This window comes from Homalodisca vitripennis, chromosome 4 (genome assembly GCF_021130785.1).
Source record: "Homalodisca vitripennis isolate AUS2020 chromosome 4, UT_GWSS_2.1, whole genome shotgun sequence".
Lineage (NCBI taxonomy): Eukaryota > Metazoa > Arthropoda > Insecta > Hemiptera > Cicadellidae > Homalodisca > Homalodisca vitripennis.
Genome location: NC_060210.1, coordinates 150,328,743 through 150,472,921, shown reverse-complemented (window position 1 = coordinate 150,472,921; position 144,179 = coordinate 150,328,743). Strand labels below are relative to the sequence as shown.

The 144,179-nt window shown below is 33.4% G+C and overlaps 3 protein-coding genes across 8 annotated transcripts; 1 reads left to right on the top strand and 2 right to left on the bottom strand.

The window, feature by feature from the left end:
* The first annotated feature begins 31 nt into the window (after positions 1–31).
* LOC124360335 (forkhead box protein D3-like) lies at positions 32–52,878 on the top strand. 5 transcript variants are annotated; one of them, XM_046813875.1, is made up of 11 exons: positions 32–70; positions 1,427–1,561; positions 22,175–22,262; positions 41,446–41,629; positions 42,087–42,415; positions 43,000–43,153; positions 44,760–44,859; positions 45,030–45,108; positions 46,470–46,577; positions 48,451–48,573; positions 50,556–52,878. In XM_046813875.1, the coding sequence occupies exons 2-10, from the start codon at positions 1,535–1,537 to the stop codon at positions 48,546–48,548; spliced, it is 1,167 nt and encodes a 388-aa protein (XP_046669831.1). In that variant the 5' UTR covers positions 32–70; positions 1,427–1,534; the 3' UTR covers positions 48,549–48,573; positions 50,556–52,878. The 5 variants fall into 5 exon arrangements, with proteins under 5 accessions (XP_046669831.1, XP_046669832.1, XP_046669833.1 ...); XM_046813876.1 differs by lacking the exons at positions 32–70; positions 50,556–52,878 and adding an exon at positions 50,244–50,522 and having other exon boundaries at positions 1,254–1,561; XM_046813877.1 differs by lacking the exons at positions 32–70; positions 50,556–52,878 and adding an exon at positions 49,933–50,054 and having other exon boundaries at positions 1,254–1,561.
* Positions 52,879–68,968: 16,090 nt separating this feature from the next.
* LOC124360334 (L-galactose dehydrogenase-like) lies at positions 68,969–111,295 on the bottom strand. The gene is made up of 8 exons (XM_046813873.1): positions 110,909–111,295; positions 93,204–93,348; positions 83,503–83,620; positions 80,367–80,528; positions 78,685–78,915; positions 75,345–75,476; positions 73,083–73,255; positions 68,969–69,780 (listed from the first exon to the last, which is right to left on the bottom strand). The coding sequence occupies exons 2-8, from the start codon at positions 93,344–93,346 to the stop codon at positions 69,693–69,695; spliced, it is 1,047 nt and encodes a 348-aa protein (XP_046669829.1). The 5' UTR covers positions 93,347–93,348; positions 110,909–111,295; the 3' UTR covers positions 68,969–69,692.
* A 4,303-nt stretch (positions 111,296–115,598) lies between these two features.
* LOC124360333 (L-galactose dehydrogenase-like) lies at positions 115,599–142,849 on the bottom strand. 2 transcript variants are annotated; one of them, XM_046813871.1, is made up of 8 exons: positions 142,555–142,849; positions 139,911–140,055; positions 132,509–132,626; positions 132,026–132,187; positions 130,996–131,226; positions 126,438–126,569; positions 124,365–124,537; positions 115,599–119,441 (listed from the first exon to the last, which is right to left on the bottom strand). In XM_046813871.1, the coding sequence occupies exons 2-8, from the start codon at positions 140,051–140,053 to the stop codon at positions 119,354–119,356; spliced, it is 1,047 nt and encodes a 348-aa protein (XP_046669827.1). In that variant the 5' UTR covers positions 140,054–140,055; positions 142,555–142,849; the 3' UTR covers positions 115,599–119,353. The 2 variants fall into 2 exon arrangements, with proteins under 2 accessions (XP_046669827.1, XP_046669828.1); XM_046813872.1 differs by having other exon boundaries at positions 142,665–142,849.
* Between the last annotated feature and the right edge of the window lie 1,330 nt (positions 142,850–144,179).

The following is a 144,179-nucleotide window of genomic DNA, read 5'->3' as shown; positions in this document are numbered from 1 at the left end:
AGCCTCTGCCCACAGCCCTCACTGTGTTTACAGAAGCCGCACCGATTATGTGCTGTATATTTTGACATCTGTGAGTGTGTTAACAGTGTGTTTTTCAAAGTACACTTAATTTGTGGCCTAGTGTTTGTATACAAAGTTATCTGTGTATAGTAGCCCGTGACGTTATTTACTCAACACTCTGCCGCGCAGCGCTCGTCAACAATCATCACGATAAATCTGTCTTTTTATCGGTTTCTCTAACTTTAAATATTATTTTCGTAACCATTCCGACGGTTTAAACGATGATATCGTGTAAGGTAAATAGCGACTGAATGACCAATAGACTCATTCTTAACATTGTCTGACGTTTAAAAATGCGATAAGCATTACGCACGATTATTAAAACATATTAGCATTTTTTTATTTAAAGCATAAGTTAATAATTTACCGCAATTGTACCAAACTATTGTTAATTACTGTATACAATATCAAGTTTAGTGGTAAAGAGGGCTTGATAGCCCTAACTCCGCCTCTTTAATAAAGACATTGTTCACTTAATTACTCTACATTCAACACTTGATCACAGACAATGTAAATCGAAGTAACTTATGTGGTCTTAATACAATTCACAGCAATCGTAGCAGATACACTTAAAGCGATTTTTAACTTAATATTATAACCATAACGCTAAGCATTTTTAAGGACACTGCGCCTAAATATTCTACACTTTCACAGTAGACTAATCGCCTAATCTGTCTTTATACTTATAATAACCAAGTTCAATAGTACCGGTAATATTTTATTAATACGTCAGACATCTAATAATTTATTACGATATTTTTATAGCGTTGCTTCAAAATGTTGAAAATATCCAGAGTGTATTAAAAGTAATAATTGTTACACAATTTTAACTTAAATCTAGTTTTTATCATTCCTGATAGCTTGTTGACATCCCTTTAAAAAAGGCTATCATACCACAAATAAAAATATATTACTAGATTCGTTGTGTTGGTAAACCAGATCAATAAATTTTTGTTACATTCGCTGTAACAAAATTAAGTTGTTAACAATGGTTATCTCTCCACAACGACAATCGTGTATGATAGTGATACGCATGGTGCACGTGACACCGTAGCCGTAGCCTACTTAGGTACTGTCAACTGCTGGCCTAATCTACACTGTTACATAACACAAGAGTGCTGAGTCGCCGCTTCAGCAGTATTGTAGCCGCTATCAGTCTACAGCAAGCCTGCTAGTTGTCCACTGTCACAACACAATATTTACTCTTACTACTTCCATCAGCAAATGTTCCTCTATCACGGATATAAGAACAGGATCGACATTTTTGTAAAAATAATTTTATTATATTGTTTATAGCTTTATAGCATAAGTTACGCGTGACGAGGATATCTGCGCGGTAGAAAATGTGTTGGACTATATTTTACAGCTTCTGCAGATATGTCGAGGACTTGTGCTGAAGTGTGAGTGTCAATAGTCAGACTGCAGAGTTAGTGACATTTTTGCCGAGGTTCAGCAGTTTCAGATCGGAAGGGTGATGGTCTCTCATCTCATGCAGAATTCGGTAAGTTGGTGGAGTCTGACTCAATGTTTTATTGTTTATTAGAGCTTTAAACTACCTAAATAGTATTATGTCAACACTATTTTTTTTTTATTGTTGCTTTTATTTGTAGATTTTCTAATTTTGTTTATTCAGCAAAAAGTTAATATTTTTAAATTTGCACTTTCATATTTTGATTGATCGCGGTTAAACTATTTAAATGTGCTGTCATAATTTTGTAAGAAAATGTATTGTAAGGAAAACTTACATTTTGTTGATTTTCGTTGTCTTTGTGGTTATTGGAATGGTTGTTTGGACAACTACTGTTGAACAACATTGTATCTAGAAAAGAAACGCAACATATATAACTTTAATTACACATTGTGTTCATAAAAAAAATAGTAATATACTAAAGAACGTCAACAAAACAAACATGTTGTGCACATAGGATGCTGCAGGTTAAAATTTAAACTTAAAAAGTATGTATATGAGATTCGGATTTGTAATTATTGCATCTTTAAAACACACGTCAAGATTTACACGACTAAATTACCAGTGTAGACTAAGAGTCTACTTTTAACTACAGCTAATGAGTTGTGAATTTAATGTAAAATTACTATAGGATTAGGATCTCCATTAAATTAAACCTTTCCTTCGTTAATATAGCTAATATTAGCTGAAATTCCGTCAAACTCATTGCTGTAGACTAACTACTTTCCGAATAAACTGTTAGTGCAACTATCGGTTTTATACAATATTTTTATTATGATTGGGCTCGGAATGGCATTGCTTACTTTAACACTTACCTCAACACCATGTGGTAAGTAACATTAATGTGCTTGTTGCGAGCCACCATAAACATGTAAACACCTCAGATGTGGAGACAACCAAATCGCTCGAGCATTTTACTTAAACAATTTCACTAAACGAACAACTGGCTGGTAGGAGTGGGTTTTATTATTATACATAGCTTATAACATTAAAAGCAGCATTCGCCGCCCGCAAACGTCGAATGCTAAATTGTTACTCTCGGATTGCAGTTATCAGGCGCACTATATATCATTTATATACTACTCGGAAATTTACACCAAATAATCAGAGTGCAATGTCTCGAAAGTTGTATTTTTACAAAAAAAAATTTTTTCAATAATTTTTCCTTGCCTATTTTCTGGTAATTATTGGTTAAAAAAGAAATTTCAAAATAAAAATAATAAAAACTGTTATGTTTTTTAAAGCCTAAGATTTCTTCGAAATATTATTATTAGTCTATCTCTTATTATTATTACAGAATTATTATTGTTGTTGTCGTTGTTGTTATTAATTATTATTAAAAACTTAAAGGTACATTAATTCTATTTATTTACAAATAGGTACTCACTTATCTGTATTTTTATACATGCACAGTTTTTTTGATTAATTGAGAGGTCAAGAGATACTAATAGTCGTCTGTTAAAAGTACAAACTGATACCCTTAAATTTTCGCCCTATGTAGCTAAACATGAAAGTTTTCAATGGAATTGTAAAATTGTTTCCAAAATCCAACGTCTTACAATCAAATCAAAAACTATATTTATTTCAGATTGTGGATCTAGAATAGGATCGTATGAATGGTCACGATATTTTATGGCTGTTCTACAATCGCAGAACCAATCTAAGCACAAAGCCTGTTATTTCGTAAAATCGATAAAAGAATTTACCTCAGAACAAGAACAATCGCCAGCCGCGCTAGGTTTGATGGAAGTCGAATTGAAGGAATCGGAAAGGTTGAGAATATCAATCAATATTATTTTCTAAGATCATTCTTTCTCAGTTTCATTAGTCTAACTAACGTAAATAAGAATTAAATAAGCGGCAGCTAACCACAAGAAGATCAACCTTTTGTCGGAAAGTTACGACTTTCAGTTTCTTTATCTATATAGTTGTCGGACAGGTATGAAAGTAGCCTATTAATTGTGTGTTTAATGGTCTGCCTTAAGAGTATTCAGATAAGAAAAACTAGTTCTGAGAAACATATTATTACTTGATATTTTCAACCCCTTTTGTTGCATTCGACGTTCACAAAAACTAGGACGACTGACGATCTAACATTTCTTTCATAAGAGAAAACTCTCAATCAATTTCGAGGAAACCCGGATGTGTGTGGAAATTGGCTTTCGGCTCTTCGACTTATTACTCGAAGATGCTTATTGTGTTTCAGCCGATTATTACCGAATCAGAAGTTATAGTTTACTGTTGGCCTACAGACTGTCCATTTTAACTGCACCACAGTTGGCATCTCAAACACGACTAATTTACATGAAGTTTTTAATGGAACACATCACTTATCTTTTATTGGAATCAAATATGTTCCATTTTGTATGGATTGAACCGCTTCGGGTCCGGTTTGCGCCATCTATTAGGCCTCTATCTAACATTTTCTTGAGTTCCATCCCGTGATAAGAAGAAAATATATATTTACATAATAGTGCATATTAATATTTAAAGTTGTATTGCTATATCTGCAATGATTTTTTAATATAGTCTAATGCCGTCCCCATACAACATCACTTGGTTGGCTATGCTAGTTATTATTGTTGTTGTATTAAGTTTTATATGCATGTTGGCAATTTGTTAATTACACTACAAGAGTTTGTTATTGAACCTGAACACGATACTAAATATTCTACTTAACAACTTCATTCGTTTTACTATATATACTTACGGGGTTCCATGAGAAATATTGAAGTTGGTCGCCACATTGGAAAGTTCATATTTTAAAATGTCACTGAAAATTAGGTGAAGCACTCCGTTTAAACGTTCCTGTAAATTTTGTCGTTTTTAGTTACTACATAGTTACATTGGCAATTTGTGTGGTCATTCTATTATAGTGATTTAATTTCAATGATTTCTCTCCTCACTTTTAACTTGAAGAAATTTACATTTACATTATTGTTATTATACATTAGGAAGATGTGTCCAAAGACGATAAGAATTACAGTAAAAATATGGAGATCGGTCGTTGTGTGGAAGTTTTGTCTACTGCCGGGAGCTGAGTATCGTACACTACGGCACAGCGCGCGCTAGCCTCCCATCTACTCTTATATAGCCAACCGGAATGACACATCTATAATTCAAAAAGTTTCTTTATTAAATACAATTGTTTACCAAATATAACTCTCTCTTTCAAATATTTTCACTTCATTACCTATAGGGCATGCTATAACACGGGATCTTAGTCTATGTTCGATCAAAGTAAAATTTAAACTCAAATATAAGACGTAGCCTACTGTGCATCATTTACAGGCCCTTCTCCTGAAAAATGTGTACAGAAAAAGTGTACTCAGTTTAATTTTTGGAAAATGTTGTTGCGTACCTATTGAATAAACGCAAATGTTTTATTTTACTAAATACGCTATAGAAGTATACACCAACTACAATCTGGTGTTTTTAGCATTACAGGATACGAAGCTGTATAAAATATTAATAGGTGTATGTGATTTCCGAGGAAATGAACATTTGTACACTCAACATGTTTAGATGGAATGTATGGGTTATGCTGCCCGTCATAGAAAATATCTTAATATAATTATTTCCTGGCTTGACAACTTTATTGTACTACTTCTTGATTACTTAAAACTTTAATTTTTAAATTCTATATCATATTATGTAATCAGAAAAATAAATGTAGTAGTATTTCATTGCTTTTGTTCAGCTATAAAACAATATTTATCTTTCATTCAGTATTTATAAATTCAAAATATTATGATATACCATTATTTTCCTGTAATATATATAATAATATGTTTCTAATGATAAATTAAGAAGTGTACTTGTTTTAAGAAAGGAATTTAGACATTCCATAGTTCAATAATAAATTGTACTTACTTAAATCTTATAGAGTACGGCTAGAGCAAAAATATGATTCAGTAAATCAGTACTTAAATATATTGTTAAATATTTACTGTACCTAAACAAAATACTGGATTGAAAAAAGTGTAAATGTCTCACAAAATGTTAAAATTATTTTTTTACGACCGTTTGATAAGAAAACATTTTATTTGTATTTAACAAACAATATTTAATCTTTGATTTCATTTTCAAAAAATACGCTATTCATAGTTTAAAATTAATATTCCACTATGTACGCTTAACAAAATAGTTATTTTAAATTTATTAGTCTCTTAATATTATATGGTATAGCCTACATATTGCACACGGTTTGAAATAATAGCTAATAATTAGATTAGACCGTCGATTTGTAACGGTAGAATATGAAACTTTAAAGACAACATTATAGTTTGGTTTTTACAGCAACTCCACCTGTTATGGAGGATTTGAGGAATAAGCTTTTTTTCTCCCAAAACTGGAGATTGTACTAGCTAATGAATAAGCCTAGTTTTTTTCGATTTCCTTACGTAAAGTATCGTTTTAAATACAATTTCCTACGAAATGTTTCTATTAATCATTTCAGATTTATTGAAAACAAATTTGTTTAACCTCCAAAAACTTCTGTACACTAGTCAGATTTGGCCACAATTCAGAAACGGACAAATTAACTTTTGTTGTAACCAACATTTGTCGTAAAAATATTGGAAGTGGTGTAAACATGTTCTATGTTAACAGGCTATGTTTTTGATAATCGGACGTAGCCTATAACCATGTGCAGACTTCTTAACTAATATTGTTTGTTCAAGTACAAGCAAGTTAATATTAACTATTATCTAACTATCCAGTAGCCTATTTCCTGTTAAAAATACCAAATGTGGAAGTTATTGGCAATGAGTAATACGATTTCGTCTTATTCGGTACTACGTTTTTGTCTCATTTTTTCCAATGACTGTTTTCTGAATTTCTCTAAAAAGTATGAAATACTTTATTTATTTAAAAGTTCTTAACTACAAATATTCTATAAATGCACTCGTAAGTACACGCCACGTAGTTTACATTAACAGTATGATTTATTCATCCGACGGGAAGCATTTCACAAATAAATGAACTAGGCAAACATTCAATATTCAAGAAATAACAAATATAAAATACATAACAACTTAGATAGGTTCTGTATAATATATATATATATATATATATATATATATATATATATATATACAATAATTTACAAGAGAATGTTTATAATATATATGTTTATCATAATTCGTTTCACAAAAATGTAATTATAATTGAATGATGAAATTAATTATTCAAAATACTACTGTTAAAAGTAAACTACAACAAATTTTATGGTATTGTAATTGATTCTGAGTTTGGGGAATAGTATTTTATGTTAAATTCATAGCTGTTTAGAACAACTTCTATTAATAATGTGGTTACTTCACGTGAAATTAGTATTGAAAATACATAAAGTATTTTTAAATCAGGCCCAAATAAAAACTGCTGAAGTTAACATTTTCAGCATTTACTATCACCATAATTTTCAGTTATATCATCAGGGGGTGACACGTTTTTATTTTATTTTATTTTACTTTATTTTTTTTAATTAGTTTCCTTAAACAATTTGTTATGACATGTAAGTTTGTAAATTATATTTAATTACAAAATATAGTTTCCTTAAGTCATGAATAATAATAAAAGTCACGCCTTATGTCCTTACTTTAAATGTCTGTAATTTCACGTCGAGTAATCAAAGAATGTTATATACTTTCTTTTTAGATTCAGGGAAGTTATCTTAAAGAGCTATTAGTTTTAACATAAAATGCACATTTTAAACCCAAAATTGATTGCCACGCCTTAAAAACATTACAGTAGGCAGGAGTATTGGTTCTAATACTGAAGGCAATTCTTATGAGTTTCTCGTTTCTGCTAATTGATAAAACCTGCATTTACTGGTATTTTAAGACACTGAATTACCAAATTCAATGAGGTGTTTTAAAAACTATATATTAAAAAAAATATAAACCTTTTAGATATTGAGAATGAATATGAATATAACTATTTTTTCAACAAAGCTAGGTAGGACTAAGTCACACCATTTATGGCACAACAGACTTCGGTGACGTTCAATTCAAAATTTCAAGTGTTTAGCTTATTACATATTTTTATAGATAGAACGACAAACAATCCTACGGAAACCATTTTTTATATCTCTCGGTTTGGTCAACCACGCACAATCGGACATGCACTATTGTAGCACTCATTATTATCTGCATAAAAATGAATTTTTGTGCAAAAATTAAGTTTACAGAAGAAACATTTCTCGAGATATCTTTCCACATGATATTTTCATATGTGTTTCATTAATTGGGTATTATATTAGTAATCAAGTCTACACACCAAGTCACCATGAAATAATGTGTGTTTGGATTGTTACATACATCACTTAAACTCGGCTATACGTGTTAATATATCACGTGTTAAAATGTCTTATGAGTGAATTTGTTAACAAATTCCTTTATACTGTACTGATATTTTCCCGTCGTCATTATGGATATTGCCTAACGCTCAGCCAAATTCCATGGAATGACATGCACCATCATCGAGCTTAGTGATATAGAAATTAAGATTCGTGAACAATTTCCAGTATATAGGTCAGTTCGTTTTCGAGATATCGTGCGGACAGACAGACAGAAAAGAATCTTTTGCAACTCCTCGACTGATAGGCTTCGCTAACGCTCAGCCAATAACATTTTGATCACCTGCTCCAAACCCGCAGTCAAACCAAACAGCACGAATCACCTAGGAGCCAAAAGACAATTTACATTCTACAATCACACAACTTAGGTTTCCTTAAAATCGATAGAGGAACGTCTGTCTGTAGAAGAAATTGACTGTCAGCCACGCTAGTAGCCTATTGGAAGAGATCGAAACGGTAGGGTATAAAAAGGGTTAAAATTAACGATATTTTTTTCTAGATTATATTTTTTTAATATTTATTAACACTTAAAACCACCGCCATACGCATAAATAATGGTTACATGACCATCGGGCAACTGGATAAAGTGCCTTTTTCAGTGGCACTTACAGAAACGAAAGGCGCCGGTTTAACATTTATTTTCATATTTGAACATTGCATTAAGTACTGCAAGTTAAAACATATTTACTTTCAAACTTATAACCGCTTTGAAAGTCTCCATTTAGGCCTGAACCAAAATTATAGCGGTTGTTGATTAAGTTCTTTGTTATGGTAAATTGGCTGTAGATTGCAAACGACGAAACGGTACTTACACAATGCACATGGCACTCTGCCCCTGGACTATAACTCAGTAGTATGTTGTGGGTGGAGTGATTACACTCCGGTTATATCACCGCTTCTGGACTCGAGGCGAAGTACCAGTAATTCAAACTACTGGGGGCGTAATAAACTGACAGGAAATGGCAAGTTTGATTGGCTTGTTATGACATTACGTGTTGCATAAATGCTACTCTAACTAACCAACTTGTAAAACAATCGTACTAAATTTATTGTGACTCAAGTCGGGATAGGTGAGGCTACTTGGTTTGAGCTTTCTAAACTGTTAATTATATTCAAACTACTGGAACTTGGAGGCTACAATGCCATGTTCATAATATCCCCTGGAAAATGTAGTGGATGATGAGTTAACTAAAATATATAAAACCTATTCGGGAAGATTGTTTTATTCTATTGAGTAGCCTGCAACAACGAATAGGGCTTACTTTATTAGGGCATGCTTGTTCTAAAATAGATGCATGTTGCTAGTCCTGCCGCTGGGTAATTTCGATTTGCCATGTATAGAATAATTAGTAGCTAATTATGGCAAAGTTTTTGAATTTGTAGGCTACCCTTCCGGAACAAATTATGGCATATTTAGTTCTAAGAAGTCAGCAAAGCGCTATCGACTTTCTAGCCTATACAAAACAGAGTTGAAACTTATACTAAATTTTTTAATTTATTAGTACGGTACTAATTATTACTGAATACATAGTATCAATTAAGATCAAAGTTGTGGAATTTGTAACCTTCAGGAACGAAAGTTACAGCGTATTTAATTCTAATAAGTTCAACAATATGACATTGACTTGCTAACCTGCATAAGTATAAATATGATCTGAAACTTTTACAATAATAACTGGCAGTTACCTGCGGCTTCGGGTAAAATTTTCAATGGCGAAAATAGAAGGGCGAAGTCTTTTTAGTCAAGGCATTTGTGGTGTAATATGTATACTATAATGTGGTGTAATATGATGAAGCAATATGAGTTTTTTCAAACAGAATTAGCCACAGAAATGATACTTTCAATTCAGTGTCAATGGAAATGAGATTTAACAGTTAATATTATGTTTATTAGCTCTTATTTCAGGATTTTCGCGTGTAGGATCATGCATTATATATATATATATATATATATATATATATATATATATATATATATATATATATATACATGTAGGCTAATGTCTGTGAAACCTACTTAGGTCAAAAACGTGAATTTCTCATAATTTCAGAATCAGAATCAGAGACTTTATTTGTCAATCAATCACACATTACAAAATTAATAAAGAGCCACATGGGACGAATCCTGTGCGGGGCTCTGAGTTCCATTAAAAAAAACTGTGCGCTTACTACATAATATATAAAAAAGACAGAAAGAAAGATAAAAAAGAAACACATTACACTAAACAACTAAATAAATTTAGAAATATATGTACAGTATACGTTAATAAAAATAAGTGCAAACTAAGACTGCTACAGAATAGTTGTAACTACACATACATCGTATTTGACTAGCACTACAGAAATACGTTTCTTCCCTCATGTAGGTTCAAAGATGTTTTTATCCATTTACTTTATGAAAAATATTTACGAAAAAAGTAATTATTAAAAAACAATTAATGAATTAAAACATCATGAATTTGAAATCACTTTTAGTCTAAGGTATTTCCAGTGCCATAAGTTGAGTTTGCCCTGTAAAGAAAATATATTTACAGTTACCCGCAGCTTCGCATGCAATTCCACAAGCTTTGCAAGTTTATGAAAACCTCTTCTGGTTCGAGTGCATTATATTTATGACGCCAATGTCAAAAGTGGCGGACTCCTCATTAGGCATACTGCATTAGGCACGAGCCTGACGACGCAGCCAACTGTATTTTTTCCGATAAATTAAACAGTCGGTGCCTACCCCGTTGTATCAGTTTTTGTTAAACGATCGGTTGAATAGTTTGCGTGTGAAAGCGTAATAAACAACACACTCACTTTCGTATTTATATCATAATGCGAAAATTAGTAAGGGCCTTGTGCTGTAGTAGTAACATGCTCTCCCGGCAAGTGAGAGACCCGGCTTCGAGTCCCAGCGGAGCGAGTATATTTTGCGGTTCAATATTTATTGAAAATAAAATCAGGCTATTGCCATTTATACAAATTATATATAATTATATAAATGTTGTGCGTGTGCGTGCGTGCGTGCGTGCGTGCGTGCGTGTGTGTGTGTGTGTGTGTGTGTGTGTGCGCGTGTGTGCGCGCGCGCGCTAACCTACATAAGTAAGATATTAATAATATTCTTTATTGCAGGAAATAATTAGCAATAATGGTATTGCAAGCGTAATATAGAAATAAAAGTTCTAATCTAATAACTAACACAATTTTAATTCTAAGTAAAAATAATAGATAAGTAAGTATAAAATTAAAATTAATTTTTGGGTATGTCCCACACCTGTCGCCGTTTCCTCGATAGTAGCCAAATTTTCTTGGATATCAGAAAGGGAGTTAGAATTTTTTTTAATGTTAGTGAAGACTATCCCAGCGACCCATCGCAAACTCGTCAACTGAGTAAAATGCCTTAGACACTAAGAAGTGTTTTAATCGAGATTTAAATTGTTTTTGTTATTGACGCGTTTGATCTCTTCAGGGAGCCTATTGATTAGCCTTACACCAACCTGAGATGGCAAGCGTTCAAAAACAGTAGTTCTGTGCTGTGCCATACGAAAATTGTCCCGGCCTCTAGTTCCGTATTGGTGTACGTCGCTACCCCGAAGTGAGACGCACTTGAATCGGCAGTATAGCACGACGTGGATAATGTAGAGGCTAGGTAAAAGATGCCGAGTTAAAACTTATACATTAGTTACATATCGTTGCTATCACATTATTGTTTATTGCCGGAGGCTACTATTTTGGAAGAGTTTTTCTTATTGGGAACCTTTAAGAAAACTGCAGTATTAGAAAGAACAGACTTTGTTTGACTTCTGTGAAAATTACATGAAATTATGATGATCGATTCTTGTTTTCTGCCTTTCAAAGGAAGTGATGTCGGTGAGAAGGAGGCCACTCTATCCCTAACAGACCTCAAATCACGTCTCACATGGTCCAACTTTTCCGACGTAAGGTCACGTTGGACGATATGGTACATTATCTGATGTCGGGAAAGTACCGATCGGAAATGCCCCGGTGGCCCACACTTCTGACAAAAAAAGTAAAACAGCCCTCGAGATAGTACCTAAATCCAAGCTCATGTTACGTGGTCGCTTGTTAACTTTTTATATTTATAAAACGTACATATATATATATATATATATATATATATATATATATATATATATATTTACCTACTTCCTTGCCTACATTGCTTCCTTTTGGCAGAAAACAAAAAATTGATCATCATAATGACAAGTAATTTCCACAGTAAGCTAAACAAAGTCTGTTCTTTCTAATAATCTATATTATCTATTTGTACCCATATATTAGAATTTGTACCATTTTAATTCATATTTTAATTTCTATTAATTGTACGAATAAAATTCTGCAAGCCCAGCACCAGTGGAACTTCAAGTTGAAACTTAACCAATAATTAGTACATAATTTGCATAAATTTTTAAAATTTGTACCCTACAGAAACCTGAGAACCGTTAGGAAATGTTCAGCCTCTAGAGGTATGCATTCTCTAAAATGATGCGGCTTCTGGTGGCGAGCTCCTAGTTGTGGAGTTTTTGAAATGCAAACGCCCACCAAAAACTTTTAGTTTTATAAGCCTTTTTACTCCTGAAATTAGATATTTAAGAGGTTACAGCTTACAGAACTGCCTAATGGGGACCACCGACCTATGAAAGCTTTTCTTCCTCTGTCTTCTGGAAATACACACCTCTATGATCTTCTATAACCTAAGAGTATCTCACATCTGGAAACTCCTGTTATCTGAAAGATGCACATCTAGATATTGTGGAAGCAATATCCCGGCCTGTGGGATATTTATGTATCTGGAATCTATTTTGTATCAAATCCATTCGTGAATAAGAAATACAGGTATTGCAAATGCCTATGGTCTTTAACACCACCTTATTGGCTCTAAGTATGTTTAATATTATACTAGGTTAAAACTGGTTACGAAGAATGTCCAACCCAACTAATTTTGAAGTTTTAAAGTTCCCAAACGCTCTCTAGATCCCTTTTGTTGGCCCTAGATGTACTCTAGGTTAAAGGCAGCCGAAGAACTATTATGTGTATTTATTCCATTACAAAGTCCTCACCAATTTTGATTAAAATCATTATTACTAGAACGCCCTGGTATATTGTGTTGGGAAAGACTGATTCTGGGACTTCGCCCTCCTGGCTTAAACCCCGCTCATGAATTACCCTTGCTTAACCTTTGTCCATGGTTTGATGAAGGATCCTCTAACCTTAAGGCGTTTAGAGTACTTCTGTAGAACTGTAGGCTTTCAGGCTTCATTCTGATTAACCCCACCAATAAACTGGACAGTAATATTTACTTAAAGAACTGTTAATTCCATTGATTAATTGCGTTAATTCATTAGAATTAAGATTCATTAAGAATTGTGGCTGTATTCTTGATTACATAAATAATGATTCGTTTACACAAAAATACATTATAATATGTACTTTAAAATCCACCTAAATATACGACTCTAAAGTATATAAATAAAAACATCCTACCAACACAATTCTGAAAAAACACATATTTATAATATACAACATTATTTATAAACACATATAATACTTATATATTATAAATCATTAAGCTCTCAGCCATAAGGTTCTATAACGTCAAAAATCTGTCCCCATCAAACCCCTACTGAAGAGACAAGAACTTATGTAAACATTTGCTTAGCAAGATTGAATAGCGGTAAAACTTTAACATTGATGTCAATAAATAAAGTTTATATTTTTTAATCTCTCATTTTCAACCCTAAAATGGTTCAAAATTTGGTATTGTACTTTATTTCCAAGATCAAGTAACATGAATATAAAGTCTCTGAAATCACTGCAATTACTGCTTTACATTACATTATAGAGCAACCCCACAATAAGACAGGTACAGGAGTCTCGCACTCCCTACGTACGTATGCGATAAGCCGTATGACGCACGGCAAGCGAGCGATCCTGCCGTCAGTGTGCAGTTCTCCGTCTCCAGGACACGTTACCTCGTACAATACTCGCCATGGACGAAGGAACTTTAACAGTGCTCAGGAACTTTGTCATGGAGGTAGGTATCCCCGCGCCAAAAATCAGCTCTACTATTTTGAAATTTAAATAATTATTGATTTGTTTCATTTTTACGTCTTTAATTGCGTTTTGCATTTTACAAATACGTTTCAATTTACCAAAACGTATATGTCACTGTACTAATTTTGTTCTCGCGTATTCTTCAATCGAACTTGGAATGTTATACATACAAATTGATGTTTAGTAGCTTCAGCTATATAAATTGTTAATTTTTCGAGAACTTAAGTTTTTAGTAGAAAATTTGGGCGAATTTAATTAAACCAGAAGTAACTAAGGGGATTTTCTTGCTTTGAAGAAGTTTTTAGTGTTTTTGTACCGATACTTGTATAAGCAGTATAAGCCGTAAACGTTACACTGGTAAATTTACCTTTTGATACGATGTTAAACTTACGACCAACATAATTGCGAGAAATTTTAATTCTTAATGCAGAGTGTGAAGCTGTCTGATATGTTGGACCTCTCGGATCGGACAGTATAATAAGCTACTTAGTAGCCCAATTTGCAATTTCCTCGTGATAGAGACGTGAACGTATTCTTCCTCAAGCAAACGCATATATCCTACCGGGTATATACGAGATAGAGGTGCAGGAACATTACAAGTTTTATTCTTTACAGTGGATTAATTCTCAGTAAATACTAAAATAATACAATGCCCATGCTAATTTTAAACATGTCTAAGATGCAACAATATATATAATCATCATAACTACTGTATAGCGCCCGCCTCAGCACTATCGTGTGTGATAAGGAGTGGTCAGTCGTGCTGAGCAACGCAGGTGTCGCGGTCCTGACGGTGTCCTCTGACGCAGGACCCTTGGTTAGTTTTAGTGACACCTCAAGGATCAAATCCGTGCAATTGATTATTTTTTCAAAATGAATAAAATTAGCCAGTTGTATGTAGTAGTTTCATAACTAAGACGATCAAATAATATTTCTTTCAATGTAGTCAGAAAATTTTAATTTATGCACGGTCGCCACTTTAAAGCTTTGCAATATGATGATTAATAAATTACCAAAGATTAGTACATACAACTAGCGAAACTAACACATTTTAACTTTTGTGTGGGATTCTTCAAACGATCATATTATTTTATGTGTAACATTTTGTCTGAACAAGATTATATTCTGTTCAGTGGAGGATGGTCCCCTACGCACGAATATTCGGACACCAGCTGAGCCAACGTGCACCTAATGTTCCTCTGAATCATCGATTTTGTTCCCAGAATACAGTTAAATGAATGCATTTAGTTCATTTATATTTAATTTAGTTAATTATACACTTAATGTTTATGCAAAAATAAAGAAAATGAGACTAAAAACAACTTACTTATCAATTTAAAAACCTAACAATTAAACAAGACTCTACTAAACATTTATAGAACAACGTAAAAAACATTGCTAAAAATCTCGCAGGAACGCATTTCTTTATACTACACACACACACACACACACACACACATATACATTTGATGTAGTACTTTTAATTGTTTGAGTGTCATTGAAGCCTATTTCTTACTCAAGGAGCTGTTTGGGAAAAGTTTCATTTCTGTTGTCTGTCTGTCTTTCTGTGTATCCGCACGATATCTCGAGCGCAAATTTATCTATAGACTTTTTAAATTTTGTATGAAGTTTCATTTTAAACAGGCAACATCAAGTTAGATAATTGTGAATGTCACTCCATGCAATTTAGTTGAGTTTTGGCGAAAATTGTTACGTGGTTTTATGGTTAACCATAATAATAGTTGTTAAACACACTGAGGATAATCTTATGGTATTTTAAACGTGATATAGAAACACATTTAGCCTAAATGTCTGTGTATACGCTACATTTGGCATGAAGCTTCATTTCAAAATCGATAATTGTGAATGTCACTCCATGCAATTTAGTTGAGTTTTGGCGAAAATTGTTACGTGGAATGCCATAGTAATTGTTAAACACACTGAGGATAATCTTATGGTATTTTAAACGTGATATAGAAACACATTTAGCCTAAATGTTTGTGTATACGCTACATTTGACATGAAGCTTCATTTCAAAAATAGGTAACAGTTCGATAATTGTGAATGTGAATCCATGCAATTTTGGCTGAGTATTAGCGAACTGTTGTTTTATGAATAACCATAATAATAGATTGTAAACAAACTGAGGACAATCATATGGAATTTAATACGTAATACAGAAGCACATGTAGCGTAACTGTCCGTGTATACGTTACATTTTGCATGAAGCTTCATTTCTAAATTAGGCAAAATCGAGTTCGATAATTGTGAATGCCACTCCATGCAATTTAGTTGAGTATTGGCGAACATTTTTACGTTGTTTTATGGTTAACTATAATAATAGATTGTAAACAAACTGAGGACAATCATATGGTATTTTAATACGTAATACAGAAGCACATGTAGCCTGAATGTCTGTGTATACGTTACATTTTGCATGAAGCTTCATTTCTAAATAGGTAACAAGTTCGATAATTGTGAATGTGATCCCATGCAATTTGGTTGAGTATTGGCGAACATTTTTACGTTGTTTTATGGTTAACTATAATAATAGATTGTAAACAAACTGAGGACAATCATATGGTATTTTAATACGTAATACAGAAGCACATGTAGCGTAACTGTCCGCGTATACGTTACATTTTGCATGAAGCTTCATTTCTAAATTAGGTAACATACGAGTTCGATAATTGTGAATGTGAATCCATGCAATTTGGTATTGGCGATCATTATTACGTTGTTGTATGGATAACTATAATAATAGATTGTAAACAAACTGAGGACAATCATATGGTATTTTAATACGTAATACAGAAGCACATTTAGCGTAACTGTCCGTGTATACGTTACATTTTGCATGAAGCTTTCATTTCTAAATTAGGGTAACATCGAGTTCGATAATTGTGAATGTCAATCCATGTAATTTGGTTGAGTATTTGGCGAAAATGTTAACGTTGTTTTATGAATAACTGTAATAATAGATTGTAAACAAACTGAGGACAAACATATGGTATTGTAATACGTATTACAGAAACACACGTACCCTTGCTTTTCATGTATACTTTACATGTTTTAACAAGTTTCATTTCCAAATGGGTAACATCGAGTTCGATAATTGTGAATGTCACTCCATGCAATTTGGTATTGGCGATCATTATTACGTTGTTGTATGGATAACTAAAATAATAATAGATTGTAAACAAACTGAGAACAATCTTTTTGTATTTTAATACGTAAAATAGAAACAAATGTAGCCTAACTGTCCGTTAATACTTTACATTTTGTGTGAACCCTACTTTTTGGATAAATACGATAAGTTCTATGGTGGTGCATATCCATTAAGGACATTTTGCTGAGCACTCCACAAGCCTATCCGCCAGTAAGCTGGCACAATTGTTATTCTTTCTGCCGGTGGGTTGTAAAACACGTTCTGTCTGTCTGTCTGTCCTCAGAACGAAATGAGCTATAAACTTGTAATTACCGAGCGAGGCTCGTGACACCGGGCGCCTGCTACCCCGTGACACCGGGTGACCCTACTGGGCGCGACACGGCGCGGCGGGACATTGTCGTAGGTCAAGTCGGCCGTCGCGCGCCTAGCCGCTGCTCTCAGCTGATAAACCGCAGAGCCAGCGTTCGTGTTTCGCAGTGTACGCACTACTCTCGGTCTGCTTCGTGAGAATCACATACAACACGACCGATACACTCTACACGTGCTCTGAGCACCCGGCAGACATACACCAGTGGACAAGCTAACCCGACTGGGCCCGAGGGGGCGTAGTTACACGATACGATACTCAGCAACTATCGTGGGTCATTGGTATCAATAAGCAATCTTAACAAAATTTAATATAGTTTTTTTTATAAGTTGACTCCAAGGTCACGGCTTGATTCCAATCTGAAGTGAGGGCGAAGTCCTTGAATAGCAGCAGTGAATCAAGTGATTGGTCTGTATATTTTGTTACGTATTAGACAGGTATTATCCTTATTTGGGATGAATCTCCCATATATGATGTGTGCGTTAAAAAGGATTTATAACAGCACGTTTGGAATTATTGAGAGGCAGAGGCCTGATGAGGAAACATTTTGTTTGATAACTATCGACAACATTGTTCTGGGAGCTTTGTTGGAGAAGAGTAATGTTCAAAACTGTATGCAACACTGGTTGATTCAAAAGTTTCGATATTGAAAATTAACTTGATTTTAACAATCAAATATAACAGTGACGAACAAAGAGTACGTACGTTTTGAACCAATCTTATAATCTGGGATTCAACCTTTCAACAAAGTTAAATAGAGAGCAAAATATTAAGGATTGTATTAAGGGTATTATTTACAATTGTTTTTTTGACCAAACTAGAGGGTTTTTACGTAATTCCTATCTCTAAGCCTTTATAATCTACCGTACATGATATGTTGTTAAAATTTTGGTCATTACATCAACAACGGCTTTTAATTCAGAATTCCCGCCAATATTTAATTTGTATTCAACTTTTATTGTGGAAAAGTCAACACTCCCATTGCCAGCTATGCGTTTACTGTATTTATAATCATCCAGAATATTGAGTACGGTTATATTACTATTGTATATATTACGTTTTAGATTGCTATACAGCATTACATATAGCTTAATTCCCCACTCTTCTTCTTATTTCAGACTACAGTGTGTTTGATAAATCAATACGCATCTTATATTTTAAATAAAACAGTATCGTTTTTACGGTGAAAATCGTGACTGACACAAAAAGAAAGTAAGTTATTAGGGGTTTACCCTATAAATAATATTCAACTACCCTGTATTGTCGATCGAAATGTGTTCTTATTCGGGGTAGTGACATTCACTCTTACGAAACTAGAGGCAGGGAGAGTTACCGTGCAGAACAGCATAGGACGGTGGCTTTCGAACGCTTGCCGTCACAGGCTGGAATCAAAATTCTCAATCGGCTCCCTGAGGGTCTTATACAATCGGATAATTTAAACCAGTTTTAAAGCTCTTCTGAAGCGCCTACTGGTGTCGAATGCGTTTTATTCTGTCGAAGAGTTCATGGCTGGCTGCTGGGAGAATTAGAATAAAAATTTACAGAATCAAAAATTTACATAAAAATTAATTAGTAGAGCCCCGAGTCTCATGTTGAATGAATGTTGGCGTGAAAGGACAAGAGATGTATGTTTGAATGAGTATTGTAAGTATGAATGTGTATAGTAGGGTTTTTTACAAATACTTAAACCTGACTTTTGCAATGCAATGTATTATTGCCAAAATGCAATAAAAGAATTATTATTATTATTATTATTATTATTACACTTTAACATGTGTTCAACTACAGTTGGCAACACATTTCTTCAATCGCCGTCGGACATCTACTAACTACCGAGTACAAGCACCCTGCTGGAATGTGTTGGAAAAGTTAAAACTAAATTTAGTGTCAGCTGTATATAATTAATCAAGAAGAAGTGTACAAGGCCAGGCCAAAAGTTTTTCTGGTATAAAGGTATAAACCAGGCTAAAAGCATGGCAGGAACTTTATGACAGAAAAGTTATGAGTTCAACTGACAGTGGTGGTTGCTATGTTCTGAGTATGCTTTAAGTGTTTATCTCTCGCAAACTGACAGACATTCAAAGACACAAGTTTGATAGGTCTTTAATAGGTAAACCGTGCCATAACGTGCACTCCTCTCGCGGAAAACATAAAGTGCATAAATATGCTAAGGTTATTATTAAGGTTTCTTAATCAATAAATAATTGCGTAAAAAAATTTGGTTTAACCGGTAGCGAAAGATTACTGGATAAAATAGTTATTTATTCCATTATTTCACTTAATTATTATCTTTTCAAAGGAAATATATATGTGAGGTGAATAAAATGTAATGCTTTTATCTCTTTACATTAACAGACGATTTGTAAGCTAGTTATTACCCAATAAAAGTAAACCTCAAAACATTTTCAGTTCTTTAAAAACTAATGGTTATTTATGAACTGTTGGACTTAGAACCGCTGCTATTGGCTTATCTTAGTTATGTAAATACACATACAGAGTAAAGATGTATTGCTTTCAATTACCAAGCATAACTTTGTTGTCAGGGTTTTTTGACATTTTTGCAAAGACCAAATTTTACATTTTCTTTGTGCTGCTTAACCCGTAAATATTTCAAATTTCACTTCGCCGGTGAGTACTAATATCCCACATAATTTCTATCAGACAATCAGTTACATCGTTCAGCTGTGTATTAAATAATAATATGTTCGTCCACTTCGGTACAGATCGGGAATCGATTGATCAGTTGTACTTATACACTCAAATTGAATATTTCTTAGCTATTTCATTCTTCCCATGCTACCTGTAGAAAACCCCGCTAACCTTTATATGGACAGTTACAATATACACATGTTATACAGTGTCACACAGGTCCTCCATGTACTTCTCATCATTTGGATCGGTCAATATTAAGGTGGTAACTCACTGTACTAAAGTAAAATGTAACTCGTATTATATTTTATTATGTTCTATCGATAATACTATTTCAAAATGGTTAAAAGTATATTTATTTGTCATGTTTCATCTCACAATGTTACATCGCGCAATAATCCTATCGTTTAGTAAAATTGTAGGTTTGTCAAATTTCATTAATACGACTCTCTACACTTTCATACATTTCATATTACTGGTTTAATCATAAGACTATTTTAATGTTAATAAAACCTATTTATTGACACCTCTAGTCTCTTCTCATTAAAAATAAATATTCAAATTCTATGATGAAATCAATTAAAACTTGTTAATTATTCACCAATACCACGAGAGTTCCCTTAGGTAATATCTGGGTAGGTATAGTTTTCTATACTATTTTTACTTACTTCGACCAACATTTACTGCTTTCAATCAAAGTCTCCACGCAAGCATATTTATTCACGTTCTGTAGCACGTAATGGTACTACACTCCGCAATTCTGCAACACACTGTCGGACAATTGCGTGCAAATGGACTATGCCAATTGTGAGCCAACCGTTAAATTAGACGGGGTCTGTAACATCGTGTAATGGTAATTTATCGAGGAACGTGTGCGAGAGGCACGGACGGCTCAGCCACCGTGGATTACGAGGTGCCAACCACGCCACAGGCACGCTGCACAATCGGTCGTGGCTTATCGGTGTAGGTGGCGCTACTGCCAGCAGAGAACGTGATACTCAAGTGCAACTATGTAAGTTAACTGTGATGTTTCTGTCAATGTGTTTGAGAGATAACGAGATCATGTACAGTTATAGACTCTGCACTGAGCTTGAAGCCGCTCTGCCAGTGAAAGATAAGACACCGTTGTCAGCACTGAACAGCAGATAACGTGATACGCAAGTGTAACTATGTATGTTAACTGTGATGTTTCTGTCAATGTGTTTGAGAGATAACGAGATCATGTACAGTTATAGACTCTGCACTGAGCTTGAAGCCGCTCTGCCAGTGAAAGATAGACACCGTCGTCAGCACTGACAGCAGATAACGTGATACGCAAATGTAACAATTTATGTTAACTGTGATTTTTTCTGTCAATGTGTTTGAGAGATAACGAGATCATGTACAGTTATAGACTCTGCACTGAGCTTGAAGCCGCTCTGCCAGTGAAAGATAGACACCGTCGTCAGCACTGACAGCAGATAACGTGATACGCAAGTGTAACAATTTATGTTAACTGTGATTTTTTCTGTCAATGTGTTTGAGAGATAACGAGATCATGTACAGTTATAGACTCTGCACTGAGCTTGAAGCCGCTCTGCCAGTGAAAGATAGACACCGTAGTCAGCACTGACAGCAGATAACGTGATACGCAAGTGTAAAAATTCATGTTAACTGTGATTTTTCTGTCATTGAGTTTGAGAGATAACGAGATCATGTACAGTTATAGACTCTGAGCGAGACTGAGGCTGAAGCTGCTCTGCTAGTGAAAGAAAGACACCGTCACCAGCACTGGCATCAGAGAACGTGATACTCAAGTGTAACTATGTATGTTAACTGTTAACTGTGATGTTTCTGTCAATGTGTTTGAGAGATAACGAGATCATGTACAGTTATAGACTCTGAGCGAGACTGAGGCTGAAGCTGCTCTGCTAGTGAAAGAAAGACACCGTCACCAGCACTGGCATCAGAGAACGTGATACTCAAGTGTAACTATGTATGTTAACTGTTAACTGTGATGTTTCTGTCAATGTGTTTGAGAGATAACGAGATCATGTATGGTTACAGACTCTGAGCGAGACTGAGGCTGAAGCTGCTCTGCCAGTGAAAGACACCGTCATCAGGGGCAAGGACTACTCCCCTCGCCTCCCTCCCTGTAAGTCAAAACCTACAACCTTTAAGTGAATGCTTGAAATACTCATCTATAATAATGTATACTGTCTACCCGTATAAATAAATATTGGAGTAATTACTTCAATAAACTTCACACATTCACGCTGAAGCTTGTGACGTCATTTAACCTTGGACCTTGGATTACAGTGTTCCAGTGTTCCCTGAAGTCAACAATAATACTGTATTTTATCAACTTCTCCTGTTAACTTCTTCGCTTCTTAACTAAGTTTTCGTTTCAAACTTACGGAACTTACCGATTAATTGTTCTGTGTTCTGTGGATAATTTTTATTAATTATACGATTAATTGTCTAATTGGTGATACTAACATATTTTTAAAACCACATGCACTATAAGTGTATAATTGTGATTTCACCTAGCTATCCAAACGCCGTTATGTTATGTTGTATTAAAGATTATTGTTTAAATACAATATTGTGTTTAAAAAAATCTTTGTTGTTGTGTTTTGATAGCTTAAATTGTTAACAATGATGTCACACCTTATTATGCAAGGTTGTCAAACATCCAAGGACGGCTTCATCATTTGTAACCGTTCATCCTTAAACGATATATATTTATAATTCACTATACAACATAAAATAGATACTGCTTGTTCATGTTATCAGTGGTTCTTCCCCTGCTAGTGCTCAAGTCTTGTGAAAATTCCACAGAAACGGTTAAAGTAAAGAAAGCTTATGTTACATATCATTTAAAATATATTGATGATGAACGAGCAATCGTTTGAAAAGTTTAAGTAAATTTAATTAATTATATACCTGGGATTTATTAAAGGATGGAGTAAAAAATAAAATTAGACATTGAGAGCTAATTAAAATTGTTTGTGTCATAGTCAGTAAAACATGTTTACTCACAAGGTAAGTAACATTTTTATTTTTAAAAGATCAATTTGTGGTGCAAACCTTTGCTCACAATATCATAAATTACTTTTTTAAGTGTGTACTGTTCAGAAATGTTATATGGCTACCATTTTGTCCTGGGTAATCCTAATTTCAGTTTTTTTCATATTATCTTATCACCTTTGAAATAATAAGCAGTTTTTTTACTTATGCTTGCGTTATAATTCTCCAAGTATTTACTACTCAATTGCAATACAATACTTTTTTCTGCATATTATTCAACTGAATTAGTGTAGAAGTTACACCAAATGAAATGGAATAATTTAATTAGTTTCTTGAGTTACACAAATCAACAATGTCTACATAGAGAGACATGGCTACTAGCGAAGCTTGCGAGTGTGGTTTATTGCTTATTTTACTGAGTGTTGTAAACGCTCATCGAGAACCGTCAATAATTTTATGCACGTTGGTAGAGATGTTCCTGATCAGATCTAAACTGCTCCTCCATATTTCCTGTAATGATTCTGACTTAAACATGCGCACAACGTGTAATAATAATATAATTATATGTTGTACGTATTGATCTAATGTTGGGTTAGTGTTGAACACTCGTAAATAAAGAGTAATATGAGTAACTCGCGAAACAGTGCCTAGTGATTCCATGTGCTGCTTCACGATACTCGCCAGTGGCTGATAAGTGGGGAATGATAAGGCAGGCGTTGTTACGTTACATCGTAACATCTCGCTTTACATTGTTCAGAGTTTCGTCCTGCTTCTGTTTGCTCATTTGTGGTCGATATTTTATATCACGGTTTTGAGAGGTAGTTTGATAATCTTGTTTTGTGCACTGATTTGGAAAACTACAGACATATTTTCAATGTCTCTGCAAATATGTTTCAAATATATTGTTATAATTGATCTTATTGTAAGTTTTGCATATCATTTAATTTTTATTGGTGAAGATGGGTATGGAAGCTCAGACTTATTTTTAAAAAGATCATGATCAAAGATCTTAGTTTTTATTATATCCATACGTATACTTCAAAGTAGACGTTTTTATAATTAGATATTTCAAAAGCCCTAGATATTTGGTACAAAAAATTAACCTTGGTTGTAAAATAGTCAGTGTTTTTTAAGATGCAAATGCAGTGTAAATGATTTTCTTTTAATTTTAATACCCTAGGTTTTCTTATTTTGTTAAATCTAACAGATATGATTGCGTAGGGTAAGCTGACCGCAGTGTGTGTCGTGTTTAGAGTTAGAGTAGTGTAAGTGCCAGATAAAAATGGTTAAAACGTTTAAAATATCCACATTTTTCTTCATAATTGTTTTACTCTTCTAGTGTTTCAACTAATGTCGCTGCGTATTTCTATGCATTACATAGATATATCCAAAAGTGCATCTTTAAAAAATATTCGCCAATTTCTATTTACATAATTTTAGATGAGCCGTCATTAGGTTGCTATATATTAAAAGTACGTTTTTGACGAAGGAAAGTTTTTGAAGTAAACAGAATTTTCCTTGCACTTGCTATTTCATAGTGATACAAGAAATCAGTTTCGAGATCTGCAACCTGATCTTAATAGTGAACCTTGATTGTAGTGTGTTAAGTGAATAACTTGAGGAAGAGATCATATTGCAAATCTCTTGATTGATTTCTTGTGTCAGGGAACAAAGAAAATGTCAGAAAAATCGTGTTGCCTCTTAAAATTAATTTCCGATGTGTGGACACGGTGTAGTTAGAGGGCCGGCTGCAGCTATCTGTGATGATGGGCTGTAAAGATCAAGTCCTGTCAACACCGCAGGGATATTATCCAGCTCTCACTCTCAAGATCATCAGTAGCCAAACAGACGGTGGCGATGGCCAGGAGCTCAAAGGCGCCGCTAACTACGAGTGCGAGTGTTTTACAGAATATCCGGCGATAAGTGGGACAGGTGGGCTCCCACACATGTGACACTGCGATGTGACGACCAGATGATGACGGATCAGAGGTCAACCCCCTCTTCCCCTCTGTACCCCACCACGACAGTAGTGGCCCAACTGATCTTCCGATCCATCTCTTGCTTTGCCGTCTATCATTCCCCAATTTCTCAAAAACGTACTTTGAGCATTGTTATTTACGATCTAAACCTTCTTAAAAACTGTGTCGCTATCTGTCCGACTGTCCGATGTGCGATAATTATTTATAGATATTTCCTAGACACTTTAAACTTGGCGCATACGTTTTTCTTGGTTCAAGGAAGAACTATATTGATTTCGATGTTAAAATTACAAAAAGTGGTCTTCTTTTTGCACGTTTGTCTGCTCGTGTGTGCGATAACTTGATAGACCGATCCTAGTGACTTGAAACTTAGTCCATCGGTTCCTCTTGGTTCAAGGAAGAACTATATTGATTTCGAGGTTAAAATTACAAAAAGTGGTCTTCTTTTTGTACGTTTGTCTGCTCGTGTGTGCGATAACTTGATAGACATATCCTAGTGACTTGAAACTTAGTCCATCGGTTCCTCTTGGTTCAAGGAAGAACTATATTGATTTCGATGTTAAAATTACAAAAAGTGGTCTTCTTTTTGTACGTTTGTCTGCTCGTGTGTGCGATAACTTGATAGACAGATCCTAGTGACTTGAAACTTAGTCCATGGGTTCCTCTTGGTTCAAGGAAGAACTATATTGATTTCGAGTTTAAAATTACAAAAAGTGGTCTACTTTTTGTACGTTTGTCTGCTCGTGTGTGCGATAACTTGATAGACATATCCTAGTGACTTGAAACTTAGTCCATGGGTTCCTTTTGGTTCAAGGAAGAACTATATTGATTTCGAGATTAAAATTACAAAAAGTGGTCTTCTTTTTGTACGTTTGTCTGCTCGTGTGTGCGATAACTTGATAGACAGATCCTAGTGACTTGAAACTTAGACCAATGGGTTCCTCTTGGTTCAAGGAAGAACTATATTGATTTCAAGGTTAAAATTACAAAAAGTGGTCTTCTTTTTGTACGTTTGTCTGCTCGTGTGTGCGATAACTTGATAGACAGATCCTAGTGACTTGAAACTTAGTCCATGGGTTCCTCTTGGTTCAAGGAAGAACTATATTGATTTCAAGGTTAAAATTACAAAAGCCAGTCGATCTTCTTTTTGTACGTTTGTCTGCTCGTGTGTGCGATAACTTGATAGACAGATCCTAGTGACTTGAAAGTTAGTACATGGGTTCCTCTTGGTTCAAGGAAGGGTTATATTGATTTTGGAATCAAAATGTCAAAAGCCAGTCGATCCGTTTTTCTATCTGTTTGTCTGTTGGTATGTGCGATAACTCTTGATAGACAGATCCTAGAGACTTGAAAGTTATTACTTGGGTTCCTCTTGTGACCAAGAAATTATTTAGAAACCACTTCAAAAATCTCAGATATCTTGCCCCTCCTCGCTGACATAATTCACCTAAAAGAGCAAAAGAAAAAATATAATCCTAGAATCCATAAGAATTTTTGACATGCAGCGTGTTTCCCAAACCTCCATTTTTATACATACGTTTATTTATACTTCATTCATCTCATTTAATTGCATTTAAAATAAACCTGTTGTGATAAGGTGAATAAACACTGAATGTATGCCAAAACGTTAATATTAGCTACCTTTTAAAACACTTTTATCCTAAAGTATTTTTGTGTTTCTTACTTTTATTATTAATTACTTTCCATTTTTATCCTTATAGTAAAATTATTTGTACTCGAATAGATACGAAATCTTTGAATTTATAAGATACAATTTTTAATATTTGGTTACTTAGGCAGACCTAAGCTTTTAAAATGTTAAAGTGCCAAAAAAGAATTTTTATTTTAAAGCCAGATAACTGGAGACCGGAAAAGGAGAAAATTCTTTTATTTCTCAACGACAAATTGTAATCGCCAATTTTATAATCAGCCTCAAATAAAACGGCTATAGATAATAATGAAAATGTTTTACAGCATGTACATAAATTTTAGGCACAAGGAGTAAAACTGTTTTTTTTATTTATGTATTAAGGCAATTATTTTTTTTTAATTCACTGTAGCTTAAGGAAATGGCATGAATAAAAATGTGTATAAGTAAAAAAACCTTACATTTCCTCCAGTCATCTTACGTGTACAAACTGTAATAACTTTGAATCCCTATCTTAAACAGTTTCCATTGGGAATAACTATAATATGTCTACAATTCTGTATGTTAAATAGATGTGATCCAAATTTTCTTTGAAAATGTAAACAAATTGCTCCAATCGGAATCCGAGTGAAAGGGACCCTACTGAATGGTAATAGACTACATGCTGCAAACACATAATTATAATTACTATGATATTCAATATCTGTACTGTTCATACAATATTTTTAATTTATCCTCCGTTATCCCTAAACAATCAATCCTTGAAAGTTTCTATATTTGTTTATATTGTTGTCCAACTGAGAAAATGGATGGAATGTAGAGTTGTAATGAACCTGTCGCGTCGGCACATAAAGGTAATGGGACACGTATTGAAACTACCGGTCGTGCAACATTAACTAGGCATAGGAGTACGTTACTTCACGGCCTGTTGGTTAAGTAGCAACAACTTTGAAGTCATTGATCACATTGTGTTGTATTTAATTGAGTACTGCGGAACGTGTAATTGCTGTGACTAAAACTCGCGATTGTACTCTGTTTACAACTCACTTTAGCTCAGGAGTTATGTTCTACATCCGCGCAACCACAACTGTCACAATCCGTAAGTTTGATGTTTCTGTTTCACGAAATGGTGTATCATTCCCTTGATCTCTGGCTCCAATCAAGGGCAAAGTCCACATTCTAAGTTTAGAACTAAAATGGTTAAAACTACAGAAATCTGTATTTTCTTCTATGGAATCTTATGGATCAAGGGTATATCAGTTCTCAACAAAGCCCATCTGATCTACCTAGTTTTAGTGCTGAAAATCCTTAAAACTGTACGAATTTACATTTTGTTGTGCTTAAAAGGAGGAGTGATTTCGTTGTGCATGAAAACCATTACTTATTGAAAACCTTAAAACACGAGGAAATAGAGGAACACTTTACCGTAAGTTCTTGTTTTCGCATTTATTTTTAATAGTAATTCCCTTAATAAGTTAAGGTGTTCCTAAATTTCTCAAACACTTACCTCCGATTTAATTACATTCACTTTTAACTAGACATCTGAAGTAAATTTTAGGCTCAGAGTGGGACGCACCCTTGACATTAGTATTTTATATTTTAAAAACGTTAATTCGAACTTCTTGTGATGGGTGTGGACAGTTAAAACTTTGTATACACACTATATTGGGGCATCAATCTGCACGCTGATCTTTCTATACTTGCGTCATTATACTTTAAAGTATTCGGTAGGTTTTCTTTATAAGAGCTCATTGTATCCGGTTATTACAACAAAACGTTAAACTTATTTAATACAATTCCAAGATTTGACATGTTTTATGAAAGTGTTATGGTTAAAATAACTTCATTAAGGCTATGTTAATTCAAAAATCAATAAAACAAAGGTTTTGTTAGCGAGTTTCCAGAAGTAAAAGTTGTCTCTTAGCAACACCTCAGAGGGAGTCTCTCCAGAAAGTATTTTGTGTACGTGTGCGTGGTACGTATTTTAAACCGATATTCTTCGAATTTACATTTTTATTTTGTGAATGATCTAGACTTGTGAGTTTGTTATCTGGAGAAATCTGATTAAGGGAACTAGTTTTAGAAGGTTGATGTTAACACAAAATTTAGGTTTTAGAAATTATAATTGTTTGAACAGTTTATTTTTCATAAGAGAGTAAAAAATACAGAATGATCCAAATACTTGGGCACACTACATCACTGTAACATCTAAACGGCTTAGTCGTTTGGAACGTCGCTCTCATCATGCAGGCCCATCTGTGATGGTCCCCTGGACGTCTTGTACCCAGTGTTATAACTATATAATACAAACACGCGTATTTCACGAGAACTTGACGGGAGCGCAGGAAAACACGATATCTGTGCCGCAGCGAAGACCGGGAGTAGCGGCGCTAGGCCGAAGCGTCCTCAGAAATAAACGCGTCCCTGTAGCTGTCGGGATATCAGAAAAGGATATATTTCACTGACTAAACGCACACGTCCCCTATAAATAGCGGTGGGTCCTCCCCCACTTAATGCTGCTAATTTACCGCCTCATTAGTTGAGCGTTTAGCCGCTTGGCAGCGCGCCACTCGCCGTTCACCGCGCCACCTGTCCTCTGTCACACAAACTACCGCCACCAATTTAGAATATTCCGCACTAACATCTTAGTTCAACAGTTTGTCCACACTGTCATTCCTAGCTGTTCTCGACTCTGCCGGTTATTAAAACCCAAAGTTTGGCAACATCGTGGAAGTGTTTGCTTGGCACCATTCTTATCTGTAAGGTCCTTATTCCTTATTCAACAAGGTGCGAGTACGGCACACCACGTGTCCCATAAACGGCATTGCTGAGGTTCAGTGCAAAATTTCAAGTGTATATAGCACGTTTCATTAATACAACCCTAAATCCTGATCAAAATTAAAGACATATTTAATTCCATGTCGTTATTCACAGATAGAAAGACAGATGATGATATTGAAAAGAGATGTTTACATCCACCGGCAGTCAAAAGAGAAATTGTGTCAGCGTACTGAGTAACACGCTTCAACGAAATTCAGCCAAATACCATACGCCGTCATTGAACTCAGTGTTCCTCATACAGAGATAAAGCTTCATGGTTTCAAGTTTATAGGTCAGGTTGTTTTAAAGGTAACGTGCGGACAGATAGACCAGACAGAAATTAAATTTTTCCAGGTCCTCGAGCGTAGGGCTCGCTGACACTCCACCAATAATCTCTTCCTGTAACAAAGTGCAACTGGCTGAGATTAATGTATTACTTAAAAGTTCGGCTATAGTGAAACGACATTTAGTTTTACTCCTTAAGAACAGTGTTGAACTCCAAACACGATTACGCCCTTATCTTTTATCGTAGAATTATAGAAGTTTCCTCATCAAGATATGTAAAAAAATAAATGCAACAATTACAGACCATTTACCTGTTATCATGCTTCTCTGAGAAGATAATGAAACGAGCACTGATCAGATTTTAAATAGTTCAGGGATTCTTTAGTAGCTAGTAATGAACAGTAATATTGTTCTATTTAGGTATCGAACATGAAGTTCTTAATCAATTTCATTGCAGACTTGTATAATAACATGCGCTTAAATAAATATGTGAATGGACTATTCTTAGACATTGAAAATTTATTTTACACAGTACAGCATACAGTTTTGCTTGACAGTTATAAAAATGGAGTACAAATAATGCAACAGCTTAATTTCTTTAACAGATGCGAATATAATCATAGAAATACGGAAAAAGATTTAGCAAATCAACGGTTTGTGTGGACATTATGTTTTTTTGCAAAGCCATGTTGAGTACAGGACCATTGTTTATCAATATGAAATCTATTTAGAGCAAAACCACCTTACAAGACAAATAAAGTAACATGGAATTGCCTACTCTCGTTCAGTTTTTAACAAATTAAAAATTGTTCTGCTAATATTATATTTTTCTTCATCTGTTAGTTTGGTAGCTTATATTGGCGGTCGCTTGGAAATTGATATTAAGTAAACAAACGAAAAGTTATTAAAAATAATTATTTTTCGAAAACATAGAATTTTATTTAATCTAAATTGTTTAATAAATTACCAAGTATTCTAAATAATTCAAAGCGTATATTTTTAGTATATTAAAGACATTGTTATTTTATACACAGGGAATAGACGGCTTATTCAAAAATACAACAGAATACGTTTATAGTATTTTAATGGTACACGTCTGCACCTTTAACAGTAGAAATTTGTACCTACGCTAACACTACGCTTTTACTGTATATTCAAACTCAAAATATTGACACAGGACTATACGGTAGGGTATCCATAATTTATTGTGTAAGTAGACTTTTTAGGATAGCGTTAGTATAGTCGTAAAACATATGACATTATGTGTTTCAGAAAAAAATGAAAGCCTGTTATATCTTGGAAGCCCTACAATTGCAGTTTTTGTGTTTGTTTTGATTGGGGCGGTGTAATTTTAGCAACAAGGTACGATAGCGCTACACCACATGTCGCGTAACAGGCTCCGCCTACGTATGTCTACGTATGTCACATTTAATTTTTCAGATGTCCTGCGAACATATATGCAAAGAGCCAATCACATATAATAGAAATGTGCAAAGCCCCCCAGTCAGATAGAGGAGAAAATTTGCCAGCCTTCTGAGTGATAGGATTCAATGAGGCTTAGTCAAATTCCATGGATAGATAATTAATTAAGCTAATTATTGTCTATGCAGATATGAGGATTAAGTAAAATTTAAAGTGTTCAGATGAAATCGTTCAAAAAGTCACTGTCAAAGAATGTCTTATTTTTCCAGACGAAGTTAGGTCCAAGAAGCCCTCTCTAACAATTAACCGGGGACCAACGGTTTAAAGGTAACTTCCGAAACGCCACCAATCGCCGGGCAGGCGAGCTGCTTGCAAAGGTCGCTCGGTGGTTACCCATCCAAGCAGCAGCAGCCACGCTAGACGTTGCTTGATTCGGTTACTCTGTGAAAACCATCGTACTCGCTACACAGTGCCATCCCATCTGTGGTACTAAACATATCCTGGGTATCGTTAGGCTATGTAAAGCCTCCACCTCGTGTCCATTATCGTTACATACAGGGTGTTTGAAAAGTATGGGTACGGCTTAATATTTTAAAAACCATAGGAGATAACATCTATAAACTTTGCACAGTGTCGTATGGCTATGTAAACTATTTTCCCTTGCTATTACCATGACATGCCAACCATGGGGGGACGGCCCACAGAGGAAAACATGGAAATCTTAAATTGAAGCATGGGTCGAGTGATACCTCATTTTAAAGAGCTCACTTAGTAGAGTTGAATGCCGCAAACCGCATCTCAAAAGGTTTATCCAATCAGAAATGGCGGATTGTTTTACGTACACATTGTGAAGTACATTATGCGCTGCCATTTCTGACTGGATCGTCGTATTCTGATGCGGTAGGCGGCGTTTCACTCTACTAACCAATGTGTTTTTTTTTTTTAATTAGCAAATTATGTAATAAATTTATAACACAATAAATAAAACACAATAAATACCGATGTTTTTTAGTTTTATTTATTAGCTTCAATTTAAGATTTCCATGTTTTTCCTCTGTGGGCCGTCCCCCCATGGTTGGCATGTCATGGTAATAGCAAGGGAAAATAGTTTACATAGCCATATGACACTGTGCAAAGTTTATAGATGTTATCTTCTATGGTTTTTAAAATATTAAGCCGTACCCATACTTTTCAAACACCCTGTATGTAGATATGACATACATTCTAAATTTCAAGCCCATAGCTCAGTTCATTCTTAAGTTATCACCTGAGTTACATACATGCTTTGCTAACGCTCATCCAAATGCCGAGGAGGAACAAGCACCGTTATTAAACTCCATCTTGTCTATGTACAAATAAACTGATACAACGGAGTATCGCAGGACCAGATGTAATATAACGAAAGTCTTAAAAACCGCTCCACCAAATATTACATTTTGAAATGCCATATGAATCTATAAACAATTTGTTTATTTTATGGTTTTGTTTCTGGTTTCCATCATGGTTATCCGTAAAAACAGTGTAAAAAATATTTGCTAAAGCTCAGCGAAATCTCATGGAATGACATGCCATCTTATTAAAATCGATATAAGCTCGAGCGATAGGCTCCACTAATGCTCAGCCAATTACAATATAGCCCTGATAGGTTACAGTTTACAATGAACCATGGAATGATTGTTAAAATGTTTTTCCTAAATTTATTAAATGCTTTGAAGAAAGATTGGTCTTTACTTAGTTGCTTCTTACTTTTTTCGATGTAATTAACATTTTTGGCCCCTTAATCAAGTCATCGTCCGACACCTTGTAAACAGGAGATAAAGTATTTTACCTATATTTTACTGAGGCAACTCGTTGAATGATTTTAGTTATAAATCAAGAATCAGCATATACAGTTCAATGTTTTCATGGTGAAAAGATTATTCTAAAGCTACTAAACCTGATTTCATAAAACCTATGCTTCTAGAATTTTTGGTTTAAAAATATCGTATATGATTTCATTTGTTTCAAATAAGCTTCAAATTATAAAAGTAATTAAACATTCCATTTTATCCGTTTCAATAATACAAGATTATTATTAAAGAGAATGTGACATCGTTTAAAAATAAACTTGCAGTTGCTTAATCTAATATTCAGAATTATTAAAAATATAGTATTTTCTTATTTTAAATATTAAATGGCCTTATTTGTGTGAAATATTTATCGAAGTGTTTCGACATTATCAACGTTATATCTAATGATTGGACAAGGACAGTTAGTTGTTCAGTGTACCACATTAATATTTTCTAGATGTGAATCTCAACTACATTACATGATATTCTACATGAAGCCTTGATAACTCAAACGAACACAATCTGGTAATATGTTTAGTAAGTGATACATGACAACAACCAGCCAAGTCAGATTAACAATGACGTATGTATACCAATGACGTACAACTGGAGTCGATAATCGCCCTATCTCCTGTAAACAATTCTACAGTTGCACCTGCCTGCTTTCAACAAAACCAAACTGTTTCCGCAGTTTATAAAACATTAACTATATTTAAGTGACATTTAGTTTCCTTATCATGATATAAATCATAATTCATGCTTCCAGCAGTAGATTATAAGGATAACTGGATGGGTTATATTTGATATAGTTGCCATTACCATATTATCAATTATTTATCAAGAAGTTTATATGTAAGAGTTAGAAGTGTTGTCAAATAAAAATGAACACAATATAGTGTAAGTAATCTCCATGGTAGTAATAATCATTAGCATGTCACCCGGAAAGCAACAAAGCCTGATTTAATTTCTCGCATTTGTACTTTTTGAACCTCAATATTTATATAAAGAATAATTTATATATTGGTATTACAAATTAAACTTGCAATCCATAATTGTTATTCTTTAATCAAGCCAAATTCCACAGATATTTCAAATCAAGTCCTCAAAGTAATCAGTTATGTCAGTCTCCAAGTAGCATTGTTGTGTGAGTAAGGTTTCATGTACACACAATGAACACAAGGAACAATGTACACACTGTGTGGCACTGGCGAACTGGACTGTACTTATCGCATCGCTAAATAACTCGTTAAGCTTAGTTCGACGTTGAGATTTAGTGCTGTGGCAAAACACAGAGCCAGTGGCATGATGAAGTGTCAAATAAACAAACAATGGAGTATTGTTGGTCTGGGTGTCACGTGACCTGCGACTGTCACTGCTGCGGCACTGGAGTGTTGGGCTATACTTACCGCAACCCCAAATACGAGTAGGTGACAAGTTTATTGCTAATAACTTCACTACATATAAAAAATATACAATTGTATTGTAATAATCAACTAGCGCACTCATTCACACACATTCACCACACATTAAGTTAAATATCATTTATACGTTCATTGTCACTCTACGTTAGATCCGGATAAAATTTCCAATTAGTTGTCCCAGCGGCCTTCCATAAACTCATCTACTGAGTAAAGCGCATTATATCAAGAGGCATTTAAGACCAGCTTTGAACTGTTTTAAATTTTCCCGCTGTTTGACCCGATGAGGTAGCCTATTGTTTGAGTTCACATCAACTTGGAACGACATTTGCTCAAAGTCCAAAGTCCTATATTGTTGAACTCGCAAGTTGTTCCTGCATCTTGTTCCGTAGCGGTATCCCTAGCCTGCACCAAAGAAAACTTCGATTGTCACCAAAGAGCTCAGTGAAATCGGTTAAAAGTCGGCTGTACAGGCGGTCATCTCCATTGTAGCCCCACCTCAAGCACTGTTACGACCTTATGCTTAGTCGTAGAATTATCGGAGGTGTCTCATTTTCAACGTAACATTTGTACACATCCAAACGCTATTTAGTTTCTCATGTGTTATAGATTATTTAGAAAAAGATTTCAAACTTTATCGATTTCTTCATTTCCGATAACGCTAAGATAAAAATAAGGACGTGAAAGTGCATAAGGTTTAACATTGTTCATGAGGACAAAAAATTAGATCGTTTCACTATAGCCGTTTCACTTTCTTAACGCAAGCAGTTCAACATCTACCATTGTGGACGGTTGGTTTTATAGGCCTGCTGTCTTAGAAAAAACGTACTATTTGAGTCTGAGTTATTTATGTGAGTTATTAAAATGCATTTGTGAAAAATGCAACAAAAGTTGTAATGTCTAATTTTGCATTGGTTTAATACAGAGCGTCGTGTCGTCGACCTATTGGATGACCTTTCCATGATTGATGAACTCAAATTGTTGACATATTCGAAACACAGTTGGCCCAAGAATCGATCCCTGAAGGAATTCTCTCGTCGATTAGATCTTTTCTCATACGGCATCCGCGATTAACACCGCCGCTTTTAAGTAATATCCCCAAATGACATACCCTTTACTTGTGCAACACGAGATAGTTCTGAAACAATGAACTCTTCCGACTTGTATTCTTCGCTCGAGGGAACCTTATTTGTATCGAGTTGTGCATATAAATATACGAGTGTCAGATTGACATATGGAAATTGACTAGGTTTGTGCACAATTACTTAAATTAAATTTTGAAAGGTTAAATTTGGGTCCAGATATGACGTTCCTAACCTGTTTCAAAAACCCAGTACACTGATTTTTTTGTACTTTAGGACGTAGAGATTTAGTGGGAAGAGAAAACACAGCCAATGGAATGATGAAGTGTAAAATAAACAAAACAGTGTTTTGTTAGTGCGAATGTCACGTGACCAACTGATGTACGCTGGGCAGTCTTATCGCAACGTTGAACAACGCAGTAAGTTTAGTTGGGCGTTAACATTTAGTGGGGTGATGACAAAACACAGACAGTGAAATTATAAAGTATGAAATGAACAGTTGTATTGTTAGTCTGGATGTCACGTGACCAGTTATCGTCACTGTCTCGGCGCTGGTGTGCAAGACTGTGCTTATCTCAACGTTGAACAACGCAGTATTTTGGTTAGGCGATAAAATTTAGTGAGGTGTTGACGAAATACATGGCCAATGGAATGATGAAGTGTAAAATAAACTAACAATGAGGTATTGTTTGTCCATGATCACGTGACCAACGACAATCACTGCTGTGGCTCCGGTGCTTAGTGTCTCAGTCTTTGTGGAAATATAGTAGTAGTTGATAATAATATATCATTTAAACTTTACAAGAAAATTAATATTAAACCCGTATTATTGAGTGTTGACCATATTATCTTCATATGTGTATGTTTCATATTACATTAATATTTATTTGAATATTATCTTTTACCAAAACAAAAAATGTAAGATACTACAATTCGTTTTGCAACATAATTATTTCCCGAGGTAAATTTCAATCGTATTTCTATTAAGGGTATATATATATATAGAAATGATTTTTTATTTGTACTTTATCACTTTGTTACGGGTACGTGATTATGTAGAGAAATACATAATAGATTTATGAGTTTTGTATATTTGGTATAGGCTACGCAAGTACTTTCCATGGGGTTATAATCTAATTTACACTAACTGTTATTCACAATGTCCAGTAAGCATTATTTACTTTTTGGCTCTTCAAAACTGTGGATATACAAATCCATGATATAACGGGGGGAGTGTGTAAAAAAATGACGTCTTTAGGACGTACAGGTATAAACAATTAATATATTAAAAAATACACTGTGCCAATTACGATAGTGATCTAAAATTTAGAAATTTAAAAACTCTAAACAAACTTCTAAACAGTCCTTTTTATGAGTAACACGATAAGTACCACGGATTGTTAGAATATGTTACAAAGATGCTGTTAGGTGATGCTGCTAAATACTGCTAAATGATGGCGTATCACACTGCCAGATCTAAAGCTGATGTCATAGTCTGCGCACAGCTGCTGATTCAGCAGTAGCGGCAGTCTGTCTTGTCACGTATCGGCTCAAATCCAATCAAATAATCCAGTTCCAACACCACAGAACATAGATCGTGTACTTCTGATACTGTACTTTAAAAAAGAGCTAATCAGCATATTAAAATATTCAAAGACAAGTCTACATTTTTTGAATCTTTAGAGGAATTGACAGGAGGTACGTATTAAAATATAATAGAAATTCCATGAAGGTGAAAATTGGTAGAGGTAGTTCGTGCTTGTAGAGCACGTTGATGTCTGTCCTTCTATAGTAAAGGACCCTAATCGCTTACTCGCCTTAATAAATACAAATCTCTAGTGGATACATCTGGACCACAAATATTTACTGATTCAGCACTGTTCTGTTACACAGATAATCAGGTATTCAGGTAAGTCCATTTCAGCTGCCTGAATAATGAACCCAATATATATTGATAGGCAAGACTTACTGCACAATTCAATTGGCTGTGTCACTTCTCTGACCCTCTCTCTCTCTCTTCTACATTATTATGTTTTACTTTCCTTTGTTTGTGTATCGACTCTTCCCATGGTGCTCCTGGTTACGAAACATTTAAGCGACTCGATAAATTAGAGCATGGAAAGGTGGAAACAATCAATTCACTTTGGTATGTTTAGAGAAACAAACAGCTATAAAGAAACACATTACTTTTCAGTAGCAGGCGGAGAGCAGTACTGGAGAGGGGGAGAGGTGAGGTAGGAGAGAGAGAGAGAGAGAGAGAGAGAGAGAGCGAGCATATTTAAGTGATGTAAAGTTAGGTGTAAGGAGGGTGAGGGGGGGACAGCTGCAACAATGGACAGAGAGCGGGTCATGGCGTGCACTGCAAAATAGCCGTGGAGTACAGCTGCATACCACATCGTGGAAAATTCATTTATAAATAACTTTACGGCAAGTCGATATGGTCTGTCGAAGAGGGTATTGCAGGAGACCGGTATGTGTGCCAACTTCTTGTAATTCATCTCTTAAAACAAGGATCGGGCCCAAGCAAACTTACTGAGGCTAAAAATATAAATTAGCAAGCAACAGCTCGACCTGTACAAAATGATTAAAACGTGTACAAGAATTCTTGCTGCTGAATTTCGTAGAAATCGCGGAAAAATGTAAGATCATTTTCAAGTACCAAAATATATTCTGTCAAATATCACTATGATTAAGTAAATAAATTATAATTTACTTCTACTTATATTTATCTTGCAAATTCCAATATGAAATTTGTGTGCGATATTGAACTCTATAGCGTATCGTATAATATTACTTCAGTTGGTAAACTTGGATATTTATTTGTTATGCCACATGACCGACGAATATTTAGGAAATGTCTTTATGATAACCAACTCGCAGATCATGCATACTGGGGAACTTGCGGTAGTTGGCATCGCGTCAGAGGAGAGTGAGATGTCCGGCACGGTGTTCTGGTTACCCCAGACAAACTAAACTCTCTTACTAACATCAACAGTAACAGAGAGATATTTGCGCTGTCGACAAACAAGTAAGAACCTAGACCAAAGCTCAATGTCCAAATTCCAGGTACCAGAAAAGCTGTATTCAAGTTACTCACTCCGCCATACAATATACAGTACAACGGACAAAACAAAACTATAAAGTATACAATGTTTAAGCTCTTCATTCAGACAGAAAAGTCGTTTGTTTGGAAACTGTAAGTAATTTATTTGGGTAATAATTTGGAACAGCAAGCATCAATTTCGTGCTGGAGTTGACACTCTGTATAGGTCTTTATAAATCAAAGAGACTTTATTACAATTGACTTTAATATGGTTTTCAGTACAATATATTTTACCGATAATACTTCTATAATTCTAAGCTTTATTACAATAAATTTCTTTTATGAAAGAATCTTCTTCTCCTTGTACTTGTAAACTACTAAATATGTTTTTAAATGAGTATATTTAGAACAACTTAATTTTATACAACAACTTCTCCCAAATTACGTACAGATGTGTCAACCTAATCAAAATAAAAGTGCAGCCATAAAAACCAGCTTCACGAACCTAAAAGAACCTTTCCGGACCCTCCTCCGAAATCCCATCTCAAGAGAAGACACAGCGGGCACTACACGGCAGTCATGTCACCATAGGCTAGTTCCGTTACAGCCTCTTCCACTCAAAGCGAGTAGAAGTGATACTCTGGCTTTAACACTAAGGGAACCCCACATCACAGAGTAATAAGGTATATATTCCTTATTACTCTGTGCCCACATATTCCAAGAGTCAACCTCCGCAGTAAACTAAACATATCGATCTATCCTTTTACTCCAACATCTCGAAATCTCCTGTTAGTGGACATAAATGTAGATTCCCAGACGTAAGTTACTCATCAGTTTTTGCGCAGTGAAAACTTAAAAGATTTAAATAATTATGAGCACATTTGTGGTGTTTTAAAACGAAGAATTTCTAAACACTTTTAGGTGTAAAAGAGCACACAACCTTGATAAACATTTTGTATGAACGTTATAGATAATTAAAATCAATAGTATATTTTATCTTGTGAACTAACTGAAAACAATTTTTTTTAATTAGTTGTATGGCTATGATAGTTTAATTACATAGGAAGCCTTATAGGCCTCTACAATGGGATGTTATTATATAGAATTATGCCGGATTTTGGATGTATTCGTAAATTATTATAGTAAACGTATTCACTTGTGTTACCCATTTTGCGCATCATATCATACTTCTCAAAGCCTTGTACGGCCGCCTTCTGGAAACATTACGGAATATTAGAAACTTGTGTAAACAACGGTTGTTGTAGCTGACCTGATAATTCTGAAAAACGTTTTCGTTTAACTCAAGGGCATTTCTGATAGCTGGGATAACAACTCCCTTTCGAAACTGAACGGCAGCCAACTTCAACCTCAAAGGAAGAAACCTAGTAAATTGAGTGTGAAATATTATTTGAAATTGCTCTAAGTTTCTAAGAATATGTTTTATTTCTTTGTCTATGCTGTAAATATTTCTGTTACCTATACTTATCATAAATATAAATGGTACCACCTTAAACTTTTAGTGTCCAAGCCATATAGTAAATTAAAAACGTGTACAGATTTCAAAGGTTTTGAAATCCGGGTGCTATGATCGGTCCTTCGGAAATTCCATTATAATGACGACGACAAGGCAGTTTTCTATGAAATCTTAAACAGCTTGATTAAAATCTTAAAATATCTTGAATAAAGAAGTAATTAAATACAGTATCGACGCAAAACGCCTCCAAATTAGAGCCTGCGGGATTTGACTGAACAATTAGCGGAAACTTGCCCCCGCGAGCAGCTCCCGGCACCGGATAGGGCGCTCTCTTCCTTGTATTCCCGGTATCGCTTTCACCCCGTTTAAAAGTGGCCATGCCGCGCGCCTGTATCACTTGCTGCCCCAGGCTTGTGCTTTTAAAAGCTCATCTTTGCTTACGTTCAGGTTCAGCTCGCTAATTATTGCCCTCAGTGCCGGGAACGTAAACAGATACTCGGAGGTATTCTCACTTCGTTCAACTATACTGGTTAATTAATTAATCAGTAGTTAATAAATTAGTATTATCCGGTACCGGTGTACTCGGTTGTTGATGCATTGAAAATTCAATAAATCCTAATGCACTGGTAACTTAGTTATTGTAATTATTTTTAATATTCTTTCAGTCGTGTTCCGGTTATAAAAGCTGCTTTTGTCACTAGAGTTTTATTTTCAAAGAACAGTAACGTTGCAGGAAATTCTTCTACTCTGTTGCAGTGTACGATCAGACCAGGACCAAGTTTCCACTCGATGTTGATGTCATCAGAAAGCCCTGTCGAAACGTGGGTCTGCAGGCCTTGCCTTCCTAGATCTGTAACGTTTCAGGAAATTCTTCTACTCTTTTGCAGTGTTCGATTAGATCAGGATCAAGTTTCCGCTCGATGTTGATGTCATCAGAAAGCCTTTTTGGAAACGTGGATCTGCAGGCCTTGCCTCAGAACACTGTTACTTCATCACTGTAACGTTTCAGAACATTCTTCTACTCTGTTGCAGTGTACGATCAGACCAGGACCAAGTTTCCACTCGATGTTGATGTCATCAGAAAGCCCTGTCGAAACGTGGGTCTGCAGGCCTTGCCTTCCTAGATCTGTAACGTTTCAGGAAATTCTTCTACTCTTTTGCAGTGTTCGATTAGATCAGGATCAAGTTTCCGCTCGATGTTGATGTCATCAGAAAGCCTTTTTGGAAACGTGGATCTGCAGGCCTTGCCTCAGAACACTGTTACTTCATCACTGTAACGTTTCAGAACATTCTTCTACTCTGTTGCAGTGTACGATCAGACCAGGACCAAGTTTCCGCTCGATGTCGATGTCATCAGAAAGCCCTTTGGAAACGTGGATCTGCAGGCCTTGCCTCAGAACACTGTCACTTCATCACTGCCCCACTCTCTGTCACAGACTCTGCCTTACCACGTGCAGCAAGCACTCTCCAGCCGGGACACTGTCATCTCCACGTGAGTTCCTCATCTACAATTCTAGATTACAGTGTTATTCCCGCAAGGTATTCTACGATCACTATCACAGTGTGTATAAGCATATTTAAACACAGCAGAGTTATACATAAAACAAAATGTACCTTTTATTTTAGACAATATTACAAGTGAAATATACTGCTAAATATTGAACTTTAAATAGAACAAAAGGGCTAGTTGCAATAAATGTGGACTATGACATGTGGTTTCAAATCTAGATCAAAGTCTAGATCTTAGTGCAATGCTTATTGTTTACTTCTATTGCTGTGCGAGGCTTTGCTTTAATCAGAACTGTTAGAATCAAGGTGTCAGGCTGAAAGAGTTTAGAAAAGGTCCTTGAAAGGTTGAACTTTATTTATATTGGCATTAGACTACCAAAATATCAGACTCCAACCAGCTCCTTGGTTATTAACAAATATGATATTTTTATTGTTCTCAGTTCGGCGTCCGCAGGGTCAGTGTCCTCCACTGCACTCACCAGCTCGCCAGTGGAGTCCCCCACCCCCTCCTCAACTAAACCCGCTGTTCCTCGACCACCCTACTCCTACGTCGCTCTCATCACCATGGCCATCGAGAACTCCATCATGAAGAGGGCCACTCTCTCCGAGATCTACACATACATCTCCAACAGGTTCGAGTTCTACGCCAACAACCCCAAGAAGGCGGGCTGGCAGAACTCCATACGGCACAACCTCAGCCTAAACGAGTGCTTCGTCAAGATCCAGCGGGACGGTGGAGGCGAGAGGAAAGGGAACTACTGGGGGTTAGGTGAGTTTCAAGAACTAAAAACGTCGACATTAATTGTATTGTACTATTTTTTAAGTGGACAAAACAACCAAAGTAAATATATTAGAGTGTCAGATACAATTTTGTTTTACTTACAAATGGTCGGTCCACTTTCTTTTTTAGAGGGGTAAGTGACTTGGTTCTGATTTCGTACTATTAGATTTTAATTGTTTAGTCTAATTGGACAAAAGTTTCACATTATATAAACATATTTGAGTTAAAACATTGTGCAGCTTTAGTTGCAGCAAACATAAAAACTTGAAAATTACAAGAAATTTCTAGTGAGAGAAAGTTAAAACTTAAAGAAGTAAAGAAAGTTAAAGAAATAATTAAGCCATGGTTAAGTCTGCCTGTTGGACTTAATTAACAACAAATCGGGTTAACCCTAGGATGTGATCTAGCTGTTTAAGTACTAGATTCATACGTTAGATAGTGTCCAAACATATTTCGTGTTTCAAAATATTTTCTTAAAAAAGTAATGATTTTCGATGATCTGTGACGCTATCTCAATATCCACATCTCACCTGGTCCTCGTTTCAACGGCTCAGTACAACGTTGTGTTTCAGACCCTAACTACAAGGACATGTTCGAGAACGGGAACTACCGCCGCAGGAAGCGCATGAAGAGGCCCTACAGGACTGCAGGACCCTACGGCAAGTCGCTGCTGGACAATACGTATCATCCCTACCGCTACCACGCCTACCCGCACCCGTTAGTATCGTATGTATTACGCCATCACTGTAGCGTAGGAGTAAAGTTGCGACCTCTAACCGGGAGGTCAATAAATATTTCAAAATTGGATTGGTCACTTCCCCTTCAAAGCGCTTAGTATAGTTGATCAAACTTCGAGTCTCATAGAAAGAACAGCAGAGAAGAAAAACATATGTAAATTCCTTCGTTGTAGAAAGGGGGCAGATGATCTGCCAAACATTATATTGGAAACAATAAATTTTCTATTTTAATATGTATATCAAACAATACACAATGTTCACCTTTTTATATTTACATTTTTTAATAATAAAGCAACCTAATAAAATTCCGCCAAATATTTCAGTAGAGAACAGTTTCCAATTAACGGGACATCTGAAACATCAATGGCTGATTGAACATTTATTTTATTTTACATATCGGTAGATTAACCTATTGACCTGACTATTGTATACTTTTTAGCTTTTTAAAATAAATTTAATTATTACGCCTTAGATGTTATAACGGTTTGTATTCCTAGATGTTTATACTATGTTGTACCTTACTTAAAGTTAAATATAAAACACAATGAATAGTTTAATTGATACCTACAGGAATAAGTTAAAATTACTTTATAACTATGTTAAAGAAATATTTTAATATTTATATTATTACCGCGTGTTCTATAATATGATGGAGTATAATGTATTCATGAATAATCTTTTATTAAACTGGGTCAAAAAGTTAATACCAACAGCAATATTCTTGTATAGGTACAACACCCACTGGGTGTGAATGTTGAGTTTAGCGCCAGTTCACCTTCCGCTTTGTGCAACGTCAGAAGTCCGACTCTCTCACAGACATGAATCTCGTGCACCTGATGAGACAATGAGAACTTGAAAACCTGCATTACGCTTGATTTTGAAATATAGGTGTATATGATGTCGAAACGATTCAAAGAGATCGATTTGTACTTTTTCATCGCCGATTCTTTTGGATCCCTTCAGACTGGCATAACTCCAGATTCCAGGATTCAAGTCTATGACAGCATCAGACCAGACGATATGTTAAACGGAAGTTGAACTAGTTCTAAACTCAATATTCACGTTGAATCCACCCATCACACTATAGCTACGTTATCCACTGGATGGTTTCTAATACTTCTCAACTTAAATGCATCCCAAGTTTTGTTTCCTTAGAAAAAATCTATATTTTTCCTCTCCTAACTCTGGTGTTATAACTACTAACCAAGCGTTTTAAATACCAAAGGCAGTTTAAGAGCTGTTAATACAGACAATATCAGCTGAAACGGTAACAAGTTGAAGGTTGAGGAAAATTCATTCCCCACGAGCTTTTCATTGTTAGCTCCATAAAAACTGAGGAATGGTGTGTAGTTTCCTCACCTAACAAGTGAATAAAAAATAAAACATTACAAATATCATAGATATTCGGTTTTTCCGTAAATTATTCGGAGACCAAAATACTGTAAATCTTTTATCTATGATTTCATCCACTTAACGTAGTAAATAAGTTGAAACAAACATTAGCTGGTTACCTGTTGTAAAAATGGTCTAGTTTTGTATAGTGTAAATAAATTCTACCATTGTTCTGTGGCTCTACTGTGCAGGAATGTTTGCAGGAACGCTTGGATGCAAGGTCCACAGCTGGCCTACTCTAGTTGCCAGGCTGGCGTGGTACCCCCGGCCTCCTCACTCGCCTCCTATCCACTTCAGTCTCAGGTAGTCTTCTTAGGAATAGAAAACTCCTTTTTTAAATTGTTGTATTCCTATTTTCATACAGTGGAGGTTTGCATAATGTACACTATGAGTCATATGTATCATATATGTATCATCAGAGAAATAAGTTTGCCTAACACTAAGCTCCTATCATCACCTGTCTGAATGTGCAGTTGCAGGGATCACTACAACCCATGCAGACCATGCAGATATCTCCCTTGAACTCTTACAATCAGCTGCAGAATGGATTTTGTAAGTTACTATATTTTGTTTTACTTCTTCACGATACTGTTTTAACTTTAAAATTTCTTTTAAAAGTAATTCTTTATTAACTCACTACTTGCCAAATATTCACGTTTAACCAAATTTTAGAGGGATTAAGGTATGTCGGTTAAACAAAAGTTCTGTTAACATGGAATAATATACAAAATTGTTCTTATCATAGGAAAGCTTTTATGAGCCCGGAGTGCACTGCAGATACATACTATTAATAATACTACATTTGAAATACATTAATATTTATATACTGTTTTTGTTTTTACTTTTAAATTTCCTTTAAAAGTAATTTTTATAAATTCACTATTTGCCAAACACTCATGTTTAACCAAATTTCAGAGGGATTAAAGTATGTCGGTTAAACAAAAGTTCTGTTAACATAGAATAATATACAAAATTGTTCTTATCATTGTATTGAGCCCGGAGTGCGCTGCAGATACATACTATTAAATACTACATTTGAAATACATTAATATTTATACAATACTGTTTTAACTTTTAAATTTCCTTTAAAAGTAATTTTTATAAATTCACTATTTGCCAAACACTCATGTTTAACCAAATTTCAGAGGGATTAAAGTATGTCGGTTAAACAAAAGTTCTGTTAACATGGAATAATATACAAAATTGTTCTTATCATTGTATTGAGCCCGGAGTGCGCTGCAGATACATACTATTAAATACTACATTTGAAATGCATTGATATTTGTTTTATGTTACATTTAATCAAGCAATCATTATTTATTTACGTATGTGAAAGAAAAACTTGTTTAAAATCGATTCCTTGGTAAGTCAGATTTCGGTGAATTGAGATTTTATTGTACTACTTTACAGTGATAGTAAGGCATTCTTTAATATATTTTTATTTATTATATACGTTATTTATTATATAAAGTCGTATTTATTGAAAAAGTATTGTCAGTTTACTTTTTTTTCTTACGTATATACTAACACAAGATTATTTAATATTTGATAGTATTGTACGATTTTTACATTCTTTTATCCACCATCTATGGATTATTTAGGGCCGTAAACTTAAAAAGTTATAGGATGTATACATAAGAATATGGCTGTCGATGGGTAGAGTTGGCGAGAACTTGTGAGTTGGGATGTTTATCATTTTAACGAAGTACTTATTTCAGTTTAAAATTGCTGTGTTGAATAAAATACAAATTTAGTTCAGAATTTCGAACTGAGAATAACATTAAATTAGCTTTCATAATTAGGGTGTTTTAATAAAATATGAATTATTTACACTCTTGAAAATTACAGTATTGATTTAAATAAATATAATAAGTATACGAGAATGTGTAAGTAAGCAGATTGTGTTTCCTCAGCCAGCGGAGGAGGCAGTGGGTTTTCAGCCAACTTTCCGGCATGTAATGTCCCGAGGCCAGAGGACATTGTAGATCCCACTATGAGATACTCTTACTGGCCTACAGATGGTAAGTACAGTATTTCTTAGATCTTAGTAGCAATCAAATCAATTCAGACAATTACTAACATTCTATACATTCAAACATAACCATATAATCTATCTTTCACATACTCGTATACACTCACCAATGACTTCAAAAATTACTTAATTTCTTTGTAACTGGAAATAAGACCATTGTTCAGCGACTGTTGTACCGTAAATTACAAATGTACAATTCTATACATAACTTATAGTATATTTATTTTTACCTGTCCTTAAATTAGAAAATTAAACAGGCTTTGACATATTCCACTTTTTAACAAATCTAACGCGTGAGAGTTCTGTTATTCTCGACCTCTTTCAGGTGCGATAGTAAGTAAATTCACATTTGGCAACAATTTGAATTGATTTTATATTTTTAACTTCTCATAATCGAGGATTTAGCTTAAGAGGTTTTTGAGCCCCAAATAAAAAATATAAAAACTGGATAAAATTGGAATGGGACACCCCTGGACTCAAGTGCAATCCATGTTACAATTCAATGGGAACTTATTCATATTTCGAATTATGTAATGTGTAATTTCACACGCTAGTTTACCAAAAATGTAATTTATTGAAAAGGTTAATAATTTTACTGTAATGTTTTAAATATTTACGTACCATTTAGTTTTAAATTATTTATGCACCACTAATTTAATTTAATGTATTATGTTCTTAAAAAGTGTATCAAAATGTGCACTCTGACTACTTTACTTATTTTCAATTATCACACACACGCGCGCACCACACACACACACACACACACACACACACACACACACACACACACACACACACACACACACACACACACACACACACTTGTATTTAGATGCTTAACTTAATAAATATATTAAGGATAGAATTGTATCAAATTATCCAAATAGTAAAATAAGAAATAAAAATAAAATACTGTATGTAGTTATATCGTCTACAAACAATAAAATTTGATGTCAAGTCAGTGGACAAGTTTTAATATTATTTATTAACTAAAAAGTTGTTTGGTTCAAATTTTTTTTAATTAAAGCTGTTTCAGTTTTGAAGTTTTCAGTTTATTGGAAGTGTACTATGTTTGCACAACACAGCTGGGTCAGTTTGAATCATTGATCGTCTATTCAGATCGAAAGAAGTTTCCCAGAACCAGAAATGTAATAAAAATATGTTTATGAGGGCAGAGAGAGTTTAACATAAGAGTTCGAAGGCAATTTTGACAATTGGCAATATTAAATATGCACAATATTTTATATTAGAAATCGTCGTTTCACCCCTGTACAATTTGAATGTTTGAGGAAGTTTTGTACTTGAATGGATTTGGTTGGTATAAGAAGAATTATAGGAATGTTTACTTTACTACGTATTTATGAAAGTTCAAAAGTAACATTGAATAATCTCGATCTGTTGAAATATTTTGATTATATCTTTTGAACTTATAGCTCACAATAGGTAACGATGCTACTCCATAAAATTATATACTCATGAGATACGTTTGCTGGCGAACCGGTGAAACTTTGATAATAGCTTCTATAGGTGAGACAGGCGAAGCCAGTCAATACAATACTAAATACTTGTATACATTTTCCTTTTCCAGCGTCTAAGAAACTATATAAATGTATAATTAATTATATAATTGGGATGTTCTGGGAAGCGCTATATAACAGTTTTTCCAGCAATACTCTGACGAGCCCACTTCAAGGAAATATTTGGCGTACTCGGATTTTTCCAGTTACGTGTATAGGGATACAAGGTAGAAATGGTTACCATGAGGTATACACTGGTTTCACCGGGACGTGTTGGGCAAGTCTATCTCATATCTCATTTAATGATTTTCTGTAATTTAACCTAACTTTATGGATGTTTTACAGTGAAGGACGAGCCAACTGGTGCCCTCTCTGGCGGCAATTCCCTCAACTACCCCGGCATGGAGTTTTCTCTGTCGGGCCGACCTAAAATGTATATGTGATCATCTTATAGGTCTCTACTACCAGGTCAGTTCACTATCTCGATTATTCACACTTATAAATTATTGTACACAAGAACGTAACCAGGAAAAAATTTTGGAGGGTCCAGACAACTGATATTTTCCCATAATGGACAGAGAGTAAGGCCCCATTTTGTTCCTTAAAAAGTCCTTTACCCGTTTCTTTGTTGAGAACGACCTTTCAGCAGTACATGTCAGTAATAATGAAATGAAATATGCCTTTATTTAAGAGGCGGAGTTAGGGCTGTTTAACCCTCTCTACCACTCAACTTCACATAATATACAGATATATATGTACATTTAATGTTGACCTAAACTAATAACTAATTGAATTTTAAATTAAAATAAATGCTTAAAAATTAACCAAAATATATACATACTATGTAATAATTAAATATCAAATTTATCATCTAAATATGTAGAAATATTACAAAAAAAGTTAAATTAAAACTTAAATTAACAGTTCACTTTTGTAAGAATTTATCGTTTTTGCTACATTAAATCTCTCAAACACACAGCCTGACCACAAGCACGCCACGAGCACCGCCACCGTCACCCCTACAGACCGCCCAGCAACAAGTCCTTGACCTTTGCCCCAAAACGAGTTCGACCTTCTATAATACGGATATTATCAGGAAGAGAGTTCCAGAGGCGACATGCCTGAACAGTGAACGACCTACTGAAGAAGTTCGATCGATGAACAGGAATTGACAGTAACGTGGATCCCCTTCTCGTAGGTCGTTCACTTAAATCGAAAATAAATACTGAAGTAATACTGAATTATTTAAATAATACTAATCAATACAAAAAAGTAAAAATTTTAGTTAATTTGTACAATTATTAAACTTTTTATGGTATAATTCGAATGTAATGATTACTTTTGTATTTTAGTTTATTTTAAGTATATAACAAATTGTTATGATAGGCATATGCAATTAATACCCAAAGGCCATAAAACATAAAAGTAAGTCATAAACTATAAAAGCATAAAATATATAAAATGACAGATATAAAAACAACTTATTATGGTTTATTAACGCAGTTATTTAACCTAAGGCCTAATTTAACTCTGAAACAAAGAAATTATAAAAAAACAATCAAGAACTTTGAAAACATAACCAGTATGGAAAATGGAAAATAAATAAAAAATTATTATTATTATTCTTATAAAAATTAATTTTATTCGTTTTCACAAAGCTTTAACGTAAAACATATGTTAAGAATGTATTATTAATTTTATGTATATAAAATAAGCATGTTTTGTTTTATAATAAAACGTTATTGGAAGCGTCTTTACAAGCTCAAAACAAGTTTTGCATCAATACCAATTTATTTATTTAAGTGTATCACCCTATGTTGGGTCTAGATCCGTCCATCCAGAGCGAACAGGCCAGACGCGAGGAAGTTGAAGGGTTAAACTGAAGTGTCGACCGCTAAATACACCACAGTGTCTACAACTACTGTAGTGCTATGTCATCTGTAATATTTATTTATTTAAATTCATGAACCTCTGTTGGGTCTAGATCCGTCTATCCAGAGCGAACAGGCCAGAAGCGAGGAAGTGAAGGGTTAAACTGAAGTGTCGACCGCTAAATACACCACAGTGTCTACAACTAATGTAGTGCTATGTCATCTGTATATTATTTATTTAAATTCATTAACCTCTGTTGGGTCTAGATCCGTCCATCCAGAGCGAACAGGCCAGAAGCGAGGAAGTGAAGGGTTAAACTGAAGTGTCGACCGCTAAATACACCACAGTGTCTACAACTACTGTAGTGCTATGTCATCTGTAATATTTATTTATTTAAATTCATTAACCTCTGTTGGGTCTAGATCCGTCCATCCAGAGCGAACAGGCCAGAAGCGAGGAAGTGAAGGGTTAAACTGAAGTGTCGACCGCTAAATACACCACAGTGTCTACAACTACTGTAGTGCTATGTCATCTGTAATATTTATTTATTTAAATTCATTAACCTCTGTTGGGTCTAGATCCGTCCATCCAGAGCGAGCAGGCCAGAGGCGAAGAAGTGAAGGGTTAAACTGAAGTGTCGACCGCTAAATACACCACAGTGTCTACAACTACTGTAGTGCTAGGTCACCTGTAATATTTTTTTATCTAGTTTCGAGGAGGTAATATAAGATTTGAAAGTAGTAAAATCTATTTGGCTGTGTAAAGAGTAGTAGTAATAGTTATCGTTATTGTATTTTTTAAATGTACAGACTGTGTAATTAAGGTCACTAATTTGTAGTATTTATTAACCCTTAAGATCCCAGGTTTGGGATATATTTCGCCCTTACAATGACGATCATGATAGACGTTGTGGCTAAGAGTGAGATTCCTATATCAATATTGTGAATATATTTTTAGTATTTTTCATTAAGCTATTTTTTATTATAATTTATATGTTTTCTTTTGTTTTATTATACGTGTTAAACTGGCATTTTTCGAAATCATTGTTAGTAGAGTGTTTTGTCCTTTATCTCACTACGTTACAATATCAGGTAATGTATATGTACAATAGTCTTCTGAAATTTACTATAGTGTGTAATTACATTAAATAACATTAATTATAAATTATAATTAAATTAATTAAATAAAATTGTACATCTTTTATAGATGTGTTTGTCAAATTGGAATGTCAGTTTTATGATGATAAATTTTCAAATTTTATTTTAGTTTGATTTTTAACGGAACAGAACTTATATCATTTTTCCATATTTGAATTCTTTCTATTTTCCTAGATTCTTATCGTACGTAAAGAATTTCATAAATGCAAGTTTTATAAATATCATCTCATTTTCAACAAGCATAAAAGCTTTCACTTTTCCATTAGGTTACTGCTTGTAGTACTGTAGACAAATAGTATAGTTAAACTCTTGATTAATCTTTTCCGTTAAATGTAATTGAATAATTCAAATTAATGTCCATTGTGACGATGAATTGCCAAATGTTCTGTTTCTGAGCAACGTTACTGTGTATTCACGTTACTCAGGTATAATTCTCAATTTCCATTAACTATTGTTTGTGAATACAGTATTATTTACTTATCAAATTTATTCAAATAAATTATAAAACCAAGCACACGGCAGTATGGTGGTAGTTGAATGTAAAATGTGGTTCCTCTATTGCTGTACTCTCCTACCCGTTACCTAGAGTGCTACATAAAAAACATCAAATTAAAATTAATAAAAATGTATTGTAACCTGTATTTTCGGTATTTTTCAACGGTTTAGTCTTTTTAATTGACTCTAATTACCTTATACTACAAATGACTCGAATTACTTTACACTACGTAATTATCTTTGCGAACAACAAACGAATGGTATATGTAAAGTTACGAAAGATGGTATATTGTGTTTTTATTAGTCATTACACATTTTCCAGCACCTTCTTTACTTCTTCCTCCAATCAATCCACAGGTATCCTTTTAAAAACACAAAATCTCAAAAATCATAAAAAACATTACTTTTATTAATTTTGAATAATATTTCAAAAATCAATATAAAATTGTGTATAAAATGTGTAACATTTGAATATGGATATGAATATTTGTAGATACTTTATAAAAATTACTCAAAATTGAAAACTACTTTCGTGGTAAAACGCCAGTCTGTTATTCTCCCGATAAAGTTTTCTCACAAACGTTTCGCTGTGCTGAAAGTTTTCAATCACTAGAAACAAAGTTGGAGTTATTTCAAAATCTCCTTAATAAAGGGAATTAAATTACAGTATTAACGGTATAGTAAAACACCACATGAAATCTGAATCAAAGACATGTATTTTAAAATGTTTGACTCCAGTATTAATGATGAGTTCGAGAAGCCCCAATAGACTATTAAGAGCGTATTAAGAGATTATATTGAAATCTAATTCAATGTTCACATATATACATTTTTTATAGAAAGTTTAATACGATAATGCATATGTCGCCCTAAACTGCAAACACACATTTCTAATATTTTGTGATTTTTTTTAACTTAAAATCTGTTGGCCTTTTGAGTAAGTTTATGATATTTAAAAATCTATTCGGTAAGTTGCTTCTATAAAAGATAAAATAAAAAACAAAAAAAATACAGTAATAAAATACAGTATTAAAATAGTAGTGTATAGCCTAATGTTTTGTGTAGTGTCAGTTTATGTTGTTTTTATAAAGAAAAAAAACCTATTATATAGACTAGGTATAATCTGATGTAAATGTAATCTATTACTATGATCAGGACACTGCTATCGTTGTGAACATTCAGATTGTGAAATTGGAATTACCTGTAACTTATAAGATTGATGTCAATAAAGTTATTTTCGATACTTTGGGTAAGTTGTTGTTTATTTACTCCACTCGCGATGACAAAAACTGCTTCAGAAAAATAATCAACTGTTACAGGACTAATTAAACTTTTAAGTACTGTAGTCTCTACCAAGTTCTAATTATGAAGTGAACTTTATTTATTCTCAAATCTGTCTAAAATTTGCAGCATCACAGCCTTCTAGAAAACATGAGTCGTCATCCTAATCCTAATAATATTATAAATGTGAAATAGCATTTGTTTGTTTTCTCTGCTTTCACGCTTAAACTATTCAGCCGATTGTACTGAAATTTTACATGGACACTGTTAGAATCCCTGGTTTGAATATAGGCCTATTATTATTTTGAAAATTCCTCTGGGCTACGTCTAACTGGTCTCTAAAGTAGCAAAAATCCCATCTCGTTCTTTAAAGTCGCGAAATATTAATTGAAATATCCTGTCAAATGTAATCACCTGTTTTGTGTAATCACTGTTTCATGACAGGGTAACAATATGTTTAATTAATTTAACAATTATTTTCAATTATTTTTAACATTTATAGTGTGAAAGTGTAGAGTAAACTCAATACACTTCTTATCTCACGGCACCCGAGGCGTGCCACACCTGTGGCTTAGATCATTTCTAAGCGACAGAACTCAAGTTGTCCAAATTTCAGATCATCTTCAAAACCAATTCAATTGAACTATGGGGTCCCCCAATGATCAATCCTCAGTCCGATTTTGTTTCATATGTATGTCAACGACATTGGGTCTTCATTATTGCACGGAAAAGTCGTGCAGTATGCTGATGACACGACTCTCTGTATCAGCGGAAAATAAAAATCTCTTGTGGAAGAACTTTTCTTTTTAGTTATAAAGAAAATTACGTTTGCTATACATGTAAAATCATGTCTTTTCAATAATGATTTGATTGATTGATTGATCTCAACCTTTTCTGTGACGACTGTTGAGCACAGAATAAAAAAATATCTAGATAATAACACTAGAAGTTTTAGTAAAATATGCGTTTAACTGTGAACTGTAAAAAAATATTAAGTATACAGTTATATAAAAGACAATGTTACTATCTAAATTTTAGTATAAATTTAAAGAAATCTCGTTTCAAAATGTGTATTTTGATTGTTAATTTTTGAAGATGGTACGATAATTAAAAATTAAAATGTTTCGCATAAAATTAAATATAATATTAAAATTAAAAATTAAATGAATCGCATGCTTAGTATTACATATACATGTGCGTTTGCAAGCACATAAATATTATACATACATATATATATATATATATATATATATATATATATATATATATATATATATATATATATATATATATATATATATATAATGACGTTCAGACAGTTCATTACGTAAGATAATTAACGGTACACGTCCTCTACTTTATATTAAATTTTTATGTAATTAATTGTAATACCTACGATTTATACAGTTTGGATACTCCGAAGAGGTTAAATTCATTATGTTTTCCAACAACTATAATTATTTGAGACTAATGATTTTTAAACCACAGTTCAGTGCTTGTTACTTCGTCTCCTGTAAGAAACAACTTCTTCGCTACACTATCTACAGAATCATGCGGCTAAGTTATATCCTTAAGGTTTACCCTTTAGTTCAAATTTTATATAATTCCGAAGGAGAAATTTTCTTTCTATTATTAGTTGTAAAGTTAAATTAAATGAACTATAAGAGAGAGATTGTAAAACTGGGAGGAGGAAAGAAAATATTAGAGAATCGTTGATAACATTTCTGTAGGTACTATTCATTCTAATGTCATTCCAATTATTTATTCGTCCCACACTTCATCGTCGGTATTTTCGAGTGGGTAGTAGGCAAATCAACATATTCGCGTATACCATCTGTATCTCTGGCGATCGTTTTCTGCCCCTAAAGTGAATACGGGTGCTCAGAGAACAATGGTATGTAACGCTACGTAATTAAACGATACAGTTCAAATTCAAGAGCAAAAACGTGTTGACTGGGCGAGGAGACGCGTGGCCTCTGTAATTGACAAGGCTTGTACAATAATATCAGGGCAAGAATGTTTGTTGATATTTTGGGAAACATTATATAGGGCTTGTTTAGTAAACTGGGGCTGACTGACGGAGAGAGGATTACCGCGGCCGCGAGCTGGCACTGGCATGGCACTGGCACTGGCACTGGCACCGGTACTGGCACAACTCCCGACCCGACACTCACGCGACAGCTTTATCGTACCGTTAATACGGTTGGTATTAGTGTTATTAAAATACATCACGGGTCCCGCTCGCTCAGATTTCGGAGGACCAGCACACTCCACTCGGCTGTTGTATATCTCCCCACCCCCCGTTTTACACTTCTAAACGATCTCATAATGTCCACTCTTTTAGTCATGTCAGAGGCTATAAACAAATGCCTCACAAAACTTTGATCTGACAAATTAATTTAAGCTAAGTTCTTCCCTAGAACGGTTGTTGTATCACATAGAATGCCGTGTAATTTTCATAGGGAGCTTTAGGATAATTTTGGATCTTTTCAAGATAGAAAAAAGTTATCAATCTAAGATTCAAATTTTAGTGGTATTGTCAGTTATTACACTTCAACGCAAGACCACGTAGTTCTAAACTTAGATTATTCATAAGTTTTTCATTAAACTTCAACTTCGGTATCTAAGTGAACCGGATCACTAAGATTCTTTAACTTCTAAGGTTGATACGAAATTTCAAAAGTTTTAAATCTAGGTTATCTCTGGCCCACCCCATCCTAATCCCTCTGAACTTTTTAATGTTTGGTCCTCCTAACCTGGATATCTTAAACAAATGCTGCATCAATTAACAAATATTAGAGTACATGGGATTATCTTTTTAATTTTCGTGAGTACTGTGTCATACACCTCCAGTGCACTCTATGCAAATCCTATTTCTGGGTTGTTTGATATCTCAATCCCTGTTACAACTGAATAAATTTCTTTTTTATCTTTCTCAAAACACTTCCTTTGGTACTCTCTTACTCCAAACTCCCATCGATCTGTTTTCAAGGGAATCGTTTCTTTTGTTGTTCATATTTTGATGGAGTGTTTTATTCTGTCCACATTGACTATTTATAACATACTGAGAGTATTCTTTCTGTTTTTTTGTTTTGTTTTTTTATTTATTTGGCTTCAGTTTCTTTAACACTAGAGTTTAATGTTATTAGCAAGTACATTATAGAAATTTATAGCTTTTTACAACTTTTTCAGGTTAGTACAGCTTTTATCCTTTAGTAACAATTCATTCCATATTTATTTTCCTACGCCCTTCGTAGTTGCACCTTTTACCCCCTCAATTGACAATCAAGTAGGATATTACATTTTCATTTACTTTTCCTTTCGTTATTTGGAAGTCCTGTGGAAATTAGCAGGACCTTTATCGTTTTAAAAGAAAATTCTACAATACAAATTATGAGATTACCGATTGAACTGAAACCAATCAACAGTAGTATTAACTGTTTCAAAACCCGTTTAAGAGCCTACTTGGTCGGAAGAACGTTCTACGGTCTGCAAGAGGTCTGTGAGTAGCATTGTGTGAAGCCGCCAGGACTAGATTTAGTTGTATAATATAGTTGTATTGAATTTTAATACGGTATTTATAATGTATTATTGCTAAATAATGTATCTTGTAAAAATAAAAAAAGGATTTCCTGAACATTTTCCAACGTTTAGTGATAAAAAAATCACATTTCGATATCTGCAATCTGATCTCGTCCTCAGGTGAATAACTAACGTAACACATAACTACGATCTAGGTTTAAATAAACAAATCATACCAAAGCGTTGTGACACGCATGTCAGGACGCATCAGTCTTGTAAAATGATCAAATATCTTAAGTTAGTACGACGTGCACAGAAAACTACAATTTTCTATTGTATTAAACAAATTACTATGACTATAACCATGTCGACATCCCATGAGGAGGGAATGTTCGAAGAAGGGAAGGCTAACTCTGTTCGACCCTCCCAGGTCAAAGCGGCTAGGTGACAGAACTCCCTCATGTCCAGGCTCCAACTCCACCTACTCCAACAGTTATCCTCCGCTATAGACCATCCACCCATCCACACCGTTATCTCGACATTTGCGGTTAGTGATGTGCCGCTTGTGGACATCCATAGTGTTGCCCAGATGTAACTGACACTCAGTTTCATAATGATAATCTACTTTTGTGTTGGACTGTATCGGACTAGACACCATCTACCGAGCATGATCAGCTGCATAACTCAACGAGTTTTTTTAATGAACTGTTATTATATTAATTAAACTAACCTGTAGTTATTATACCTCAATGGTCCTTATTCTGGACATATACTCTTCCCGTAAAATAATTAAAAACAGTAGCACAGGAAAAAACATGATTGTCACTTCCTCCCCTTTAAGGATACATTTGCATTAGGTCTGATTATACATAACATAAATGTGTTAAATAATAGGTAAGTAACCGCGGATATTGTTATCTTTTCTATTTATTTAATTACTTTGTTATCTGTGATTTAACTTATAAGTTTAAATAAGCATGCATAAGGACATATATCTTTCATCTACAACATGCTTAATGCTCTGTGGCCACTATTTTCCAATACAAAATCTGTCTTAACCTTAAAGACTGAACTTCCCTCCAATTCAGACACATATCACATGAATAATTTCAAACCATTAGTCTGGGGTGTTGATATGCTGGTGTTGAAGGAAACACCTTTCCCATTTCTGGGGCCAAACCCCGGGCCTAGCTTTTACCCTTGAGTTGTAGACCTTGAGTCGATTTATAGTTTCAGTATGAAACTATAAATGGTATTAGTGAAGCCTAATAAAAAAACTCTCTCTTTGCATATCAACTAAACCTGCCACGACTAGCATCACTTACATTTCTCTGCGTTAAAAATTGTTTCTCACAGTTAGATCAAAGAGTTCCACAGTTTGAATTTGTTTTGTTCCCTCTTTTGACGTGTGTTGCAAAATCTTATTTTGCTTCAATTCACGACCGTGGTCCGTAGTGTATATTAACGTTCACACTGTTGGTAATTCTTAGTAAATTATAAGCATTAATACTATCAGTCAGCCTTGGCAGTTAAAGAGGTTGTCTTGGGGAATTCGTTTTCAGTGTTGATCATGAAGAAAACATGATCAGTTGTAAACGTCTCTAATTGGAGTTATGTTAGTTAATAGCAGGATTAACTAATCATGCTTGGTTTAAAAAAAAATAACAATATTTAGAAGTAGCAAAACATATTGTAACTGGAAAAGTAATGTTTTATTGCAAGAGTTGCGACTAAACCTCTAAAACATTAAAGACAATACAAACTTAGTCGTTTCACTAATATTAGTAATTAGGTCCAGCCAACACAATTTGCTAACGTTTTCTAATGAGTATGCGCTTTATACCAACAATGTTAGTACTAGGCCTTGCTATCATGTCGTGCTATGACGTGTTGTTCCAGTGAAACTTCTGTGTTTTACATTGTATGTACTCAAACTGCACTGTTCACATATGTTTAAATCCATAACTCTAGTGCATTTTTACACCCATTTCGTTAATTATAAAAACTAAAGTTAAAGTATTTTATGTTGCAGCAAACTCGACGGTGTGCCTTAAGATAAGTCTAATTAGTGTCCACAAAATCAGTGTCACGAATTCTCCACTGAACTACTTAAATTCTAGAGTTAACCTTTTAACACGCAGATGATCCTAATGATAATTTTATAAACTGTGTCAGATGACTAAAAATCAACAAGACCTATTTAGTGTAAGAGCAGATTTGACAGAGCGGATGAGCTCTATACAGATTCCTGAACAAACTGCCCGGTGCTTTCGCTCGTGTTTGGACTGGAATGAGTCCCTGGGGCCGCACGAGTCATGGTGGTGCCAGTGGTGGGTGCCTGCCAGCCAGATACGAGAGTTAATGAATGCTGGCTTTGTGGCTTGTACGTGCCCTCCGGCTCTTACTATTCCTGCTCTTGTTATTTTTGTTAGGCCGTTACGTTATGAGGCGAGAACGTGTCTCGCTGCTGCTATCAAATCGCTTTACCCGAGCTGATATACGAGCGACACTGGGCAGCCAGCCCGTGTACGTACACCCACTTACACGCTCCCACACTTCTCCACAATTTGCTGTTATTTTCTTGTTCTTTTATTCGTTTCCGAGTTTAAAATTGCAATGTTACTAATAATGGTACAACTATAATTACTCTTTTACTACATTATCAGTAAAATGTACACTATTCGTTTTTAACATACTATTCACTCACATTCCAAGTAACAGGACTAATCTCCATTAGAGAGGTGGGTGGTCTCCACAGCATAAAGTTCGGACAAGCTTTGAGCGCTTCATCTACGCCGCTGATTTAGATAAATCACTATTCAAGACACCATTCAATCACTATTAGACTGCTCCAAGACAAAACTGAAGAAGTGTCGGTTAGTGTGATGGTTGGATAAAAAGCGACGGAAGTAAATGCTTTTTAACTGTAGTTAATATGTTTTAGCCCAAAGTATGTATTTATGTATTGTATACCTGTAAATTTGCCACAAAGATCATACTGAAAAAACAATCACTTTTTTAAGATTAAGGATATAAATAATCATTGGTTTTATATTGTTCACCGAAATTCTGAGAGGCCGTTATCTGCACATGCACTTCAACATTACTAAAATCATTTTGAACATTACTTAAAACTGGAAGGAATTTTTAATTTAAAACCTAATTTCAGTTTAAGAAACGTTGAAATCGTGCATCACCTAATGTTAAAATCTAGGCAGCCAGATGATTTAAATATAAGATGAATCTGTATTCCTTTACTTTAAGTTTTATTTCTTTGTAGAGACTTTAACATATTCTGTATGGAAGCTAATAGAAAATATGTTGTGTATGATATCCATTCGTTTATTATTATTATTATTATTATTGTTTTCTTTTCACCGTGCAACCTGAAAATAGCCTATGTGCCTGATATTCATAATATATGCCTACTTTTGTTTCATAAATATCATAAAACTGTATTGCATTACACAGTGTTTTCACTAAGGAAGCTACGGACACCTACTCTGAATGTTTTCCTCATTGCCCTATAATCCGATAAAGTTAATAATATAAATACGTTTTAACCACTTACAGGTATTAAAGTAGGCCTACTTACATACAAGGCATCGCCATTTGTCTACAGACTAAAGTATCCCATGTAATCAGAAGTATTTGAATACATTATATATCACGGAATTCAGCTTTAATAGTATCTGCGAAATTAAGACGGAAATTTGCCACTGTCTAGTTATATTTAAAGTAAAAAGAAAATAAGAATATCAAATAGTCATATTTTTCTGACATATATTTATAACTACCCTAAAATGGTGAAACATGTCAATCTTTCAACCTAGTCACATCTTACACGTATGGTGTAGCGTTTAAAATACTGAAGGTACGACGCGGCGGACAGTGTCCAAACCAACCAAGTCTTCAGGAAGAGATCCATCATGAGCGCTGTTGTGAGCCATCTATGATGATGTTTTGGTAGCCCTGGTGGTTGGCGGCCTGTAGCTACGCCCATCCCTTGCTGCTCTATAAACACATGAAAGACGCCGCCCCTGCCCGGCCGCTGAGTGGTTTGCCTTGTACAGTTTCTTACTCTATGTTTCCGGTCGCTACTTTACTTCCGTTGCGTCGTCTCAGACTCCCAGATGAATGGAGCACCTCTTCTGGATAGCGTTATAAATGGAGTCGTAATTTTAAATTTCGACAGCACCCCCTAAAACGTCCCAGTGACTAGCCGTGCGAATGCTGGCAGACTCCCTGGCGCTGCTTATTCTCCGCCCTTTATAGTCTTACATAAAACACGGTTAATGCGACCACGCCGCTTAGCCTGCCTTCGGCGATTACTAAATAAATAAGGAAATATTGTTGGGAGTGGTTTTTGTGGTGGTTTGTAATGGATACATTCGTCATTGAGTAATATTACAATACTGTTTTCTGCAACATCTTTGGGTGCATTCTAAAAAATTGAAATTTATAAATATACGAACTTTTAGAAACATCCCAATCCTAATAATATTATAAATTTAAAAGTGCCTTTTTTATTTTCAAGCGTTAACTACTTAACACATTATGCTGAAATTTTACATGGACATTCTTGCAGTTCCTGGGATGAATACACGCCTATTCTTCTGTCATCTCCCTTTGAAGCAGTCGACAAGAACTATGCTGGATGAAATTTCGCTGGACTGTTCTTTTGAACTAATACACCAATTCCAGCTCTAAATGATCTAAAATATTCAAATAGTTTTACTATAAATTTAAAGATTGATATAAAACCCTTCTTAGTTTTCTTTTAACAGAAGTAAGCTTCTCTGATCTGTACTATATATTTTCTTGATCGGGAAAAAAAACAAAATCCAAAATCATCTATGGAACAAAACATACTAAGAACGAAGTAAATTACACAAAGTCCCTAATTCTAAACTTGTTGACGTATTTTAATGATCATGGCAACAAGGAAAACTCAAAATTAGCGGAAATAAAATTTATTGGAACCAGCAGTGGTCATAAACTTGCAACGCCTACTAAATTGCGTGCAAAGGAGCGGGTAACTGCTAGCAGTGCAGATATAATAGACAATGTAGATAGACTACGTACATTTAACTACTGTTATGAAATCTAACTAAGTTGCCTTTTGACAAAAGTAGGCTTCTCAGAGTTGTGTATGGATAAATATTTTCTTTATCGGGAGATTCAGATTTGGGAAAATATACTAAGACCGGAGTAAATTAAAATGACCATAAATAGCCTATAAACTTTTTAACATATTTTCTTAGTCGTGGGAAGAAGGCAAACTCAACATTGGCGTCGGAAATATAATTCACTCGAACCAGAAATGCTCATACAGATGCAAAACCTGCGAAATTGAGTGTGAAGTCGCGGGTATAACTGCTATTTATATAATAAATGAGAAAGTGCCATTGTGCTTTGCTTTGCTTTGCTTTCATGCGTAAACTATCCAACAGATTGTACAGAAATTTAAAATTGACGTTCTTACGGTTCCTAGTATGAAAATAGGCCTATTCTTATTTCGAAATCCCTCCAAGCAACGCCCCACTGTCCTTTCAAGTAGCGAAAAATGCAATCATGGTCTCTAAATTGTGAAATATTTGAAAGAGCTTGTCAAATGTAATTAACTGTTCTGAGTAAACATTGTTTTATGACAGCATAACCATGTTTAATTAGTTCTCTAAGGAGTTACCTTTAGTTATCACGCCTTTTTTTATTTCAGTGATTATAGATAAGTACTCATCTACCCTAGAAAATGTCCTAAAAATAAGATGGTCAGAATATGACTCCGTAGACTCCCTTCGAAAGCAGTCGGCAAAAACTATGCTAGATTTAAGTTCGCCGACGACTGTGCTTTTGAACTAATGTACCGTTTCTAACTCTAAATGTTCTAAAATATTTAAAAATACTTTGTCATTTTATAAAGAAACAAATGTAAATAGTGTCATTGTTAGTGTACTTTAACTGTACTATATTTTTAGCAAGTATTAAGTAATAGATATAAAATACAAAGTTACTACCTATATTTTACCATGAATATAAAGACTGTTATAAAACCCATCATAGTTGTGTTTTGAAACGAGTAGGCTTCTCTGATAAGTGATTTTTTTTATCGGGAAACAAAGCCCAATCAACTTTAGAACAATAAATATTAAAAACGAAGTAAATTACAATTAGTAAATATATACTTTTTGACGTATTTTCTTAATCGTGGCAACAAGGCAAATTCAACATCAGCGACGGAAATATAATTGACTCGAACCATAAGTGGTCATACGGGTGAAACCCTACGAAATTGCGTGCGAGGATGCTGGTAACTGCTAGTATAAATATAAAATGTATCAAAATATTGAATACTAGTAAAATAGCACAATAAAATACGTAGTGTCGTATAAATAACATAAATCTAGGATTTATATAGTTTTAACGAAAACTTTAGTTTCAAATTAGTAATGTTCTGCTGGATGATTTCGTGTAAACATAACCTGTTCCCTATTTGCTATGCCCGTCAAAATGTACCTTCTGTCTAAGAGCCGAGAGCCAAATTTGCACTGTATAGACCCATAACCTGGTTTTTCTTGATTATATACCTCAGGCAACTATATAAAAAGGCTATAACAGTCAGGATCTGTATATGATTAGCTAACTTTGATTTAAAATTTGTTTTCATGTCTTATTAATGTTTTTAAACTTTTTCAAGCTAGCAAAATTATAATTTGAGAAAAATTTGTCATTTTCTAGTTTTAACCTTATTTTTTTAATTCCTAACACTGAGGAGAGCGTTTAAAAATTCCAGATTTTCCTTATGTAGGCTACATTCCCAATGTGGGAATTGAACAAGCGATTTGTCTTTCTCGTATAATAAACATTTCTGCTTGTTATAGACAAACTGTTTCTTCTGCAAAATTGTATGAATCACTGGACTCGTTAGTGAAAACAAATACTCTGATATTAACACATTCAAAGTTGAGTTGTACCACGCTGCTACTTTATTTTAAAGGAGTGTTTTAATGCTTGCTTCTGTTATCTATAAATACACTTTGTAGAGGTTACTTAACACTACAGAACTGTTTGCATAATAGAATGCATGAAACATCTTTAACAGCCATTTGATCAATATAGAAATTATTTTTTCTTTTGAGTAAATTATTCATCGAGTCTTCTCAAACAGACAATACTAGCTTAAGTTTTGAGTATTAAGTTTAATCAGTGATGTGCTAAACTTCATTTAAACTGCTTCATTAAAAGATTTCTTTAAAAATTTAATAAAGCCATTTGACTGTCTTTATTTTTGGTGCAAACGAAAACGTAGTACAAGTGCCTTATTGCATTATTACATCGTAAGTTTGTGAGCCAAAAAGGAAAAAAGAAATTGTTCACTTTGTATGTTCTTATATTATTTAATTCTTCAATGTGTTCTTTGTTAGTTTAATTATTATTACATACATTGTACTATGTTATTAATTAGCAACGTAAATGACAAACGTTTTATAGGAGACCATTGGAGAGAGTACTTTCTAAAATTATTGAGACCAAATAAGGTAAATAATAATAATCTTGAGTATTAGTATTCCACGAGTAAGGAGTAGGCTAAATGTAAATTAAGTAGGTACTGCAGGATATGAGTCGGTTCTAAGAATAGGTATATGGTCTGGAAACATAAATCTGGACTTCAACCGTTTTCGATACTCGTAAAAATTCAAACATAAACGTGGTTTATATATTGTCAGTCATTTCAGAAGTGACCCAAAATGAAACCATTTGACAAAATATGACTTACGTTTTGAAATATACTGTGTTGAGCGTATAAACGTAGCCTACTCGTATACAGCCAGAGTATTGCTGAATAGTCATGCCTTTTCTATAGAATTTTTAACGAATTCTGCTTAAATTAACTAGAGACATTGTTCCTTGTAGGTGCCAGAATAAACACCATTCTTAAAAATTTGTATTCAGCTATGAATTTTCGATCCCCTATTCCAGGTGGCTAATTTCATTCTAAAAATAAAATTTTAACAGGCTATTTGGAAAATAATAAAAGCATTTTTGTAGAATTACTCAACATATTGCAATTTGAATTTATTATTAATCTCCCTTTATAAAGTATTGACTGTTTTTCAGCATATATTAATAGCATTCATGAAAATTTATATTTATCTTCGAAAATGCAAGTGTGAAACTAAAAGCTTTGTTCATGTATTCAATATAAAAAATATGTTACATATTTTACTAAACATAACATAGCCTATTACTACTTAAGTATGCTGATGTATTAAAAATCAGCGAGTTGAATAGAATTGGATTTACAGTATATTTTTGTAACACGCTAAAAGTTACCCGCAGCTTCGTACGTGACTTCCTGCTGAATAACCGGGACATTATCGGCATATCCCTTTTCAAAAACGTAACAAACACCAGATCCGTTTTAGAATAATTGAAAATTCGGAAAATTCTTAACCCTTTCAGTTACCTCCAATTTTGACTCAACCAAAACTAATGCAGCTGATGATCGATTTCTTTCTTGAAAATTCCACTATCAATTTAGAGAAAAACCAGGTTACGTTCTTGTACAATTCAAAACGAATCTCAGCTATTAGAAGGATTATTAGAATCAATGCAATACGCACATTTAAGGCTTTCAGAAATCCAATGCATTTACATGTTTAATGATAGTAAATTAATAAATAGGGATTATGTTCGTTTCACAAGATTGTATGTGCAGTTCAATTTGATGTTGAATGTGACAAGGTTCTAACCAATTGCAAAATAGTATAATCATATAAAATCAACCAAATCATACAAAATGTGTAAAAAATAGTAAACCATGATTGTCTTTAATACAACACACTAAAAAAAAACACTAAAATATTCATTTCAAAATTATTTTAACAATTTTTCCTTTTATAACTTATAAAATCTTTTAACTTTATTTAACAAGTATTAAAGGACCAGATAGAAAGTTGTTAAACCAATGGTGCAACTTCTTATGTTGAAGTTATATTTTGAACACTATCTATATGACAAAGTAGTAAAGAAGAATTATTTTAATGGTAATGTTGAATAATTAGTCTATTTTTTAACAATTTATGTAAAGTGTTAATTTTTATTTCAGTTATAATATTTGAATAGTGCATTTTTGTTGCGTTATAAAGTATTTCATTGTATGTATAGATGCATTATACTTAGAGTAATTTTTTAAGTATGAGTTTTATTTTTGTTTTGAGAATTATAAACAATTTGTATATTTATAATTTATTCAATCTTAAATGTAAGAAAGGACTTTATAGTCCTTACTTCGCTTTGTAAAATAAAGAGTTCATTCATTCAAAGTAAGAAGTTGAAATAACTGTAGACTTACATTTAATTACAATTTCACCTAAATCAAACAATTAACAACATAACTATCTTTATGGATCCTTAAAATCTATGTAATAATATTATTAGTATATTCAAATGTTTTTATATTTATAAAATTCCAAATATTTGTTATAGTTTTATTTCATACTTGACATGATTTTATTTAATGAAAGAAAATGTTAAATATTATACACTGCCAACTTTAAGAATACGTCTCAAAATGAGTAGAGTGCTTCCTTGTGGCATATTTCTATTGTCAACTAGCAAGAACTGTTTATTTTGTATCAATCCATATTATATGTGTTTTATCCGTTTTATAGGACAAAAACTTTTATAACATACTAAAATGAATTGAGATCTCTTGAATGTGATATCGTAAAAGGTGATGTAACTGTGGGAGAAATGAGGTGTACAGAAAAAAGGGCAAAAAGGCATAGAAGTAAAAATATTTGTACAACAGCAATCAAAATGGTTTGAAATATAACAGTTAAACATTTTACTTCAAATTAGTCAATGCTTTTAACTAACATTTTTATGTATTCTATAACTTCCCCCTCAAGGTCAAGTCCTATGTGATATACTGTTTTAATCAGATCCCCCCCCCCCAGTATCCAGATCCAAAGCCTTGGTTACATGGCTTGGTTCACTTCTATGGTGATAGCAGAACTACTAAGCACAATGTCTGTAGCTGATGTAAATTAATATTCATTTTAAGTGAAGTTTGGTTCAAAAATAGTTTCTGTATTAGTGAGTTGTACATGTACAAAATGTGATAAAAGCTATTTAAAAATAACGGAAAAAGCTCTTAAAAATCCTTTTTGAGAAAGAATGTACATGAATAAGCACCATTAGTTAATGAAAGATGAATTCAGATGGCACAGAAAGCGATTCGTGTCCAGTTTTATCCAAAACATCTTCCTGTTTATTTAACAAACAATGCAAAAATTTGTTCTGAAAATTATGTAATCTTTATTACTATAAAATTGTCTTGGTTTTTTGTACATGGATTTTATGTATCTAAAACAATTCTTTTATTATAAACTGTATATTAAATTTAGCATCAACCAAAAGCTCTGAACTCTAGATATGACTTTTGTGAATTCGAAATACATCCCACTTTGGCTAGTCCCATGGACTTGAGAAATTCCAGTATTAGTTTTGTGAGAGTATGTTTGTTTAGTTTAAAACAGCTATTTATTTAAATATTAGGTGCTGCTCACACAGTTAATATCAATCCATTGCCCAGTTTAATATCAGCTGATTAGTTATAACATTTAAAATTAGTTTAATTTCCTAAAACACACATGTGCCTACCTTTTTGAGGCCCCGGACTGTATAATATTAACCTAGTTTATGATGTTTTACAACTAAACATTTTTCAGAAAGTATTATCTTTTTACTCTTTCAATTCTTTGTAATGTATTGTATATTTTGTTTTATGCATCTGTTGGTTTCTGTGATCTCCCATGATTGGAATCCATGTCTTCATGACATAACTGTGGACCGACTAGCATGTAGAGAAAACTAATTGAGCATTTTCCAAACATTTATTGATGGTATTTAACAGCTGTTAAATTTGGCATCGCACACTATTCTCAATGTACTATAGTCGTACTGCCAAATGTAAGAGTGTTGTTTGATCAAATATAGTCGACTGTGCTCAGAGACTCAGAACTTGTATTCATGTTGGTATTGGCCATGTGTCAAAGCTAGAAAATGATTTGACAACACCACACGACGTTTATTGGCTGATAGAAATAGTCTACACGTCACCATCAGACTCCACCTGAAGTGGATACACACTGCATTACCTCAGTTGTGACAATGAATTCTGGAACCTCTGAATGCTAAGTAATTGTTGTTGGTAGAGGCATTCTACCATCAAACAGAGTACAGCCAGTAATAATATCTACAGTTTAAAAGTTTTTATTAAAAATGAGTATTGTAAGGGTTTCTTGTGAACTCTCTCTTCTCTACCACTTTTACTTCTCAATCCCACTCCTACCAAAATCAGAAAAAAAATTACTATGGAAATACAGTTAAAATGAGTCCCATTTCTCAATAGTGATTGTTTCTTATTTAGATTGATATGAATCTCATTTGAAATTTGAGTTTATTTTTAGTATAGACTTAAATTTATAAAAATATAATGGCACATTTGCATTTGTTAAGTTAAACTTGTTAACTTTCAGAGATTACTTGAATGTGCTCTGAACATATCTCAACATTTGCCCATAGAAATGTTGATTTTAGGATTTTTTTTTTAGGACTGTATTATTAAGGAACTAAATAAAAGTAAATAGAAATATTGTATTTATCAAAGTCAAAACCTATTGTCTGCCGAGCTCAGTGGTTAGCATATCAGACTAATGATAAAATGGTCAGCAGTTTGGTGCTTCTCTGAGCAATTGCTTGGGTAGTAATAGATCAGCATTTGGCTAATAATGTTGGGACAAGTAAGGTGAAAGCTACACAAAATTGTTTCACAATGATAGTAGTTGTTCTGTTTGACCAAGTGCTATTTTACTATTGACTACTGCCCGATGGATATCTTTTGTTCTGCTTAGAATAAATTAGTGCATCTGAAACAAGTAATCAATATGAAACTTATATCTTCTTGTGAATCGTATTACTACAACATCTATGCCAGATTTATCTGCTAGGTTTTGCTGTTTACATTCCTTGCTGCCCACAGCCATTATGGCTTCACCTGAAAACATGGCTAAAATACCTTTCACTAAAACACTTCTGGCCTATTAATTAATAGCCATAGAATTATTAACCATGATCTTTAACAAGCCTGTTTAAATTTTGAAAATTCTAGACAAATAAAATTTGGAGATTTATTTCAGTGCTATATATTATTAAAATGATATTAACTTATATATTTACCACCTGTAACTGTGCAAATGTTTCATATCAAACATTAATTATTCACTAAACTTAGTCACTAATTCTCACCTTCTTACCACAGGTCAATGATTTTACTGCACAACAGGACTAATTAACTCTGGCATTTAACATGTTGACTACACCAGTGCCCTAGTGACCTTGCTGACTTATTACAATTGTTATCATTACTCAAGACAGAGCCACAGTGAAAGTGTTAACAAAATAAAACATGGAAGGTAATCCTTTTTGAGCACATATCAAGTTAAAAACAAAAGAAACACTGAACAATATTTCTGAAATCTTTTGTTTTTTTTTATTACTTTGTCTTATACATTTAAAATTGAATCTTATTCAAGTAAGAAAGTCTAGGATAAACGCTAAAAGATGCTGATTATAACCATAGAGAATAAGTTAATCATAACAAAATATTTTATTAAAATCTTGTTAATGAAGATATGAAAATTATAAGACAGTGAGCAAGATTTTAGACATAAAAAGTTTTCATTCAACAAATTTCAAGTCAAACATTCACAAAGAAATCACACTAGAATAGTTACACATTTTAAAATGTAATAAAACATTTTCTTTACTTCCAAAAATTCACGACTTGTATGACATTCTGATAGACTAGGTCTAACTGCTGAAATCCCACTGTTTGAGACATAAGTAAACATGACATAATATGTCTAGATCCAAACAATAATTAAATACAGCTGTTATTCTAAAGCATATTTAAGAAAAAACTATGCATAAAACATTTTGAGGCTGTTTGGTAGTAGAGCAAAGGTATTACATTTATATCTACAATCAAGAGTATTTAAGTTTGGTAGTTCAAACTTGGGCAGAATGGTACGAGCTGCACATGCTTGATCATGGTTTCCAGCCATTAATAGTTTTGATGAACAAAGCTTAAGTTTCACACGTTGCAATGTTATACATTTGTAATTTGATAAACAGCACCTTTGCTACAGTAATTATAAGGTCTATAACGTGTATGTTATTTAACAATACAAATCAGTTCAGTCCATGTTCCACTTTATATTTACGATAGGCACTAATCTCCACACCTTCCCAGTGTAAGTCTTGAGGTAAGTTGAAAAACCTGAAAAGACAAAATTTGATTAAAATATGAAAATAACATATATAGTATTTTAGACAATATTTTAAACTTATAAACTTTATGCACAACAAGAAAGTATCTAGAAAAACATTTTGGGGAGAGTCAAGATAACTAATATGTTTCCGTAGTGGACAGAAAATAAGGTAAGTGCAGTCAATCCCCATATTGTTCCTTATAAAGTTCTTGACCTGTTTCAATGTTGAGGAACAATCTTTCAGCAGTACATGTCATTAATACTGAATTATTTAAGTAATAATAATCATTTGCTAAAGGTTAATTGAACATTTTGGGGAGTCCATACTCCTTGAACCCCTTGCTGGCTACTTCCTTGATGTATATAAATTTACATTAAAAAATATTATCTATTTCTCAAATCTTGAAGAACAACTTCATACTCCTAGTTCAGTTTTAATGTTACATGAGTAACATTGCACTTTGTGGACATTAAGGATAACAAGATATGGTTACCATTGACGTATGTCTTTCCCTGGTGAAAGGAACCAGCTAAACTGTCTTTGCTAGGGGTATACGTTTGTATATTTAATACCAAATTGAGGCTGACGAAATAGGGTTGATTGTAGCTTGTTATATTCCCAGTTTTTCAATATTACAGACAATTCTTGGAATATCTGGTATACCCGAAGTAATGCTTTAGGACTGGCAAGAGAGAGATTTCTAAAAAGAAAAATACTTTATTTGGTTCATTGTGGTACGAATGACTAATAAATGGTCATGAGAAAGCTTTTTTGGGGTTAATTCAGAATGGGACAAAGTTTGTTCCGGAGATATGATGCCATTTTTATTATATTGGCAGCCAATGAGTTTTCAACAGGTTTATTGGTTTGTTATAATAATTCCTCTGCTTGTTTTAGTTTAAACAACTCTATTTACAATCAAAATATTTTGGGTTCATCTAATTTTCTGCACTTTAGTGAAAGTTTGTTGCCAGAGCAAGTGGTTGATTGAAAGGGTTGATTAGCTTATTAGGGACAATAAGCCCCCACCAACCCAACGAACTAGCTGTGTTTGGTGACTAGCTTATTATTATAGTGCATTTTAGGGGAGGGTGTTTGGACTTCCAACCGTCCCCTTTGGCTACTGTAGTAACACTGAGTAACATATCTGGAAATTTTCTTAATCTGTGCTCAACAGCGGTTGCAGAAAAGGTTGAAATAAGTGTTCTTACTATCAAGCTTACTCTATGCTTTCACACTATAAATGTAAACAAATTGTTAAATTAATTAAAGCACATATGCTTGTGCTGTCATAAAACTATGTTTATACACACAATGTTATTGTAACAGTTGATTATATATTTTATCAGGCTCTTTCAATTAATAATAATATTTGTTTCCTTTAATATAACTTTAAAGATCAAGATGGGTTTTTTCACTACTTTAGATAACAGTCGAACTTAACCTGAAGGGACTTTCAAATTAAAAATAGACTATATTTATCCCAGATACCATAAGAATGCCCATGTAAAATTTCAGTACAATCGGTTGAATAGTTTACGTATGTAAGTAAAACTTACACACAAAGGCATTTTTACATTTATAATATTATTGGAATGTCCAATAGCTGAAGTATAAGAAACTCATAACATAATGAAACTCATAACCAAACATAAAGAAATTTTCTATTAATTCATTTTATATTATTGTGGTCAAAATAACACAACTATTCCATGAAACATTTATTTTTCAAAAATTTGGTCCCCATGGCCCTTCCTCTGGATCCAACACTGTAAGCTCTAGTGCATAGTGTTGTTAGTAGCAGACTTGGTAAATGTGTCTTAGGGGAACCTATTTCAAAATCTACTGACATACCTGAAAGTTACAAAGTCTACTATAAGCTTAATATTACAGATTTTGGTAGTTGCCATCTTTTTATTGCGTGATGGCAGGCTAAGTTGCACTGGAGGCACTGATATGGGACGCATTCTTGAGCGTAAGGTATAAGAAGAGTTAAAGAGCCCTCCTGTACCACTACCTGGACGAGATATGTCTGGGATCAAAGCCCGTTAGAAATCTTACCAGATTGGCTCCAATTCTAATTAATCTTGTGTTTGTGTCAACATAGTCAGCCACAAAATTACTCATATTTATTTTAGTATGTAAAACTATAATACCATGCTAAAAATTACTAAACTGTAAGTCTTATATTTACTACTAAGTGAACTGTATTCTATTTAGTATTTTTATTGTATATTTGGAAAGGTTACTGGAAAACATTTAATTAAATGGAGGTTCCCCTTCCAATTAGAAACTCCTTGGCTATTCAACCAGCTTTGATGGCGAAGAGCTATTTCCCTGAATTTCATCAGAGTTCTTCCATGAGCTTTAGTAAAAATAAAAGCTAAACCTCTAAATTTCTTCTTAACCATCCTTCTACCCATTTTTGGAGTCTTACATGTATCAAACATCTATCTTTCATTTTCTATTATTTCACAAAAGAAAACTCACAATTATCCAATAATCCAATAATCCAAAAACACAAATTATTGGATAATTGTGAGTTTTCTTTTGTGAAATAATAGAAAATTTATATTCCAATAAGAAGAGCTCCTCCTCCTTCATCTATCTTTCAGTTTTAATACTAATAGTTTCTTGAATTGCTCATACATCTGTAAATTATAGCCTCTATATTATATTTTTTATTTTAATCTAGTCTTATCTCCTTAAAGAGTGTAATTGCAACCTTATCCGTATATGAATGTTGAGTTTAGTTCTAGTTCACCTTCCTCTTAGTGCACCATCCGGAATCTGACACTGTTACAGACTTGACTCCTGGAATTTGGAGTCATATTCATCTGAAGAGATCCAAAAGTCAGTGACGGAGTTCAAAATGAACACTCTTAATCACTTTGACATCAGAGAAGCTGTCGACACCAGATGCCAAGAGTCAAGTTTGTATCAGCGTCTAATTACAGATTCTGCACTAAGAGGAAGGTGAACTGAAGCTAAACTCAACATTCACATTGAATCAACCCTTCCCACCATAGCTACCTTCTCTACATGTTTATTGGCTACTATTACTGGTGTTTTAAAAAAATGCTGAGAGATTATTCTATTAAACTGTGTAGGTTGTCAGTATTCTTTACCAATCTCACTGAAAAATAGCATTTTACAGGTTGCGAAGAGTCCACTTAATTTGTGTAATTTTTTACATTACTGATATTATACTTAATGTGTTCATAAATACATAGCTTCAGTATTAACAAAGTTACGTAAACTACTATGCTGAGTGACCAGACTTGATTCTAAAAAAAAGTCAAAACGTACTTCTCCTTGACATGATCCAAGACCTTGGACTTTGCTTCTGTGAGGCCAGTTGTAGCCACTTCTAGGTTACACTGTAGCTCTGCCAGTGTCTTCATCCCCACCAGATGAGAACAGTGGCCTGGCTGCTGCAGAGCGTAATGAATAGCTAGCTTACCCAGCTCCACACCTTGTTCCTTTTGCACAAAAAATAACAAAAATAATCAAAATGCAAAACTACGTATAAAACAAGACTAACCATCCTCAGTAGTAAATAGAAATATTGATACTGAACTTATCCATTTTAATTTTTATAAAAGTTCACCAAAAGTAATAAGTTATGTAAAATTTAATAACAACACGTTTTTTAATGTAAAGTATGTATTATTTAATTTTAACAATAACAGTCAGAAACATTAACTATTTCCATAAAATCTGAAGGATGTATTACTGTTAAATGCGCATTCACTTTGGCTTTATACTGAATGGTCTAGGACACAGCGTGCGCTAAGGTATCTGTCGCGGTCAACATGTTGAATTCCAGGATGGAGAAAGATCATGATAGCACATAGTGGGACAAATCAAGGCCAATTCCAAACAACAAAAAAATAAAATAGTTAGTAAGATGTATGAGGTTTGGATTTTGCTTTGATATCTCCTTATAATTGTCTCTCGCATCATAGAATTAAAATACTCATTCCCACATTCACCGGACTTGACACCCCTTGTACATTTTATATGAATACTTTATTAGGTAAAAGTGCATCAGGAGATAACCACACATGTTGACACACTACTCATGAAACTACATATTAAATTTGTTTTTCAGCTATGCTTGACAGGTGCTTATGGCAACAGAAGAGATGTATGGAGGTATATCGTTTTGATTAAATAGACTGATTGTCAATCTCACAAGGAGAAATTTCACATTTATTTCATGTACTTTCCTTTGAACACCTGTACACTTAGAATATCCCAGTAAACTTTGTAGAATCTTATTAGACCTGATCAAATATTTTATCTTGCCAGATTTTATGTTCAGTAAATCAAGGAGTTATATATGATGTTTGAGCATGTCTAGATACTGGCAATTAACAGCGATGTTTGTATACTTTAGCATATCATGTTTTAAGGCTTCTAACATCTTACCAAGTTATGCCATTTCTACCAAGTAGAATCATTTGTGAGAAAGTTATACATTTTAATAGGATACATAATGAATAGCTTAATATAAGACAAAAAGACATTACAGATCCTCACTGTGACTATTTTAGTGTCCACCCTTGTGTACAAGCCACCAGTTTTTTTATATAAATTACGTTTATCAACAATGTTATAATAGCTATGTGGTGATAAGTATATTTTATCAATGTATGTATATATAAGTTTGACAAAAATATATATATATATATATATATATATATATATATATATATATTATTTTGTTTTAATTTTATTATTAACATGTTCATGATGACGTGTACCCCATCAGGTACACATGATATTTCACAACTGCAGTCGTGTACCCAATCGGGTACACACCAGGCTTTCGTAAAAGCGCGTCATGTGCTCAATGAGGTACATGTTGCTATGCATTTCCTTATTGCGTTTTTATTGTTTGCATGTTTTGGTGGTTTGTTAAATTTGATCTCATGCTTAAATAAATACCTCAGACTATCATGTACCACATCGTGCTCACAACTGATTAGTTTTTAAGGTAATTTACATTTTTTAGGTACCCCTTGGGGTACACGGGGAAAAATTGAAGAAACATTTAGAAATAATTTTTTTTGTGAAATTGCCAAGCCTACATACTTCTCTTGTTATACTTAGAGATTTAAGGTAAAAAAACTGAATACAGTTTTTAGCCATTATATAGAAAAATTCGACAGAAAATAAAAAAATCCCGAAAAAAGCCATCGTCATGAACTTGTTAAGCTAAGAAATATACTAACTCATTTTACTTACTCAGATGCCGTTATTTGCAACTAAATTTTTATATTATTTTAACATTATATAATATGTGAGAAAAATGCAAGAATTATTAAAACTAGTACAAATTAATTTGTTTAGTAAAATAATTACAAATTGTTAAAGCTTTTTTACAAAACCAGATTTATGTTGAATTCCTTCTGAAAATTTACAAAAAATTATCTAAAATAATATCTAATAGCAGCAGATATTACTACTAGAAAAAAATGTTTTTATATTGCTATAAATGTTTCATGCAATATTTAATCCAGTAAGAACCTGCAGTAAAATAAAAATAATAATCTTATGTTTTACCTGACAGTAGAGACTTGCATTACGACACAGATCCTTCAACTCTGCCGAGGCTGGATGCCAGTGTGGAGGTCCTTCATTGGTCAGAAGACCTAGACCTGTTACTCCAGCGTTGATCAGCCCAATCTGACGACTCTAAGTAAATACCATAATTCTTATTCTTATTTTAATAATTCTTTTAAGTTTTGAGGAGTCAACCTCTTACTTAAATTAAGTAAACACGTAACTTTTAACACAAACCTCACATTAAACGCTCCAACAATGATTTCAGTGTGGTTTTTATTTCAAGAAAATTCAAATTTACAATACAGTTTCAGAAAGCTTGATTGGATGGTGATCAGGGCCGCAAAGAGGGATTAGGAGGCCAGGGGCACTTGCCTGTTAGGGGCCCAGTCCAAATGTTCTTAATTACATTGAAATAAAACAACTGATGCCCAATTTCTGAGATCCAAAGCAAAGCAAAAGGCGGGATACCCATTTGGGCAGATGCACTAAAGACCCAAGCATCATGGAAAAAGGCTGGACCAAAATACCGGCAGAGTGCTCTTAGAGTGGCCAGTGCTTTCCGCACAGTATCTGAGGAAGCAGTGTGTGTCATTTCTGGAATTCTATCTCACAGAGTCCTAGCTGAGGAAAGAGAAAACCTATACCAACGAAAGAGGTCAACCACACTGAGCCCTGAGGAACTCAGGACAGAAGAACGACAGAGTAGCATCGCACTATGGCAAACACAGTGGGATGCAGCAGTAAAGGGGAAGATGAACACACCATCTCATACCAAGGATCGATGTTTGGCTGAACTAAAATCACAGCGAGGTCAATTACTATCTCACACAGATGTTGTGAGGGCACGGCTGCTTCCAGGTGTATCTACACCGATTCAAGCATGATGATTCCCCGGAGTGCCCGTCTTGCCCAGGAGTCCCTACTTTTCTTGCCTTATTTCTGGCAAAGTCAAAGACTGTTACTTCAATCAAAACTTAAAGGCATTGCAATGTTGTGCTTTATACATACTCAAAATCATAAAACAGTTCAACTGATCTTCAATCAGTGTTGATGACTTTTTGTTTTCATTAGAGTCATTGTACTAAAGGTTCTCATGATGCCACTAAAAGAAGTGTACAATCAAGAGCCTGAGACAAACACAAATCATTGAATTAGTTTAAAACAGTTTTTTTTATCTCTTTGAGCATATTGACAGCAGAACTGATTTACCCCTCTCCTTCAAAACTCAGCAAGGAACTTTTCAATATTATGAAATAGATTCTCAACTCTTCTAGTAAATCATCTTTTATTAAATAGTTTGAATCTGTGATTACAAGTCGATTTATTATAGACTCAATATTGGCCTCACTCAAAGCATCAAATTTGTAGGAATAGAAATTATGGGTGAAAACAAATTTGAAATTTCACCAAACGTATTGGCCAAATCTTGAATTTCCGTTGATAATAAATCAAAGCATAGGTAAGAATACTTTTACTTATATCAAGCTTCATTTGGATTGAAAATGTGTTATCCACAGTTGTCATCAAAGATCATTTTATTTTTTATCTTGTTAGAATTTCTCTTAAGGTTGAATACTAAAGCTTGCTGCTACGAGCTTTGCTTTGTCTAACAGGACAGATCAGCTATTTCTAATGTCAGAAACTATATCTCTCACTATTGTCTCTGTATTTTTTACAGATAGCTTTTGGCATTGTAGAACTTTGTTCTTGTTGTCGATGCTCTGTGGAATTGTAAACCAGATTATAGTGAGAAGGATGAACTGAAATGATTTAAGCCATTGTATGATAGAACCCGTTTCAGCCTGTTTCTGTTAAAATATCAAGTTCTTCTTGTATTGTACAAGGCTTCCAATATTTCACAATATCTTTTAACAAGCGGGCATGTACCATCCACTCTTGTACTCCATCTGGTGGTCAAAATAAAGTGTAAAGATGTGTTTCTTGCTAAGTCTTCCGGCGACATAAACTGACACTGAAGAGCTTATACAATTTGAGTATATTTTCAAAATATGATTTCACTGTTTTGTTTGTTTCAAAACCATTTAGGGGTGGAACCACAAAGATTGATGGAATGAGCTGCACATGGTGTGATGTATGCCTGTAGGTTTCTTTAAGAATTATAAATTTAACATCTTTAAATCTCTCACATATGGTAGATGCATTGTCATATGCTGAGCCTCTGCATGATAAATCTAAACTGGAGTTTCTTAGTACAGTTGTGATTTATTCTGCAATCTCCTCGTATATAATTATGAAAACTAATTGTTCTTTTTGCGACAGACCTGGTGTTTCTTTAACTATTCAACCTCACTGACTATATCGTGTAACTTTTCACGACTTTAAAATTCATTATGGGTTTGCCAAGACAGATAGTGTGCTTGTAATCTTTTGCCATCAGCTCTTACTTAGTTCATTCACTCACACTAGATGATGTAAAACTTATCTATTGTATTTATCTACGACATTTAAAGTTGATAGAAAACACATCAGTGTCATCTCTATCCATGGTAGAAACAATACTCTATCCTCTGAAATAACGTTTCTCTCAGCAAAACTAAAACATCAAAAAGTTCTCTAAGAATTGTTTTTCATGTGGCTCCTTCTGAAGGAATAGATTTCTGTGATGCTTTATCAATATTATTATTCTGGCCTTTCAAAGTGAATCAAGAAGGAGAAGAATCAAGAATTTTTATTGTCTTGAAATACACATCAAACACAAATGTTCAAGAAACCTTTCTATTTATGTAAATTGCTGGACTCATTCATGACTTTTTAGTCATTATTTTTTGTCATAGACCTTATTCCAATTGGTTTTCACACCTCTGTTGACAAATTTGGAATTAGTGGCTATTCATAGTCTATGAAAAGCAAAATCATTGGCCCGTGGTGTGACTCATAGCGATCAATACTGAATGTCACAGAGAATGTTACAGGAGTTTAATTCATGAATTTAAAATGATTTAAATAAGACTTTTTTTATTTATCTGCAAATAGCTGCTAAAACATTTCAGCAATATTTAACCAAATAAATAAATATTCTTCCACTTCAAGAATATATGAATAGACTATTAGTGATATTTCTATTAGTAGCAAAAACTATTTGTAAGATTTTTGTGGTGATTGGGAACCTCCCAGTGGCCACCCCTCACCCTCTCTCCCTCTCTGTCCTTATGCTGATAAGAAAAGTTATTGTTAATTGTATTCTACTTAGTTAAATGGACACAAAGTTTTCAAACAGCACCTAGATTTTAAGTATCACTACACCTAAATTAAATATTGATAATTTTTGGCATAAAATCCATTTTCTTACAACTAGTATAATAATTTTAGGATTTACCTGGAAAAAAGACGTGTACTTTTTTATGGTGGTGTCAAATAGACAATCTCTGGAATATGTAAGGACGGCATCAATTTTCACAGGGGACTTTTCTACCACTTCCCATAATACAGACACAGGATATCCAGAAATGCCAACATAACGAGCTTTCTTCTTGTCCACAATGCTCTGCACAGCTGGCAAGGCTTCTGTCAGGATTTGCTGGAGAGGGCTGAACTCTACATCATGCACCTAATCATTAAATTATGTTTATACATAACTGATTAATAATAACTTACCTCTATACCATATTTTAATATTTTACAGTATTATTCAAATTTGTATTTTAATTCATGTACCTTAGCTTGGTTTTTTAAATGTTTTGATAAATGTTACTCAGAGAGGTGAGTCTATTTTTATCTTGCACAAAAAGTAGCTTAGAGAACAAAAAATCACTGAGCTTTAGCAATTCCTATCACTCGTGGGGCTGGAAAAATTTCATTTCTGTCTTTCCACATAATATTTTGAAAAAGAACAGATCTACAGACTTGAAATTTGGCATGAAGTTTAATTTATAAATGAGGTACACTAAGTTCGATGATGATGTTTGTCACTCCATGGGGTTTGGCTGAGCGTTAGCGAATATTTGTACATTGTTCTTATGTATGACAAACATGATTGAAACGAGAAAATAGCTGAATAAATAAATTTGTAAACAGAACTGTGTACAATCATCTGAGATTTTAACAAGTGATACTTTAATTCATAAAATAGCAAAAAAATATACTCATAATATAGTATACTGGAGTTAATGTTAAAAGTCAGTGACAATATTTCACTTCAGTGCATTCCTACCTTGTGGTACCCTCGCTAGCTTGCCATAACTTGAACACTGACTGCTATACTACTAACTTAACTTACTGAACATAAATGTAAATGTATCACGTAACAAGACATTTCGAGAAAGATTTCATCTATTCACTTTGATTTTGTTTACAACACTCAATTGTCATAGTTGGCCCCACATTGCAAATGAAGACATTCCATACACTTCCATATTTGAATATATTTAATTTGTTAGGATCTGTCATTTTATGATGTATGCAATGTGGCAAAGAAAATTATTTAATTCTAATTAGCATCAAAATTATCCTTATTTTTTTCAAATTTCAAGAAAGATTCTTGTACAGTAGGTACTATTCTCTTTCCTCTCAGTATAGAAATCCAAATATTTCCAGTAAGGTTAAACATTCTCCCTCCATATGAAGAGGTAGAAACCACCCTTCAAGTCTTTAGTAGACATAATACTGCTTTCCTCCCCTTTATTATCTTGTTCAACTTTTAAGTTGACTCATTATTGTTAGCAAAAAGAAGAAGACATTTACACAACTTCTAAAAAAAATAAAGTGATATAGTTATTCCTGATAAATACATACATTCACAGATAATACCATAAGCTGATTGTAACCTTTATTTGTGAACACACATATAAATATGACAGGAGTCGTATACATACAACCTTATAATGATTTTAATTCTACTATTAATAACTACCTAATAAACATACTGAGTATAATACTTTTAGTTATAAAACATAGGCATTTTGTATACAGACTTGTTACTGATAATGCTGAATGCACAGAGATAATATCGAGGATCAAAGATCATCAATTATTTCATTTTGCATTGAACATTGTACTTACAAAGAGGATGTCCACATAATCCAGACCTAATCGCTCTAAGCTCTTGTCAAACTCCTTTACAATTCGCTCAGCAGAATGGTCAAAAAAGTCTGCCCAAGATGTTCCGTAGCGGCCAACCTTGGTTGATATATGGTAAGCCTGACGTGGGACATCAACAAGGGCCTGTAACAATAGAAATATTATAGAAGTATAAAGACTGTGTAATAAAAATATAATATTCCAACTATGATTATAGTTATGTCAAAATGCATTCAAAGAGTTGAAAATACATCTTTAAAATTAACTTTATGATTATGAAGTATATCAGATGTTATTATAAAATCTGTGTTCATTTTTTTCCATTATAGCAATTGTACAGAAAACAAGTGACTCATAATTAAAAAACAAACAGTGTAATATAGTATGTAATATGTTATACTCACAAAAAGAAATATTATCTCTTGTTACCTAAAACTATTATGACATAGATAATCTATAACTACATAAATAAACCAAAACAACAGAGTATCAAAGGACCCGACAGAAAGTAATGAAAGAGTTATCACATATCAAACAGAGGACAGTTTTTTTTTTTTTTTTCTTACCCAAAATCAATAGATTCTTCCCTGAACCAAGTGGAATTGAAGTACCAGGTGTCTAAAACCTTTCTACCAAAAGTTATCGCATAGACGGACAATAACACGGTTTTAAGGCTGAATCGGGTCATTAATTATGTACTATTTTGGGTTGCTTCTTTAAGTAATCATTTGCTAAATAGAACTTCTGTTTTATGAGCTGATCCTTTAGTAGTTGTTTCTACTTATTTAAATATGTAGGTAGTGAATTTGATGAATAATTTTAACTTTTTTTGTAACTCTTCAGCACCATTGTACATTTAATGAAACTTTAGTTATTTTGATTTATTAGTATTGATAAATTTATTACATCTGTTACTTCCACTCAACTCTTAAACCAAACAAAACACTGATCAGTTCAGTGACCCAGCACGATCAGTAAAATATGTAAAACTTAAATTAGGCATCAATAAATCTGTTATAATCATTGTCTGCTTAGTTGATGTTCCTTGTGTATTGTGTATGGTGCATTATGATTTACCACTGCCACTGATATAATACTAGGAGTAAGTATCTTCTCTAGTTCACTTTATTTATTGCAGTATATTAAATAGGGAGGGATATACCAGCTTCAAAAACATGAAATGCCACAAGAAACTGTTTTTATTAGTACAGCTTCTGATTCATCAAATCGTGTTTACCCATTTCACAAGGTTTTTTACAATCCTCTATTTTTAATAAATAATACTCAAAAGACACAGTCCATTTACAACCCCTCCCATCCACATCTTACAATTTATTATCTACTCAGCTAATTTATCTGACATTGCCGTAGGTCACAGGAAAACAGCTTCCACACAAAATAACATCATCATCCATATAACTCATGATTGTTGCCAACTGTTTTATAGACTTGATATAGACAATAAACTAGTTGGCTTACTCTTTGCTCCTTTCCTTTTACCTACTCATTTCGTTATCATAGAATTACTAGATAATAAGTGTTTTATGTGGTGATTGGTGGAACTTTCATAATTCTCACATTTCCATAATATGTCAAATGTTAATTAATCTAATGATCTTGAAAAGTATAAAAATCGTCCCACCAGAGTATAAGTAAGAGGAATGCTGTATTTTCTTATTATGATGAAATTAATTATGACATTTTAATACAGTATTAAATAAGTAAAACATGTATAACCACTAGAAAACTATTATAATGACAAGTAATGACAGTCCATAGTGTGACAATACTCATAAATTGTAGTTCATATAATATTATACATACTTAGTTATATCTCCTTCTAAGAACATATTTTGGGGGGGGGACAAAGAAAATTGATATTTTTACTATAGTGGACAGTAAGTAAGGGCAAGTACAGACAACCCCTAATACCCCATTTTGTCCCTTAAAAAGGTTCTTGACTTGTTTTAATGTTGAGAATTCTCTTTCATGTACATGTCAATAATACTGAATTATATTTTAAATAATAATAATCGTTTGCTAAAAAAGTAATTGACAAAATTTAAAATTTGGGGATGTCTGTACCCCTTGGACCCCCTCACTAGCTACATCTTTATCCCCTTCTAATCATTAGTAAATAATCTTATTTTCAAACATTTTACATTTAAATTGAAAATATTGTTATGCAAAAAATGTATAATAACTTAATATTGATTTTAATTAATCATTCTGTCCATACCATTCAATTATTCCTGTAATCTTCACCCAAATTCAGAATTGATATCTCTAACAATATTTAATCATGTCTTTCATAAATAAATTGTTACTGTTTATATTTTATATGTTGGAACTGCACCCAAAAATTAATTGAATAGAAAATATTACAATCTTTTTTTAGAAACTTTGCTTTATGAAGTGAAGTTCTATAAAAACTTACTAAATCCAAAATACTCAATACTTGTGGTAATCAATAACATTTCTGCATTTGAGTTCAAAACATTTTTATTTTTTATTAAACATTGTTACATTAAATAGAGTTTTTTTTAGAATATTATACAGAATAAGTACGGTACATAAACAGCAAAATGGTATGGTATTTAACAACAGCACTCAAGTACTGATCTTTATAACATTATTTCTTTTATTATTAATTTTATTTCTAGTATCAGATATTTCTAATTAATTCTACATTATTTCTAAGTTTTCTTTTGGAAGTATTTAAATCTTCTATGCTAACATTATGTGGATCTTAGAATTTAGATTCTGCACATTATTATAAATCTGTACATGATTTTATTTAATAACATGTTATGTCATAAATCATGAATAAAAGTAATAACCATAAATCATCAATAATAAAATATCATAGTAACAGATCATTCAGAACCAAAAAGTCAGTGTTAACAAGAGATATTTCACTTGATTAGCTAGACTATCATCCTGGATTTTTTACTGTTAAAGGTAAAAAATCAAAGCTACCACATATTGACAACATAAACACAGTGGGCATAGTCCTTGCATTCAGATATAGTGTAAAAATATAGTATCTAATTACAGTCTCTTTATAACAATATATAGCAGTATTACAAGTAAATATAGCATGTAAAACATACCTTACCTTGCCTATTAACGACTCAGAATATGTATGCCCATAGTAAGGAGATGTATCTATGTAGTTGATTCCACTTTTAAATGCTTCCCTGATCAGAGAAATTGCTTCTGTCTCATTTAATGGCCTGAAAAAATATTCCATTAGGCCTGTAATTATACAGATCACTTCATTTTATACCTAAAATATTTGTAACCAATCATTCATAATCGACAGTCAAAAAGAAGCTGTCATAATCAAATCCTATTTTATAACCGATTCAATTTAGATTGATTATGCTTAGACTATTACTGGCAACTTAATTACAGTTTTTAAAACCAACCTTGTGACACGAGACATGTACCAACCTTAAGACAGCCGGTATAGTTGTAAACTGTGTCCACCGCAGTTCTATTATACTACAATACATCTCTATATTGTATATACTGTGGTCCATTAGGACAGGCAATACAGTTGATGCAAGTTGTATCAACCGCAGTGAATACATTAAAGATATTAGAAGCCAATATCCTTACTTTGCAGTGGTTAATTACTTTTATCATTTAGCCATGTTGTAAAAGTTTACATAGTGGTCAATAGAACTTCCTCCAACAATTATTTGGCTTTTGTACTGTATCTACTAAACTTTAAAACAATATTCTGTTTCAAAAATAAATTTAATAATACATAACAACATTTTCAATATTAACTATTATCTTCCTAATATGAATGAAGAGAGGTAGAAGTGAAATTTCAACAGTTATAAACTGCAGCCTTATGTTATCTTAAACCATGCAATATTAACATATTTTCAAGATTTCCAAACTAATGGACTTTTTTGGTAAATTCTGTGCTTTATAAAACTAAATCTCAGAGAACGCAAAGACATTAGTAGCCTTTGGGCCACTGATTCTCATGGATCTAGGTTCCAAATCATATTACTGTCAAGTTACGATAATAATAACTGTATTGTGGTAAATTATTTACTTTTTACATTAAAAATAATAAATAATAAAAACAAATTAATTCATCATAAAATAAGGATTTGGTTATAAATATTCAATTGTACTATGTTTTAGTTTTGTCTCTCTTATATATTTTAATAACTGAATTGTCCATAACTATTTATGTAGTTTAACTGATGACTAAGCATAAGTTAAACAAAAATGTTTGCTGGTTCCAAAATTTCTTGTTTTATATTTTTTTTAAACTGACGTCAAAATTTTTTTAATCATTTTATAAATTCCCTCCAAATAAAATTGTAATTTTGAGTCAGTACATTACATTTATCATAATATATATATAAAATTGTTTGCTTATTCTTACTGTTATATTTAATAATACTAAGTTTTGTCACGAAGCCCTAATAGAAAAATGTTATCTGGATTATTTTTACTTTTATATATATATATATATATATATATATATTATGATAAATGTAATATATATATATATATATATATACAGGCCCGTGCGCATGGGGGGGGGTTTTGGGGGTTCAAACCCCCCCCCCTTGAAGATTGGGATATATCATATTGTTTTCCATATCAGTTTAATTGTGCTCTATTGCGCTGTCAGTTTACGCGCATGCACGCGCAAATATTTCCAATCGTTTGATTGCACGCGATTTCCGCCTGATTTGTGTTATATACTGTTTAAAAATTGGAGCTCCGACGCGCTAAGTAACAACTTCGACAAACGAACGCTCTTTCTCAACATTACGCAGGTTGAAAAATTATTTGCGTTCTACCATGAGTGAAAATCGATTGAACGGATTGGCATCACTGAACATTCATCGAGATATTGAAGTAGATGTGAATACAGTATTAGATGAATTTTTTTCTGTACCTCGACGCATCAACTTATTGAAAGAGTAGATCACATATGTTTTTATTTGAAAAAAGTTTTTATTACTTTGTTTAAAGAATGAGTTACAAATGTATTAAAAGTATGTAGTTTTACAATTTTATAATAAACTCATTTTCCATACATATTAATTTTTAATCTATTACTTATTTAAGTTTCTTCTTTTTTATTTCATAAAATAAGTATAGAACCCCCCCCAAATAAAAAATTCTGCGTACGGCCCTGTATATATATATATATATTATATATTATATATTATATATGGACCGTATGTATGTATAATGGAACCAACCCACAATGATGTCTAACTGAGAAAAAAGAGGTTTAAAAGTTTAGCGTGGGTTCCCCCATTCCCAGTAACAAAGAAATATATTCCAGATGTGTTTAATAAACATATTAAAGGCTTTATTAAGTTGTTAAATAAAATACCACAGCAAGAAATATAATATTGGTTGATATATTAAGGAAATTGTTGGTTGGTTCCCTTATGCTTAAATTCAAATAATATGATTTGAGCTTTATAACACAAGGGAACCAATTGATACAAATGTCTGTTATTATCCTGCAATCTTGTTTAATCTAAATAAATTAAAGGTTTAAAAATACACCTCATTTTAAAAATAACTTTATTAAAAAATCTATTACTAATAAAATTACATAATATCTATTTGTATTATTTTTTAGTGTGTGGAAAACACGTTATAACAATCAGTTACATCGTTGATGAAAGTTGGATCTTTTCATCTCTCATACGTCATCACTAGTATTTATTTTTATAGTAGAACAAATTAAAAAAAACTAGAACATAATGCTATATTCACTTAATTGATATTTTCCTCAGCCTCTAGTTCAAAATCCAGATTCGCATTGAAACCATCAATATCATCTTGTACGTTGGTGTCAGAGGAAAATTGTTTGTAAAATTCCTTCGCATCTGATGGGATTAAACTCATGATTGACTTGAGATCTTTTAACTTAGGCAATGAAATCCTTTTTCCATTGGGCCATAGGAGTGGTAAATTTTCTGCTAATCGCAAGTAGCACGTATTAGCTCCTACCTTCTTCTTTTTCTTTATATCAATTTCTTGTTGCAGTCCACCTAGACTTGTCCTTACAAATATTGAGAAAGGTTTATCTTTAAAGATTTCAATTTCTCTGAACTTAAGCCATCCAACTTTTTTATTCCATCTACATCTTCTTTCCTGTTTGTTATTTTCTTTTCTAAATCTTGATGTGCTAAAGAAGTCCTCTTTTTCCATTCTTGTTACAATAAACTTGTTCTTTCTCCTACAATTTCTCCATCACACTTATGTAATCCTGAATCTGTGTACATTCTCTGTTGTGTCTTCAAGTGGCACTCGACATCCCCAAACTCTGCGTCATTGGGAAGGTAAGAATGCCCTGGAATCATGTACCTTAAGACAATGTTTTCCAAGGTCGGTGTAAGCTAAGGACATGTTTGAGGAGGAGAACTATTTTTTATGCTCCTGTTCTGCCCCCCACATGAATCGGACCACAAGGTCAATTCCTTAATCCCAGGACAATTTTCCAAAATATGCCTCTTCAAACAAGAGCCAACCTCTTGAGTACCTCGGCCAGCAGTATTCTCCAGCCAAACATTAAAATGACCTTTACCAGTTTTCCCGAATGAAATACCCAGATAATATAAAGCATGATTTGTCGTTTATAGTAAATGACATTTGTCGGCAGACGAGGTTAATTGGTAGGGTTTTTTGAAGATCAAAAGACAGCGTTTGTTTTGATTCAACAGTTTTTTGCCGTTAGTAAGTCGTCCTTGAACTGAGCTCTTACTTCTTCGACTAATTTCAGATGAGCCTCATGTTTTATTTTAATTTCATCTCTCTCTATATCACTGGTAGTTGAATTTTCCAGGGCATGTAGTGTGTCACAGGTACTGCAGGTGTCTTTCTGAAGTGGTTTCCGTTTTAGGTTAAAATCTGCATAAAATATTTGATTATATTTTGATTGGGACACAGGATGCTCTACTTCAGCCTTGTACAAACTGTACATACGTGGCAATGTCATATCAGGGGGGTAACCAGCATGATTCTGTTGTCGTTTCTACAGTAGTGGGACTTGTAATGCTGGAATTCTTTTAATGTGGTTTCGGACTTCTTCAATCCGTTTGTCTTCAATCTTGTTACATGCCAACCACATTTCCCCCCTTTCATCTTTCACATTAATCGTTTTTAAGCTTTTTAAGAGCTGTATTAATTCTTTTAGTGGACACTCTTAAGGTTTGTACGTACATATTCCTGCAAATAACAGTATTGTTAATTGTATATTTCCTTGTAAAACTGTCTTTTAGATAGTTGTACTGTTGGTCTTTTTGTTTTTTCTTTCCTGTACTGATTGCTCAAATAAACATGTTTGGCATTATAGTCCCCCCAAATCATAAAATTTCTTAAAAGTGCTTTTTCTTACTTCAAGTGACACTTTCTCATTACACTTGCAAGCACAATGAAAATCCCTGAAGTTTTTAGGGTACACAACTTTTCCTGTTTGAGAAATGTATTTTTTTATTACTATTTTTCCTTTTTTTCTGATATCTCTAGATTGATGTGCATACTTTCTCTTCCTACCTTTCTTTGGTCTTCCTGAAACTGTCAATTTCTTCAAAATCAGAACCACTAGAAGAGCTATCATCTGTTATGCTAGGCGTTTCGTCTACTACTTCTGCTCTGTTGTTATCAATCTGGGGTTCAGCAATTACTTCGACTACTTGATCCTCAATGTTCGGTTCTTCAGTATTTAGTTTCACCAACATTAATTAAATTATTTTGATTTCCAGTAATTAGTGGGTCATCATCTTGCATACTCTGAAAAAAAAAAACAGATTATTAGCTTCAGGGTCATAATAGGGCAGTTTGCTAGTCTAATGGTTAGTGTCTTGGACTATAAGTTTTAAGAGATCATGGATTTAATTACTTGGATGCTCAATCACATGCTGGGAGAATGAATGAGTTTTCTTTAAACACATTTCAGTAAAACTTGAGTAAAAATATTACTTGGGTATAAAGTATACTTTAATAAATATTCATTTTCAACCATTTATTTTAGACCATAACATCTTTAAAATAAAAATCTTTAGTTGATTAGTAGTACAGCCGACTGATTTTCTGGTTATGATCTATTCATAAAATACAACATTGACAGTACCATAGCCCTAAGAGCCGGAGCAAAGATATGTTACAAACGATCAATAATTTTTAAGACATTAAGAGATCTCTACCAGATAACTGGAAGATTTTTTACGGACCCTGAAAAGAATTTATGTATGTTAAAATTTGTATTCCTTTTTCTTACCTCATGCTCTTCCATTTCCAGATGAGGAACAATATGAAAAGAGGTAAGATCATCTGGTGCATGGTTAGTTCCATTTTCTACCATCATTCTTCCAATATTATCTGTAATTTCAATAGCACCAGATAATTGAACACTATCACCATCATCTAATATTGAATCTGTTAGACTAGGTTCTTGTGATTTGCTGGTATCAAATGAAATATTTGGAAAGTCGTACACAATTTCCATTTTTGAAATATCCAGTAGCTTGTATCCTAGAACAGAACATAAAGTTGTAAATTGAAGTAGTTCAGATTAAAAGAAGTATTTTGTCATTTTTGGCATAATTTCTAAATAAGATAGTCATGAACATGAATAGTAGCTTACCAATCCTAATTATAATAATATATAACCTAACAGCTTTGCACGCTGACAATCGAAAAAAATTAGCAATAGGCGATATTTTTTGAAACCTTTTATTTAGTATTTAATTTAGGCCTAGTATTGAACTAAAAAATCCAATACCCAAACAAAAAGTTTTGGTAACTATGCAGCAGTTGGTACTTGTGGAAAAAATAAATATTTTTAAAACATTTTTTCCATGTAAAATTACTTGCTGAACACGATTATAATGGTCTTTTTTGTCGGAAACGCTGTTAAATTCACTTAAATGCTACTTAAAGTACAGAATTTCAATGATTGTAATCTGCTGCCTTGGAACATTTAACGACTTTTTCCGACAAAAAAGACCGTCATATTCATGTTCAGCCAAGTAATTTTAACATGGAAATTAGTAAAAAAAATATTGATTTTTCCACAAGTACCAACTGCTGCATATATACCAAAAGTTCATAAATAAAGGCTAGGCCAGTTTTTGGTACGTAATACTGCAAGTAATGTGTAGAAAAAATCTTTCTGCCATTAACACCACTCTACCCTAAACTTTTGCCAGTTTGTTAGCTATTGTTATAGGCTAGGTTATGTTCGAAATAAATTTGTATCTGTCCTTCAGATAAGTTTATACCAAATCTAAACTTACCAAATCAGGCATGTTATTTTCCAACATTTCATTGAGATATCTACACCGTTTTCTCCTTCATTCTGTGTAGGTTTATGTGATATAGGACTATCATTGCAGACATAGCTATGCTCTTGTTGTATATTTGTCGACTCCTGAAACAAAGGCAATTAATTATTTATTTTACTGGAAAATATTAATTTCATCTTATTTTAATGTATATTTATTATTATTACAATATTTCATTATAAATATAAGTAATTATTAGTCAAGGCTCAAAAACCTATTATTTAACCTAAAAATTATGTGCTTACCTGATCAGTTTTCCAATAACGTAGGCTCATGATCTGGTTCAGAAGAATCAGGGGTTTGAACTTTTGCCATTTCCATAATTAACAAAGTTCTTCTTTTTTATATCCATTTTGTAACACTTAGACACAATACAGACATAAAACAATCATTTATGTTACTCTATTATTATTGTATTGCAAGCAGGTTTATCTAACTTCAAACTTGGTTCCTGTATGCAAAACAGCTGATCAAGATGAAGACTACACAACAAAGAGAATCAAGTTGGTTGGTTCTGTTATGCATATTACAAAACCAGTCTCTGAATTTTGAAACAAAGAAACCAAGCCCACTTGGTTCCCTTATTCATAATATTGAATCCGACATACAGCATTTGATGTTTTTTCATGATTTTTTTTTGCATTTGTAGTTTCAAAGCCAGTTAAAGTAAAAAAATCAGGGTCATAAATTCTTTCAAGCTCTTCAAGATGGCGGTGATATCTCAATTTCCCAAAAAATTGTTGGTTGGTTCCATTATGCATATATAGGTCCATATATATTATGATAAATGTAATGTACTGACTCAAAATTACAATTTTATTTGGAGGGAATTTATGAAATGATTAAAAAAATTTTGATGTCAGTTTTATATATATCTCTTAGAGTTGAATGAAAAATAATTGAATAAAATGTTTATCGTTGTTATATCAACAAAACTTATGTAGAATAACTAAAATTAAATTAAATTAAATAACTTCATTTTTTAGATATTATTGCACAAAAATGGGAAAAATCTATTTTCGAACTCATTTTAATAAATAAGGCAGCAAATTTTTTTTATAGAAAATCTTTTTACAGTGTTTTGTTTATTTATTTATATTGTTCTACTGATAATGTTAATCTAATTGAGCACACCAAAGATAATATTACACACTCTCTCAATTAAACTACAAGAAGTTATCACACGTTATCCTTACATTTCTCTTTGGCCACATGGTGTGTTTCATTCTATGAAAGCCCACTCAACCCAGACTCTGTCTAAGTGTGCACACTTGTTTTATAGGTAAACTCATGATTTGAATGCACATAATTAACGACACCTGATCGTTACTTACGCTTTATATAATAGAATAATAGACGTATCAAATGCACATGTATCAGCTATATCAATGCTGTAACATTCGTGGAAAGTCAATGTACACTTGCAACATAACCCTCTACCCACACAACCCGGTGTTAGACAAGCAGTGCAGAGCATAGTTGCATCACAGTGTTGGTGTGCCTACTCTACTCATACATTTTTGCATAATACAAAACAGAGTACTTTGTTCACCGGATGTGTGTTACACGCCTAAATGTAGTATGTGCGTAGTGCGACATAGACATTTAACATGATGACTAATATTGTACAACTATGATATTGATTTGTAATAACAAAATATCGGAATACATTTTTAACAAGACATGGTGGCCACACTGGCTGATAGTGGTGTACAGTATAACAATTAAATGAACACGGGAGTCGGATTGTACGCAGATTGAGCGCTTGCACGGTCTTAACGCTATCTTGCTTTTTCAGATCGCTGTCAAAGCATTACAATCGTGTGGCTTTGAGAAATTTAAATAAAAACACACGCCATTTATTCTTGACTACTAAATTGAAAAGTCCATTATAAATCAAAATCCCTTTTGAGTAGTTGTGACCAAATATTGCTTTCAATCCTCCTGAACAGGCTTTTGTAAATATGTGTGTTTCTAATCAACAACATAAAACATTGAATAATTGTTAAATTTTAATGTGATTTTTCAAATGTAGGTATGTTATAATCGTCATTAACAAGATGTGGATTTATATAAACTTTGAAATCTTCACAAACAAGAACTTCGCCATTTGCCTTGGGGACAACAACAATAGGCGAAATGCAAATAATGGAAATTACCGATGGGTCAACTGGCTGTAACACACCTATTGATACCAATCTGTCCAACTCATCATTGATTGCCTTCTACAAAGAGAATGGCACTGATCTTGGTTTGTGTATTGGAAAATTTATATTATTCTCAATGCGTACGTCAGTATCAAAACTACTTACTATTCCTAGTTTATCTGTAATAATGTCACTATTCTCACTTGATAAAGTAACAACACTAATGGCACAAATGGACTTGTATACTTGTGAATTATTTCAACATAGGTGTGCAATGATACAACAGTAAACCTATGTGAATTTTAGAAGCTAGAAAATGCAATCAATGTTTCATCATTCCTATTAAATCTACAGTGTTTTCTCCATCGAGCCTTTGCTACCCCGGATCGAATTTTCTTGAACTTAATATTAAATCATTGCAGAATATTGTAGCATAATAAATCTAAAATCGATTTTTATGGCAAAAAGAAGCTCAGATACATCATGTTTCAGCAGTAACATCAGAACTCACAGAAAATTTTTCAGTTAAGAGTAGAAACCTATAAAGTGTACTACCCTATAATGAAGGGTATACAGACTGAATGAAATCTCATTATTTCCAAATTGTAAGCATTCAGAACTCTCTGCAAATACTAGATTTATGTGTTTTCAAGATTTTATCATTTTAAAGTAGTTTTAACTACCCCCCAGCAGTCCCTATCTCAGTAATATTAAATTAGCAGTTTTTGGTACACTTTAAAAAAAAATGAACAAAATATGCATACATATTGAGTATTAATATAGTTTTTATTGAAACTTGGTATCTTATCTGCAATAATTTATGCAATGACAATCTAGTTTTAAAATTATTTTTATTTTTAATAATTTTTATAAAAGTACCTACTAAAAAAGTAAAAATAATCCAGATAACATTTTTCTATTAGGGCTTCGTGAAAAAACTTAGTATTATTAAATATAACAGTAAGAATAAGCAAACAATTTTTTTATCTTATTTGGATTAATAGTTCGGAGTGAAATGGTACCTGATGAAGTTGCAAAAGCTTAAGTTTCGGAAACGCTCTTGAGAGATAACGCGATTAGGCAAAACTCTTCCAAAGTTCTCACTTTCATGACAGTCATGTTAAACTTGAAAATTAAATATAAAAAGTTAATTAAATATCAAATATTTGGTATCAAACTACAGAAAAAGATTTAATACAATCAAATTTTTCTCATTTTTCATGACTGAGTTGCCTTAAATTACCATGTTGAATACTGTTTAATATTGTTATCACAAGATGTATTAATTTCCAGTTTATATTATAACTTATATATAAAGTACATACCCATAAAAGTTTGAAAAAGTTCCACCACCAACTCCTAAATTTGACAGTTTTAAGTCTGTATGACCAAAATTGGAATATTTGACCTTTGTCACATCTTTTTCATCGTGGAATCCTTCAACAAAGGTACTTGGCAATTCTGACATACCTAAACATAAATTTAAAATAAAATCTCCGAAAGAAAACTAACATTTCTACGCTTAAAACATTGCTAACTAAATTATAAAGTATTGGAGGAAGAGTGATCATAACATATTGCATCTACATTGTATAACTCAGTATGTGTTGATTGGGTATTCTCTCTGTACAGTAAAATAAGAATTTATGTCAATATTGACGTTTATAAAATCAGTTTAATCTTAAAACAATGTGAATTTATACAAATTTTGAGAGTAATAGTATATTAGTAGAGTATATGATAATCTTTGTCAATTTAGTCTCAATGAAAACTTTACACACACAAATATTACCAATATGTTAGTAAAAATCTATGGTGAAACCGTAGAAGTAAACATATTAGGAATAACCGTTTTTAAGCCGGTTCTGTTCAGCGACGTAACTAGGTTATTCAGCACCCGGGGCAAACACCTATTTTGGCGCCCCTCCCCCCCACCAATTGAACTGAAACTAATTCCTTATAACTCCTCTTAAAAAGTGTGGTGTGTCCATCGGTACCGGGTACGCTACATTAATACTATCTTGAATCTTGATCTTAAAATACTCAACCTCAAGTTCAAAGTATATAGGCCTAAATATATTTGGTAAATAATAGAATACGTATTTTCAAAAACAAATAGTTTATTTCAAAACAACACCATTTATACTAAAAACACTTATGATAGTAAATTATGTAAAATATTGATTTAAACATTTAATTGTTCTTAGAATTTAACTTTTCGGGCTTTTCTTGCAGCAAATGTACTGACAATCTCACTGAAAGCATAGTTTTGAGGCTACCTGGTGCTCAATGGAAATAATCCCTAGGTTTGTCAGCCTCTGTTGCCCTGTCAAATTCCGTAAATAATTTTTTATTATTTTAAGTTTACTAAAACTTCTTTCATTCGAAGCCACTGAAACCGGAATTGTCAAGAAGATCCGTAAGGCAGTCATTATGTTTGGATATACATCCTCCATTTTGTTTCACACACAAAAATTTCAGAAGATCAATCGAATTGGCTGTTTGGATATTTGGTACTAAATCCAAACCATGGTATTTGAAACTTTTCCACTTCAGTTGCCAATTCGTCCTGTTGTCCAAGTCTTCTTTATATTTGGAGGCTAATTCAATTGCTTTAGCCTTTAGGTCATCCCCACTCATTGTTCCAAAGCTAGCTCCGTTGAGAAAACCAAACAAATGATTTATGTTTTGAATAGAGTTGAATCTTTCTCTGAGTTCACAAAGAATGCGATCGACGATTTCTAATAGCTGCTGTTGAAATTTCTTCTCTTCTGAGAATTCAGGTGCTTCATCTTCGGCATTCTCATCAAACATGCGCTTTTTTCTTCTCTTTTCGAAACTACTTTGAAATGAGGATCAAGGCCAAGATTTGTTTGCCATTTCTTTGGCTTCTTTCATTGCAGCGTTTGAATAGTTTGCCCTTTCCGAGTCTAGTTCAGAGATCAATCGACTGATGTGTTTGGCCGATCTATGTATGGTGATATTCTCCACTTGTAGGAGCTTGTTCACAATGTCAATGCGGGTCAATTGCTTGTACCAAATAACAGGAGAGAACTATAAACTCAAACTGCTTGACATTTTTCAAAAGATTAGCTGCTTCAGTTTTTGTTTCATCTGAGGTAGTTAGGCTTGGTTCTGAGGTCATTTAAAGCATTTATAATTTTACCTAGATGCTTGTATATAACTTGTACAGCTTCCCTCTTAGTCGACCATCTGGTGTTACTTTGTAGTTTTAGAGATAGAGGGACATGTTTTAATAAAACCTCCCATCTATTGGTCGAGGAAGCAAAAAAAATTGTACAAGCAGTTAAGAGTTCCAAAGTATGACTGTACCTCCCCCTGACATACTAGCAGCATTTGCACCTACTAAATTTAAGGAATGAGCCGCGCAAGGCACAAAATAAGCCAGGTTGTTTTCGGCAAGAATCCTAGATTGGACGCCTTTGTATTTGCCAGCCATATTCGAACCATTGTCATAGCACTGGCCCCGGCAGTTCTTTCAAATCTAAGCCATCTTTTTTTGATTTTTCTCTGAAATTTCTTGCGAAAGACCCAATCCAGTTTTTTTCACCAACTTTTACAAAATCAATAAAACTCTCCACTACCTCCGGACCCTGTTCGGTGATTTTCACATAACGAAGGAACTTGAGACATTTGCTCCAAATGACTTACGTCGGGAGTACAGTCAAACATAATTGAAAAGTATTTTGAAGCCTTGATGTCACAAAATATGTTTTCTCTGACTTTTCCTGCAATAATGTCTAAAAATTCATTCTGGATGAGCGGCGAAAAGTAACTGACTTGGCCTTTTTTATGGCGAAGAATGTGCTCTTTCAGAGGTGCATGGTAATGAGATACTAGTTCAATAGTGTTCAAAAACCTACCGCATCTAGGGGTCACTGAAATCCAGGTTTTTCATTGGAGCCTCGTAATGGGCTGCCATCTTTTGCTAGGTGTAAGATTACATCAATGATAGCATACAAAACACCCTTCCAGTGTGCCTCTTCAAGTGCAATCATGTCTTGTAGTTCTTTGTCAATGCCAGAACGTTTACTTAAACTAGATTCTAAATTTTTCCAAGCACAAAAGCACTGTTTGTGATTTAAGGAGTTCTCATGCTCAGGAATCCGTTCACTCAATTTTCTTCCACTGAGTGAACCCTTCATCTTTGGCTAAAGCAGAAATCTTATGTGGATGTTGATGTTCAGTGTGCGAAAAAAGTTTGCATGGGATACAATACAAGGAATTGTTTGATTTGCTATAGACTAGCCATGTTCGATGTACTTTTAAGCCATTAGGCATAATTTTTGTAAACCACTCTTTAGTCAACTGTCTCCCATCTCTTAAAGTATTGTTAAGATCAGGTTCTATTTTCCCTTCATTCAATAATCTCGATACGAGAAAACATCTGTCTGCATCCGAAATGGTATTAGGCCACTTCCCCGGATCTTTTAGATCAATAGATTTAGTAGACTCACCATGGGTTGGATCAGTTGTCAAACTCGTAGACGTACCATTATTATACTTTTGCTCCGGTTGAAACATCTCGATCTCTTCACCCTCGACGTCATCCTGGGTGACCGTTGGTACAACTGGAAGAAGTTCTTCCAGCTGAAGATTTTCCGTACCAAGATTAGCATTAGTTGAAAACACGTCTTGGACTGCATCAGCTGATGACCCTCCATCTTCAAAAGTCGTACTTGTACTACAGCTGATTTCATCTGAAAAAATAAAAAATTCGAGTTACCTTCATTCGATAAAATAATATTATTGGTATATTTGTCAATTTGTGGTAGAACTTAGCTGTTTAAATTGTGCCGTTATTTATTTATCTAAAAGCATAGTTTAACGCTAAATTAAACAATACTGCCGACAAAGCATCTCCTACTATACTATTTTTTTTAAATAAATTATGACGTTCTTAGTTCTTGGTTTAAAGCGAAATGTCGTCTTCAAGTGTGACGATGACTAGATTTGCTGCTTGTTAGCGTTTCTAAGAAATAGCTTAAGAAGAAGAAAGCTTAAACCCTGTGTTCAATTATATATTTTTTAAACACAGATTCATATCAATAGTACGCTGCTACAGGTTTACAGAAAAGTTAATTATGATATATTTTTAAGGTTTCAATAAGTTAATCATTAATCTGTATTAGTTAATAAATACAAAGTAACAAAGTACTGTATATCTATCTTACTACCTTTACTGTTTGTTTCATTTAGCCATGATGATAGAAGAGACGAGGATGATGTGCTTCTTTTTTTCTCTCTTTAGCTCTTTTGCGATTTTCCGCACCAGACAGTTTTTTTCGACATGACTAATATTCACAAACACGAAAAATAATATTGCTAGTAACACTCAAAGAAACAGCTCCGCAACCACTTTACGTGAACCGAACCACTGATGATGTATATAATGAAGTAGAAGTATGAACTATTGTCAACAATAGTAGTGCACAACTGCACAACATACGCAGTTAGTCTGTTAGTCAAGGTCAGGCCAGCGAGCATCGATGTGTTGTGTTTGTGGCAATGTGGCATGTGTGGTGCGGTGAGAGGGATGGGGGAGCTGCGGGTGGGAGCCGGGAGGGGAAGGAAAGTGTCTGACGCCGCGCCGCCGTCCTAGTGAGTCATTCCACAGATAACACAGTGTGCCATACTCGTTCTGTACAAGTTCATGCAGACCGTAAACATGATTCGTAATAATAGTCAGATAGCATTCATCATTTCACTTTGCATTTTCTTTAGACTTAAATCAAATAAAAATAATAAATATAATGATTTTCTTTTGCAACACACCTCGCATTAAAAAATATTTTCAACAATTTTTATTAGAAAAATCTGTGGCCGTGTTGGCGCCCCCCAACAACTTGCGCCCGGGGCACATGCCCCGCGTGCCCCCCCCTAGTTACGTCGCTGGTTCTGTTTCAAGGCTGATGGTATAACGTTCTTATCGTGTGCGTTCACACAGCACGGCATTTAGTTTTTGGTTAGCTTGGACCTAACATTTGAAATGTTTAGTAAAACCACGAGTAGGGTTCTTCGAAACGCAACAAAAAGATCACTTGCAGAGGCTGAGTGCTGTTACGTGACTTACGGTTGGGACTAAAATGAATTTAACAGCATTGCTTGTTTGCTATTAAGCTATAATTCCCATTCCTTGTCCGCATGTTGCTGACAATGAAAAAAGTGCTCTTTATAACAGGTGGCAACCAAAGTTATCACAAGGTACACAATAAACCGTGTACAACCCTTTATGTAAGGAGTACAAGTGAAATGAATATCAATATTTCGGACTCTATTGAGTCAAAAATACAAGATTAAACAGGTCGCATAATACTGGGTTTTATGGAGGACCTTTATTTACTAAGGGGGATAAACAAACATTTTTCGTTATCAAACTGAACATTGTTTTGTAAATTTTGCAATCGATGTTGTATCAACATCAATTGGTGTATTGGATAGATTTGTCGATTTTAAAGTATCAGTTGTTTATAGGATCTTATCACCTGCCAATTGAAACAGTTCTAACAGCTGACTGTTGTGAGGATAGAGGTCGAGAGGGGGTAAAGGCACGTTAATCTCTTCATTATCATAGTTAGATAGATCGAGAGTTTGGTTTTTACAATGCAATCAAACAATATACGACATTAGTAAACGTAAATAACACTACAAATTGTACACTAAACCATTGTGAACTTTTAGATCAACAATTCATTAAAACCAACCTTACACTGATCAAGAATGTAACAATGCTAAAAAAACTGCTTATACTTTATACTATTAAGATTTATCCCTGCAAAACAAGCTCGATAATATAAGGAATTGGAACGTAAGGGTCTTTATCGTTGCTGTACAGAAAAAGTCTTCAGAGCACACTTAGATATTTAAATTATATTGAACATCCCAACTACCATTAGCAAACAATAACAGTTTTAAGACCTAAAAATAAATTATAAATTATTTTGAAAATATAAGTGTTCAAGGATGGGTCTAACAGTTACGCATCCTAAATTTGTTTAACACTGTATTGCCACCAAGCAGTATAAGTTACCTAGAACTTTTGGTATAAGACGATTTCCTAGGCACATATAATCAACATAAAATTCTGATGATCTTTAATAAAATAATTACAAATCTCCGTTATCGACAGTTTCCTATGATTTTTTTCAAACATAAAATTGAAATATTCCATAATTATTTCTTGTATTGCATAATAAAATTTAGTCAGAAAGTTGCATAAAATATGTAACAGTTACAATAACGAATAATATTCCCTATGTATAAAATATGTTAACATATCTCATTCTTAATGTATAATATTGTATATAATTGGGTGAATGAGAGGCTTATATTGAATGAGTGTTAATTAGTTTCAGGAAAGACTACTCTACAATAGGTAATATGTATTTTAAAATTAATTAATAATAGTATTTATACCTAGCGAAGATATTGTAGGTTATATTGTTTTGACAATATTGATTTTAAATCTTTGATTTTTAAACTATATTCTTAGTTGTGTCAACGCAAAAGTTGAATGTCATGAACAATCTTTACGGTTGCACAACTGCAGGGGTTGGTGCAGAACGATAATGAGTGAGAAATATCCAACCTTTATCCTTTTTTTATTGTTTCATAAATGACTTGCCGGAGGTTGCAGTGTTGGAGAACATGGCGCGTGATGCTGAAGCTTGAAGAGCATGCTAATATTTGAAATTACAAATAAACCAAAATTTACAGCAACAATTGGAATTTTAAAATATATTAAAAACTGCTCATCAATTGTTTTTGGAAAAGGAGGGAAAGCACACATCAATTCGTAGTGCAAAAGTAACAAAATAGAAACAGTGAATTAGTATAAATCTTTGGGAATACATTTTGGAATCCAATAGATTTAGGAGCGACATTTTTAAATTGAAAAAAAATGACTATCAGTAGTATTTTATTACCAACAAAAGGTCTAAGATACACTAACAATAGTGCTCAGTTTGACAATTAATTATATTTATTAACGCTACAAATAATTTAGGTTAGGCTACTCAAAGGGGGTACGTGAGATGAAGACCAATCGTTTACCCAACAATCTTGCATATCAAATGGTATACAAAATCGCTTTTGGTGCAAAGGGTGGTCGGTTATGAGTATGACAAAACAACTGTTCAGAAATTCTAGAGAAGAAAGAGTGAAACAAACGGAATTTCAGCTGACAAGGCGGAATGGGTCAGCTGATGGTGAGTCAAGTGTGTAGGTAGACTTCCACCTCTATCTCCTCCTAGACCTTCACGATAAGGCATTCTCTTAAAATGAAACTAGTAGTATTTTCATGATCAAATAAAGCAGATCTGAATTTCAGACAGTACATTTTGTGAGTATAAATTATCTTTGTGTACTTTGTAATATGAGAGGAAAGGAAATGTATCCTATATTATTTTTTTCACTCCGTTCCCAGAGCTGGTAAGCATTAGAATCTATTGGTTTGAAGAAATACAACTCTCCGCATGATTGAATATTAAATGGCCGGAATTTGCAAAGACTAAGTAAATATTATTTCGATGAGGCGTGGAATGCTGATGGGATTTAACGATAAAATAAAACTATGCATAACACATTTTGTTTTATAACACAAAACGTCTTATCTGATTAAAATGTTCAACTAGCTAAATGTTCAGTCCTATATTATAAAGTGTATACATAGTATAGTCTATATAGTCTAATATTGTCATATATGACGTAGTCTTTGTTTCACATATAAGTATAAAACACAATGAGTCGCAATAACAGGCTTCGCTGGAGTTCCAGAAAAAAAAATAAAAGCATATTGGTTCTTTCAATTCGTTCCCGTTTTTTTAATGCTTCGCTAACAGCCTAATCCCATGAAGGGTCATGTACCTTCATTGCACCCAAGCTTTTCTATGTATAAATGAAGTGTAGTACAAAACTTGAAGTCTATATGGCTCAATTCGTTCTCGAATTTATTATCGTATACACAGACAGACAAAAGGAATTCTGTCCCTGAGTAACAGTAATTGTTCAGCGATGGTTTTTAAATTATTGTGTTCTTACAGTGGTACATGAATTAAAATATATTATACATTTGTATAGTATTAGCATTTGATTTATACTACTGGATTAAATATGTTAAAGGGATTATAGCACAGGAGATGATTTATAGACTGTCAAACAATAAGATAAAGTAGTCTTATCAGACAAATAGTCGGTTTTCATGTGGTTGGCAGAGGTTATAGTTACCTTTAATGTGACTGGCAGTAGGTTTAAACGTGCAAAAAAATTATATATATTATATATATATGGCATAAATGTATCAGCTGACTTTGTTATTTGGTGAACATGTATTGTATTTGGTTCTGTGAAATTTGTTATAAACTTGCTTTTTTCTCGTGAAATAGTTCACAAACTGATAATAAGGACTGTTTTTAATTGATTTCGTTTATTTTGATAATAGTTTTGATGTAGTTTATTGTTCGTAATGTAATGTTTTTTGTTCTTCCTGTTACATAACCTTGTCTTGTTTGTGTTTATGTTTTGATTGTTTACGTTTTTGTAGATTCTTATGATGCAAACAGGTTCCACTTGTGAAAATGCTTTCACTGATGCCAGTGCTCATGTTCTACATGATCACGGTTATAATCAGACAGCAGTAATATCTACAGGTATTCCAAACTCCCGAAACTCTGAGGACAAAGAAAGTAATGACGGCATCCACTGGCAAACAGTGACTGGTTCATTCAAAAGACCTAGGAAATTGGTTTCGAACGGTCCCGACATATCGAAGAAATTGTGTTCAAACCCAAGTAGCTTCTCATTAACTACAAATAATCGTTTCGATGCTATTGGAGGGTCAAATACGATGGATGAGAGCACCACATCGACGCCGCCGTCTCATGTTGGCGAGGATAAACCACCTCCGATCTTCGTACCCAACGTTGTAAACGTTAAGAGCATGATAACCGCTATTGAAACTGTTATCCCAAATGACAACTACACATTTAAATGCCTCAGCCAAAACAAATTCAAAGTTAATACAACAACTATTGACGGTTATCGGAAGCTGGTGCACAAACTAAAAGAGTTGCAGGTCACCTTTCATACCTACCAAATCAAACAAGAGAAAGCATATCGCGTGGTTTTAAAAAATATGCACTTTTCCACTGATGTTGCGGACATTAAGATTGCTATTGAATCCTGTGGGTTCCAGGTTCGCAACGTAATGAATATGAGACAGCATAAAACCAAAGCACCTCTTTCAATGTTCTTTGTTGATCTGGAACCAAATCCGTGTAACAAAGATATATTTAATATCGAGTACCTCCTTAATGCAAAAATTACCTTTGAACCACCGCTCAGGAAATCCGAGATCGTTCAGTGTAAGCGATGTCAAAGTTATGGACACACCAAAACGTATTGCTGGCACCCTTACAGGTGCATTAAATGTGGCCAGAACCATGACACACGGGCATGTTTGAAATCCAGTGATACCCCACCCACCTGCGCTCTATGTGAGGGGAACCACCCGGCGAACTACAAAGGTTGTTCTGTGTACCGCGAACTTAAACAAAAATCGTTTCCCCCGATCAAATCCAAAGTACCTGAAAGTAAAACTCATGATCAATCACCTCGGGGAGCCCAAGAAGTGGTAAGACCTCCCAGTCCATCCACTGTTCGAATCCTGCCGGGACGATCATATGCACAGGTGGCATCCAACTCGATGTCTGAAGATAACAGTACTCAAAACGCTTTAAGTAAAACACTTAACGACTTTTTCAGCAAATTTGAAAAAATAATGATACAACAGGCTGAACAGATAGGTACTTTAATGAACCTATTGTCTTCCGTCATTTCGAAGCTAAAATGAATAATTTTTATAGAATAGCATTTTGGAACGCCAATGGCTTGAGTAACCATACTTAAGAAGTTAAAATATTTCTTGGTCTTCATAAAGTTGATATTATGCTTATCTCCGAAACTCACTTCGACAGATATGACACATTTCAAAATTCCTTTTTACTCTCTGTATCACTGTAATCATCCAGATAATACTGCTCATGGTGGTGGTGCGGTATTAGTTTAAAATAGTATAAAACACCATGCCATACCTACTTATAAGTATAATTATATTCAAGCTTCCAGTGTTGTGATTGAAGACTGGTCAGGTCCACTCACGGTATCTTCTGTGTATACCCCTCCTCGTCATAACGTTTCATACCAGCAATACAGCGACTTCTTCAATACCTTGGGTTGTAGATTTATTGCGGGGGGGACTTTAATGCGAAACACACCATGTGGGGCTCTCGGCTGTGCAATCCCAGAGGCCGTAATCTCCTCAAAACTATCAACGACAATAACTATCAATATTTTTCTACGGGAGAACCGACTTATTGGCCTACTGATCCCTTAAAAATTCCTGATTTTCTTGATTTCTTCGTGACTAAAGGTATTTCCCAAACGTACACACGTGTAGAATCTTGTCTTGATTTATCCTCAGACCATTCTCCATTGATCTTCACTTTAAGTTCATCTGCCATTACTGCAGAGGGTCCACTGCGGTTAAGTTCTAAATATACTGACTGGGACCAATCTCGATCTCTTCTTGATGAAAACTTGCATTAACACGTTTCCTTGAAGACAAATGGTGAAATAGATGAAGCTGTTGAATTGTTTAACAGGACAGTCCAGAAGTGTGCTTGGCAATCAACGCCGTATCAACGAAATGGAACCACTAATGGCCTGAACTACCCTCTTAGCATCAAGAAAAAGATTGCTCAAAAAAGAAGACTTCGTAGGATTTGGAAAAATTCCAGGAATCCTCGTGATAAAAACAACTTCAATAGAGCGGCGCGGGATTTGAAACGTTTGTTATCTAACTTCAATAATGAGAGGTTTCAGGTTTTTACTGCAAGTCTAACTCCTACAGAAGACACGAAATATTCAATGTGGAAAACTACTAAACACATGACTAGTCCAAGAGTGCCGATTCCTCCGATTATCTTGCCAGGTGGTGGCTGGGCCAAGAACAACAAGGAGAAAGCTGAAGTATTCGCTACGCACTTACGCGATGTGTTCAAGCCCAGTGACTCAGCTCAAGCTCCTGACCCAGAAATTGAATACTTATTAGAATCACCTACCCAACTATCTCTTCCTGTTCAGCCCTTTACTCCCTCTGAAGTAACTGAAATAAAATTGTGAAACAATTGAAGCCGTACAAAGCTCCTGGGTATGACCTCATTACAGAAAGGATTTTAAAAGAACTGCCGAGGAAAGCTATTATGTTTTTAACTTTTGTCTTCAACGCAATATTGAGAATTGAGCATTTTCCAGCACAGTGGAAATTATCGGAAATTGTCATGGTAGCTAAACCTGGGAAGCCTCCACATCAGGTTAGTTCTTATAGGCCCATAAGTCTATTGCCTGTGACTTCAAAAGTTTTTGAGAAGCTTTTTCTAAAACGATTTCAGCAAGTTATTGATAGCGGCAACCTTATCCCCAACCATCAGTTTGGTTTCCGCCAGAAGCACTCTACCATTGAGCAGATTCATCGTGTGGTCAATGTAGTGAAGGAAGATCTGGAAGCAAAAAGATACTGCTCGGCTGTTTTTCTTGATATCAGTCAGGCTTTTGATAAAGTTTGGCATGATGGGTCTCCTCTATAAATTAAAACTAATTGTTCCTCATTCTTTCTTTAATGTCATCAAGTCCTATTTGTCAAACAGGTTTTTTCGAGTCAAATTTCAAGACGAATACTCCGACCTCCACAAAATTGAGGCGGGCGTTCCACAAGGCAGTGTATTGGGTCCCATCTTCTACACCCTCTTCACATCTGACATACCTGTATGAGCCGATGTCACCATGGCCACCTTTGCTGATGACACCGCTATACTAGCCTCTCATGAAGACCCAGGAACTGCATCCCAACGACTACAATCTGAGCTGGATGACTTGTCGGAGTGGCTTGTGAGATGGAGGGTGAAGGTTAATGAAACCAAGTCCACTCATGTAACTTTCACAACAAGGCCTGCTAACTGCCCACCTGTCTCTCTTAATAATGTCCTCCTCCCCCAATCTGAAGAAGTGAAATATCTGGGTATGCATCTAGACCGAAGACTAACTTGGCGTTCTCATATCTGGCACAAAAGATTATTTTTAAACTCAAAATTCAAAAAAATATCCTGGCTTTTAAACAAGAGGTCAAAATTATCATTAAGAAATAAGTTGTTCGTATACAAGGTGATTTTGAAACCTGTTTGGACTTATGGTATACAGCTTTGGGGTACAGCCAGTAACTCCAACATCGCAATTCTCCTACGTTTTCAGTCTAAAGTCCTTCGGAACATCCTGGAAGCTCCGTGGTATATAACTAATCAATTAATACATCAAGACACCAAAATTCCCACAGTAAAAGAGGAAATAACTCGCTACAGCAAGAAGTACCAAGACAAGCTGTATTCTCATCCGAACTACCTTGCGATGAACCTGTTGGATAATAGTGCGTCAGTTACACGTCTGAAGAAACACTCAATCCTGGACTTACCTCTTAGGTTCTAATTTCAAACTTTCTTGTTTATTTGTGTTAGCTCTATCGCTGGATAGTCTAACTCGTGTTAATTTATTATTTTATCTAATTTACTTATTGTTCTAAGAATGTCTGAACAGATTGTAAATAAAATTGTCAAAAAAAAAAATATGGCATAAATAAATTATGTTTTGATATTTTTCTTTTAATACACTCCCTCGACCCCCACCACTAGCGCAATAGATGATTGATTTCTTTATTAGGGGAAATTCGTCTATCGATTTGGTAAAAATATAGGTCGTGTGCTAGTACAATTAAAAAAGGGTCCTAGTTCCTAGATTATTAGTGTCATTAAATTGTCGTGAAACGTGTTAATCCTTTTAATAATAATAATAAAGCTTTTTACAATATAAATGCTAATCTTAATAATTTACATCATTACAGTCAATAGCCTTCAGTTCCTAACATTACTAGCTGAAGATTGTGTTTCCATAATACATTTTATCTGAGTTATAAATACATAGTCTATCTACTGTCGCTTCTATTATTGTTCCTGTTGTTTTCTTTTTACAAAAATTGAATTACATAAAAAGTGTGCGTAAATTTGATGTGTTAATATTTCGATTAAGGTATTTGAATCAGCGAAGATTGCGTTTGTTATACACGGAGAATAACTGTGGCCTGTGACGGAGCCGTCGAACATTTTGTTCTTTTTTTATTATCTCTTCATTAGTTTTTTTGTAGTGTCTTATCTAATTCAAGGACTTTTTCTTTAATTCTCCTTTTTCATTTTCAACACGCCATATTTACCATCACATGCTTAGTCTACACAAACGTAATCTTATCATAGATAATGGACCATTGAGAAAACAAAAGTGGACTAGACCGATTCACTCCATTTTTCCAAATAAAATTACCTTCCACACATATCATTGTCATTGAGCATTGATTTGTTGTTTTATAATACATTTTTAGAAATTTTTAATCAATGCTATCCAATGCAAGAGATAAAGATTAATAAACCTAATAATAGAACTAAAAAGCAAAATTTAAATTGGTATACCCCCAGAGCTAGAGAACATGAAAAAGCAAATTTTGTGTTGTCATGACATTTATAATAGAACGAATAATGATAATTTTACTCAACTTGCTGAGAACTCTTAGAAGGCGCATATAGACTGGCTATTAAAGAAGCAAAGAGACAGAGTAATGAAGATTACATAGAAAATTCAGTCAATAAATGTAGAGCAGCATGGACAATCATTAACAAGGCATCGGGGAAGGAAACCCTACGCAGTCGGTCCAGTAATATTCTGCCTGATGAATTCAACTCACACTGTGTGACAGCTATTGAAGAGATCAGTGCCAAAGTGAAAAGTTTCTGTGAATAGTGCAAATCAATGTCTTAATAAGTTATTGCCCTCCATTTGAGGAGTGTGTTTTTTGTCCTGTCACTGTAGATGATGTTCGTAAAATTGTTTTAATCTCTAAAAAATTCCCATTCTAAAGATGTGTATGGATTAAGTAGTATTTTAATTAAAGCTGTTATTGATTATATAATTGAGCCTTTGACATATTCTATTAATTGTTGTGTATTGGAAGGGATTTTTCCAACATGTTTAAAATTTTCAAAAGTTGTACCTGTAGTATAAAAATGGCTCACTTGATTGTCCGAATAATTATAGGCCTATCTCATGTGTACCAATCTTGTCTAAGGTAATTGAGAAATTACTTAAACATCAAATATGTATTCATTTTGAAAATCTCAAATTATTTAGTTCTAGTCAATTTGGTTACCGCACTGATTGTTCAACGGTTAAAGCTGTAAATAATCTTGTAAATAATGTTCTCTTTAGCTTTGGAAAATAATTTGTTGGGCTCAGATCACACTTTGTGATCTGAGCAAAGCATTTGATTGTGTTAGACCTGGTATACTGGTGAACAAATTGGAATTCTATGGGTTTTTCGTGCAAAGAATTTGAAACATGTTAAGGTCCTATCTTGCAAATCGCAAACAGGTTGTTATGGTTAATGGAGCTTATTTCCCAAGTGGCTGATATAAATATAGGTGTTGCCACAGGGATCTGTGTTGAGTCCTGTTTTGTTTATTATATTTATTAATGATTTAAGTTTTAATGTCTCTAGTTTTACTACTATATATGCTGATGATACCGACTTTGTTAAATAGTCCACACAAATTTGCTTTACTTAAACAACTTGGTAGAGACTACAATGAATGGAAACTGTTAACTGGTTTAATGTAAATGGTCTCTATTTAAAACGCAGAAAAAAACAAAACAAATGTTAATAACTCTTAAGAATATTAATAGGCCTATATTTGAATCTGAAGTTTTTGTTAAGTTATTGGGGATAATAGTGGACAACAGGCTATCTTGGAAACAACACATTGATTATGTATGCAAGAGATTGTCTAGGGTTATTTACTTATTGTGTAATTTAAAAAAATAGTATCACAAAGGTATATAAAAATGGCCTACTTTGCATTTTTTTGAAAGTATTATTAGATATGGTTTAATAATTTGGGGTAATGGTACAGGCATTGATCAGGTGCTAGTAATCCAAAAGAAGGCTGTGAGAATTTTAGCGGATGCACCTGTGTTAGATCATTGTAAACCTTTGTTTGTTAAATATTGGTGTTTTTAACTGTTATAAATCTGTATATTTATGAGGTATTAGTAGATGTAAGAAAAAAGTCACACATGGTTTTGAAAAGAAATGATGTTCATCACTATAATACAAGAAATAAAGATAAGTTAAATGTAGATAGAGCTAGATTAGGTAAAACCATGAATTACCATACAACCTTAGGCATTAAAATGTTCAATTTGTTACCTTATGCTGTTCAAACTTTACCATGTCAAGTTTTTAATAATAAATTGTATTCTTGGCTAAAAAATAGACCTTTTCTATAATATTAATGAATATTTTAGCTGTGAGATCGTTCATAAGGATTTTTAACTTTAGATTAGGCTAGTAATTTAAGCCTTAATATTTGATGAAGCCTATTGTAATTTTATTGAAAATTATTAATGGCCAATAAATTGTCTATTGTCTATTGTCTATCATGTAAATATTTTTACTTATGAATGATATATTGTAGGCCAAATAACCAAGTCAATACAAACGACCGTGGCAAATCCACGGATAAACCCTGAACGATCACATCTGCATCCATGTATTTTTTGGGAGCGTTTATCCAATACCACTCACTAAAAACGGTAACCTAAATATCTGGCGCTAGACTAAATGTCTCTTTATCGGGAGCCTCCTCTCGCCAAATAATTTTAATACGGATATAGTTCTACGTTCGTATAAAGAATGGGCTATATAGTGTACATGGTATAAACTTCAATTGAATCGGAACTCAAAAATCGTGAAATGCTAATGTATCTATCTAGTTACAAAGATGTTATTGGAAGTGTTCACAATTTTAAACTAATATACTTATTACTTAGGTTTATTTTGACACAGGAAAACGATACTAAAAATACATATTTTAATTTAGATACAATGCGTTGCAGGTTAATAAAAGTCAATACAAACTATAACGACTTGGATAGTGGATATTAATATTCCAGAGTATTAATATTTAAATTATCAATGAGACATCCAAGACGATATAAAATATTTTTTGATTAGTAAGCTCCTAGTGAATATTCAGTACAATTTATTACTAAATTTGTTAACTATTAAATATTATCGGGTTTGTCTAAAATAAAAATCACAGTTCTAAATAAAATAATGAATTTATTTTAAACTGGCAAATTAATGACTTCAACGTTTCAGAACTTTTATCACTCTATTTTCAACAAAGAATTGACAAACCTTTTAATAAATTTAAAAATTCCTTTGGCAAGAAATAAAAAATATTAATCAAATATATCAAACTAAAATCAGAGCTCTCTTCTAAAATAAAATAATAAGGTTTTAAAATAAAAATCAAATACCACTTGGAAATAACTAAAATAAAAATGTTCACTTCTAAGTTCACTCACAATTCAAAAAATAAAATTTAAACTTCTCTTTACACTAGTTAAACCTTAACTTTCAAGTCTCTGCAATTCAGATTACAACTCTCTCAAACAATTATTAATGTTCAATTAATTTCCAATTAATAATTCACAATAAAACAGTTCCAGTTAAATATTAATAAATTACTACTTTTCCAAATCCCAATTAAAGTTATTAACAAAGTTCAATTTTAATTCACTTTTCTGGCAAGCATGAACCAAATGTAACTTGTATGATTCTATTATGCTGTATTGTTCCTCGAGAATAAGTTATTCAGATTTCTCTGTAGTTTCTATGAATTTAATTTTTTCCTATAAAAAAGACAACAAAATTAATTTAATATCAAATCAGGAAGACTATTTCAATAAAACGTACAATAAATTTGGTGCTTACCTCAAAATCCCTCGCGGAAAAAAATTAAGAAACACGACGCACTGTAATCAACTTAATCACGAAAATAACCAAAAGAAGGGCAAAAATTATGAGCGGGCGCTTAAATACTTCCCTTTCCAACCAACTTTGCTGGACATCCGCGGTGTTCTCTCATTGGTCCAGCTGTATCAAACAAGGAGAACAATAGTCGCAACAAGACAAGTTATAATCAATTCAAGGCAGTCAACCTGCCTTCCTAACAATTTAAAACTACCAGTACTAACTTGCCAAAGGATTACATGTTCGTTTTTACCCTGACTTTTTACAATCTAATCTAAAATTAAGTCCCAATATTTCGATCCCAAAATTTTCATTTAATCTAAGTTTTAATTAAAAAAAATAAATCAATGTAGCTTTAAAAACGCTACACAAACTTATGAAATACCTTACATATCGCAACCAATATGAATTTTTATATTTTAAAAGAATGGAAGAGGTCACTTCTTTCCATCGAAGTTCAAGGTATTCTCTTTACACACTCTTTTCATGCCGGAGAAATGTATATACTAGACATTTGTATTTATAAATCTGAATGTCTTTGTCCTGCAAAAGCCCAAACTTGTAACACATCAAAATACTAGTTCTAAACCTCTTACTTTGTACCATATCGAGAGTTGTATTTCATCAAGTTATAAAAGTTTTAAACTTGATAAACATCAGGTGTTTAACTTTTTATGCCCCCCCCCCCCCTAAAAGGGAACACCGTACCGGCCTCGTCCGTTGACCGTTGCGTATAGTGTAGTCGGCCGTGGCGCCTCAATAATTAATCGTTCACATTCCTTCCATCCTCCTCCTAAACCTATTTTTATAGTGTGATTGTGCATGATTACAATGGTGAAACCAACGTATTTCTTCTACTCCCAAACACTTTGAACTTACTTCCTAAAACACGACAGAAGCATTTAAGCCCTTATGGAGAACAAGCTTCATTTATACATTTATCCTCCTCTAGTTACTTTATTGTTTTCTACAAATTATTTTATCAATCTGAAATCATTTAAGCCTTAAATATAGTTAAATGGTACATACTTTAGTACTTACTATAGTAAGATTATCTTCCGATAGCCACTAGCTAAGAGTGCGGTTCTCAAGACACGAACTGTGAACAGTGTTTGTGTGTTGACATTTGCTGAGCACTGTATGCAGAATGAGCACTCCAGAGATAAGTCGCTATCAGTTTAACAGCTTACAGAATAATCGTGTCTTTACTCTTCAGATTTTCCCGAACATCAGTTATAAAACAATAGAATGGTACGTATAGATTGCAGTAAACAGCAGAATAATAAGAACTAGACATTAATGGCCGTCACATAACAATAAATCATTTATCACAAGGTGCCCAGTCAACTTGAACTTGAACCCGTGATTTGGTACGAGAACAAGGAAACGTGACACTGACTACGTAGTTCCTCCTGCCATGATAGTACTGTAGAGTATACTCCCCCTCTACAGCTGATCACTAGAGGAGGGGAAATGTTGCACATTGTCACTGTTGCAACTCGGTATCCGCCTCTCCTGTGTTCTGATAACAATGCAGTTATCTTAGGTAATGTACAAACCAACAATATCCTCTTTACTGTACTAAGCGCCTCACTCACTTTTTTATTACGTGAATAATAATGGCTCTGGACAAAAATATATTTTCCAGTACTGTGATAATTCTTTATAATTAATTCAGGGAAGGCTATTCTGAATTAATTAAATTCTCAACCATATTTTATCTCAGTACGTTAGGGTTTTTAAGCGTGTGTTTTAAAAACAATGAGGAAAATAAAGTGTGTTGAGACGAGTGTGTGTGTGTGTGTGTGTGTGTGTGTGTGTGTGTGTGTGTGTGTGTGTGCGCGTGCGTGCGTGCGTGCGTGCGCGCGCGCGCGCGCGCGTTTGTTTTTATTGGCAAATTAATTAATTATTTGGCAATCATTTATCAACCATAGTTGAGCTTCAACGCTAGGACCCAAACTTTGAGAACGAATAATTACAAAAAAAACAACACTATTATTGCCTTTATTGAGCGTTGTCGGTCTATTATTGTGTTTCTGCTTACAGCTCACAAATTAAGAGATTAATAGTTTATGTTGTAGCATTGTAATTTCACGTTGTTCTGTATTATGATAATGAAGTCACGAGAGTTTTAAGGTACATTTACGTAACTTTTGAGACATTTTAATGAATTTTGAGAAAACTTTTAAGTTGAAGGATAGTTGTTATTTTTAAACTGGTGAAATTGAAATAACAGGATTATGATTTTGTTTTACGAGATCATATTTTATAATGGAAATGCAATGTTTTAGGAATAATTTATGTTCTTTTTCATAGCATCAGCTCTTGAAACAAAATTAAGCATGCAAGAAAGTAGACAATGCTAAATAATCCCTCCACAGTTCAATTAGAATAAATAAGTAGATTTTATTAATACTCAAGAATTAATATGGTTTAGCCTATTTTAGAAATACAGGATTCCACTAACATTATACAAAAATAATTTTTCTCTAGATCCATAAATAACAGAGTTGTAAGTTTTTTAAAGTTTAAACAGCTAATATCATATTACAACAAAACGGTGTGCCAAACTGGCCCAGTAAACTTAGTAAGTTAACATAACATTTATGTAAAGATCGGTTTTTGTAACAAATTTAAACTATTTCACTATATTTCTGCCAGTTGTTAGTGATTCTTAAGGGGTTTGCATGTAATCAATGTATTGAAAACCATTCACAACACAAAAAATAGCTTATAAAAAAAGGCTTAAGAAGTATTAAATGCATTCCAAACAACAATCCACTGTGTTCAATTTAACATTTTTACTTCCCTGAAAACTGTCAAATCCATGTTTATGAAACATGCAGTGAACACAAAATAGGTTCAGGGCTTTCTCTTGTTTTCTACATCCCAAGATGGCAGACCTGGCTTCAATTTCTATAGATAATATTAATAGTGTCAGTGGCGTAGCGAAGGGGGGGGTCCAGGGGGTCCGGACCCCCCCCCCCGAAATTTTAAGACATTAAAAAATGAAGCATGGAGCAGGAGAAAAAAGGAGAGTTATCATTACTCTTGTCTACAAACATTAAATTGATTGATTTAATTGATGAAAGTGTAAGTGACCGTTGTTAAAAATATAATTGTCCTTTCGTTTAAACCATAAAGTATGAAACGATACTTTTGGGCTCGGCTTTTCGGATAGTGTAGTGTAATCACGGTATTTCTATAGGGCGCGGTCACGTGACGTGGCAAAGTAACCTGAACCGTAACACGGCGAACAGTTTAAATTAGCGACCACTTCGTTCAAAGTGGTCGCTAATTGATTTTGAGTATCAATTGAACGCCGACTATATATATATTGGTATATATATAGTTAGTCGAGTACAGTTTAATGATTACAAAAAATCGTCGCCCTAACTCAATCAAAAATACCACGTTTACCTCAATAACTGAAGTCCGAAGTAGTTGAAGTTCTAATCATGAGAGTTTTTCATGTGTAACTTATTTCCGACCGAAAGTGATTTTTTTCCGATAATTATGTACTCTTCTACAGTGTAATGATACAAAAAATCGTCATTATAACTCATTCATAAATACCTCTATCAGTGAAATCCAAAGCAGCCGAACTTCTAGTTTTTCCGGTGCATTTTCCGACCGTTACTTTGATCTGTACCCGAGCAACGCTAGAAAATTTCCCACCTTTTCTAAAGGGTTTTCGGCCGTCCCAATGTCCCCGAAGGGGTATTTCATTTTCTCCACAGAATATAGTTGTGTCAATTATACACTTGAGTGAAGCTCTGTTTTGTTCTTCTTCTTTCTTATCCAGTGAATGCAACATCACATTGGTGCCTTCTACTCGGCCAGAATCGAACTTCGTAAAGTTTCTGTAGCTATACAAGAAAATTTGTGGTACTAGAGTTGCTGTGAGAGTTGAATTTGCCTATTACATCTTTCCACTTTCTATAAGGCATAGTTACTAAAGCTCCATATTTTTACCTTTTACCAGTGAACTCATTGGCAAATAGCACACAAAACGTCCCCCGGATCTCCGGTTTCGGACCCCCCCCCCCCCGAACGAAATTTCTGGCTACGCTACTGAATAGTGTATTGCCACCCTGTGTTATAATCAATCTTTTTCATGTATATTCCTTCATGCAGTTCAAAAGTATCAGGAAAAACTTATTAGACACATATAAATTACAGTACTATGTAGAAAAACATCTCGGAAGTTATTCATTCAGCTAAATCACTGTATGATAAACCAATATCAAGATTCAACAATGCCCTAAACTTCTGGGCAAATAGTTAACTGCAAGCTAGAGAAGACAGATATAATTCATTAATAATAAAAATGGAAATCAAAGATGGTGGTGTGATTAGGATGGGTTATGTGGCATCAATCTTAGTGAATAATCATTTTATTAATGTCCCAAATAACCTTAGTGTAAGTCCAGATCCTATAGGAGCAATGCATTAATGCATAGTACTGTAAGGTATTGCTATTATGATTATATAGATTGTCAATATCATAACCCCCTTGCACTTGTAAGTGTAGGGGTGTGTGCGTGTAAGGCACCTGCCTGACCCTTCAGCCGCAATTACTAATTCTAGAACAAATATTAGCTGCACAACTGGCTTATATTTTTAGTTCTTTTTCTCTAAGTCATTTCACAAATTTTCATTAAATATTATGATATCAAACCCTTGAAGGCAAAAAAAGATTGCGATTTTAAAATGTTTGTTCTATCCGCATACAATCATTTTTTTCACATTTACTTGAAAGATTTCTCAAGTAATCTTAATAGGCTATTATTACCTTTTCTTACAAAACACGATGATTTTAATAAAGAGCAATAGGGCTTCTAAGAAGATTTGTCTACAATACACACCATTTTTAAATTTCTACAATCAATCTACAATATTGAAAATAAAAATGCTATCTGCAGCCATATTTTAGAACTTATCCAAGTCCTTTGATACAATGAATAGAGATATTCTTATACAAAATGGACTGATATAGGGTTAGAGGTGTTGCCCAACTTTTTGAATTTTTGGAGGATTCCAAAGAGTAAAAATAGAAGAGTTTGGTAACACACCATAATCTAATTGGAGAATAAGTGAGTTTGAATGTACTCAAGGCTCTATTTTGGGCCTAATTCTATTCCTTCTCTTTGTGACTAATATTTCCTCCAATTTTAATACAATAAACTGTGACTTATATCAAAGTCCTTAGATAAGCTTAATGAATTAAAATTTGTATTAGTTAATTTTAGTAAGTTTAATCTACAAATTGTGGAGAAGAACAATGTTTCAGTGGAGCTTTTGTTGACTCAAAACTGAGCTTTTCTTCCCACAATGAATAGTTTTCAAAAGATTTAATTCAGTTTGATAGAGTTCTGGTGAATTGTGTATAAAAAAAACAACTGATAAAAAGTTAAAAGAGTGCCTTGTTAGCTATGCATTTTACGCCTTGGACTGGAGGAATATTTTAAACAAATAGACCTCTAATAGTAGAATGAGGTAGTTAATGTATGTATGGATGATTCCTGGATGGATTTCCTTATCTTTAACATTGTCTATATTAGACAATAATTATATTAATATTATATTTATAACAAATTCCTTATGTGCAACCTGTATAAAAATTATAAATAAACATCTTGTATTTATTTTCTGTAAGAAGTAAAAAGAGGAGAGACAAATATATTTAAAGAAGTTTCAGGTGCATTGGTAGTACGGAAACACTAAAAACCACATTTAAAACAATATTTTTATTCTTTTGTAAACAAAATATCACATAACAAATTATAAATGTTTGTTAGTTTTAAGACAAAAATAATGTATAACAATAACAATCTTATTTCTAAATAATACACTGAAATGATGCACAATGGAACAGTGGATACTTTGCAATTACTATGACATATTGTAATGATTTGCTTGAGTAATTTTTAATGAATTTACTAAATTTAGAAAATAACAAAACAGCGGCTTTAAAATATGAAATGAGCTACTTGTCATAAACAATAAATGGAAAAGCATTGTAAATACTATCTTCTAATAAATAATTTAGCATAATTCAAAAATTTGGATTGCAATGATGATATTGAAATTGATTTTGAATCAATCTGATTACAAACTTATAGTGTTCCTTCTATTACATAGCCAAATTACAGATCATGATTAATAAAAACAATAATTGATCAACAATTGTTGATTCAACCTTATTTCTTTAAGAAAGAAGGTTGATAATAAGAAAATGTATAATCTTATGTGTACAGATTTAAGAAATTCTAATTTTTTTTCTCTAACAATGAATTAATAACAACAATAAACTTATCGTAACATTTAGACTAGTACAAAATATCATTATTTTAATTAACACGTATTATAATTTAGTGTTTAATTTGAGAATTTCCTTAAAGAAACAAAAGCATGGAATAAATATATAGGCATTACAAATAAATAAAAAATTAGCAATATTATACACTATTGCATTAACCCATTGCAGGCGACGTAAAACCTTAGCGCATGACACCCAGTTGGCGGAGTTGTTTACAGCGGTAGGCATCAAGCTGCTCCACCACGGCGCATTCACAGTTTACTTGCGGTAATTTTAACTGCACTATTTTAAAACATTCTATATTTTTATGTAATACTATATGCATTTATTTATTTAGTTAATTACTGAACTAAAATAATAAAATAAACCTAAACTAATGAATAGGTTACTAAAACATTTTATTTACGTTTGTTGATGTTGACATTCTAAAGTAAAATTATCCAAAGGCAAATGAAATAGAAACACTTATTCAAGTTATCAAATTACAACTTCAAATTTATTTTTACACAGTGACATCATATCTGGATCAGAATCAGACTGGACGTCAACCTGGTCTGAAGATTCAGTTTGTTCATTAAATGCTTTGCACAGCTCGGGATTATACACTAATAATAACAAACACGAACTAATTCATCATCAAACAAATCATCTTTGTCACCATATTCTCCGTCACTGCAACTTTCTGATGAAAATCAGTTAAGTGTTCTAAAGAACACAGGTTATCGCCCATTGTAAACAACAAACGCGGCCGACCATTATTTATTACAAACAAAACTGGAAGTGAAAGTGAAGATCATATTAGTAACAGCTGATTTGTAGGCTACTACTGCAAAAACAATACAGTATATATTGTAGCAAATGTAACTGAGAGCATCCGAGCGCATACTAGTGGAAAAAGCACGAAATAAACAGTAGTTGCTAAACCGTCAACAGAGGTTGCGTAACTACGTCTTTCCACTTTGGTCCACTAACCGGATGGACGAGTAGCCTGGAATAGGTTAAACCAATATAAATTATCAATCTGCTGCTATCATTTTAATAATATAATATGTATCATATACCAAGATTTTTACTATAATATCAAAGAAAATAAACTGAATTACATAATTAGCAACAAGAGATAATAAAATTATCAGTAATTACTTATTCCTAAAATATTTCTACTTCAGCTCACGTTATTTGAAGATTATTAATATCCAAATATTGCACCCCCAAACTGTATCATACTTTACCACTTGACAGTTGCACATGATCCTCACTCTGAAAAATTCCCCATGATTAATTTTAAATCATCCAATATCCTCTGCTAGACTCCCTTGGTCAATGCTTTGCCACCAGAACCAATGACTCTCATTGGTGATTGATATAACCCATCATTATGATTGGTGGCCAAGATGATATGTCTGGAATTAGCTATGGAAGGTGAGAAAATTCCAATAATTCTGTAATGCCTTGTGCGGATTATGCACATGAAGTTAATTTACTTGGAAATAAAGTCTGAAAACTTTATGGTTCACAACTGAAGATATTTTATGAACATGATAAGAACACGATCAGAAGATTAGGTTGCTCTAGAGAGTTCTAGAAAGGGTAAGATGACATAGCACGTGTTCGTGTATAGTCTGTGAGATAAATATAAATTAAGGAAATGTTTTAAAGTATATTATTTCTAAGCTAGAATTCTTAAAGTAGAAGAGGCAGTGTTAAAAAGTGTAGTTTAATACAACAATTGACTCACTATATCTGTGGACCATGGCTCCACATGCTGTGATCTTACTGAATAGTGGCCATTTGATGTTACAGGATAGAGATCACCTCCTCCCACCCCCACAATACAGCACTCACTTTACCTCTTTCATTTCAGGAATGTAAGCGATTTGAAGTATCTGTACTTGTCTTACCACTGTCAAACTCAGTCTCCCGTTTTCCTAACACTTCAACACATAATTCCACATTATCTTACTTTAGCTTTTGATTACTTGATTTTTAGTATTAAGGGTTTAGCCATCACTGGCCACAGTGCATCTGGCAAAAGTGAATGATTGTTTCATCCATGTAAATTACTTTCTTATTGCATAAACTACATTTATCTTATTATTTGTTACATAATATTGGTACAGTACATTCAATATTCAGTATAAGAATTTAACATTGTTTATAACATTAAGGTACTTATTATGTAAAAATAAGAGTTAAAATGAATGTTCAGTCTTTTTTAAGACACTTGTTCCATTGTGCAAGTTTATAATACAATAAACCTACCATAACTATTTATTATACACTATGTTAGTGGTAAAAGATACCAAAAGTATTTGTTATTCATAATATCATTATTGAATTGACATTATATTACGTTATTATATATTATTATTACTAAGCCATACTAAATCCATAAGAATATAGTAATAATTAAGTATAAAAGTATAATTATAAAAATATAGTGTTTTACTCTATATAAAATATACTATTCTTTGTCTAGCACCATACCCAGAAGATAAACAATGATAAGAATCATCTACACAAGTTTTAACTCACTTTACCTATCTGCACAATGATATTGATGATAAATCTACAAGGCACTATTTCTTAACACAATCAATTTAAAATCTTTGAAAAAAAAAATGTAAACAATTGGTGTGGGTACATAAAAGTTATCACCTCTGTAGAAATTTCAAATATTTGGGTAATTTTTCTCCAATTCTGCAATATCAAGTTTCGAAATTCTAAAATAGTATTATCTCCTATGGATAATTCTTATTTGGTAAATATTTATCATATTCCACTACTTGAGAGTGAGAGGCAGAGGTATTATAATTTTTTTTATAATTTGAAAAAAAAATAAAGAAAGAATAGAGTTTTAAACCAGGAATGTAACAAGAAAAAACAAAATAAATTTTTTGTTTTGTTTATGAGATTGAAATAAAAATTGCCTTTATTAGAGGCGGACTTAGAGGTGAAGATTTTGAGTAAATAATGGAATAATTATAATTTATTCCACATGAAGAATGAAGTTTTATAAAATGGAATGATTACGGACCAGAAGTTTCATTTAGATCCCTAAAAAATAATTAAAACTGCTCTTAGCAAAACCAAAAAGTTGGTTTTATATTTAGGTAAAAGTATCCATGGCAATAGTTAAGCTTGCATGTGAATTTGTGATAAAATTACTTCAGTCCATGTTCCTCTTTATATTTACGATAGGCATTAATCTCCACACCTTCCCAGTGTAAGTCTTGAGGTAAGTTGAAAAACCTGAAAAAAATCAAACACTGTAAAAATACAATCAAAGACCAAGCGCACTCTACTCGGTGTTAACATATTTCAATATTTTAATGTAAAATTTTAATTTAAATATAAGCAACTTAGTATATTACAAATGATTATATATACATATATACATACATACACATACAAGTCAATGAAGTTGTCCAATTATATTCTTATATAGAAAAGCAAATAAGAAAATTTAGGGCTTCCAAGGCACTTTGTTTATAGCAGGTTCCTTTTAATTACATTTTACTTAAAGGATAATAAAAAACAGCGATCAGATAATAAAATTTGATTGTTTTTTTTATCGGCCAATGCTCAAATTTGTTTTCATGATTGCTTTCAAATCAAGAGTTGTAATGAACAAGAAATAATTCTCTTAGCACTGAATTTATGATAATAATTGTAGTTAATGTTATACCAAAGAGTATAAATAATTGACAAATACTACTAATTGATGATCAAATTACTAATGTTGAATTTTAATCAATGAATCAAGATTATCCAGAGTCAACAACCGTTCTCTAAGTCTTTTCAAGAAAATCCTGCCACAGTGAGATTGCTTGATGTCATAAGGTAATTTATTAAATATTCTTGGTGCTATAAAATTCAAAGTTTTGGTAAAATAAGTGTTATTTGGTTTTAGTATTAGAAAGTGATTCGTTGATCATAATTTTGGTTTATATTCTAAAGAATTCTGTGGCCTGTTACCACTTTTACAAAAATATATTTTAAAAATTTACTACTACTTTTACTTTACGACTACATGTTTCTGTTGATAATATATTATGTTTAAGTAAGTCTCCAGTGCTGCCTCAAAAAATGGCTCCATATTCTATTTGGCTCTGTGTTGAAGAAAAATATAACATACACAAAACAATTCCATTGCATAATGTTTTCATGAAATAAAAACATCTTAAGGAAGGCTTTAGAAGTAATACTGCTTCAGTTTTTCATTATGTTAGTGTTTCTTAACCAGTTTAAAAATGTGATTTCTCCTCTTAATTTTTCAGCATATAAAATCATTAATCCATGATTTTTTAGCCCTCAATATCTTATTTTCTGTTACTTTTACTTTACTTTGCAACAATGGTTCACATAATACATTTAAGAATTCATCAAACATAATAGACGCATTCGTCTGGTTGTAGACATCTATCAGCAATCAATCAATTAATCAGCATCATTTAGCTGCTTATCGAGCCTAGAATAATCAGAGCGATAGCAGGAGCGGGAGCAGGAAAGGGAATCATAGACTCGCCTCCCCCGGCCCCTCCACCACAAACCTGAACAATCACATTCAACATTGAATGGTTTGTCATGCCTGCGTGTTATCACAGACACTTCTATAACAATCTTATTCTTATACTCTCATATACATATGATCTATACAAGTTTCAGACTTTTCCTTAACTCGTGTTGGCTCCTGTATTAAACATTCAAACCCATTTACAGCCATCAGAGTTTTATAGTTATTTACAGAATCGTTAAATATATCTAAGATATTATGTTTATACAGGGAGCGGCAAAATGATCTGACGGTTTTCGATGCCGCGCTGTCAAGCGAGTGAGTGGTGGGGATAGGGGCATGGCAGAGCCTACGTGCGGACATTTTTAGTAGCCATGGAGCGGTGGACGGCTGAGCACTGTGCGTTCGTTGTGGAAGCATTTTTTAGAAGTGGCGATAGTGTTGTTGCTGTTTCAGCGGTAGTTCCGCAGACGTTTTAATGTGGCTCCAAGAGGGAAAGTGCCAACTCGAAACACCATTTTGCTGTGGGTGGGTAACTTTAGAGCTACCGGTTCAGCTTTAAAACGAAAATCAACAGGCCGTCCAAGGTCAGCCCGGACGCCAGAGAACGTCGAGAGAGTGAGAGGAGCTGTGGAAGCCAGTCCTCGGCGGCCTGCACGTAAACAAGCTGCATCTCTGCAGATGTCTGACCGCTCGGTAAGAAGAATATTAAGGTACGACCTGTACTTTCATCCGTACAAAATGGCTATCGTGCAACAGTTGAAGCCCAGTGATTATGCAAAACGCATTGAATTTTCAGAGCAAATGATTGATTTGCTTATAGATGAAAAAATTCTCAATAAGAGCGACGAAGCTCATTTTCATTTGAATGGTTATGTTAATAAACAGAATTTCCGATATTGGTCAGAAAACAATCCAGAAGAACTGCATGAACGACCTCTTCACAGTCCCAAGGTCACTGTGTGGTGTAGCGTAACAAAAAAATTGTGTTATAGGCCCATACTTTTTTGAAGAGAACGGTCTAACTGTAACCGTCAATTCACAACAATACCTGACTATGTTGAAAAACTTCCTGATCCCCGAAATACGCATAAATCGCTTCAACCGCCACAGAATTTGGTTCCAGCAGGATGGGGCAACTGCCCACACAGCCAATGTGGTAATAAACTTCTTAAGAAGCAAGTTTCGTGGCCGAGTCATCTCGCGTTTCGGGGACATTGCGTGGCCACCTCGCTCCCCGGATCTCAGCATCTGTGACTTCTTCTTGTGGGGACTGCTGAAATCTAGAGTATACACAAACAAACCCCGCACATTGGATGAACTGAAGGAAACCATACGCCAAGAATTAGCCAACCTCTCTCCTGAAATGTTAGGGAAAGTGTTTGACAATTTCAGTGCAAGATTGGAAGAATGCATCGCCAAAGACGGACATCATTTGAAAGACGTTATATTCAAATCCTAAACGGATCAACTCGCCCTTTTTTGGTTATTTTTATAAATGTTCATAAATACCAATCTGAAATCTGCAATAAAACACTTTGTACCACTTTAAACGTTTGAGTTGTTTACATTATAAAACCGTCAGATCATTTTGCAGCTCCCTGTATCACTTATAAATAACAAATTTCTAATTCTTTTATAAATATTGCCTGAATCAATAAAATGAGTTCTAATTTCATTTATGAAAACATCAGCTGAATTAAAAAGTAATCTGCATATTGCAAGTACATGAAACTCTTCTTTACAAAACATAAATGACATTAATAAAACATCAGCTGATTGCAACTGCAATGGCTTACAGTTAACATTCTGAAAATAATTATTAATATAAATTTCTATACTTCCAGCTCTGTAGTCATCATTACATTTAGTTATTTGGTTGTAGTTTGGTATTTTGTAAAAATCTCTTTCATTAGTGTTTATCCATATTTCAGACAAAATTATAATATCAGGAAAAGTGTAATTTGTATTCAACTCAACAACGAAAGTATTGAAATTTTGTCTCAAACTTCTTATTGTTTGATGAATTACTACAAATCAATCATTCATTAAATATTAAAATATAATACTAACATACATACTTGTATCCTTTTTCCCTCACTGTCTGTCGCGCCGCTGCCAAAAGCCACCTCCTCGCCGGTGTCAGGGCTTCGTTCACATACTCTGCTTGGTCCATGGCCATATTTATGTGCCTCGTAGATAGTTCTTTCTTGATTCTATGTTTCTTTCTTCATAAACTCCTCCTTGTTCATTCGCCACACAAACTTTACAATAATGCCCGGTGGAGTGTTGTTGGGTCCCACTTTGTTACCTAGTCGATGGCATGCGTCAATCATAGAGTCTGTGATAGTTAGGTCCAGGGCTTTTCCCACTTCCTTGAAAACGTGAACTACGTCCTCGTGTTGCTGCATCGGAATGCTGTGGATTACAATTGCGTTGGCTTGAGAATATTGTTCCATATCCTCAACATGGTGATCCAACTCGGCTACCTTTTGATTTAACTTTTTATTCTCTTCCCATAGCCCATCAATTATTTTGAGACACTTTTTAACTGACTTGTTTTTCTCCTTTATGATCCTATTATTCTCCTCAACTTTTGAGTTAGGAACTCATATGATTCATTAAAACTCTTATCCTACTTTTACTGGCCTTCGGCTATTTCCTGTATTTTTCTCATTATGTCCTCAAGAGTCAGCTTACCTTCTTGTGCTTCGGAATCGAACCTTAGGCTCTTCCTTCTCGTTACACTGCACGGCTGGCACCTCCAGACTAGGCCCTCAGAAATTATACAATCCAAATCATTCTCAGACAAATTCCATGGAACTACTTTTGACAGTCACTACACACCAGTTTAGGCTATTTAGAGGTTATAGATTTCACACAGATGTCACAGATGACCATGATGATGATAATATATATATAAAAAATAAAAGAGAAAAACCAAACAAATCACCAAATAAGAGTAAACTGCGAATATTAAACACCTTCAAATGAAAGCAAAGCACAGAGTTAAATAGTACACAACATGTGGTTAGCACGAAATTAAAACTCTGCTAAATAAGGCCGAAACACTATTACTATACGATCCGTCTTATCGCTGACTCATAACTGAATACTATAACTACTTTGCAGTGGTGTTAATAGTAGAGTTTATTCAAGTGCATCCAATTCTTGAATACTGTTGACACCAATTATTAATACTTAAAGTTGAATTTCAACACTTATATATTTTCATACATAAAACTCATTAATATATGAAAATATTGTGTTTTATTAAATGTCCCGGTTCTCTACTGGGAAGAAAGTTCCAAAACTGTATATATGAAGGAGACTGAGAAGCACCCCATTGGAGAGACTAAGAGGGTTGGGCAGTCTTCCAACAGTAAGAAAATGTTATATGCAAAAAGCATAAAGATGAAAATATGTTATTTGTACAATAACCTACCTATAAAATTCCAGAAATACTCCTTTCTGCTGCCTGTTAAACATCCCCAGTAACATCACGTTGTTAAAGACTCTCTCTTATATATTTCAAAGTTAACCTATTTAATAAATATTTGAATAGATTCAAGCAAAATATATTGAATTTGTAATTTTATAAAATTTTTATTCATTCATTTCAATCCCAAATTTATCATACTCAAAACACTCCAACTTACTTCTCCTTAACATTATTCAGGATCTTGGACTCTGCTTCTGTGAGGCCAGTTGTAGCCACTTCTAGGTTACACTGTAGCTCTGCCAGTGTCTTCATCCCTACCAGATGAGAACAGTGGCCTGGCTGCTGCATGGCGTGGTGAACAGCTAGCTTACCCAGCTCCACACCTTGTTCCTTCAACACAACTAAGTTTTGTTTCATTCTTAACTACTTTTATCTTACAAATATTACCTTGTTTAGGTACTCATTCTTTTACTATAAAACTGCTACATTTTTATTGCTGATTTTGTTGATTCTACTGCTTCCAGAAAATGTGTTCATTGTTCATTTCAATTGGAATTAGTTATATATGTCAACAGAAGACTTGTTTTGGTCCTTCTTGTCCTGCTTAAAAATTAGGAAACTATAAAATGTTAAATGTTCTATTTAAGTATTTCTGGCTAAAAATCTATTTTTAAAACTTAAGTATTTCAGCACATTTAATCTGCTTTTTTCTCTATATTGAATTTTGCTTGAGGTTAATTGCAAATCCAGGTACTGAAATACAAATCTAATCTTCCTTTAGGAATTTTTAGTTAAATTGGGGTAAGTCACTTTGTTGGGTATCAAGTTACAATAAATTTCTTCAGTTTAACTTATTTTAATAAGTATCACAAGTTTCTAATATAAAATCCAACTACACAGAATTAATTCAACAAGGTACTTTATACTTCAATTTCTACTAATAACCTTGTAAACTCTGTGTGTATATCGTCAAGACCCTAAAATACATTGCCTAAATAGAACCACTTTTCACTACTTGATCGAGCTGATATTTTGCATATATTCAAATTTCGTTATATGGTTTTTTTTTAATTCAGAACAATTACTAAATTAAAAGTATTTACATTGGTCTTATGTGTAACCATGATGGCAATGGAAAAATCACAAAATAAATAGTTTTTAAAAAACTGGCAAACAATCATATGTCATTTTAACAAATGACACATAGCACATGCAGCTTAACTACCCCAAAAATCATGTACTAAGTACATTTTCGTGACATAGTATGTAGACTTTTATTATACACTGCTATGAAACCCAACTTAATGAACAAAAATGAGAATGTATCTTGTACCATGATGTTTCAAGAAAAATTTAATCTATAGACTTTAAATTTTATATGTTATGATAATAATCACACACTAAAATTAACTATAAATTGTTGCCATCAATATATCCCCCTACATGATTTTTAAACTACTGTACACCAGTTTTCCAGAGGTAAAACCAATTTTTCAAGTCCTCTTGTGAGAGCATGTCTATTGGCCTCTGTCAGTCGATCTTTCATGGCTCCAGCTGTTTCAAATTCTGTTCCTTTGTGTGTAAACTGTTTATTTCGTGTTTGTAATGTAACATGCAGCTGACTAGTGCAGAGGAGCAAAGTGGGTAGTAAAGCACATTTTACTCGTGTCTGCATACTGCATAATTTGTGTCACTAGTGGCTGACTAGCGCAGAGGAGCAAAATGGGTGGTAAAGCACTTTACTCATGCCTGTATACTACATAGTTCGTGTTAGTAGTGTCACTTGCCGCTGATTAGCGCAGAGGAGTAAAATGGGTAGTAAAGCACTTTACTCATGCCTGTATACTACATAGTTCGTGTTTGTAGTGTCACTTGCAGCTGACTAGCGCAGAGGAGTAAAATGGGTAGTAAAGCACTTTACTCATGCCTGTATACTACATAGTTCGTGTTAGTAGTGTCACTTGCCGCTGACTAGCGCAGAGGAGCAAAATGGGTGGTAAAGCACTTTACTCATGCCTGTATACTACATAGTTCGTGTTAGTAGTGTTACTTGCCGCTGACTAGCGCAGAGGAGTAAAATGGGTAGTAAAGCACTTTACTCATGCCTGTATACTACACAGTTTGTGTTAGCAATGTCACTTGCAGCTGACTAGCGCAGAGGAGCAAAATGGGTAGTAAAACACTGTACTCATCTCTGTGTAAGGAGATACAAGGATTTTGTATTGATATTGTTGACATACATAAGGATGTGATGATTAATAATACACTGTTATTATCCTGGTAAATTTACCTGACAGTAGAGACTAGCATTACGACACAGATCCTTCAAATCTGCCGAGGCTGGATGCCAGTGCGGAGGTCCTTCATTGGTCAGAAGACCTAGACCTGTTACTCCAGCGTTGATCAGCCCAACATGGCGACTCTGAATAAATATCACAGCTCTATTTAAATTCAATTCAATTCAATAATTCAATTCAATTCAATTCAATAATATCTTTATTCACACATTCACAATTCACAAATTCACTCTCTAATACAGTTTAATAAGATTTTTAAATAGTTTAATGTATTATATGAATACTTATGACGTATAATTGGTATAAATCTAATATACATGTAGACTATTTTAATAATCTTGTGGTTTAACCCATTGCGGATCACTGACAAGCTGGGCTCGTCACGCAGCGGCCGGGCCTAACGGCACGATGACGAGCTCAGGTCGCAAAAGCGATCTGCTTTTAAGTTTCCCTCCAAATAGTTCTATTATTGTCTGATAGATCGGGCGATTGTCTTCACTTGTCAACTAACAGTATTTAACAATGGCCTACGTTTAGAGTTTTCAAAGTTTTATAAATATCCTACAGATCACAGTTGTATGTTGAAGTTGAAAAATCATTCATACGAGTTTACTCTCTGCTTTTTAGCGCTTCTGATTGGGTGTTTTCCTCAGTTGTTATTTTAATACTTTTGAGGTTAGTGACACAGAACTAAACTACGCAGACGTACATTTTGGCGGGTTTAGTCTAGACAATGGCCCGGATGTTGTAATCGCTTTGCCCAAGCCGCTTTATTTAGACTATGATTCAGACATCATCCCTTGCCACCCCGGAACGTTGCTCGCATGTTATTGTTCCTACATCACTTATACCCCAGCAGGCACATGTTCCATCTGAACGAATACCTTCACAGCTGAATTTTCTAGTATACAATAGCGAGCGATACGATGTGGCACACCATTGCTGTTCGTGCGGCCGCTGACCGTAAATTAATTCGTGCCCGCTGGTGACCGCGCGACAAAACAATACGATCCGCAATAGGTTAAGCCACGTAAGGATAAAGTGGCCCAATACAAGGTTCCAACTTCATCAATAAGGAGGAGAGCCATTGCAAATATAATGTCAGGTGATCTTTTTGATTGGACAGACGAATACACAGAAGAAAAATGTTGTAATATGGCACACATGTCATCTCCAGATGACAAAAAAACTAAAATAATTAGTTAGATAATTTGTATTAAAAATGAATATGTACATAGCATATATGTTTAGGTATGTTATATAATATTATATCAATACAGAAGAATAAAATAGTCTATAAGTGACTACTCACCTAAAGAATTTTATAACATAATGACCAAGTTAGCTATATTTTATTGAGTCCAAAAAACATAACAGGTGGAAAAATTCGCTCTATTATATATCTCTTTTCAGCCAGAATTTGGATCAAAGTCTGTTTGCTAGCCTATCAGTAATCTGAGTCTTGTGTTGCAATTATTGTGAGCCAGCATTGGCACATCCAGAAATCTTCTCAGGACAGTGTTCGGAACACTGGTGAGTAGAAGGTACGGAAAATCCTGGAAATTAGTATGAGAATCAGGGAGCCCTCCCACAGAAATTGTTGTAAATATTAGGCCCTAAAATCACTATTTCATAACACTTATGAACTAAAAAAAGAAGGCAGTTCATAGATCAGAGTGTATAAAGTTTACCACTCTACTACTAATCACCAGGAAACTTATACAGAGATAGTTAAAATTTTCTGCAACAAATACAGTTTATATGAAATGTATTTAAACTAAAACAAAATTTAATCATATTAACAAAATAGTTGTTTAAATCACAAATGAAGACCAATGGTTAATCTGAATGTATCTGTATGTATGGTACTTTCACATCTCTGAGTATTGATATCCGAGTTTGAAACTTGACCACAAACTAACTAATAAAGGTTCAGGGGATACATTACAATTTATCTTGTGTATTTCTTTGTTTAGCCATGTAACAATGATTACTATCAATAACTTTTAACAATAAAAAATACTGTTTTTAACGCTTTTTAACTAAACTGCAATTTTGAAAATTCATAACTCAGAAACTTGTGATTGATTGCGACCAAATGTTTATACAAGATAGATGCAAGTGTTCTGTATTTGAGTAAGTAATTGTAGAAAGTCATAATAGCATGAAAATAAAGTTGTTAATAAATTACTATCTTAACCCTTTGAGTGCCACGGCATATTTTCCCAAGTCATACGCATAAATTTCCGGAGCATTTCCTTCTGTTTTGCAAGCGTGTGTGGAAAAAACTATATTAAAAAAACTATTCAACCGATTTGAATAATTTTTTTTTTTTGTGTGTGTTATAAAACAAGGTATTTTTTCCATATAATATTATAATTTTATTTTTATTTACACAAAAAGAAATATAGGTTATAACAAAAAACTAAAAAATGAAAAAAAATAAATTTCAAGTTTGAACTAAAATTTTATTTATACAATATTTTTTTTAATTTTTTTTAGCTATACCATATGAAAGAGCATGAAACACTGAACAAAAATCATGCATAATATGGTGTGTTACAGTAATATTTAACCAGATACTGCAATATATACAAAATACAACAAAAAGCAATTTTTGTTCAAGTTTGTCAAAAGTTTAGAAACAATATTATAACTATCCTATTTCACTCAATGAAGTAAGACGACTGTAAAATATTAATTATATAAAAATATACACAGGCCTACAATATAACCTTACTTCACCTAAAATCAATAGTTTGATTGGAACTTGCGTTTTACTTCATCACCAATCCAACAATAAAATATACGTCACTAAACACGAAAAAAGAAGTTTATAAATGCATTGTAAGTTTTACTGAACACAATTGCAGAATAGTAATAACAACAGTTTTCAGCATAAACACATGAAACTAGCACAATGTAAACACACAACAAACGAAACTGTGTAGTTAATGGCAACAAGTAGCAGCTGACCAACTATTGCGTCATCTGTTTTTTTTCTGATGGTAAATAACTACAAGGGGGCGGTGAACAATAAAAATCAATCACAATCGATTGTTCGAAACTTGTAGATTGCCGTGAAATAAGTTATTTTTCAAAACAAAAATGAATTATATGTGATATTAATTAAATACAAATCGTCTACTGGGTAGATGCCGGCAATTTATGCACATTTAACAACATCTACTATGTAGACGCTGCAGCACTCAAAGGGTTAACTATTCTTGACCGGGTGGTCCGAAAAGTTCGGCATTGATCACTATGTTATGGAGATCTTTGTCATTATCTTGAGCGTGTAGTTTTGTAAAACACTATTTAAAACATTTAAATTTTAACACACATTAAATTGAGCAGGCTTTGTTAATTTACCATAACCTGCAACAGCTTGTTTTAACGCACAAATCGCCACAGTGTCCAAGATGGTGTTACCTTATAGTAACAACGAATGAAAAAAAACTAATGCTATAAAGAACTGCTCAGAGTTCGGCAACTCACTTACTATTGTGACAACTGATCACGTGGAATTACTGTACAGTACTGAGTTTTCGTTTGTTATTAAACCAAATGTACACTGAACAGGTTACTGTTACAGATATATTAACGATATAGATACTTCACATGTTTACCGCTGTTCTTGGTTCAAAGTACTTGTCTCATTTAGCATTACCAGTAACTGGAAAATGTACCTGTACCATTTTGGAAGTACTGTGTAATGTATCATATTCTAAATTAATAAAATAAGATGATGTACTTTACATTTTTATAAAAAACTGTTTTGTCTTGTAAATAAGTGTATATATGATATAATCTTTTTGTTCACAACAAACATTTGTATATTTTACAAAATATACTAATCAAAATATAAAAATGTACACATTTACAGTATCTTACTATCTCAAGTCATGTGAAAGTTATATGGAGTGAAACTTACAAAACAAAAATTTACAATAAACATTTTTCAATTTATATATATAAATAAAAAAAACAAAACTATAATGAATGCATATTTGTATTATTTCATAATTTTTCTAGTTTAAAAAAAATAATTTATATATACCACTTATTAATTAGCATTTAGCACATATTTTTAAAAACTATCCGAAAAATATACAGGTGCAAAGACAAAAAACCAATGCATCATTCTGGGAGTTTCTTATTATCAGTCACAGGGTTAAAGATTTGATTTTTTGTCACCTAAAGAATTTAAAGATGAAGGAACATGTATAGTCCTGTCCAATAATTCCACGGAAAATTTTTGAAATTAATATTCTACTAACTTTTCCATCATTAATAATTATTTCAATGTCATTTTACAACTTTCCAGTGGCTCCACAATGAGTGACCTTGTCTGAAGTACTGTATAACAGTGTATAGTGCACTAATGTGTCTGGCATAGTGGATGTGTTCAACTACTGTACAATAACTGCCTAATTATTATACATTTAGTTAATACCTTATCGTGGAGATATAATCAAATAATAAATTAGAGAAGTTTTACGTTACTCGTAAAATGTAATTTCTAAAAGTAATATTTTGTATATGGGTTACCTGGAAAAAAGACATGTATTTCTTTGTGGTGGTGTCAAATAGACAATCTCTGGAATATGTAAGGACGACATCGATTTTCACAGGAGACTTTTCCACCACTTCCCATAATAGAGATACAGGATATCCAGAAATGCCAACATAACGAGCTTTCTTCTTGTCCACAATGCTCTGCACAGCAGGCAAGGCTTCTGTCAGGATTTGCTGAAGAGGGCTGAACTCTACATCATGAACCTATTATAAGAGATGTATCATCATAATCAGTAAATCATGGCTGAATTTTTTAATAATAATAAAGGTTTATTTTTGTTTTTAGTTTAACTAACTTTGTAGCTGACAAGAAGAATCTTCATAACATAGGTTATTTACATGAGTTTATACTATTTGACTCAAGAAGGATGAATATGTGCCAAAGTATATCCCTACTGATTTCCCTGGCACGCCCAAATGAAACTAAAAATGTCTTTATTTACAGAAGTAAAGTTCGGGCTTAAAATTCCTCTCTTCCTCTCAACCTCTAAAAACAAATAAGGAAAATAAAATAAAATCATTCTTATTACAATATTGAACTGGCATGTAAAACTAAAATTATGTTTAATATTAAATAATATCATTTTATTATTAAGTAAATCAAACCCTTTGGTCAAATTTCTTTTAAATCGACCACTAGGTTTAAACATTTAAGAGCTCTTCTAGAGGTTTGATACTAGCTTCAATTCACAGCTCAAATTGCAAGCATACTCAAGATTATAATTTTGTACATTTGCATAATGAGGTATCCCAATACATATCTTTCAATTTTATCCAAAATAAAGGTTAAATGAAATAAATACTGCTCACAAATACTTATTCTTTGAATTTTACTATTTTACTCAACAACATTTTAGAATCTTAGCTGCCAAATGTAACTAGCAGCCATTGCACTGCAAACTCGAATCACAGAATACATGAGTTCAGTAAGAAGAGGTAGATGCTAATACAATTTCGAAAACAAATGCTAATACAATTTCGAAAACAACTTCTTTTTACTTACAAAGAGGATGTCCACATAATCCAGGCCTAATCGCTCTAAACTCTTGTCAAACTCCTTCACAATTCGTTCAGCAGAATGGTCAAAAAAGTCTGCCCAAGATGTTCCGTAGCGGCCAACCTTAGTCGATATATGGTAGGCCTGACGTGGAACATCAACAAGGGCCTGCAACAACAGAAATTCAATCATGATTCATGATCATACAGCATGTCATTAACATTTTTACTCGTAATAAAACTGATGTATTAAATATGACATTTGATAGTACAAAATGATAACTTTGTAATCCTTACAAAATGATCTTTTATATTTTCTTCCTTACTCATATTACAGGGAAAAAAAATTATTTTTGTGCAAAAATCTTATTTAAGTTCTTTTTCTTTATAACACAATAAAATTAAGAACAGGTATAATAAACAATATTATAATTTTGGTTCCTTAACGAAAAATCTAGTATAAATACGGATATCACTCAACTTACTTTACCTTGCCTATTAACGACTCAGAATATGTATGTCCATAGTAAGGAGATGTATCTATGTAGTTGACTCCACTTTTTAATGCTTTCCTTATTAGAGAAATTGCTTCTGTCTCATCTATTGATCTAGAAAATGATACTACATTTGAATAATTATAATTATAGTCTATTATAATTTGTTTAAAATAATCCAAAATTGTGAATTTATTAGTGACCAAAAATTACATCAGATTCTAATGAAATCCAGAACTTAAAATTAGAAGTATCTTTAACAAATTTGAAGTTAAAACGAACTGATAGAAAGTACTACACATCACCACTTACTTTCAAATAAATAATAATAATAACAATTTCAAATTAACTGAATATTATGTCTCATGCTACAAAAGAACAGCAAAATGTAGATATCATTCATTAATGTTTAACCATTTAATAAAGAACAACACAAAATCCTGTACATCATAGCATACAAGTGTTCCACAATTACCATGAAACTGCTCCTCAGAATATCTTTAGCTAACCCTTTGTACATCAAGTGCTGTCTAATTTTCCTGTTCTTGCTAAGAAACAGGTGGTCCTCCACATACAACAAAAGATACTTCCATCTCTAATTATCCTAGTGTTATATATAACTCAATTTACTTCACCCCATTTTTATTCTTAAATTCACTCAATCCCCGACATTTACTGTACTGTAATCCAAAAAGGTAACAAATGTAACCCATACAAGACAATGTAATGCTTTCATTGTGTGTTAATATTGATGGCTGATCTGTAGATTATTAAATATAATGTCAGAATTATTTCATGTCAGTACTTTAGTAATGAAGAAAGCAAAATTGTAAGCCTGTAAACTTTATAACTTAATAACATTATGAAATAGGCAATTTACAGTTTTTTTAGTTTTGCTTGAAGTACTAATAAGAAAATAGAGAGCATATAAACCCAACTTGAGTTGAGTTTTAAATTACAATGAGAGACAGAATCAATATGTTCTTTAAGCATTTAGATCGCAGAAAAAATTCAAAAAAAGTATTTCATAGTATCTGGGTTTATTTAAAGATTGGATTATTGCACACTTTCAGACAGCAATCTCAACATGTATAAATTATTTAAGTAAAATATTCAATGTTCAGTAAAGTATGGACAATGGAAAAAGCATATTCAAAATTTAGCGAACTATAAAAATATTTTTATTTCATATTAACAGACTTTTTACGGTTACACTAATTATATGGCACATAGTTTTCTGTGGCTGCAGAGGGATATTTAATCTCAACTTGCCTCCTTAAGAGTTTTTTCACGTTTATTTGAGTGTTTTTACAATTATCATACTTAAACCTTAAGTGATAACAGTTTAACATAATGTCAAGTGAAGGTGCAGATATTTGTGGCAACTGTGATAAAAAATTGCCAACAGGGGACCATGCTCTCTGCAAAAGCTTCAGTAAGGGATCCACTTTGGAGACTGTTCTGTCAAGACCCAAACATGGAAATCCATGAACTAATGTAAAAGAGTTGGAATTGTCAACATTTTAGAAAAATCTAAGAAGAGGAATGATTATGTTGCTTCTAACTCGACTATGGAGGACTTGTCGAACGTAACCTCAAAAGATTCTGGTGAAGTTGGTAGCCTAGGAGTATTGAGAGCTATTTTGGAAAAAGTTAATACTTTGCCTAACATTCAGTCAAAGTACTATAGAAAAATAATTTTATTTCTATCATCAAAATATGACTTGTTGCTAGATGAAATTAAGGGTCTTCGAGAAGAAAACTCTCTTCTAAAAAAGGAGGTTGAATGCTTCAAGAAGAAAGCACAGGCAGGACTACAACCAAGACGTAGTAAGAGTCAAGAGTGACATCGCCGAATTGAATATTGTGGTGAGAAAGTCCTTCCTCAAAGCTCTGGAAATGGAAAGGACAACTGGCTACGATGACCATAAGATAGAAACTGATGACAGAAAAAAAGAATATAACAAAAACTAAGAAAACAGTCAACTTTAGACTTCATTGAAAACTCAAAACAACAAACAAAGGGTTATCGGGCAGGCTATTAACTACAAAAGATGCAAAAATAGTAAAAGGACGAATCACTAAAACTTGTAATCAATGAAGAACAAATCAAGAATCCTAATGAAATAGCTGAATACTTCAACCAGTATTTTCAAAAATAGACTGACATCACTCTCTGCAATGCTGGCCAAGCCGTAAATAATCAGTTACCAACATGCAAAGACTATGGCGAAATACCTGACTTCATCCTTCATCCCACCACACCAGAAGAAGTTTCCCATACACTCTCATCTCTGAAATCAAATCCATCAGCAGGTATCGATGAACTCACCTCTATACTACTGAAACACTGCATGGATGAAATAGTGAGCCCTTTATGTCACATAATCAACCTTTCATTTTCACAGGGCATTTTTCCAACAAAATTAAACTTGCAAAAGTATTCTCTGTTCACAAAAAAGGCTGCATAACATCAGTGGTAAACTATAGACCAATATCAATTGTCCCAACAATATCTAAAGTAATGGAAAAGATCTTACTAAACCAACTGATAACACATCTGACGACTTACAACATCTTGAAGACCCAGCAACATGGCTTCCTCCGTGGTAAATCCACAACTACAGCTATAATTCAACTGTCAGAATTCATCATCGACCAACTTGAAGAGGGTACAACTGTGACTGCCATGCTGCTGGACTTCAGTAAGGCTTTTGACTGCCTAAACCACACTCTACTTCTCCATAAAGTAGGGAACATGGGCATTAGAGGAGCATCACAAAACTGGCTTGCTAGCTACCTGAAAGACTGACAGCAACTAGTTGAACTGAACTATACAAACAATAATACATCCCATAAAGCAAGATCTACCTTACTCCCTATCACTAGAGGTGTCCCTCAGAGATCGATTTTGGGACCAGTGCTTTTTATTTTGCTAACAAATGATCTTCCAAGCTATCTTCTTGACTGGGCCCAAGCAATGCTATATGCAGATGATACAGCCCTTCTTATTGCTTGAAAAGACTCAATATCACTCGAACTTATCTCTTCTATAGCCTTTGAATATGACCCAACAATACTGGCAACTTAATAATATTGTTCTTAATGACAGCAAAACACAGCAACTTATATGGAAAGGCCGAAGAACCAGTGACTACTATGGCTTACCAGAAATTGCTCAAGATAACGAAGCAAAGTACCTCGGCATTATAATAGATGACAAGCTATATTGGAATCCACACATTGGCAATCTCTGTAGTAAGCTTAACTCCAGTATTTATGCTCTTTAAAGAGTAGAAAAGTTCTTGTAATCAAGATACTACCAGGACAGCATATTTGTCTCTAGTTGAGTCCCACCTGAGGTATGGATTATTACCATGGGGCAACTCTTCAGCAAGAAACAGGGACCGTGTTCTAGTTCTACAAAAAAAGGCTATTCGAATATTAGCAGAACTGACTCCTCACGAGTCATGCCGTCAGACCTTCTTGGAATCCTGACAGTGGTCTCACTCTATATTTGCGAGGTCACCTGCTACACAATAGCTCAGAAACCTGACCACCTAGGTAACAATCATAACTATAACACAAGAAACGCATATGACTATGCCCTGCCAACGTACCACCTCACCCTGTTTGAAAAGAAACTAGGTAGGTTTCATAGGAAGAAAACTTTTCAACCAACTCCCAGAAGATCTGAAGAGACGTAGAGAAGACAAGAACTTCAAGACATCGCTCAAGACCTGGCTGCTACAGAAATCTTTTTACACCCTAGAAGAATTTTTCAATGCCTGACTATTTATGGTATCATTTCTGTACCATATACAGGGTGAGTCTGACCACCCGTGCAGTATTTACAGCTGTCTTAATAACTGACTTCCACACTTTTTCTATCTCTTTTCTCCATAATTTAGCCTCTCCGAATCCATTAAAATTATTTTCAATTTTGAAAAATGCCCCTAAAGGGCCCAATTTGGGGGGTAGGGGTTGTTTTCCCTTATTGCTGTCAGGCTGTACCTGTCCTGTTTCACGAACTCAAATAGCAAGTCTTTGAAAGGCCATTCGTGACTGAGGTTCTCTATTTGGAAACCATTCGGCATACACCCTTGCAGAAGCCACATAGTTTTGAAAACATTCGCCTAACACCATTAGCATATCGAATGCCTCTGCATTTGTGTACGGCATTTCGAAAAACCACAAGCTGTCCTTAACAGCAGACACCAATGAACTGACTAAGGGTAGCCTTATCATATTTGTCAGATAAAGATGTCTAGCCAGCATACCGCAAGTGATAAGCCTGTTGAGGGTGGTACAAAGTACCTTTCTAGTCCAAGACTGCATTGAGATTGTGCATACATGAATCATTGTTATCTTTAAAAGATAAACATGGAAACTACTACAAAAATATTGGGCCACATTGGAAAATTAAAACATGTTGAATTTTGGTCTGATTTCATAACAAATTCTGTTTATTTAATCACAAAAACCTGTTTGTTCAAATAAAAATAATTTGTTACATTTTGTAAACAGACATACGTAATTCAGTTTTTCGGCTGCCATTTTGAAACAGTAAGAGATAAGGAAAAAAAGTTAAATACAAAAAATGTTTGTTTTAAAAAGACCTTTTATTTCATATAAAATTTATTATATAATGCTATTTAAGAATTTTGAGTGTTAGGATTTTTTGTATTCTTAAATTTTGAATATTTTTGAAATTTAGAGAAATCCAGTGAAAAATGCCCGTGCCGTACCCTATATTTTATTGAAAAATACAGGTCAATAGCAAGTTAGGAAAAATCTACTAGAGCTGTTCCGTATTGTAGGTAGGGTAACACGGTACTTTATTTTTAAGTCCTATTTCAAAACGTTTTGGTACACCCTGTACATATGGTTAAAGATAATTAACTTTTGTTTGCGCCAAAATGTTCGGTGTAATTAGGCCTTTAAATTTATGTATCACACGACCCATGTTTACATTTGAAAATTCCCCAAAAAGCACCCCTACCCCCCAAATTGGACCCTTTAGGGGCATTTTTCAAAATTGAAAATAATTTTAACGGATTCGGAGAGGCCAAATTATGGAGAAAAGAGATAGAAAAAGTGTGGAAGTCAGTTATTAAGACAGCTGTAAATACTGCACGGGTGGTCAGACTCACCCTGTATAAACTTAGCTTCATCATCTCTTTTCAACTCTAACTGTTACCTATTTATATCTTCTTGACTGATTTCAACTAAGCTATTATTGTACATACAATTTTAAGATATGAAATGTACAAATCTTTAATAATGACGCCATTACTGTACTCTATGTTCATGTAAATAAAGAATTTTGATTGATTGATTGGTCATCTCTGTAATTTGGAGATCCACGGCCTTGAGTGCAGCGGAGAGACCAGAAATGAAGATGTTGCAGAAACTGTCTGTAAACTAGCAGAGTCAATTGGGGTGCCTTACGACAAAAGCATTTGCAATGGAATTTTGTATCTTACTTTTTTTAAGTTTTATTATGGACCTCGCCGATGAGTAATGTTGACTTGGTGGGGCCATGATTCTGTAAAATTATGTGTAAAAAATAAATAAATAAAATAAAAATAAATCTTCTTAAAGATCTTAATAGGTCACTCACTTCCAACTTCCCCCTAAAGTAAAAGAGAAAAAAAATTAAAAGTTGAATATGCTAATGTTTTATGAGCTGTGAACTATGCTCATGGTGCATGCCTCATTGCATCATTACCACCTTACAATACATACAGAGTGGTATTTATTATTTTCTTAGCAAATATTTGGTGAAAACCCATTTTATTTAGAATCACTTTTTTGATATTTTTTATGTTTTAAAATATTTTGGAGTATTTTTGTTTAATTAGATACAGAATTTTGTTGCCAAAAGGTCAAAAATAAGGCTACAGTTACAATTAATCCCAAGTTATACCTCACACTCCTCCGTTTCAATCTCAAATTGAATGCTCAAAGTTTCTGCTTTCTTTCTATTAAGTAAATAAACAGAATCAAAATATTGAATTTGTATTTCTAAGTACATGGACCAGAAGGCTCCAGTGGGAACCTCCTGAGAAGCTTCAGTCCTCAGCATTGCCTATTGCATGGAGAGCATATTTGTAACTGGTATAATCTCTGAGATTACTAATTTTTGTATAAACCTTTTATTGTAGAAGTTTGTGGACATATTTAAGAACTTTAAATTCTTTATTAACATTTTCACATAGTTGATTTGATTCTAATTCAGCAGCTCATAAAGAGGTTTCTTTTTCTTTTTCAAACTTGAGTTGATTTTTGAGTTCCCATAATTCAGTATGACTATATCCTTCTTCAAACACGTTTAGGTCAGGATTGAACACAAAAATTGTTCCATCCTAACTGTAAGAGAAATTGTCAGCTTCTAAAATTGCTTCAATTTGTGCATATGGGGGTTTCCACTAATTCAATGCATGTTCCATATTATATTAGTAAGAAAATAAATCTTTTTCATTAAACGCTGTTGTCTGTTTTCATTCAAAAAACACAACATGATATTTGTTTTTGTACTTTTTTCAATGTGTAATGGCTATGTTTGATGTCCTCTTATCCTGGCATTTTTTTTCTTCAAGAGAAAATGCTGTTTTCAAATAGTCTAAATAGAATAAAATAAAACAGAACATTTCACTTTAATGTTTACTACAGTTAAACAATTAACTAACATACAATTAATTGTGTACTGCTTCTTTTACAAACTGTACATATGGATGATAAAGTATTTATACTATTATTAGAAGTATGTTTATACATTTCAGCATATTATAATTTTTGGCTAAAATGTTGTTGTCTTTTTTGAAATAATGATCATTTATCATCGCAAACGTGTTAAAGTTATAGAGTTGCTCTGATGTGCTTAATTATTGCATGGATTTCTTTGAAAAATAATTGAAATCATTATTATGATTAGATAGGTGGCTCTGCCATCAGGCTATCTGCTACTCCCATACTATACAGAAAAGAATGAAAAATATGAATTGAAAAAGCCATGTTAGAAGTCAGTACCAAAAGCTGATTATCGATCTCGCATTAGATTATCACCGGAAACATGAGATCCTAGTTTCCATCATCTACCAATATGCCTATTTAAAATACATCAACATTATGCTTGTTGCACTAAAAATGTATATATTATACTAAATGGTTTATAGACATTTCGCTACAAATAGTATATTGCTTTCGATTGTAGTTTTATTCATTGCCATACAATATAAATTATATCATCGTAAGATTAAGGAACTGCGGCAAACAATTTCTGTAACATAAATACTTAGTTTATGTTATGAATTGATTTGGTAGTTCTTGAATTTACCAAAATTGCTAGCTTCTACAGTTTCATGACTTAATGGTTTTAACCTATAAAATACTTACCCATAAAACTCAGAAAATGTTCCACCACCAACACCAAGATTTGACAATTTTAAGTCTGTATTCTCAAGATTTGAGTATTTTATATTTTTTACATCACTTTCACTGTGGAACTCTTCAACAAAGGTACTTGGCAACGCTGACATACCTATAAAAGTTATTATAGTTTTCAGTTTCATTGCCAGCATTTAGTAACACCAACACAACTTATTTACTATTGTCTTATACAAAACAAAAAGGTTAAAATTTATGTAATACCTAAACTCACTAGCATACCCAAGATAACCAAATCTTGAAACTTTTACAAACGCCAATCAAGTTTGAGGGCTCCTGTTCTCTGATATCCTTGGGGCTGAAAGATACGCCCCTAGAACATTTTTCCAACTTTTTGATATGGCAGGACAATTTTTCCATGTGTTCCGTTCATTCTTCTGCTACTCCAGTCTTTTCTAAATTTATGTTAAAACTCCATTTAACATGATTGATGCCGACTTTAATTAACCGCCCCGGTCAAAAATAGAAGTTGAGATGGTAATTTTATAACAACTTTTGTCATATACAGGCATTTCTAAAATTACATTCTGAAAAACAGTAATTTATTTATTATAGTTATTAATTTATTTATTGTTTTTAGTGCATATAATTCTGCAAATTGTGGTGGCTGCTGTATTGTAATAAGCAGCCACCACAACAATCAAATCATAATTATCAATTATAAGTTAAATATTGATACTATCAAATCCATTTGACCTACAGAAATTCTTAATTAATCAATGCGAGCTGTTTTTATTTCGTTTACGTACTGAGTAGGATAGAGACGTCATTCCAAGCTGTTTTTATTTCATTCATGTAGTATTAGGCTAGTAACATTGGCAAGAACAATGGTGATGAACATGCAGATATAGGTCCAAAAAGTATTTTTAAACATTGAGCAATGCTTTAAATGGTTGCAAAACAAACAGCTTGCTACATTATAAATATACAGTAATGTAGATATTTCATAAAGGCAAAGGAGAGGAGGTACATTTCCCCAGAACATAAACAAAATGCTGATTCACTTATATCCTATTAATTGTGAAAAATGTAAAACCAGGAATAACGATCGTTACAGAGTTATGGAAAGCCTATTTTGGCCTAAAAAGAAAGATTATGACCATTTTGCTGTAAACCACAGTAAAAACTTCGTCGATACTATAACTTCTCCAAACACCCAAGGGTATTGGGGTGGATTCACAGATCCTCACACGTCAACCTGAGCTTATTGTGTGATCAAACACCCAAACAATACAATCTAATTTGAGAGCTACCTACAAAGAAATCCCTAAAACCTGGTCTTAGGAGCATTGACGATCATCTTGCAAAATATATGTATCAATGAGAAGTTATGATATTGGTGGTGATCCATTCGAGCATTTGTTAAATGCTATCACACATGTTTACCCTTTACAGTAATATGTTGCTCAAAAGTCGTTTAAAAAAAAGTTTAGTTATTCTATATAATTTGAAAAAAAATACATTTCTTTTAGGTATAAAAGTATAGCTTCTCTATAATACAATTTTAAAAGTATAAAACTTAATTCCCTTTGACATTATAATTAAAAATTAACTCAAAGTAAAATTGTGTTTGGAAATAAATTGTAAAATCATTTGGTTGGTTCTTGGCTAATGGCGGCAATAACAATAACAATGTAAAAAGTATTTGTTGTTTCACAAGGAGTCAGACATGTTTATCCTTGAAATTAGTTAAAAGTAAGTAAATGTTATTGTTTGTAAAATTGTATAAATATTGATAGCATAAATAATTTTTTTTTTAATTAATATATTAATTTTTAAGATTAAAAACCAGTAGAACTATATTGTTCTTGGAAATATCTATTACGTTATTTGGTCCAACATCCGTTTCTGTTTTCAGTATTATTAGAAGATGGTCATGAATATTGATGATTCGATAATCATGATTCAATTGTGTTGGTGGCCTCTTATTATAGTGCACCCATTTTGGATTTTGGAAACATTCAGTGTAAGAATTATATATATATATATATATATATATATATATATATATATATATATATATATATATATATATATATTCTTGTTTGTAAATTGTTGAATATAATAATACTCATAACAAATTTAGCTTTTATTGGAGTAATTGTAGTTTTAACAAAATAAGTTATTTAATTTTTCTTCGAGAACCTGGATACCATTATACATTTTCTGAAACTTGATAAAAATGAAGGATACATTGGCTATCTCACATACCCTTCCATCATAAAAAATAAACTTTTAGTCATACTTTTTATGGTTGAAGTTATGCATAATATTTGTACATCATAATTATCCTGAACAAAATAATGTATTATACACATATAGGTTTAAGTTATAGTAAAAATGTATTTATTACAAAAGTTTTAAAGTACTGGTACAAAACACCCAAAAAAATAGCCTGCTGTGTGAGGAAAAGGTGACTGCCAGTTCCAGGGTTAATGTATATAATTTATAGAACTACTATTATCCTATCCGGCAAATGTCATTACTCAGTATAAAACAATATGTTATATCAATGACTCTACGACCAATAATAATATTATCGATAATCTCAATGAATTAGATGTCAAACAAATATTACTATAAAGGACAGCACCTGTATAATGTGTATTGATATTGTTGAACCTAAAATGCACTTTCTGCAATAACCACAACTTACGAACGTAAACTATATTTCAAAAAGATTTCATACTGATAACAAACAACCTAAAAAGCCACAGTCGACTAAGTTTGTAATACGGTTTTCCTCCTTCCCAGCCTTGATTACAACAAATTACTTTACTCGTATTAATAATCAAGGTTATCCTTATGACATTCTTCCCCAAAACTAGTTGTAGGTATATTTATTGTTTACATGACACGTGAGTATGACTACTCAGTGTACGTCTCTTTTTTGCTCTTCGGCTCTTCTTAATTTTTTTTCATTATAACCATCTACACATGACCTTTTTAACAAGGCCTCCTCTCTTTCTGTGACCATGACGTTCATGCAAATGTAAATAAATATTATGTTAACGGAGTCCTGAAGTCCTACGCTCAGACTATAATTGTTTCAAAATACTTTGTATATAGTTGTAATATAAAATAAATTGTAATAGTTGGTTATTGTATGGGTTTGAATATAATGAATAACAAATCTACAAAAGCTTAGATTGAACAAAAAATCCTAGAAGATTAATAACAGTATTGTTATTATTTTAAAATTATTATCGATATTAATGACCACGTATAGTGTAAAATACCACATTGATATTTTGATTTAAGGCTACTGAAGTGAAGATTTGTTCTTACTGTGACAATTAGTACTAAAAAATATATGACTGTCAACCAGTATATTAATACAAAAAATTACTAATCACAAACTAACAATCGATATCAATCGCCCTTTTTCTCTATATTGTATATTAATTTATATTTCGTAACATATTAATTGAGGGTTAGTTTATTTGGATTTTAGTTTAAATTTTGTGCAACAGTCAATGTATAGGGGGGGAGGATCCTTTAGCATACTCTTTATAGTTAGATCCATAGGCCAATAATTATAAGATTATGCACATTTTAATTTATTTTCTCTTTTACCATGTACTTCATTTGTTCCGGTTTGCTTATAAAAATGAGGGCTTTAATGACTTTAAGAAGCCACGAGGTGAACTGTATGTGATTGCTTCTACCCTCAAAGCTTCTACTGAAATATTATGGGATGTGATATGAGTTACATATTTTTACATATTTTACATATTTTATTATACCATCTTAATAATGTAAAATAATATTATTATATTATTTTACATATTTTACATTTAAAAAATGCAACATTATGAGAAGGTCTGATTTTTTATGAACATATATAAACTGTCATATCTTTATGCGACTATGTTTAGTCAGTCTCCACCTTCTTTTTACTCTATGATCTTACTTTCGGTTTTCCACTTGCTTGTTTACAGTACAGAGTAAAGAGCAAAAATGATTTACGTGTAACGGTGCGTTACTGCACTGCTCAATTCAGTTTGAAAGCATGACAGGGCTTTATGAATATGATTAAGAGTAAACCCCCAATAATACTTATTTACCTGTGTGTTGTTTTACATTAATTAAAAAGCAAACGTAAAATTATCCCAATATATATGTTGTACTAGCAAATAAAGATTGATAAAACAGGGGGAAAGTTTAAAACATACATGGAGCAAGTGTGGTCTGATTGAAGCCGATCGTCAATCTCTT

What these genes read in the sequence shown, in the direction of transcription:
- LOC124360335 (XM_046813875.1), top strand. Translation starts at nt 1,535, where the DNA reads ATGGTCTCTCATCTCATGCAGAATTCG. An exon ending in CCTATCCACTTCAGTCTCAG is followed by an intron (nt 44,860 to 45,029) that starts GTAGTCTTCTTA and finishes CTGAATGTGCAG; the next exon opens with TTGCAGGGATCACTACAACC. An exon ending in TCAGCTGCAGAATGGATTTT is followed by an intron (nt 45,109 to 46,469) that starts GTAAGTTACTAT and finishes GTGTTTCCTCAG; the next exon opens with CCAGCGGAGGAGGCAGTGGG.
- LOC124360334 (XM_046813873.1), bottom strand. Translation starts at nt 93,346, where the DNA reads ATGTCAGAATTGCCAAGTACCTTTGTTGAAGGATTCCACGATGAAAAA. An exon ending in ACTTTTTCAAACTTTTATGG is followed by an intron (nt 83,621 to 93,203) that starts GTATGTACTTTA and finishes ATATTTTTTCAG; the next exon opens with GCCATTAAATGAGACAGAAG. An exon ending in CTGAGTCGTTAATAGGCAAG is followed by an intron (nt 80,529 to 83,502) that starts GTAAGGTATGTT and finishes CTATTGTTACAG; the next exon opens with GCCCTTGTTGATGTCCCACG.
- LOC124360333 (XM_046813871.1), bottom strand. Translation starts at nt 140,053, where the DNA reads ATGTCAGCGTTGCCAAGTACCTTTGTTGAAGAGTTCCACAGTGAAAGT. An exon ending in ACATTTTCTGAGTTTTATGG is followed by an intron (nt 132,627 to 139,910) that starts GTAAGTATTTTA and finishes ATCATTTTCTAG; the next exon opens with ATCAATAGATGAGACAGAAG. An exon ending in ATGCTAGTCTCTACTGTCAG is followed by an intron (nt 124,538 to 126,437) that starts GTAAATTTACCA and finishes GTTGTGTTGAAG; the next exon opens with GAACAAGGTGTGGAGCTGGG.